This window comes from Hippopotamus amphibius, chromosome 3 (assembly GCF_030028045.1).
Source record: "Hippopotamus amphibius kiboko isolate mHipAmp2 chromosome 3, mHipAmp2.hap2, whole genome shotgun sequence".
NCBI lineage: Eukaryota > Metazoa > Chordata > Mammalia > Artiodactyla > Hippopotamidae > Hippopotamus > Hippopotamus amphibius.
The window spans coordinates 41414012-41525102 of NC_080188.1; the positions used below are offsets into that span (position 1 = coordinate 41414012).

The following is a 111091-nucleotide window of genomic DNA, read 5'->3' on the forward strand; positions in this document are numbered from 1 at the left end:
TTGAAAGTTGATACTGTGTCCATACCTGACAATTCCTGGAACACACTGGGTGTTCAATAAATATGTGTGGGCTACCTGAGAAAGGAGTGGGGAGGAAAAAAGCACCATCTTGTCACACCTGATTATGGATTGGCTTCACATCATTATGCATGTCATTTGAGTCATAATAATAAAGAAAAACAAAAATAATGTCACAAACAATTGAAGGAAGAGAAGTTTTAGTTCATTTTAGCTGTTTTTGAAATTTTAAGCCACTTTTTTTTTACTTTTAGGAAATTACAAAAGGTGAATTATTTGCAGAGATACAAAGTCAGCCCTCCGTACAATTGCACATGCACTGTCAGGACAGCTACTGTAATAGGTGCCACACAGTCCACTCCCCTCGAGAACCTCACATTATTTTTGCTACAAGAAAATGCAAACATGACAAAAGAAGGAAGTGAAGAAAATATTATATAACTAATTGCAACTTAAAGATCATTTTAAAATTCCTGACTAATTTGGATTTAAATTCTATGAGGGAAAACTCCTGTGAGGGTTACAATCTATCAGAGAGGCTGAAGAATGACTTTAAACAAATAATTGTTCCTCTTAGTGTTCGTCACTCTGTAAATTGAGAGACTTGGTCTAGCTGAACCTCTGATACCCCCTCTCTACTCCAAGACTATATGATTTTACAGGAAACAAAAACTACCTCAAATATAAATAAAATATGAATGTACATTATTTGTCTTACGTATTCCAGTTTAACAAAATGCATGTATAATTTATAGAATCAAAAGTAATTTTGTAGATCCAGCAAATATGTTCTCCTACTAACAAAATGTGTATTTTGTTAAATTGTGAAAAAAATAAATTAAGGTTATTCTGAATATAATGTAAGATAAATCAGAACTAGGCTATTAATAAAAATATTTTGGCCTTTCTTTTTTTTCTTCCTGTTTCCTATATTAGTTAAACAGATATATAAATGAATGGATAGTATTTACATAAAATAAAACATTAATCAAGACAATTATGCATTTGTACCTAAGAAAATGATTGGTATACCAACAATCAAATGAAAAAATTTTGAAGCAATGGATAAGAATACTCTATAGATTTTTTTGTTGTTGTTCCATTCCAAAGCTACTTCTCTTTCAGAGTCCAGTCTTGGAGGTAATCCAGTCACGATAAGCAGTCACTCGAGTATAGACACGTGGTTTATTCTTTTCACGGCATCCTTCACCCCAGCTTACTATTCCAACAAGATGCCAGATATTCCTAGAGTTGGGGTAAGCTAGTGGTCCACCAGAATCATTCTAGATGAAAAAGAGAAAAAAAAATGTTTCTTGTCCTGAAACATTTCTTTCTATCTCGCCTCTGGAGTTGTCAATAGCCCTTAGGCAGTGAAGACAATCCACCTCTTTGGGCTTAGAACTGTGGGACTCTTGAGTTTCTTCAAAACCCAGGGTAACTACAAACCAGAATATATTGACTACAGCTGGATTGGATTGGATTGGATAGGGAAGACTCAGTTGACTTTGTAATGAGTCCAACCTTAACTATGGAGAAAGTGACTCAGAGGCTCCATGATGAGGAATGGATGACACGTGCACATGTAAAACCTCCTGCTACATCTCTGGATAAGGAAGAGGCAGCATTCTAGGTCTGCAGGTTGCCCAGAAAATAGGGACACATTTATTTTATTACCTTGTAACTATGGATTCCTAGACTGAAAATTCCATGAGAGCAGGGATTGTGTTCACCACTGCATCTCCAGCTTCTGAGCTGGGGTCTGGTACATAAATGAGATTAATACATATTTGTTATGTGCATTGAAATAAGAAGCTACTCTGTGAAAATCATTAAGTCAAAAAAACTGTAACTTCCATTGGATTAGTAGTTGGGAAAAAATGATTTGATGATGTATCTAGAAGTACCTGACAGGCATCAGCTTCTCCTGACATAAATCCAGCACACAGCATTGTATCAGACACCAAGCCAGATAATGCATGCGAAGCATTGCAAACTCTGTTACCAATAATCTTCAAAAAGGCCTGCTGAAGTATCACTGGAAGAGGACCTAAGGGCAATAAATTCTGTGTATCATGGAGATCTTAACCTTGTTTGTTGAGACAAAGAACATCTATGGAACAAAGCAGATTCTTTCGGTCACCAAGAGCCAGACCAGTCCAAGGCCAGACTGGTTTCTTTGTAATGTTTATTATATCTGGCTGCCTTGCACATAAATTCCAAATTTTCCAATTCTTATTCCCAGAGATATTTCAGAAATTGAAGACAATGCCATGCTTTTGGTCCCATCACTTTGTTTCCATTTCAGTATGTTAATGGACTGGTTAATTGTGTGAAAAAGTGATTGATGGATTGATTGATTGATTAAATAATTATTCCTATGAAGCTATTACATATTTACAGAAAAACTTAGCATTCATATAAAGTGTTCCCCATCCTGTAACTATAACACTGTCATTTTCTGGGAGCTTCATTTTGGCTTCAGGAAGGCAAATCCTACGAACATACTTTGTAAAAGAGACTTCTTCAGCAAGCTGCACAAGGGCGATATCATCATGAACCCTGGCCCGCCTATAATTTTCATGAAAAATAATGTTTTGGACTTTCGTGTCATATACGGTTTATTTACTACAGTTCCAAAGTTGACCGCCCAATCTTCTGAATTATTTTTTCTGGAGGACACAATTAAATTAAAATACACTCAGTTTGGCAGCCAAAACGGTATTCACAGTGGTTATAACTTTAAGGTATGAGTTTCCCAAACAACACTATAAAGCACTTAAATTCTTATTTAAAAAATGTCTTTGATGTGGGGATGTCATAAATGTTGCAAACACGTAAAAATAGTGCTAAGGAACCTATTAGAGCTGTCAGCCTTCTACAAATCCTCCTAACTAGAGTCACTGATGCCTCCTGTACTTCCGCCCTGTCTGGTTTCTACGCATTTAAGTCGGGTAGAAATCATACGAGCAGCCTCAATGAATGGGGTCCAGAATCACTCGTACTGCCATATACCCTGGGCTCTAAGAGACTGCGGTAGGCTCTGGGTGGCCGTCTGCATACATAAAAAATTACAATTTGTTCTCATCCAATCACCCCATTATATTTATCAAGTCAATGCATCTTGGCTTCTAATTTAGATCTTCTGACCAGTTTTTCCAGTTCCCCTGAGGTTCTTTCTCATTTCAGGCCCTAACATCCTATTTAACTATTGTCACCTTCCTCAAAATGTCAGGAGACTTTTTTTTTTTAAGGTTTAAAGAACTTCATGTAACTGTGACCCTCGTCAATCCTTCTCCCATTCTGAAATCTCCAGTGACTACACACTCAATAGCTGTGCTTCTTCAGTAAGTAAGCGTCTTGTCATTTAGAGGTGTGCCCAATGAATAAAACTACATTTTCTAAGCATATTTTCTAGTGTTTCCTTTTACAAATCTTATCTACTTCAAATAGTTCTTTTTGTTTGCCGTCCACAGAATACAACTTGTGTTGCTCCGTCTCAATACATTTGAATAAGGCTATTTTTCCAACTTGAAATGCATATTATTCTTTCTGATATACCTACCCCAATCAATCAAATCTTATATCTTTAGAGTCTAGATCAAATCTTACAGCTGCATACTTTGGCTAGATTATGTTCTCTTTCTTCATCAAGTTTCCATAGCACATACTATCCATGTTGTACGTGTGACACTTACTACACAGTGCTGCTTTATACCTTTAATACATCACACTTAAATTTCTTCAACTAGATTGTAAACCCCCAGAGGACAAGACCTTGTAACTGGAGTCAGACATACCTAAGGTAACACCCAGTTTCTGTTATTTAAGAGTTGTAAGATCTTGGTCAAGTTACATTACATTTCTAAACCCTAGTTTTCTCATCTTTAAATAGGTTAAAGTATACCTTTCATATCGAATTATCATTATGATTAAACAAAATAATTTAAGAAAAGCACTTAACATCAGGCCAAAGCCCCTATTTGGAAAATGTTAATTGCTTCCATTCACTTTTCTCTTAGTTGCCCAATATTAAATGTCTTTGCTGCCCTTCAATTATGCAAGTGGTTGTAAATTTCACATGGTCTTGGTGAACTTCACACATTTAGGTTAATCCCCACAGACCTCCCAAATAGGCCTGCATCCAGAATCCTGCATTTAGTCAGACTTTCGAACTTACTTAGCAAAGCAGTGAGCTGCAGATAGAAGCCACCTGCTGCTGATCAGAGAGGCACCACAGTGGTGTTGGCCTTTCCACTGCATGCTTGCCTGCCATGGCCAGATCCCTGCCAGGGCATTTTTCCCATTCACAATTCTGTTGCCTGCTGTGATACTATTGAGCAGTCATCTCCCACAACTTGAAAAAGGGATTTATTTATACAAGAGCAGGTATCTTGATTATACTTTATAAGAAATACGTTTTACATTACCTGAAACCCTCCGATGATTGTCCAGCATCTCCTAACCAATATTGTTTCTTTCCTGGAATGTACTCTTATCACAGTAGCCCACTCCATCCTTGTTTGGGTGACTTTTACTTTTCCTCTTTTCCAGTTCAGGCATCTTTCAACTCTTGACATTTGTTGTATCTATCTGTTATAATTCTAGTCTCCCCAAGTAGATCACGTAATTCTTGAAGGTGGAGACTTTGCTTCATTAATGTCTATATCTTGCATAGCATATGCAATGCTGTCTGTAAAGCCCCATGTAGGCAACAGATAGTCCAAAAATATCTACTGAAGGAATGAATACATGGATGTATCATGTTGTAGGCCACATGATACTCTAAAGAGAATTAGCTTAAAAGATACAGAACTATTATTCACCTTGTAATAAATATATTTGATATAGCCTAGTTTTGCATTTTCTTATTATCCTAAGTTGTCCTGTTTTCCTTCACTTTTTTAAAAACTAATTCAGACATGATGTATTTCATGATTCCATCCTTTGGAAAACTTTTGGACAATCCATTATAAATGGTCAGTGTTTTTCAAAAAGAAATGCCAGATAAATATGTGGTATATCCAATAATTTTGAAAAACTACTATAGATTTCCAACATGAGGTGTTTCTAGATACCTTTTAGCAAAATGATGAGGAACTTTTTGTGAATATGTTAAATTTATAATAAAGCTTCTAAACTTACAGTTGTTGGTAAGCATTTCAGCATTAGCCTTGCTGATTTCTGAAATTAAAACATAAAAACATAAAGTTGATAAAATATCACCAAGCAATTCTCTTCAACCCGAGGACTAAATTGTCCTAACCCAATTACTCCCAACATTTAACTATTCAGACTAGTTAATGTATTGTTTACCAACCCCTCTCACTCTTACTTGTTATGTTTTGGCCATCTCTCCACATCTCTACCAGGTAATATAGGAAAAGGGAAAAGGAAATAAAAGAGCAAAGCTCTCAGTTCTATGATAGTTGAAGTAAAATATTTAGTGAAGTAAGAAGCTGACACTCTTACTAAAAGGGGCACTGGGCATAAACTTTGGATTTTTCCCCTATGATAATTCTCATTATTCTGAAATACAGTTATCTATATTTCAAAGAAAAGAATCCAATTAAAATTCCATTTCATTGGACCTATCTTGCTCTTTAGTAGTCATCTCACTACTAAAACTGAATTATGAAATTTTGAGAATTTAACTTAAATTCAAGTCTCTTTTCTATTGGGAAGAGACCTTAGAGAAAAAGAAAAGAGAGAACTAAAAAAAGACACATCAGAAAGTGCTAACTCTAAATCCCTGGGATATAGAGGTGCAATGACTGCTACAGCCTTCTTTCCCAATGACTACTCACAAGGGAATTATATTGCTGCTTTCAGAAGCTCTACCTCAAATTTACTTCTCATGAGTGGCCCATTGGTGACAGGGACTGTATTCTGAGATAAAGGAGCTATAACTGGCAGCTGGCAGCCATTATAGCCTTCAAGGACACTAGGGTCAACTGTTAGTCTGAAAGAACCACAAAACTGGGCTCTGGAAACACAAGCTTATCACCTAATAGACCTTTTAACAAGGCAATTTAGAGAGTAAAGACCTTTGTAGTACCCTCAAATATTTACAAACTTTACTTTCTGTACTGGGGCAAAATATCATTTTCTTCCTTTGTTTTCTAGGGAATTATTTCAGACAAATTTTACCTTTAATAGTATTACTTCCATTCTTCCACATGAAGCAATGAGAACTCCCTGTCCTCAACTCACACTTACTCCTGCAGTCTTCACACTTAATGATCAAGAAAACCCTGTCTGTTTCCTATAACGAGATCCTGATAAAAGTAGAAGTATGGAGGAATAATGCTTCAGTTATTAATTTTCACCCCCTTTCCATCCATTATAACCAACCCTTCCAAACTCACAAGCATACCTGTAGCTTAACACTTACTTCTATGACTTTTCAGACAAAGATTCTGTAGTACTGCCCTTTCCACTACCAACCCAATGGTAGGAAGGCCACCGTTGGGAAAACTATTTTTTCCTAAGCAAATTACTGAAACTCTTGGTTCATTTTTTTTTCCAGTACTTTTTTTTAATAGTTTAGGTACTCAAGTAGTAGAAAATAAGTGAAATACCTATAAGTTTGATGGAAGTGGGAACTGCATTCCAGGATTCCATGTTGTCCTTCAACATCTGATGTAAGATAGCCTCGATTTTAATCCCCATGCTATTCTTTTGTGCTGGAGGAAACTTGAATGTCAACTGTAACTGGACACTTGAACCATTGGGATGAGGACTAGAAACAACAGAAATGTTCTAGCATGCTGCTTCTTGAATTTTTAGATGTTTTATGAACACACTGGATTTCCCACATTTTAATTATTATATTGCCTTCACATACATATTAAAAAACAATACACAGATATTGTCCCAGTATAAATAAAGTGCAATGGTCCCTAAAAATTTAACTGGTTAAGTAAGAGGCATTGTTCGTGAAAGAGGATATGAACCACAAACCAGAAATCAGAATATTTCGCATACATATGAGAAACTGAGTACTGGCCAACAAATAATTGGCTTGAGACTTTATAATAATACAGTTAAAAAATAGTGTTCTTGTATAGATATTTTCTAACAACTTAATTTTAGAGAAAGAGATAAATAAGAACTTAAATGCAGGGCCAGGAAGCATTCAAAAGATATTGTCTGTAGGTAGGTAGATTGGTTGGCTACCTGAATTTTTTGTTTTGTTTTGTTTGGAGAGTTCAGACTTCCCTGGAATAGATATTGACAGTTACCAAATTACAGGTGCTCTCTCCTTTTATCACTTATCCTCTACGCTCTGAGATATCTGCCTCCCTGCATCCCTCACCACTGTCACCACCATCAAGCACACTTACAATACATATTTAGACAAATGTTATCTTAAAAGATTCACTTTTCTCCACAGTCTTTACAGTGAAGATAATTGTTAAAAAGACCAGAAGAGGAGTATTTTAGGAAAGATATGGCCAGACGAGTATAGATGGGAGAAGAGGTGGCTAGTATAGGGGTAGCAAAACAATCAGATTGGACTCCTTGTTTTGCATTGAGTTACAATTATTTTTTATCATAGAAATCAGTTAGGACTGACTGCCACCAACAACCTTACAATTCCCCTTCAAGTACAGAGATTAAAGATTTGTACGGAACGCTTCCTACCCTGAATAGAAATTTGTTAAATACAGTGATCCTTAAATTTATGGGGCCCTCTTTATTCCTTCCCTCCTTCCTCCCTTCCTCCCTTCCTTCCTTCTTCCCTTCTTTCCTCCCTTCATTCCTTCTCTCTTTCTTCCTCTATTTCTCTTTCTGTTTCTTGCTGTTGTTATTTAAAACTGGGGCTGATGTGACGTATTACCTCCTTCTTGTTCCATAAGATCTTGAATGAATTCGTACTTACAGAAGTTTGATGTCTTGAGAGTTGATATATTCTTTGTATACGCTAGAGTTTGAAATGCATTAGACATCTGTCAAGAGAAAAAAACAAAAAAGCCACCATGTGTTTCAATCAAATTTATGATAAAATTAGTAAGATAAATCTCTGACTTACCTTAATCTCCATATCTTTGCTCAGGTCTGTGCTGGCTTGTGACACCACTTTTTCACAATTATCATTGTATGTGACTCCAGGAATATGAAAATCACCTTGGTAATAGTAAGTCTTTCCTGTGAAATAAAGAAATACTTGGTGGGGGGCGGTTGTGGTGGGATGAATTAGGAGATTGGGATTGCCATATACACATTACTAATAAGGAAAAAAATATCAAATTTTACACTTTAAATATATGCAGTTTATTGTCAATTATATCTCAATGAAAGTCCTAAAAAATAAGAAATATTAAAAAATTGTAAAATAGGAAGGGGCCTCAAGTACCTCCATATCTTTATCTCAAAATTAACATGCAATGGATATACTCAGACAGGGAAATTAATTTACTACCACTTGCATGAGAGATTCCCCTACCTCTCATCCAACTCTAATTACCCTTGATATTAACAAAGATTGAATTAGCTGCTAAGCCAGAATCCTAGAGTAAACCTATCTCCCAAAATGACTTCAAACAACATTTACAACAGAGTTTGAGTGCCTATTTTTACTTCAAGAAGCCCAGTTCAACTAATATAACTTCAAGTAACACAAGCTCGTCTAGCCTTGTATCTGAAATGGTAGATAGTTGATCATGTAGAGAAATTCAAGAGCAAATTCTCATCCCACACACTTCCTGCTCAAGTCAGGATGCCTGTAGTTCTCCCTTTTGTATCACTACTTTCCACTAAGTCATTGTTTCTCCAGAAGAAGGGAACTGTTAACATGCAAACTATATTTTGGAAGGATAGTTAATTAAGCTACGGGTCCCCACTAACATACTGACAGTGCTTCTTCTCAGGGTCTTGATTTGGAAAACTCAGAGCACTATCCATAAGGAAATTATGTGAATAAAACTATTTTTTAATGAGTATAGCCAAGAAGATGATAGAAATATTCAGACTGTGGAGAGCTTGTGGATAGACATGGCAGGCAAGAGACTATGAGCATCCACTACACTTCTGAAGGACAGGTTTTGAAATTTGAAATTAAGATGTTTGGGGAGAAACAAAGGAGATGAGGCTAGGTTGAAAGAGAAATGTAATTTTCATTGAATCAAGCAAAAGATATCCACACTGCATTATAGTATGGGGTGATGTATTTCAGATGAATAAAACAGAAAAATCATGATAAAGTCAATAGAATAATACACTTCAAGTATTAAGATGTGGGTTTGTGCTCAGCTATGTCACTTAAAAGCCTGTGATATCTAGGAAGTCATTTGACTTTACTGAGCCTCAGTTTCTTGCATGTGAGAATAGGGATAGTAAAACCTGCCCTCCCAGGATCAAAGGATTAGTATGAGAATCAAGTGGAATAATGGATATCAAATTTCTTTAAAAGAATTAAATGGTTAGACAGATTTAAGGGTTTACTTTCCTCAAAGGTAAAAATAAACCAGCAAAACAAGCTCTCTGAATGTAGGGTTAATAAAAGTTATTAAAAATTAGATCAAGTTAGTATGAGCATTCAGCCATGTAACCACTCTTGACTATCCACTGTTAGAAGAGTCAATAGTGGATTATCCATTGCGGCTTATTGATTATATCTTAAAAACCAATATCAGAGATGAGCCAAAGGGACTTCCCTGGTGGCACAGTGGTTAAGAATCTGCCTGCCAATGCAGGGGACATGGGTTCGATCCCTGGGCTGGGAAGATCCCACATGCTGCAGAGCAACTAAGCCTGTGCGTCACAACTACTGAGCCCATGCACCACAACTACTGAATCCCACATGCCTAGAGCCCATGCTCTGCAACAAGAGAAGCCACCGCAATGAAAAGTCCGCACATCACAATGAAGAGTAGCCCCCACTCACTGCAACTAGAGAAAGTCCACATGCAGCAATGAAGACCCAACACAGGCAATAAATAAATAAATAAATTTATTTAAAGAAAGGAAGAAAGAAAGAAGGAAGGAAGGAAGAAAAAGAAAGAAAGAGAGAGAGAAAGAAAGAAAGAAAGAAAGAAAGAAAGAAAGAAAGAAAGAAAGAAAGAAAGAAAGAAAGAAAGGGAAAGAAAGAAAGGAGCCAAGAAGAGTAGGGATCTCCAAAGTTTGAGGTATATTTACTAAAAGATGTACAACTTAATTACAAACCTACTATATAAGCACCTTTATTGACAATGAATATTGGCATCAAAGTATTAAACATTTGAATCTTGCCCACACTCCCATAGCTGTTGATATAACTTATAGACTGGATCAAAGAGACATCTGATTCCAAAAAATTATAAACTTTGGTGTCAAATAATATAAAGTTATTATATTGAAATAAAATAGTAAGTAGATGAGAAAGTTTCCATAAAGAAATTTAATATTCCTGTTGTTTCTTGTCAATTTCTAAGAGTTAAAAGAGATTTAATAGGAAGGGTGAAAACTGAAGAGTCAATACTGACCAACTGCCAGAAAATGGAGAAGTAGACCAATAGTTACCCCCAAGATTGCCATCGCTCCAAGAAAAATAAGGATTGTCATCCATAGTGGCAAAGATCTTCTCTGGGAAGATATGTCGTACCTATGAAAGGAGGAAAGTGGCTCAAATCAGATGATAAATATTCTGAATCTCCCTGTCTCTCCAACTCATACAACACAATTTATAATTTATGTATTAGGTCTTCATATTAGCTTAAAACATGGAAGCCTCAAATGTATCAGAGAGGATTGACCATTTAACAAATCATCTTGGAGTACTAGGTTAGCTGCTAGGGATGCAAGAGTGAGCAAAATAGCATGGTTTGTGTTATGTTGATGAGGAGAAATTTATTTGCTTTTTTATTTATCTAAAGCAAGTTATAAAACATTACATGTGATCTGATCATATCTTTGCAAACTATAGCCACATTATGTACATGGACACATATAAATTTATAAACACAAATACATAACATCATTTATACGTTTAATTAAATGTGTAAGGAAACATCATGATGTCAACTGCAACTTTCCCATGTTATAAGATTATGGGCAGACTTTTTTCTTTTTGTTTACTTTTTCTTTAACTATACTTTCTAAATGTTTCTACAATAAACATGGATTATTTGTATAACATAATTTAACAGATAGGTAAGTTTCATCATCAAAACCATTCAATTAGATGCAAAACAATCAGAAAATATTGTGATTTGACATCATATAGAGAGAGTGGTCTAGGGTTACAGTTAGGTCATATGGCCAACCCTTAGTCTAATTTACATAAGGTTTGAACATTGGTTATTTTTCATATCTTGAAGACATGATATCATGAGATAGTCCATTTGGACAAAGAGCTGTAACACACACACACACACACACACACACATCTGATTTCAAGTTTCAAAATAGCCTCAACTATTTCTTCAATCTCTTTGTATTCTGCATTATCCTAAACAAAACTTACAAAACAGAAGATTTTGTCATCAGTGGTTATATTTGGCAAATTAGATATTTCCTATGAGCAGGAGAACCTTTTTCTTCTAATCCCTCCAGGACTAATTAACTTTTAGGTAGAGAAGATGGTTTTAAAATGAATAATAACTACCTATGCCACACCTGTGCAACTCCACCCAGTCTTATTTCCTCTCCGTTCTATTCTCAGTTCCTGGTCCTACTTCCTTATACCTCTTTTGATGATTTGTTAATTAACGCTTCCTTGAGCCAATATTGTCAAAGCTCTTCAAAAAAACTCTCCACATTCTATGTATGCTTTTATACTGCAATTCATTTGTTTAATTTCACCCTCAGAGTAAAAATGCTGTTCATGCACAGTATTTCTTATACTAGATAAATCACGCTTTTAAAAGAGTATACAATTAAGGTAAATAATAACAATATTTATAACCTTATAAACATCTGATAATATGTGTCTTGTAATGAGTAGAAAACTTTACTGTGATAGTGCAGTCTCAAATTTATTTTGGATTAGCTGGTTATAACAGTCTGGTAGCTTAGTCTTTCTGAGTCATGAATGTTAGTTTGAGGGACTCAAACACTATGTAGCTTAAATTATGTACATAGTAGAGAAGGTAGATGAGATGGTTTCTATACAAATAATCACTATATTACAGTTTATAAAATGCTTTTCTTTGAAGGCCTCTTTTGTATGTTCTTGAAAGTTCTAAAGAATACATATTACTGAGTATAGCATTGGTATTGCTTTTTCCCCTTCATTGTGAATTTCTTCCTGTCATAAACAACTGAGGAGATTTTTTCATATCTAAAAGATCACAGGAGTTTATGATTTATTCAATCTCTCCTCTAGTAAATATGATGCATGGACTCTAGAAATTGATTACTGTTTTTAATAATAGCTGAAATTGTTAAAAACATGTTCTAAATATCCAAAAAAGTCCATTAATGAAACAATTTACTCTCTCATCTAACAAATAAATTTTAGGCCAGAATTTTTTTAAAGGTAAGAATTTGAGCTTCTGGATGAGTCCCTCATTTAACAAAGAGTATAGGTTAAAAATTAATCTTCACTGAATTTAACCAACTCCATATGCTTAACTAAACTATACCTGACTCATTTTTGGATTGAATCGACTTCCAAGGAGGGGCTCATTGCTTTTCTGACATAACCAACCATTCACCTTAATCAAATTACAATAATGTTAAATAATGATGGTAACTACATTATTCACAATTTTAAAATATCAATCTCACTATAATTCATCTCCCACAGCCCATACCAGGTACGTTTCCTAGATTAGACTTCTCTATAAACACATTCTAATACTGCATTAGCAGCTAAACTGAAAAGCATTACAAACTGTAGTTTTCATTTATTAAAACTTCATTTCCAACCATTTGAATTGGATGAACCTGAGTTCTGTTAATATAGTGAGGAGTGTTAAAACAAGATTCCACTGCAAAATTCCCCAAATCTTATAAAGATAAACCTTTTTTTTTTCCCATAGAGGACTTTAAATTATTATGGAGAGGATTGTGAATAAGAAACAAAGAAATTAATGATCAAATGAGTCAAATGATCTCTGGCACCAACTTTCTTCTGGAATTCTAAGAAAGCAGAGAGTCTGTGGAAAGGAACTCATTCAAAAATCTATTAACTTTTGTGGGCCCACTGCAGTTTGCCAAGTGCTAATTTAGGACCTGTGTTGTAAAGCACATTATTCCAGAAGTCTATAATAGCATTCTCAGGTTTTTAAACTATTTCTAAAAAATTCACATTAGAAAATACGGTTTTAGTTAACACTATTAGAAAACAAAAATTGTAGTATTCTTATGAGTGATTATTTTCAAAAAGTAAGCAAAATTTTGCTGAACTCTGATTATTTTTTTCCAGATTTCTGAAAATTTCCCAGAGAGTTGAGGGCCTTTAGATCACAGAAATAATAAATCCAGAAATTAAAATGTAAATTATAAAAAAGCACCCAATTAACAAAAAACCAGAAGATACTCTGTAGCAACCTGTTAGCTTTTATAGACTTAATTTCCCCAATAAAATCCCATTTACCTGAACATAATATTCTGATTGTGGTGGTGGTATCAGGGACAATGGCAGTGAGGATGAGGAGGAGGAGGACAACGATGATAGTGGACAAAGAATAAGGGCCTTCTAGTGTAGCCTTTAAGATAGTGTTTCACAGGTTTATGTCCACATCCAGTGCTGGTTGGTTTGCTTTTATGGGCTGGGTGAAATATAGAGAACAAGTAAGATGAAACTTGTCCAACTAGTGTTTGGACGTATGACTGTCATATTTCCATGGTTTCAAGATAGGAGTCATCCAGGAGATGACAAACTTCCTTGACTTGGCTATTTAGAAAAAAATAATAGTCCAGTCTTGTACTGGTCCCTTAACAGGTACAGCCAAGAAACAGCTTTGTGGTAAATTGGGATAATCCTAACTCTGTGTTTTACCAATTCCATCATTCTGGTTTCTTCCTCCTCAACTGAAACCAGCTGTAACCATGTAGAAGTTTCTGACAGAAGACTTTTCATAAAGTATCAATTTTAACATAACTGATATTGCCATCATTTCAATATAATGAAATTCTACTTCACTGCGGTTTATACTTTCATTTCCCTAATTACCAGTGAGAATTCTCATTGTGATCATTATTTCACAGATTTCACTTCTTGGCTATGCTACAACCCCAGTCTTTGTGTTCTGACTCCTAAAGTCGGTAAGACTGTGGCTTTCTGCTTAACTTGTTAACTCCTCTACCTCACCTGGACAGGCCAGTGCCCTCTGGCAAGAAACCATATGTATGTAAACCTCACCCAGTAAAGTCCCTTCCCTTCGTGAACTGACTCTGAGACAGTTTTTGTCAGCTTTTGGTCACTCTATATTGCCTTCATAGGGTTTTTATATTTTTCCCAAAGTTTATAACTATTAACTCTAGAAGGGCTTGATATAAGATATTTCACCATTGCTGGAAGTGGAACTAGGTATTGGTGACTTTTAAAAAACAGAATTTCTTAATTTTAGTTTTAAATTTGTCAGTTTTTCCTTAAGGTTAGTATTTTATGTGTATATGTATGTAGTTTGTTGAAGAATTCTTTGCCTTTTATAAAGATGTGCTTGCGTGTTTTCTTCTAAAAAGTTTAATGTGTTACTATCTGCACTTAGGTCATCAATTCACATTACATTCATTTGTGTGTATATTATGAAGTAAGAGTAAGATGCATTTTTTCCATATGACTATTAATTGACCCTTCACATCTTATTGAAATCATGTACATGCAATTCTTTATCCACTGACCTGCAATCCCACCTCTATTATAAATCAAGTATAAATCAAATGCAGGTCTCTTTCTGAATTTTTTATTGTTTCTTTGATTTTTTTTATTACTGTGCCATATCACACTGCCTTAATTATTAATTTTTTATTATTTATTTTTTATTTATTTATTTTTTGGCTGTGTTGGGTCTTCATTGCTGTGCACGGGCTTTCTCTAGCTTTCGTGAGCGGGGGCTACTCTTCATTGCGGTGCACTAGGTGCACGGGTTTCTAGTGCAATGGCTTCTCTTCTCGGAGCATGGGTTTTAGGTGAGCAAGCTTCAGTAGTTGCAGCATGCAGGCTCAGTAGTTGTGGCACATGGGCTTAGTTTCTCCACGGCATGTGGGTCTTCCTGGACCAGGGCTCAAACCTGTGTCCCCTGCATTGCCAGGCAGACTCTTAACCACCAGGGAAGTCCTGCCTTAATTATTGAAGTTGTAGAATGTCTTGTGTCAACTTAAAGAAAAACATACAACATAAGAGTTTTGAGTTTAAGTTGTATTCAAGGTCTTACTGAGGACTATACCCTGAAGGTATCCACTCCGTTAGCTCTGAGGAAACTGCTCCAAAGAGGTAGGGGAAAAACCAGTTTATATATGATTTTTGGCTAGGAATTACATGCAATCAAGCATATATCTTGGTAAAAGATTACTGGAGTCACAAAGAACAGATATCTCAGGTCAGTGATTTTTGTGCTTTTCTATGTATGGGAAGTTGCAGGAATCTGGGGTTATTAAAATTCTTCTGGAAATGTTTCTCTAACTATCTAAGAGGCCTGATTGTCCAAAACACAGAGGGCCTCATCCTGTTATCCTCTTAATTTCCTCTCAGAGTGCAGTAGGTCAGTGAATGTAGTGGGTTGTGATTTAATCCTTGTAGAAAACACTCTATTTTTCTCTGTTCACGCTTAATATCAGGTATATAAGCCCATATTTGTTTTCCTTTTTCAAAATTGTTTTGGCTATTTTTAGTCTGTTGCATTTACTTATACATTTTAACATCGACTGATTAATTTCTAAAAAGAAATCTCTTGATTTTTGTTGTTATACCATTGAATCTATAGATCAGTTGGGGAAGAATTGACTTGTACTGAAGCTTCTAATCCATAAACCTGGCACATTCTTTCATTTATTTAGATTTTCCTTAATTTCGCTCAATAGTGTTTCACAAGTGTCCAAATAGAAGTCTTATACATGTTCTCCTAGGTTCAGTCTCATGTATTTGATTTATTATACCCTAGTGTAAGTGGTATTATTCTTTAAATTTCATGTTATATTTATTGCTGGCATATAAAATATAATTGACTTTTGTATATTGACCTTGTATTGAGAAAATTTCATTTATTAATTTTATTCTTTCTATTTGCATATCATTTTGGATTTTTAGCATACACCTACATCTGTAAATAAAAACAGTATTATTACTTCCTTTTCATTGCTTATATTTTTATTTTCTTTTGGTTGTTTGGTTGACTGATTACTTTTGCCTTACAACATAGAACTCTAGTGCACTGTTGAATAGAATGGGTGATATCTGGCATCCTTATCTTGTTCCTAATTTCAGGAAAAAGCTTTCAGTATTTCACCATTAAATAGGATGTTTGCTACTGTTTTATCAGATTAAAAAAGTTTTCTTCTGTTTTTAGTTTGCTAATTTTTACAACAAATGAATTTTGAATTTGCCCAAATGCTTTTTTTTGCATTTGAGATAATCATATCTTTCTACTTTTACTTAATCAATATTGTAAATTACATTGATTTATATTTAAATGTTAAACCAACCTTATATTTCTAGAATAACCTCAACTTGATTGCAAATAAAATATGATACATGGGTTTCATATCTTACCTTTTTTAGGATTTTTGCATCTATGCTTCTGAAAGAGAATGACATAATTTTACCGTCTTTTAACATCATTGTTAAGTTTCGTAATCAAGGTTATCTTAGCCTAATAAAACAGGTTGCAGAGTAACTATTTTATGGCAAATAAAGTTTTAAATTTATACCTAGTGAAAAAATTCCTAGAAAAAAATTCAAGTCTCCAAAACAGATGTAATCACTACTATAAGAAATGCTACCTACCCTTCAAGCATACCACATTTTGGACTTTGCACAAACTTGAAATAAACTCACTGAGATTCAGAAATTTATTTGTTGAAACAGCAAATAGAAATATGATCCATGACTCATACAGATGTTATATGACATTTACTGTCAGTTTATCTTTTTAAAACAAGACAAAGGTTTGAAGCTGATGTATATGTAATGTATTTATATTAGATATCAATCATCTCATATGCATCTCTTTTTTTCTTTTAATTTGCTTCTAATGTCAAAAGTAGCAACTATAGAATGATGTGTTTCTTCAACTTTCCACAGATAAATTGTTGCTGCTGAAACAGTATAAGCCTTTCTTCCATCTTGAACAAAGCCTAAAATTTTAGTACTTACATCATTTTTCTCCCCTTGGTCCCATAACCACAAAAGTCCTGTCAATTGTAAAAGAAAATCACATATGTTGTGTTATGTTAATGGTCTTGTTGAGTCATTATTCTTTAAATGAGTACATTTTAGAATGCACGTGTTCCAAAACATTCCTATAGACTGCATGTCCCAGTTTCAATTCAATTATGAAGTCTCAGTGTCTTAACAAGCTTGGATAAGAATTAAATGTTCTATGGCAGCAGGAATTTTTGTTGCTAAAACTATAACTTCATTTTATACCATATTCCTACTAAAGAAAGTTGAAGGAAGCTTGACATTCCTTGCCAGCTTTTGTAAAATAGTGAACTGAAGTCTAACATCAATGAAAAATTGTGAGACCAAGTTGCCGTTCAATGAGTTTCAGTCTTTTGTAAGATGAATTACATTCCTAGATCCTAAGAGTACTTATAAATGAAACTGTGCAGTGTTACAGCTAATGTTTATGATATTTTGATGAATCATAAAATGAGAGGAATACAAGAGTGGAGATAACACAGTTTATTTTTTAACTGAGAAAAGTTGTTATTGAAAATCATTTGCCACTGAATATAACAACAGTTCTGGGTAAAAAATCAAGGATAAATTATTAAAAGTATGGCTTGGGCAAATCTAAAAATTGGAAGCAATCATTACTAGAGGCCTATGTTGATTCACTTAAAATAATTGTTGTCAGATTAACTTTATACCACATTTATATATTTATTTATTATAAATTGTGTGTTTCTTGGTGCTGTGAATTTATTTATTTATCGGCTGTGTTGGGTCTTCATTGCTGCACGTGGGCTTTCTCTATTTGTGGCAAGTGGGGGCTACTCTTTGTTGCAGTACACGGGCTTCTCAGGATGGTGGCTTCTCTTGTTGTGGAGCGTGGGCTCTAGGTGTGTGGGCTTTAGTAGTTGCAGCACATGGGCTCAGTAGTTGTATCATGTAAGCTCTAGAGCACAGGCTCAGTAGTTGTGGTGCACAGGCTTAGTTGCTCTGCAGCATGTAGAATCTTCCTGGACCAGGGATTGAACCCATGTCCCCTGCATTGGCAGGTGGCTTCTTAGCCACTGTGCCACCAGGGAAGTCCTATACCACTTTTAGATTAGGAGATTAGGGCAATGTGGTAGACCAACATCATCTTAATAATTATTATCATCATTAATATAACAGAAATAATAGCTGCCATTCATTGAAGTTATACTGTTAGCCTTATATCGAATCTTCTAATATTTCTATAGACCTCTTTCATATTAACTTTTTCAACAATTTTATGACATAGATATGGTCACTCCCATTTTACAAATTAGGAAATTGAACTTCAAGGGAGTTTGTTACTTGTCAAAGGCCACCCAGATAGTGAGTGGTGAAATCAAGATTAATTTTTTTTTAAGTATATCGGACTGACATGGAAGCAACCTAAGTGTCCATTGACAGAGGAATAGATAAAGAAGATGTGGTACATACATACAATGGAATATTACTCAGCCATTAAAAAAGAGCAAAATAATGCCATTTGCAGTGACATGGATGGACCTAGAGATTGTCATACTGAGTGAAGTAAGAAGAGAAAGACAAATATCATATGATATCACTTTTATGTGGAATCTTTAAAAAATGGTACAAATGAACTTATTTATAAAACAGAAATAGAATTACAGATGTAGAAAGAAACTTATGGTTACCAGGGGGAAGGGGGATGAGGGATAAGTTGGGAGATTGGGACTGACATATACACACTACTATATACAAAATAGGTAACTAATAAGGACCTACTATATAGCACAGGGAATTCTACTCAATACTCTGTAATGACCTACATGGGAAAAGAATCTAAGATGTATGTGTATATGTATAACTGAGTCACTTTGCTATACACTTGAAACAACATTGTAAATCAACTATACTCCAATAATTTTTTTTTTTAAGAATATGTGGGTCTCATATTTCCTGTAAGGATGGACAAAGGAATTCAGACTAATACTTCTTTTTTTTTTTTAAGAACTTTTATTGAGATATAATTGACATACAATAAACTGCATATATTTAAAGTGTACAATTTGATATTTTTTCTCTTATTAGTAATGTATATACAGCAATCCCAATCTCCCAATTCATCCTACCCCAATCTCCCTCCTCACCCCCACTTGGTGTCCATGTTTGTTCTCTACATCTGTGTCTTGATTTCTGCCTTGCAAACCAGTTGATCTGTACCATTTTTCTATATTCCGCATATATGTGTTAATATATGACATTTGTTTTTCTCTTTCTGACTTACTTCACTCTCTATGACAGTCTCTAGCAGACTAACTCTTCTGATAATTATAATAGGAAAGATAGGTAAAATAGTTAAAAATTCTGTTGAAGAGGTCATAGAGATAACAAGATAAAAATTCCAGGGCCAAGATCTTGGTGAATATAAACCCCAACAAGTTAATTAGCCTGCCATTTGGGGCTGTTATTTCTGAAAAAGGATGCTAAAGCTGAATAGGGCACCTGACAGTATCAGGGCAACAGTGTCAAAAATTGGAATCCAGGGCCCACACTGGGTAAGGGTGGTTGATAAACCCAACATTTCTTGAGCTGGGCTCCTAAAAGGCAATTTGCTAAGTGTACGGATTTGCCCAATGACTGAATTGGTTATCTCTATGAAAAAAAAAAAAAGACAATGATATTTGACCCCTGTGTGACATTCTACTGCAGAAGGATCATAGATCTTAATGTAAAAGGAAAAATTATAAAATGTTTAGAAGTTAATTTAGGAAATAATCCTCATAATTGTGAAGACAGCAAAGTTTTTACACAATGAAAAAAATGTATTATCACAAAATACCATACCTTGAGGTATTTTCACATAATAGAATATCCCACAGCACCTTAAGTAAAAGAACTTCAGGTACGTGCAGAAACATAGATGAGTCTCACAAATGAAAGTCACAAAATAATATATATTATAGAATTTCATTTCTGTAATATTCAAACACTGTTAGATGCAGAGTATAGAATTAGAAGCCCAGGTTACTATTTTCTGGGATGCTGGCAGTGTCCTATTTCTGGACTAGGTGATAATTACCTGGCTGTTCATTGTGTGACAACTTGTTTATCTATACATTTGTCTTCTGTGTTCTTTTTCTGTGTTATACTTCACAGCAAAATTTCTGAAAATTAATATGTAAGCTATTAAAAAGGGAATTCTTTCTGTATGAAAGCAAAATAAAGAGCCCATTAACATGTGCTGAAAACTTGCTACAATGCAGGACACCTTGCAAGGTGCTGTGAAGGTAGATATGAAAGATACAAAAAAGAATGCAGCTGTGATCTGAAGAGGTGATAAAGAAAATTAAATATACCTGAAACATATGTGAATATCATTATAATAACTAAACTTTTTTTCCAAGAAAACCTGTCCAAGAGATACACATTTCAGTGCACTCCATTTTCAAATGGAATTTTCATAAAAAGAAAATGAATATTCATTATTTACGTAGCTAAATATGTAAAATTTTAAATACACAGCTGATATTTAAAACCTCTACTTTCAAATCTTCACAGCTGTAAATATGTAAATATATTTATGTGATAAATGTGATTTTGTTCATACAATTAAACATTTCAAATTTATCCTTAACAAATACTTCCCAAATTACTCGGGAAAGAACTATTGAAATCATAGATACTACATATTTTCTTATGGTTTGCAAAATATTTTGAGCCTCCTGAAAACACTAGTATTTTATACTACTTCACATGAGTTTTTTTAGAGTGCCATCACAAATAGCAATTGAATTCTCCTTTTATCCTGTTTTTTAAATATACATATTCTAATTGTTCTTTCAGAATTACTGAACCAGCAGCTTTGCTCTCCTGACTGAAATTCTGATTTGCAGCTTAGTAGCACCATCTAGAGTTCTACCTACATATAGCTCTGTGGGGAAAAAAAAAATCCATTAAATTTTTTTATTTTATTTTATATTAGACTATAGTTGATTTACAATATTGTGTTAGTTTCAGGTATACAGCAAAGTAATTCAGTTACACATATACATACATATATCTATTCTTTTTCAAATTCTTTTCCCATTTAGGTTATTACAGAATATTAAGCAGAGTTCCCTGTGCTATACAGTAGCTCCTTGTTGGTTATCTATTTTAAATATAGTAGTATGTATTGACACAATCCCAAACTCCCAGCTTATCCCTCCTCCCAACCTTTCCTCTTTGGTAACCATAAGTTTGTTTTCTAAGTCTGTGAGTCTGCTTCTGTTTTGTAAATAAGTTCATTTGTATCATTTTTTCTATTCCACACATAAGCAATATCATGATATTTGTCTTTGTCTGACTTACTTCATATTATGAGAATTTCTAGGTCCATCCATATTGCTGCAAGTGACATTATTTCATTATTTTTAATGGCTTAATAATATTCCATTTTATATATGTACCACATCTTCTTTTTCCATTCCTCTGTCCATGGACATTTAGGTTGCTTCCACGTCTTTGCTACTGTAAAACAGCACTGCAATGAACATTGGGGTGCATGTATCCCTTTGAACAATGGTTTTCTCTGGATATATGACCAGGAGCGAGATTGCTGAGTCATATGGTAGTTCTATTTTTAGTTTTTTAAGGAACCTCCGTACTATTTTCCATAGTGGCTGTACCAATTTGCATTCCCACAACAGTGTAGGAGGGTTCCCTTTTCTCCACATCTTCTCCAGAATTTATTGTTTATAGACTTTTTGATGATGGCCATTCTGACTGGTGTGAGGTGGTATCTCATTGTAGTTTTCATTTGCATTTCTCTAATAATTCGCGATGTTGAGCATCTTTTCATGTGCCTCTTGGCCATCTGCATGTCTTCTTTGGAGAAATGTCTATTTAGGTCAACAAAGTCCATTTTTAATGGCACCCTGAGTGCAATTTATTTAATACAGTCCTCATATTTATTTTTAAATATAGAATTGCTTTTTAGTGTTACTTATAGTAATGATATTGTACATTAAATCTCTAGTACTTATTTATCTTATAACTGGCACCTTTTAATCTTGAACTTTCTAGCCTCCAGGACTGCAAGAAGCAAATTTCTATTGTTTATTAAAGTCACCCAATCTATGGTATGGCTGATTCTTTTTGCAGGAAAAACCTGAACATCAGCAATATTTGTTAATTTACACCACCAGAAGTGCTAGAACTAACAAGAGTAATACTCTAGAGTTAATAAAACATTGCAGCACTTGCTTTCTGCTAAAAGTTGTTTCTGTGAAAATGTTTTGTGAATTTCTTGAATGTCACAGAATTTAATTCTTAAATTCCCTATGTTTATATAAAAAGATATTCAGATAATAACCCTATTATTGTTTGGGGTTTTTTTTGGTTTTTTTTATTGGCTGCATTGAGCCTTTGTTGCTGCACACGGGCTTTCTCTAGTTGCAGTGAGCAGGGGCTACTCTTCTTTGCGGTGTGTGGGTTTCTCAGTGCAATGACTACTCTTGTTGCAGAGCACAGGCTCTAGGCACATGGGCTTCAGTAGTTGTGGCACATGGGCTTAGTAGTTGTGGCACACGAGTTTAGTTGCTACGTGGCATGTAGGATCTTCCTGGCCCAGGGCTCAAACCCGTGTCCCCTGCATTAGCAGGCGGATTCTTAACCACTGCGCCACCAGGGAAGTTCAAGATATAGCCTAATTGTATTTGAACATGTAATTGGCCCTACAAAGTTTCTAAGTGTGTAAGTACATAGGATGGTGCAACAGGAACAGTGGTAAATGTAAATTTGTACACCAAAGGAGGTTAGGGTTGACAATTCATGTGTGTTTGCAAAGTACTTTCTATAAGATTGAGAAAAAAATGGGAAGATACAAACAATGAATATTTATGTGCACACAAAATCCTAAACACCCACATACAAATGTTATAAAAGCTTGGTTCATAGTAGACAAAAATTATACACAACTCAAATGCCCTTCAAGGTATGAATGGTTAAACAAACTGCAGTGCATCCATCCTGTGGAATACTACACAACAATAATATAAGAATGAATTGTTGTGTGCGTGTGACACACTCAACTTGGATTGATCTCAAGGGGGTTATGCTGCGTGAATAAGCCAGCCTCCAAAGTTTACATATCATATGATTCCACTTATACACCATTTTTTGCATGACAAAATTATACAGATGGAGAACAGATTAATGTTTTCCAGGGGTTAGAGACTGGGAACAGGGGTAGGGTTGGAGCCAGGTGGCTGTGGGTAGCAGGAGGGATCCTTATGATCAAACTATTCTGCAATTTGACTCTGGTGGTAGCACACAAATCCATACATGAGATAAAACTACATGGACCTAAACACACACACACATAAAAATAATTGCATGTTTTAAAAACATAAAACCTCGAAAGGTTGATAGATTATCTCAATGTCAACTTCCTGGTTGTGATATTATACTATAGCTAAGCAAGATGTTACCATTGCCAGAAACTGGATAAAGGATACACAGGATCTCTCTGTATTACATTTTACAACTGCATGTGAGTCTATGATCATCTGAAAATAAAAATGTTATTTTTAAGTGGTAAGAAAGTTCAGACAAAAGAATGTTATCTCCACTTGAGGGAGTCAAGGAAGGCTTCATGGAGGAGGCATCATTTGAACTACACTGTAGATCTTCATATAATCCAGTAACTCTATGGTTAATAAGGTTTATCATTTTTAAAAGTTGAAATGAAAAATTAGAATAACAGAGAACAACTCTGGGATTACTTCTTAACACACTATTGACCAGGGTATTTTTGCAGAAACTAATGCCCATGGCCATAATATATCTCCAGTCAAAAATGTGTTAAGATCACAAATAGTAACAAAGCTATATTTTCTGCATAACACAAAAATAAAAAGTCAGTTCAACAACACTTGTATATAGAGAGCCCTTTATTAGGTACTATGGGAAGAGAGAGAAAAGATATACCTGAGAAACTGCCTGCCCTCTTGCACAGTTAATAAATATTATTTCAGTAATGACTTAACTTTTCCCAATGAAATGGTTAAAACAGACATGTCTAAGAATGCTGAAACCCTTTACAAGTTACGCTTCAAAGGAAATTGTCATTTTAAAAATATAATACTGTATTATCTCTTTCTCTGTGCACATAAAGTTTCAATTATTGTTCCTATTTTCACTGTGGCCTAACCTCTTTCTCAAATCTTTTGTAAAAGAGAATAGCAAAAGTATTTTTCTGATAAAGACGATGCCATTGTGAAATTCAGCTTCTAAAATTTCTCCTTGATTTAAATCTCTCCAAGGTTGTTTGCTGAAGAAATTCCTCATTTTCACATTATAAATTTTAATTTGGAAACTCATATCCAGAAATCTGGAAAATACTAATCACGGTGTCAATTGATATGAATTCATTTCTGAATGCCTTCTCAATGATGAATTGTGTTCTTTCAGTTTTACTACAGTTTTCATTATTACTTGAACCTCCCAAGGGCTTGCTTCCCAGCATCTACCTGCAGCCTGTGGGAGCCACCTAGACACCCAACTCGAACAAGAGGAACCAATTTTTAACAGAACAGAGAGAAATTAAGTTTGAAATGTACTTAGGTCTTTGTTTAAAATTCACTGTTTTCCTCAGTTTTTTTCAAAAGAGTTCATCAAGTGAAATAGGTTTATGCAAAATATTTAACACTGTCAATTCATGTCAGATTGCATATCTTATTTTAGCCAAGTGCCTAAATTTTATCAGTTCATATACCAATGTTATTTAGCTTGATAAAAGTCAATTTTTTTCTACTAATGTTCTCTCAAAGTGGTTACGGTAAAATACAGAACTCATATGAGTAGCTATACACAATGAGGAAAAGGTAATGGAAAGATTCCGTGAAATCTCACCACTAACATGCCCGTATGCCATGGCACCGATCCTAACTTCATAGTGCCTAGATTACTCGAACGTTGTGTATCTAACAACTCAGTAATAATTTACCAAAGCTGAAATGATGAAGGTGGTTGATATTAGGCTTTTTCTCATCAATTTTATATCTGGGTAGTGAGCAAGTCAATGTCATGCTAGATGTAGCTGGGAGGCAGCTTTCACGATAAATCCCCTATGATACCTTCCCATCTGAGCCCAGAGAAGTCTAAGAGGCCCGTGGTCCAAGCGCTGACTGGAAATGTGGGGGAGGGGGAGGGGCAGTATGGAGGGGAATCTGTAGTCATTTCAAAATAGAGGTCTAACCTCTAGCTTTATTTGCACAACTATAACTACACACTAACACCTGGACGTTAGTCCCCTTTGAGGCTTTGCAGTTTGGAAAAGCTTTAAATACAAATACACAAACACTTGATGATAATTCCATTTTGTTCAGTAGTCTGCACTGATTCTATTTTTATTTCCTCCTCTCCAACCATACAAATATCTTACCACATACGATATACTGGTTGTTTTGTTGTTGCTGTTGTTGTTTAAATATTTATTCATTTATTTATTTACTGGCTGCATTGGGTCTTCATTGCTGCGTGCGGGCTTTCTCTAGTTGTGGAAAGTGGGGGCTACTCTTCATTACGGTGCATGGGTTTCTCATTGCCATGGCTTCTCTTGTTGTGGAGCACGGGCTTTAGGAGCGCAGAATTCAGTAGTTGTGGCACACAGGCTTAGTTGCTCCGCAGCATGTGGGATCTTCCCAGACCAGGGATCGAACCCATGTCCCCTGCACTGGCAGGCGGACTCTCAACAACTGTATCACCTGGGAAGCCATGCTGGTTGTTCGTAAGTGAATTTTCATTCTAGCCTCAGCTTTAAAAGAATTTACAATAAATTGATTGGTGACATTTTCCCCATCTTCCCCTTTTTCATGGATTATCTTATTCTAGAATTAAGCAAATTGATAATATTTATTTTTTATTATTATATATTGACATTCTCAGTAGTGCAATGTTCAATAAATATGGTTTTTCTTTAACTTAGAACAAGTATATTACATAGAGTTTGTATAATTATTGTAGGCCACAAGAAAACAGAATCTTCCCCACGTTTATCTCTGTTAGTTGTTTGCTGGAAATGAAAATAGTTGTTTTCGTTTCTCTTTATTTTCTTAACTTAGTTTCCATTCTTTCACCATTAGGAAGTCTTTGGTATTCTGCTGTTTGCTTGACCTTTCATAATGATTATGACCATTTTCCTCGTTTCATTAAGGAAAAAACACCTAATACTTTTCTGTACGTAAAAATGTAGTCCTTTCCTTTTCATACTTCCTTTTACTCTTTGCCCTGCACCTTGAAAGTGGAAATTTACTGAGATGAGAGAAGCTGGGGAAATGAAAGAAGGGATCACTTCAAATTGTATATATGCGTGAGGAGTTTATGTCAACAAAGCCAAAACTGGATGACAGAAAACTTCTAGAAAACAAGTGACTGCAAGTTGGAACAGAATCCATCTGGCAGAAGCAGGATGCTGTGTGCAGCAGAGCTAGAAAGGAAATAGCAGATAGTTTAGTTCGATCGGTCAGATCCAGGTGATCTGCATGACTTCTTCTGAGATTCTGTATCTCTAGGAATGGCCTCTACACAAAAATGTGTTCCATTCTGCTAGGTTGTTCTCTCTTAGATTCCAGTTTTGGAAGCGATCCAGTCCCGGAAGGTAGTCACTCTAGTATAAACACCGGGTTTAGTGGGGTGCCCACATTCGTCTCCCCAGCTCACTATTCCAGCAAGGTACCAGATATCTCTAGCATCTGGACTAACCAGTGGTCCTCCAGAGTCACCCTAAAGAAGAAGGAAGAGATTAGTAATTAATAATTCAGTTAATTACAAAGAAATGTGCTATTTTTCGAACATGAGTTTAAAGGCATGGTTTTCAAAAAACTTCAGTGTGCTCAAATGAGAAGTGATGTCCTTTATCTCTGCCAGTCATTCATATGAAGGAAGAGATCCCCTACCTGGAGAACTGATTAGACTCAGGGCTCAGTACACTGCGGTTAAAGACTCCATCTCTTGGCAGAACAGTACTAATCTGATACATCTGACAAAATAACTTTCCATACTCTTTATCAGTGTGACACAGCTCCCAAAAGAAGGCGGAAGAGTTTATTACTGTTAAAGAGTATGCACATTAGAGTCAGACACCTGGGTTTAAATCTCAAATCTGGCCCTTCCAAGCTGGCTAAGACCTTTAATTTACTTATTATTCTCCTAATAATACCTACCTCCAAAGACAGTTTTGAAAATTATATAAGACCGTGTATGTAATAGAGCCTGGCACAAAACAAAACTTAGTAAATATGTATATATAACCACAAATTTCAATTGTTTATGCCTTGTGAAAGACAGCAGGCTATTTCTTTATACAGGTCATAAAAACAAGGTGCTGACTGATCTTCCTGAAAAATCCTAGAGTCTCTCGTTACTGACCATGCATTAAGTGTTCAGTAACTTAAACTCTTGATGAATTAATATATTATTTCACTAACTCATGTAATTCTGGCAACAAAACATGGAGTTAGGTTTTCATTTTAACAATGAAGAAACTGAAACTAACAGAAGTTAAGCAATTTTCCTGATATCACATGCTATTCAATATCCAGAGTGATCTAACTCAGAAGCCTATGCTTTTTTTCCCCTTACATTATACTAACTTCCTTGTGAATTTTTTTGTCCACATAAAAATAACTGATACTAATAACTCAATTAGAAATAATGTGTTTGTAATTTTTAAATCAATTAACCAATAAGTATTTATTAATACTTATACTCTCATTTGTGGTAGGAGATGTAAAAAGAGTAAAAACACATGAGGCTTCCCCTCAAAGAGTGTACAATCTGCTTATAGAAGTAAGATGTACTATATGAAGCTATTTGATAACAAATCATTTTAATAACTGAAACCCAGGCCTACATGAAGTCAAAGCAGTTTAGGAAAAAGAAATAGAAGATGTCAGAGACAACAAAGCTTAAATTTATTGAAGAGACAGGAGTGAATGAGTCTGAGAATAAAGTAATTAAGGAAAAAAGATACAGCAGTGAGTCTAACAGCATTACAAGCTAAAAACTAAGGTGATATCCAGCAAGTATCAGATAGAGAAAGATACAGTCGGTTCTGTTAACACTAGTTAACTCACATGTGATTGGTGAATAGAGGAGTTATGTCAGTATAAGGAAGTTGTGATGGCTTATATGTATTTTGTCTTAGGCAGGGGAGCCAGAATAATGGGAGTAGAATTACAATCTTCAGAAGAAAAGGTCTCAGCTCAGCTACTGCACAGGCAGAAGCCTTTGAGCCTCTATTTTAAGAAACCATTAAGGGTATCTGTGCCCAGGAACCCTCTCCCTGCCCAGAGAGGCACACCCCAGCCTTGCTTAATTCCTGGGTCCTGGCAGGTTGTACTTCCTCCTCTACTCAGAGCTACACTCCCATGTGCATTGTCTCAGCCTCCGCAAGCAGGTATTTCTACTCTATTTTTTCTGTGCATTTTTAACTTCCGCTAAGTCAGCCACCAGCCACCCTGGGCATTCTGTCTACCTACATTGTCTAAGTTAATTTTCAAGGTACAATTATTTTTATTGTTGTTGATATTATTAATTCTCTGGTTACAAAGTTGCCTAGCCTTTGAGGGGTCTGTTGGTCTATGTCTAATCCTATTTTGCCCACGAATTCATTTATTTTTAGTGAGTGGTTTAGTAAGAAACAGAACAGAAAATTTATGTAAGAATATGTATAACTGATTCACTTTGCTGTACACCAGAAACTAACACAACACTGTAAATCAACTACACTCCAATAAAAAATTTAAAAAAAAGAATATACATATCATAACAGAAACTTTTTAAAACTAGAAGAAGCCAAACTAGAGACCAATTTTAGTGATCAAGATATGAAGTAGTGAAGGAATAGATTACAGTCTTAACAGAAAGAATAAAGACAAAGAGATAAATTCGGAAGAACTAGGAAGGAGGAAAAATATTCTATGACTTAATTGATTACATATGAGGAAGATTAAAGAGTAAAAGAAGATTCCAAGAATAATGAAAGCCAACCACATAAATGAGAAACTTGAAATGAAAAAATAGGTAACATTTGGTGATGCCTGTTGAGTTTAAGGTGGCACATACATAGATTTTAGTCTTATGCTAACAACTGAAAACATATAAATGGGAACGCTTTTAGAGTATGTGGAAATGTGAAACTGAATTTGGGCAAGAGGTTAATTTTGGAACTATAGATTTGGAAGTCATTAAAGTGACAGCTGACAAAGAAAAGATAATTTCTTTGAGTGAGTATATGGAGAGGAAAAAAAATGAGTCTTGAGGAATAGCCAGGCTTAGAGAGAGAGAGAGAAAGAAAAACCAAAATAAGGAATCAGAAATGAGTTGTTGGAAAAGGAGGGAGGGGAAAATCAGTGTATTTCAGGACTATAGAACCCAAAGAAAGATCATATTTTAAGAGGAGGGAGCCACATGCCACTAAGATGGGAAGGGGTAGGAGATCCAAGTAAAGGTTTTTGCATATAAAGTTATTAATGATTTTTGAGACATTAAAATATATGGAGCCAGTAAATTGGCAAAAATTGTGGATACTAGACATAACAGAGGGGGTAAAAATAAGTGCCAGGTCCTTCCTGAAATAGAAGAGCAGGGTATTATAATCGCAAGGCTAAACTTGCTTCCTCCTCTTTCATGCCCCAAATTTATGAGATTCACATATAATATTATCATCAAAATGGCACTGTAGAATAGGTGACATGTTTTCAAATGAAATCATATACATCTGGGATTTACTTCAAAATAGATCTGGAGTTTAGGGCAGAGAGAAGAAGGTTGGGGGGTTAAAATATATAGGAATGAAATAAGACCGGCCATGTGTTGATAATGTTAAAGCTGGGTAATGAGTACACACTCTAGCCAATCACAGAAAAAACTATGGTCCCATCCCAACTCCCATCAGCAAGGGCCAAGTGGGGAGCCTAGACTTCCACCCTTACCAGCATCTAATGAGGCCCAATCCCCCACCAGACTGTTGTCAGAGAAGGCTGAGTGGGGAGCCACTCTTTCACCCCTGCCAGGTGATGATGAAGTCCTCCTCTGCCTCCCCTGTGGTGACCAGACGGGGAGCATGGTTACCACCTAATGGTAATGAGGCATAACTCTCTCTCCCACTAGGGTGATGTCGGAAGAGACCTAATAGAGAACCAAGCAGTGATGAGGCCACTACCCCGTGATGTTAGCGGAGACCACAAGGGTAGTAGAAACAATGTGTACCCATCCAGAGTGGTATTTTTATATTGATATTTCATCCGTACCACCTCAGTCTTTATATGTGGAATCCCCCAAATGGAAGGGGTGAGGGTTTTTCTGCTTGGCCAACAAGTCAGTGAGGATGGGAAAAATGTATATATTTAAAGAAAATTAAAGAGTTTCTCTAACCTTAAAAAAACAACAACCCAAAAACCAAAAAAAAACCATGACTAGCGAGGAGCCTGAAATTCCACCACCATCCAGCAGTAACAAGGCACTACTCCCCCACTTTGGTGTCAGAGGACATTGAGTGGAGAATAATGTAGCACATCCCTACCCCCTCCTGTGTCATGTCAGAGGAGCCCTGTTAAAACAGAAGATTTAAATAAGATGCAGACTCATAACATAACACCCAAAATGTCCAGGATACATCTGAAAATCACTCAATACCAAGGACCAGGAAAATTTCAACTTGAATGAGAAAAGGCAATAAACAGACACTGACACTGAGATGACACAGATGTTGGTATTATCTGACAACAGTTTTAAAGCAGTTGTCACAAAAATGTCTTAATGAACAATTACCACTTATGCTTGAAACAAATGAAAAAATTAGAAGTTTCAGTAAAGAGATGGCATACATAAAGGATCAAATGGAAATCTCAGAACTGAAAAATACAATAATCTACAAAAAAATAAAAACCTCACTAGAAGTGCTTAACAGAAGAATGGAGATGATGGAAGAAAGAAAAATCAATGAACTTGGAGATAGAATGATAGAAAGTACTTGATCTGAACAGAGAGAAAGAGGAGTGGGGAAAAAAATGAACAGAAACTCAGAGACCTCTGAGACCACAATGAAAGAGCTAACACACCTGTCATTAGAGTTCCAGAAAGAGACAAAAAAGAAAGTAAGGCTGAAAAAGTTTTCAAAGAAATAATGGCTGAAAGTTTCCAAAATTTGTCAAAGGACATAAACCTGCAGATTAAAAAGCTGAGCAAGCCCTAAGTAGTATAGCCCAGAGAAATCCATGTCAAGATATGTAATCAAACTTCTGAAAACCAAAGACAAAGAAAAAACCTTGAACACAACAAGAGAGAAATGACACCTCATCTTTAAGGGAAAAACAGTTCTAATAACAGCAGAGGGCTCATCAGAAATCACAGAAGCCATGATTTAAGTGCTGAAAAAAAAACAAAACAGAACAGACAAATAAACAAAAAAAAAACCCTGTCAATCCTAAATTTTATATCCGGAAAAATTATGCTTTAGAAATGAATAGGAAATAAAAAATTTTGCAAACAAAGAAAATCTAAGGGAATTTGCCACTAGCAGATCTACACTAAAAGACTGGCTAAAGGAAGTTTCTGAAACAGAAAAGAAATGATGTAAAAAGAATCTTAGAAAACCAGAAGGAAAGAAAGAACAAACTATGAGTAAATCGACTTCCCTTCTCCTCTTGCATTTTTTAAGTTACATTTTCACTTGAAGCAAAACCATTGTCTGAATGGATAAAGAATATGTGGTATATATATACAATGGAACATTACTCAGCCATAAAAAGGAATGAAATGGAGCTATATGTAATGAGGTGGGTAGACCTAGAGTCTGTCATACAGAGTGAAGTAAGCCAGAAAGAGAAAAACAAATACCATATGCTAACGCATATATATGGAACCTAAAAAAATGGTACAGTTGAACCCAGTGGCGGGACAAGAATAAGGATGCAGATGCAGAGAATGGACTGGAGGACACAAGGTTGGGAGGGTGGGGGGCGAAGGGGAAGCTGGGACGAAGTGAGAGAGTAGCATAGACATAGATACACTACCAACTGTAAAATAGATAGCTAGTGGGAAGTTGCTGTATAACAAAGGGAGATCAACTCGATGATGGGTGATGCCTTAGAGCGCCAGGACAGGGAGAGCATGAGGGAGTCATGGGAGGGAGGGGATATGGGGATATATGTATAAACACAGTTGATTCACTTTGGTGTATCTCAAAAGCTGGTACAGGAGTGTAAAGCAATTATATTCCAATAAAGAGCTTTAAAAAAATTGTCTGCTATGGCTCTCAATATAGAGAGAGGAAGTATTTAATATTTGTATTTATTAATATTTATTATTATAAATGAGGAACGGTTAAAGACAGTTAAGGGGAGGTATGTTTTCTATTCTAAACCCTACTCAAACTAGCGAAATCTCAACACCAGAAGGCTAAGTTATGTGTATTTACCTTAGAGGAACCACACAATTTTCTTACAAAGAGAGAGTCAGATCAAAAACACTAATAGATAAATCATAATGGAATTCTTAAAAAGGGTTACTGTATGATTCCATTTATATAACGCTCTCAAAATTACAAAATTATAGATATGGTGAACAGATTAGTGATTATCAGATGTTCGTGTTGGTAAAGTGATGAGGGAAGGAAATAGATGTTATTATAAAAGGAGACAGACCTATGTGGTGATGGAAGGTAAGACCCCTTGTACTGTCTTCAGAACTTCCTGTAAAGCTGTAATTATTTAAAAATAAAAGGTGAACAAAAAATTATGTAGCAAACCACTTACCTGGCACGCATCTCTATTTCCTTTCAAGGAGCCAGCACATAACATTCTAGAAGTTATGGTATTATTGTAAGCTTTGGGTTCATTACAGATTTTAGTGTCTATGAGATCCACCTGTACTTGCCGAAGATGATTCTGACTGCTACCTAAAGGAAAAAAATAGACTTAATATTCATGAATATACGTGCATTCTATAAACCTGAAGAAAGTATTTTATAATTAATTGGATAGTATGGTGGCATAGAATCTTAGGAATGTATTTTCTCAGCTACAGTGATATTTGGGAAATGAATTCTTTTCTATTTTAAATGAAGTTAGGTGCCTATGAAAGAACCTCCAGTTGTTTAAGAAATTTCTATGTCATGGTTAAGCTTAGAAGATAATTTCAGCAGGAGAGAATGGTGGCTTTATGATTCTCTGTTCTTGACAACTGGGTGTATGTATTAATGATCCCTAATCTCTTATGTGGTTAATACCCTAGTAAAAATTTCCGACGTATTTACTCTTTCAGACACTATACGAAGCACAATTACTATAGTGGTAGTGATGTACTTGATAGTAACCTAAGGCATGAAGGCATTTATGTGTCTTCTAAATGACTTAGTTCACAAGTAGGGCCTGACTTGGCCCAGGTCCATATGACCAACCCACCAATATATTTTGGCATAATGACATCCCATTCTTTAAATGACTTAGAATACCAAATTAGATTACTATGATGTGACTTTCTTCTCAGATGCTCACCATCATTGTGCAGTGCTCCAAATCCTGTCACAAACATCACATCAGCAGGGTGGAACTCACAGGATGCATCAGGAAGACAAATTCTGTGTATTGCATTTGTGAAGGGAACAGGGCTAGAAAGCTCTGCAACTGAAATATCATAATCATGTGATGGATATTTGTATTTTTCATGCACAATTATCCTCCGGAGGCCTTGTTTCACTTTTGGAGGCTGTATTGTTACTCCAAAGGAAGCAGTCCATCTGGCTGGGTCCTTATATCTGAGGAGGAAGAATGAGGGACAAATCTCACTTTACCATTTTACCAACATAACGATTTATATTAAATAATTTAGCATACAGGGTGTCAATATGTTTTCTTTTTAAAATTATACTTTCTATGCAGAGATACAAACTCTTTCCAGTCTAAGGCTCAGGGGTCAGATCAGGTGGAAATTCCACCATGTCATGTTTCTTAGGGTATGCATGCCACTTGGCATGCTGAGTCGTCCCCTCCAGATCCTAGGGCCTTTTGACATTTCTGGGCATCAGCGACTCCAAGGGACATATGGAAAGCATATCCTGTACAGAATGAGAGAACTAAATGTATTCTATGTGCCCCATGTTGTCTATCCACATATTTCTCTGAAAATCGAAAATACTACACAATCATTTAAAAAAGCATTACTTACCCTGTATACTGTAGGCATTTTGCACTGGGTTGAAAGATGGAATTGAAATTCTTTGAAATATAACTAATCAACCTATTCAGTTGTATAATTTATTACTACCAAATTTCTTCATATTTAATTTTTTCTTACCATGTGGAGTTTCCTCATCAGGGTCAAACCTACAATCCACCTAGCCTCCATCTCTGATAGATATGCAGCAAAGAGATATGGCTCCTCGCTTTGACACCGAGCTCAAAGTCCAAAGATCTGATAAATTATTGTATAGCTGTCAATGGATAAATTATCTATATGTATTTTGATACCATTTCCATTTCTAGACTACAAAACCTCTAACTAAGGTTTATGACCTCCCACTCACGTACAAGTTTCTCTCTATAAATATTCTTTAAATTGTATTAAACTCATCTTTCACGAGGTATTTCCTTTCTGCCAAGTCTCAATGTGCTTTGCTTACCCTTAGTCATTCTCAAAGTTCAGGACTTACACTCTAAAGCAGTGAGCAGCACTCACAAGCCATGTGTCACTGATTAAAGTTGCTCCACAGCGATGGATCCCATCCCATTGCAGACTAGCTTGCCATGGCCATTCACCCTCTTGTACCTCTCTCCCACCAGCAATCCTGGGACTGTATCTTATAGTCCTTCGTGTCCCACAGCCTGCAAAAGAGGTGATGCATTAGTTAGCAGTTGTTTTCAAGTATCAAATTGTGTTACTGTGTTTCAGATTTCTTATACTTTGTGCTCCAACAGTATCAGACATTTTCCCTTGTTCTTACCTTTCCTTAAACTGTAGTGTTTCGTTTATTTAACTTCTATTCATTTTGTAAGATTTAAATCAGTCATTCCCTCCCCTAGGATGCCTTTTCTAATAACTCCCTTGCCTCCAGACTGGATTACTTATGACTTTCTTGATGCTTACATAATAATAATAACAATAATACTCTGTGTATGTATATACATATGTATATGTCTCGCTATACATAGGACATATATATTAGTATATATATTATTGCATGTATATATATATCTAATATTAGTATTAGGATATTGTTTATAACAAGGTTTCTCCTTCTTGGCACTATTGACAGTTTTAGATGGATAATTCTTTGTTGTGGGGGCTGTCTTGTGCATCATGGGATGTTTAAAAGAATCCCTGGCCTATACATACTAGATACCAGTAGCATCCCCGCCCCCAAACAATCATGATAACCAAAATGCCACAACAGGGCATAGTCACTTGGGGGTCAAAATTGCCCCTGTTTGAGAACTATTGTTTTAGAATTCTGTGTTCATGCATTAGTCTCATATATCTAGTCTCATTAGAGTATGAGCTGCCCTAAGCACCTTAAATTAAATCTTATCCGTTTAATATCCCTATTGACTAACACAGCAGTAGCACATAGCAAATTCCCAATAAATATTGGTGGCAAAAATATATACCATTCAGGCTTCCCTGGTGGAACAATGGTTAAGAATCTGCCTGCCAATGCAGGGGACAAGGGTTCAATCCCTGGGCCAGGAAGATCCCACATGCCACGGAGCAACAAAGCCCGTGTGTCACAACTACTGAGCCCATGTGCCACAACTTCTGAAGCCCACACACCTAGAGCCCATGCTCCGCAACAAGAGAAGCCACAAAATGAGAAGCCAGTGCACCACAACAAAGAGCAGCCCCTGCTCACCACTAGAGAAAGACCATGTACAGCAATGAAGACCCAACGATAAATAAATAAATAAATAATAAAATAAATCTTTAAAATACATATATACCATTTAGATAATGGAATTATGCTTTGGTTTAACGTTTAGTTAAGTTTGTGAATTAATCAACATTCTGAGCTGTAAGTAACACATTTCCTTTCGTCTTTTAATGTAAATGTATTGTGTACTAATTCTGTTAAATATCACACATATTCTCTAAATCATAGTAGCATAGGGAAAAGGAAACACTAGGCCTTGAGTCAGTACTTTTAGTATATGAGTGAAGATATTATCTGGGCCTTCGGTAATTTCATCAATCTATACCCCAACCCCATAATTGTCTGCAGTTTTTACAATAGGAATTAATAACATCAAGATTTTGTTTAGTGTAGAGTAACACTAAGTTTCTGCCTCTAGATGAAAAATATCAACATACAGATTACTTTTATATAATCTTTAGAAAATGTTAATGAGAGGGGCTTCCCTGGTGGCGCAGTGGTTAAGACTCCGCCTGCCAATGCAGGGGACATGGGTTCGAGCCCTGGTTCAGGAAGATCCCACGTGCCGTGGAGCAACTAAGCCCATATGCCACAACTACAAAGCCTGCACTCTAGAGCCTGCAAGTCACAACTACTGAGCCCACATACCACAACTGCTGAAGCCCAAGAACCTAGAGCTCATGCACTGTAACAAGAGAAGCCTGTGCACTGCGACAAAGAGTAGCCCCCGCTCACCACAACTAGAGAAAGTCCGCATGCAGCAATGAAGACCCAACACAGCCAAAATAATAAAAATTAAATAAATAAGTAAATATTTTAAAAAAGAAAATGTCCATGAGAATATATTGTACATATCTGCAATCAGATATCGAGAAGTATTTTTGCCTTTTCTTTAACAACTGCACCACTCACTTCCACTACACATCTGCAACAGATGCCACAGGCCCCTTACATCCATTCCAAAGTCCTCCCAATTTGTATCCTTTTGCAATAAAATGTGCCTCAGAGATAAGATAAAACACCATGAGCTGTGCACAGATCAAACTGTATTCTAACCCTATACACCAACAATGTAAGCCTAAGTAATCTAGAGTTAACTTTTTTCATCCAGATAATGAAATTTTAATAAATATATTAAACTTACAATTGTTCAGAAAATTGTCTGTTTCTGTCTTGTTGATTTCTGAAACACATAGAAATGGTGCATAAGACAGGGTCTGCACATCAGAATTTCATAATGCTTCTGAGTACTTCAAATACTAAATGTTGATCAATTCCATTATAAGATAGTATCTCTATGTTGTAAAAAAAAAAGCAACACAGTTTATCATAGGCATAATATGTTCATTGTCTTGGGGAGAAGGGAGATTTGAACAGTGTTTCTTAAAATTTAATGTGGCTAAAAGTCACCTAGAGAGCATCTTTATACTGTAAATTTTTGTTCCTTTTCCCAGTAATTCTGACTCAGTAGCTTTGTGCTGAAACCCAGGAATCTGAATTTTATAGCAGGACCTAAGATGCAAGTAGTCCACAGCCTTTGGGGGGGGGGGGGGATTACTATTCTAAACCAGAGTATTGATTCCCCAAATGCGATGATATTTTTATTGACTATTATTTCAGATTTTTTTAAACCAAATTCATAGGCATAGTTCCATTTGTATAACATATTCTAGTGGCATATGCATAAATTTGTCCTCATTCCCATTTAAAAGCAATGCTATCCTTTTCTAGGTCTTCTTTCTGCTGAAGTTTTGGCAAGACAGTTTGCCCTCAAATTGTCATTCAACCCTAGCCAGTGGCTCCTTAGCTTGTTGACTTAACAATCAGTCCCTAATCCTATCCAAACACTAAACCAATTGATAGATACATAAAACTCAGTATATTTCCAGTGACCAAACCTATTTTCTTTGAACATGGCAAGATGGGAGTTCTAAATGCAAAAAAAATTAATGTTAATCTTTCTTTTAGTACTTAATAGTATTGATTTACAAAAAAAAAAATCTGTATTCTAGAAAGACTTCTTTCTGACTTTCTCTCTTCTGGCTATATTTGGGGAACATGACAAAAATGAGGAAGAAGTGACCATTTATTCTCAGTAAATATTTAAAAACGCCACCAATAGTCTCCCTGCTTCAACAACCTGTCCTTTATTTCAAGCTTTTCTTAGAGATACTGGCTTTGCATGTTGATACTGTTAAAAAAAGAAATGAGACTCAAAAGGGAGTCACTTGTGCTAAGTCCCACATCAGCAAACCAAGACCTAATACATAGCCTAATTGCAATTTCAGCCTATCTCAGGAATGTGACCTTTCATCAGTCTATTTGGAATTTCATGATTGGCACTAGGGAAGTAATCTGTCTGATAGACCCCAACTACCCCGAAATGAAGTGGCCCTTTCCTGACATAATCCACTCTGCTAAAACGTTCCTTGTCTCGCCTCTTTCTGGCTATAAAAGTCTTCCATTTTGTACAGCTTCTCAGAGCTCTTATCTATCTGCTAAGGCAGAATGCTGCACAATTCATGAATCATTAAATAAAGCCAATTAGATCTTTAAATTTACTTAGCTGAATTTCATTTTTTTACAATACTGCTGACAGACTTGACTTCATGGATGTGACTTGTGTAACTGCACTGAGCCCTGCACTCAGCATGACCTCACACTTGGTTTAATGCTCACTGTCTTGAAATTCATAAGCATTGTATCTCATAACTTGTGTTTGGAAGTGAAGTTTTACAGGATAATAGAGTATGGCATGGGCAGAGGAGATGTACACAATAAGTGTGCCCATGGATTCTTGCTACCCCGTTTGTATATATATATCACTCACAATATCTTACGAGCTAAGAATTCCAGCGGGCCCATGATGTTCAGCAAACTCAAAGTGAGTACAAGATAAGTGTAATGTCTGCCAATAGGTAATCAGAGGGCACTGTCAGTCCCAGGAGGCTATTATGTTTTCTGTTCGAACCAGAACTTGCTTAGAATGCAAAAGAAGGCCATGACATTCTAATAAACACAAACAACTGAGGGACCCTATCATATCTTTTCTTGCTCCTGTTATTTCTTTGTATTAGCCAACAGCTTCAGCTGAAAATAATGACATAGGTGGATGTTTGGTCCTTCCTCACATAAGCTGAAGGTAGAGAGCATTTGTAAAATATGTCTGTATTAAGAAGGGAAATGAAAAATGTTGAGCTAGACTTCTGTGGTGTTTCCATTGATTTGGTAACCAAAATACATGCATGAATGAGCTATGAAATACAGTTGTATAATTTTCATGATTCCAAATAAAAGCTAAATGCTTTTATATTTACATTTGAAATTATTTCACAATATAAAGGTGAAAACTCAAAGCTAGTAATTTAAACTACTAGTAATTTAAGCTAGTAACAGCAAAACTCAAGCTAGTAATTTAAAATTTTTATTTTTTCATTTATAATATCAATTAACAAATAAAAATACCATGACAAGTCAAGAGAGACCATGAAAGAAGGAAAAGTCTTATATCTTTTTACATTAATCAGCATTGTTTAATTGCTTTTCAAGGAGCCCTACACTTTCACTTTGAACTGGGCCCCACAAATTACATGACTGGCTCTGACGAGTGAGCTTCCTTATCTAAGCAAGTAGAGGGGCTGACCACCAGGTTAGGCCTCTAACTACATCTGTCAGCTTTTATATTAGCACTTGTATTCATTCTTTCTACTTGTCCCCTATTCTGAGTTTCTAGTGCCACCATATGCAATACTGTATTCACTAGCCACATGTGCACATGAGCTCTTGAAATGTGGCTAAATTGAAATGTGCTATAAATATAAAATATACAATCAATTTCAAAAACTTATTACAAAACAATCTCATGAATAATATTTACACAGACTATTTGTCAATATAAATTACATTGTGAATACAATGTAAATTACATTAATATTTCAATGAGTAGTCAATTACATTACTACTTGTTGAAATAGTACTACTTTGGATATATTGAGTTAAATATATAAATTATTTAAATACATTTCACATGTTTACTTTTACTTTTTTAATGTGGCTACTAGGAAGTTTAAGATCATACACGTGGCTGGCACACTATTTCTACAGACTAGCATTGTTCTATAGCACATGACAGCTTTTAACCAATCTTTTATTTCCCCTGAGGATCTCCTATGCTTTTTACTTTCTAGTAATGAGGACCTATCACTGTTTATCTTGTCCCCCTGCCCCAACAAAAACAAAAACCTCAGAGTTTTCAAGTTAGTTGTAAAAGATACCAAAAATAATTTATATCAAAAAATAAATTATAAACTTTTCATCAGTAAAAGGCCTAAGGGAAGAAGCTAACAAGGTTTATTAATGATGTTTGAAAGCAAGTATGTGAATGGCATGAACCTTTCCACCCATCATACTCAGAACAAAAAAAGTAAGCAACAAGAAAAAGAAGAGGAATAAATACACAAAGCCACTTTCTCCATTTATCATTGGATTCTATGGCTAAAGTGTAAGCCCCAGTATAGAAAAAGAACCCAGGCTCAGGAGTTTATGATAGACTTGCATGGGTGGTGTAAGTTTAAGGTAGTATTAAAAATTTTAAAACTTCATTAGAACCAATTTAGTTCCAAAGAAATATTCTGTTGGTGGCAAGACCCCCATAATGAAAGACATCCAAAAACTTTTTAAAAAATCAGTGCCCAAGACCAAACTTAACATGGAGCTATTCTATGTAAGAGAATTGCACTAAATAAGAGGAAATAAACTTACTTTTAATTTCAACTGATTCAGGATCTAATTGAGGAGGTCCTATAGCATCTTGCAGCTTTTCATGTAGAACACGTTGAATAATTTTATTTATGGTTTCAGGATCCTTAGTAGAGGGAAATCTAAAAATCAGCAGCATATGAGCCAACACTCCATGTCCCTCTTGACTGTGGACCAAAAAGGGAAAAAAAGAGAAATATGGTTTTAAAAGATAAAGTTCCAAATAAGATTCATGGTAATATCAAACTTTATTTTTTTCTTTATCATTCGAAAACATTATCATTATCATTTGAAACACAAACACACACACAAAACAAATCCATATATGCAATTTTAAAATATCTAATTTGTTTTCTTCTATTGCGCTGGCCAAAAAGTTTGTTCGAGTTTTTCCACAACATTGTACAGAAAAACCTGAATGAACTTTTTAGCCAACCCAAAATATTCCTATTGTTTGCCACATATAGAATTCCTATCTCAGTCTCTCTGAAAACCATCTACTATACTCATGATCTCCCTTACTGCCACAGAATATAGTTAAATACTTGGGTTATTAATATAAAAAACAATTCTTTTGTCAACTGTTCAAAATTATCAAATAAAATGTATGATAAATATGAAATCAACTCTGGCTTTGGCTTTCAGGCTTAATTCCCAGTGACTTAATTAAATCCAATGATTTATCCTAAGCAAACTTCACGTTCTGCTAAACAACTCCTAATCCTAAGAATATTAGAAAGCTTGACCAAGTTGTCTTGACTTCACGTGATTATATTTTCAAGATCGATATGCAGTCATTGGGAAAATGTTAAAAATAAACTGTTAACAAACTGTGTTATTTCTGGGTGTGAAATTATTGGAGAGGGGGCTTTCACTTTCTGTTTTTTGTAATCCTGTGTTATTTGAGTTTTATGTAATTTTGTATTATTTTTGTAATCTGAAAAAAACAAATAGGGCTTTAAAGAGATTATTGCTGTATATCTCATCCCCTTTCACTGCCTCAGCAACCCTATACATCCATTACTTACTCTTTCTTCTTTCTCTTAAACTATTCCTATACTGGCTGGCTAATAGAGACAAAACCAAACAAAGCCCTCCATCTACCCCAGCTATACAATTTATCTTACACCTTCATACCACAGAAAACCCTCTTAAATGGGTAAATTACATTCTGCCTCATATTTACTTCATTGCAGTCTGCTTCCTCCCCTTCTGTTCCACTGAGTCCTTTCTCTGTTTGAACACTGACTTCCTCAATGACATTTTCTATGGATTCTTTCTAGTCACATTACTTGGTCTCTCAGGAGTCTTGTCGATGCTGACCACTCCCTGCCGGAAACGTTCTGTTGTTAGCTTCAGTGGTGCCTCTTGCAAGTCTTCATTTTCCCTGCTCCTTCCCTGTCTATTTCCTAGGTTCCCATTTTTCTTCTATTTCCTTAAATACTGTCATTCTTCAAGCATTCTTCAGCATCCTTTTTTTTTTCTTGCAGTACCCCTTTTGTGAGAAATTCTGTTGACACCCCCACTTTCTAATACTTTGAATTGATGTTGAGCAAATTTATGTCTTCAGCTCAGTTACCACTTCCTCCCTTATATCAGACTCATACTTCAGGCTCATAAGGTCCCTTAGTATCTCAAATCAACATCTCTAAGACTAGCTTTATCTTTCCAACAAATTTATACTTCTTCGTGTTGTAGTAGCAGAAGAAAGAATAATGAGTAGCAAGATTTCTGGGATAAAGGGGTAAACAAATTAGAAAGTGATTTGGAAGATAGAATTGGTAGAACTTATTTATAAAGCATAAGGGGCCCAGGAAAGGGAGGAGTGTAGGATGACTTCCAGTTTTCTCATTAGTGTGAGTGGGTTTTCCTAGTTTGAGAATTTTCTGTGCAACCACCGTGTGAAGGTGTGTGTGGGTGGGCATATAGTTGCAGAAGTCAGGACAACAGTTTTGACTGGAAAAAGAAACTTGGATTTCAATAGGATATGAAACCATGATGTGATGGATGAAGTCCCCTTGAGAGAGTGAAAATTTAAGAACTGGAGAAGCAGATAGAGATCCAACAAAAAGTAATATTTCAAACACCAAAAAGTGTGGAATTTTCAGGAGAAAGTGGGCAAAGTAACACTTCAGAGATGTCAACTGAGTAATAGACTGAGAAGTAACTTGGAGTTTTTGTCATTGAAATAATGTTGGAAATAGCTCATTTTATTTTGAAAAATACAAATAATTTGTATTAATACAATACATTATTTAAGACCCTCGTATAGCATTTTTCTCAAAATGTCATGCTCTAGATTCTGTTTATTGATGGTTGTTGATCACATCTGAGATCTTAAATATTTGTAACAAAAACGAGTAGAATGAAAGAAAGGAAAGAAAATTGGTAAGGAGAACCAAGGGGAGAAGAAAAATCTCATCCACTATGTTATTTTACATAGGACACTTACTTGCTATTAAACCAAGGGATGTGGCTTAGGTCCCTATTTGTGCTAATCAAAGTTCCCAAAAAACACACACACACACACACACACAAACAAACAAAAACCAATTCTATAACAAGCCACCAATAACACTTCTGTCCCTTGAAATCATCTTGCAAATGCTTTCTTTTGGATTTAAAGAATGAGTAAGGCACATTGTAACCCATGACTTACACAGAACAGGTACAAAATTAATGTCTGTTGAATTGAATTATATCATATCATTAACACTTCAAACAGTATTTATTACTGACCAGGTTACCTGCTTTAGCTTTAAATTATATTCAGAAGTCAGCATTTTAGATCTACATACCTGAACCTGATAATGTGAGACTTGACAAATTCTCGCCTCAGTGAAGATTTATGAAATGCATTGTTCACCTGTTCCAAAAATATTCAAAATACATCAGCAAGGATAATTTTCTGAAATTCTGCAAGTTGATTCAAAGCTTAAAAATATTTTTTTAAAAGCTTAAAAACAAAACACATTGATGGACATTTCACAATATGCTGAACTTGAGGATCAGTGATTTCAACTGAACTCTGCCTTAGGAATGACGGGAGCTGGGGAACCATAGTAGAGGGGCCAGGAGTGACATCTGCTGTGCTACACTCAGAAAGAGACAAAAGAGAGTAAACAGACTGGGTTTTGAAAAGTAAGAGTAATCATTCACACCATGAGATACAGACTTTTACTGTAGGATAAACAAAGGAAATGAAAAAACGCTGGCAAGTAGTAGGTCATATAAACAAGTGCAATCTATGGCCACAGCATCCTGAGCATGATGGATCTCATCTGATCTCAGCAGCTATGCAGGATCAGGCTTGGTTAGTATTTGGAAGGGAGAAATGAATGCATAATGGTATCACATGGTTCTCAAACCTGGTGAAAAAGTTACCAAATATCCTGTCATAATCTGCACCCAAGTTAGCACTCAAGATGCTCTTAGGAAGGCCCAGGTGAACTGGGACACGTAGCCTAATACCTCCTATAAAGTTTACTCTAATTGGGTGGAAGAATGCATTTTGTGGAGATATTTCTTACTACTACAAATAAGAATTCTAGCCAACTTAAATTTTTAAATCAAAAGTCAAGGTAAACACATCAAGTGTTTCTTGTTTTCACTGTGTGGATATTTACTAAACACAGATACTACAAGCTGGTTATTGATTGACAGAAACAACGAGCCTTTTTATTCTTCCTTACATTTGGTTTGACTTCTGAGTCTTCGTGCCCAAAGACAGTTACTTCAATTATGAGACAAATCAGCACAGTTCAAATGAGTTATCTAATGACAGCATTCACTTGGAAATATTTACTTAAAGGTTTATCTTTTTATCAAATAACTTCAAAATTATTAATTTTGAAGAGTATGAGTCCTGTTTATATTCCCATATATTTAAGTCAGTCTGGATCTTATAAAAATTTTAGTGAATGGCACAAAAAACAAGGAAAATAGGTGCTTTACTTGATCTCTTTAGTTCCATTTCCTTTAATATATATTTTAAGGATATATACATATATGGATACACACACACACACACACATATTCTTAAAAAGAGCTTATTTGATATTTCCCTGATTTGGTGTTTACAAGGACAAATACAGCCAGGATTTGACTTCCTCCTCAGCAAAGTATCTAAATCCTTAGGCTTCTAGGCTACCAGGCAGTTTCCAGGTGGGCCACTGCCATTCTGTTCTCACTCAGGATATTGGAACTTGAAGATAATTTGGAAACTGTCTAGCCTAGTGCCTTAATTGTCACTTCAGGGAATTTTACCAGAATGATAAAGAGATGTGCCAAATGACACATCACCAGCTAATAAGTGGTACTAGAACTAGGTGTCCCAACTCCTAGTTTAGGGTGCTTTCCATCACATCACTTCACTAACTACCACACAGACTCTCAGGAAAAGTCCAAATCATTCTCTAAGTAGTCTGACAATGATGAGAAGTCATCACCCAGGCCCCTGCTCTTTTGGCCTATACTGTTAAATTTTCCACTATTTAAAATATTTGATTCATTCCTCAAGATGAATGTTGATTCCCTAAGGATAAAGATGAACATCCAAGGGTTTCCTATAGACGTATGTACCAAAAACTTGTCCAAGGTTGGATATTTTTAAATACTAAAACACTTCTCAAGTATGTGTCTGAATAGTTTCAATCTTGTGTCCTTTTGCTAAAGGTCTCTTCTTTAGGAAATCAATGATATAACAACCGTATTTTGGGTCACCCTCACATTCTCAGAATTTCTGGACTCTGCTGATCAATAGTGTAGCACTAGCTAAGGAAGGGTGAGTAGGAGGAACAAAAAGAAATGGCTAAAAGTTTAACCCTGTAAGGCATATTCCTCCAAGTCAGGTACTGTCAGTTTTGCTTTATATCTCTCAGGTAGGGCCTGTCCCCATTTTTCAAAGATACACAAGATCAGTTGAATGGATGTTTGAGAAGCTAGGATACTAAAAATTATGGTAAAGAGTGATAGCAAATGCCCTAGAAGTGGGAAAATATGCTTACCACTGATTCAATTTTCTGGCTCATTTCTGTGAAATTTTTAGAAGCCTCTTTTTCAAAATCACCATATAGTTTGTCACTTGTAAATGGCAATGTGCTATAGTAATTGTAGGTATTCCTTTGATCTATAAGAAAAGAAGTAAAAACTCATCATACTTTTTATCAGAAGTGTGTAAAGCATCATCATTTCCCCATTTGGTAGTTGCTAAACAGACTGAGGCGGGAAAGAATGTCCCACCCAGATCATCATCTCCATCATCCTGCTCTGAGCTTCATGGTCATCTCAAAATAACAGACAACAGCAATCTTCGTCATAAGATTTAGAGCATAAAAACAATATGAAATGCTTGGTGCTACTCTAGGCTAATTAATCATGTGTTATCCATTCCTGAATAAGCCACAAGAAGCAGCAAGTCACGCCATCTGAGCATATAAACAGGAACAGATTCAGAAGCTTCCCAAGAGAAAATGCATTTTTATATTTTAAAAGTAGATTTCTCCCGATTCTGTAAACCACACATCAATTCTGGTCGCAAGGACTTTAGTGTAAGAAAATTTATTTTGGCTAAAGAAGAAGATGAGGGTAGGGATTAAAATGCTAGGAGTTCAGTACATAGAAGTTTAAGGAGCTAGACTTGCCACCCTCCAGAGTCACTACTTAGTTTCACCTGGTCCCTTTCTCACTCTGTTTATTTTCTCCCACCAGCCATAGGAATTGGCTTGTCTGTTTCTTTAGCCAATGTCTCCACTTTCTGCATCCAGTTCAAGCAGCCCATGTTTTTGTCTGCTGAAGAATTAATACAATACAGCTTTTCCTCTACTCTGCTGCACATGAAGCAAGCACCGAACTCAGAAGATGCATTCAATGAGTGTTAATGCTGACTACCTTTTCTGTGAGAGACTCTGTGCCAAGATTAGGAACACAATGGTTGCATATGGTTATAATAGGAAAATGCAGGGTGTCTCACTTAGTCTCAGTTTCCCTCTAGCTTCCTATTCTTTCCCTCACTTGAATGAGGGAATCTAAAAAAAATGGTACAAAACCTATTTGCAAAACAGAAATAGAGTCACAGACGTAGAAAACAAATTTATGGTTACCAAGGGGGAAGTGGGGAGAGGGATGAATTGGGAGATTGGGGTTGACATATATACACTACTATGTATAAAACAGATAACTACTGAGAACCTACTGTATAGCACAGGGAGCTCTACTCAAAGCTCTGTGGTGACCTAAATGGGAAGGAAATCCAGAAAAGAGGGGGTATATGTATAGGTATAACTGATTCACTTTGCTGTACAGCAGAAACTAACACAACTTTGTAAATCAAATATACTCCAATAAAAGTTAATTAAAAAAATAACGTTGGGCCCAAGATTCTGCATTTCTAACAAGTGCCTAGGTGAGGCTGATGTTGCTGATACCTAGCCACATGTTGAATAGTAAGTTTTCTAAAGAGGAGGAGAACAGACTCTTCTACATCTGTAGACCAGGTTTTTTTTTAGTTATTAGACTGACATTTCAAATTGCCATTTATATAGGTTAAAAATGGTCAAATATCAGCAATTTTGTATGCTTCAACCAAAGGAACAACTTATCTATAGTCAATATTTTAATTTGCCTGATAGACTCAAATAGATCACTTGGCGTCAAAACATATTTCCAGTTGCCAGAATTATATGGCATGTGTAGTTGTTGAAAAATATTATCAAGAATGTTAACAGAAAAGTAAGAAAAATAAGGATGAACATGAGTTTGTGGATAATTTTCTAACAGCTTTGTGATTCTGCTGCCTACGATGATGTTCATAATAGATTCACCTGCTATCGTTCAAATCACAGAAGGGACAGAAACAGTCCCAAAGACCACTGGACACAAAAGCTGAACACACAGTTCTATGCTGTCCTGGGCTTTATGCCAAAATAATGGAGTCTGATCACCTCCATCTTTATCTACCTGTTTCTACAATAGATTTGTTTGGTTCAGTTTCATTATCTAGGCATGCCAGCTCCAAAATTCTCATGTGCTCTATCTACTCTGTTCTTCTGTTACATCTCTAAACAGCAGACAGGTCACAAATATGACAATAACATATAACAATCGCTGTTTATTCAGGTGTGCTGTGTGGGCAGTGGACGTTGTGTGTTCCATATTACTCAGCTGATCATCCCAACGACAGGATATACAGGAACAGGTTACTGGAGAAATCGTACCAGGTTTTTATTGTATGCCTATGGGTGAGATTTGGCTTGGGGAAAGGCAAAGGAGAAGTAGTAAGAACATTTTCTCTCACTGAAATAATAACTAGGAATTCCTTGTTAAGTCAGACAAACCAAAATATGCCCCAAGAAAATATCATGGGTATGATTTATTCGTTTTTATCATTCAGTAGTCAATAAATTATCTAATAAGTTCTAGAAATGCAAATGTGAGTAAAACATAGTCCTAGGCATCCATGGAGAGGAATAATGATGCTTACAACATAATGGAATTTAATATATTCAGAACAGAACTGTAGAATTATAAAGTTATTTTAGCTATTCTTTTTATACTAAAAACATGCTCCAGAGAAATTGTCAAAATGCAGATACTCCAAATTCAAAGACCTGTAAATTCTACCCCACACCCCAAAAAAAAAATCTTTGAATACTTATTCCTTAAACTTCCCAGAAATAATCCACCTTGTTTGGGAAATTAACATTGGACTTGTTTCTGCTAGCAGAAGAAAACCAATTTACATATCACCATCTCTCTTTACAGGAAAACAACGTCTGCAAATTCCCAATTAAATTAGAATTGAGCGATTAGCTTTGTTGGTTACAGGGTCTTGAACATCAAAGCATTATCTAGTCACTAAGGGAGATATTAAACCAATAGGTCAAAGTGGAGTCAACTAATTAAAACCTGAGACAGAGTAAGAAGGAAACTTCAGAAAGGCTATTATGCCCTGGTAGAACAGTTTTGAAGTACCCTGGGGAACTTCTAATAACATAGCCGTGTTCAGGGTTCAACTAGCAGGGAGATACCTGATTACCGCAGAGTGAACCTCTTTATAATTAACGTTCTCAGCATTTCCTGTCTTCTTTAATCACTTTTAATATATCCCAAGATGATTTTAAAATAACAAATATAGGCATTTATTCAACAATATATTACTATAAGCATTTTCCGACTTACTAGTATAGAATAGAGCCTACTTCTCTGTGATCCCTGATTGTACAATTTATTGAGCTGTCAGGATTTCAATGAGTTGGAGTGATTTTATATCAAGATGATTGTCCTGTGACCTCAAACAATTCCAAACAGTGGACTCCAGCTTTCCCGTGGTTTTCCCTTAATTAAGACTTGATTATCACTTGTTAATGAATATGAAAACTAGCATGCTATTCCCAGCAGGAAGCATTACGACATCAAAGATGGAAGAAAGAACCCTCCTTGGCTTGTGAGGAATAAATGCATAATGATTTATTATATTATCAAATAAATAATAGCAGGTGGAGAGTTCTTTGTACCAGCTATACAAACGAATGATAGTAAGCCTGAGGCAAATGAAAACAGCAATGGAATCGGGAAACATTTAAGGTAAATCACATGATGCCAGGGCAACCCATACTTACTGTATCTCACATAATGAACGATGAGTCCAATGCACACTGCCAGGACAATCAGTGATATAAAGGTGATGAGACCAATAACCCAGGGCTTCAAACATGCTCTCTTCCTGGCCCGCACCACAACTGGCCTGAGAAAGAAAGCAAACAGATGGACTATATTACAGTGCACACCGCACCCACTCCTTAGGTAAAGCAGATATTCCTGGGGAATTAATTCAGGACACTCAGAAGGAAGAGTACTGTTTTGGTTTAAAACACACCCTAATGCCTGGCTGCCGAAGCCATTCCTGGCTCTGGTTGTCTGAGCTTAGGCAGGTAATTTGACTTCTCTGTGCCTCAGTTTCCCCATTCAAAAAATGAAGATGAGAATAATAGTACCAATCTCACAGAATTATTGTAAGGGTTGAATGAATTATTTTATGTAAAGTACCTACAATAGTGCCTAGCATGTAGAAAGTACTATGTAAGAGTTAGCTATGATTTCCTGAGCCGGCCAAGTGCAAGATACTAAGTCAGGCACTGTACAAGCTACAAAAATGTTTAAAGCCTGTTTCCACCATAGAATCTTAAATGGCCTATGATATATGTTACAGCTTGAACCATATTAGGTTCCAGGCAAAGTTTCTAATTCTATTTTCCTACTATTTTTCTGAAACAAACTTAGAGGATACACATAAGAGATAACCAAAGGTCTCTTCTAAAGAACCTGAATGTTTGAGCTAACATTTACCTCTAAACTTCAGCAAAGCTGCAGGAAATCCCTCCTGCATGAAACTTCCTCAATCTCTCCTATTTGTTCCGCCTTCAAAAATACACGTTACTGAAAAATGTTGATCAACCTGATTTTTGTTTGATTAGTAAAGTTGCCATTCCCTTGTGTTACAATAGGTGCTAAATAAACTCAAAAGTTAAAGAAAATGAAATAAGTCAGAGTTGGCCAAGTTGTTTAAATATGATGCTGTTAATCTAAGTTTCTTGAGGTATTTATCATGTTGGTAGAATAAAGGCATGCATTCTTATCTCCAGAGCATCTGGTACTTGAGAACTGAAGGAAAGGGCAGTGTTATCCTGAAGGAGCACCTGGGGTTGCTTCAGAATAAAGAGAATTTCAAGTCCAGCTCTTTCCTTACCAGTTTGGCAAGTTATTTAGACTCTGAACTAAGTTTGTCCATCTGTGGATAAAGGACAGGCTACCCATTCTGTCTAAAGCATATGGTTGACTGTAGGGCCCAGAATGAGATCATTCTGTGAAAACTTCTTAGAAACTGTGAAGCATTTCACAATAAATAATTGTTACAGAGATCAAGGGAGCTCCTTTTCTGGTGATACAGGACCAGGAAGTGATATAGTAATCATTCTGGTCCCTGGCACACCATCATCCCATCTTGGCTCTGTCTCAATATCCTGTTTGGTGGGAACACTGTTGCAGAAGTGAACAGTGTCATCACTACATGACTCTGCCCCTACTGAAGTCACTGGTATGTAGTGGAAGACTCCAGAGTTTCTGCTTGGTCTCCTCCCTTTTTCTGTGATTTCCCCATGGGGCTGTAGCCAAGGAAACATTATCTTTCCCCAATCTCTTCCATCTCCAGTTCTCCCTTGAGTGGGATTCCAAACACCTGTTCCTAGAATGGCAATTACTGCAATCTAAAAAGACTTCTCCACTAATCTGCTGCATATTTCTTATGTGAAATGTGCCTAAGAAGTTTATAAACTGATTCCTGTTCCTTCATCCCTGAATGCTTGCTATTCACTTGTCGCAGAAGAAAGGAGATGCATATAGCAGACGTAAGCAAAACTGTGGAGGGAAAATGGGGAGGGAAGGGCTTCTCAACTAATTTTAACACATGCCAAATGAAGAATTTGAATTTGTAATTATAGGAAACAATTGATGTTGATCTAATTGTCAAAAGAATATGTAAAATTGTGAAATATAAGGCAGAAGTTCTATTTAGTCTACAATAACTTTTAATCAAGACCGAAAATTAAAACAATGCAGACATTAATTTGATGAGGTAGAGCTACCTGTATTAACATGCAAAAGGTCAATGATATATTTTAATGAAAAAGAGTTGCAGACTAATATGCATCCTATGTCCCAGTTTTTGTAAATAATAAAACTATATTTGTGTGTGCATAGCGAAGTATATAGACACACAAAATTTGTAACAGTAAGAAGTGGAATAACAGAAGTAAGAGAGCAACTTCAATTTTTAATTTATGTACTTTTTTGTGTTATGATGAATTTTTTTAAAAAAGAAACATTATGGCTTTTGAATTAAACGAGAGAGAGAGAGTAACAAGGACAATTATACATGTCTTATCATGAAGTTCTTATCACTATCTTGTTCAAGGTACTGCTGGGTCTTCTTTTCCTGCCTCCCACCTTTCAAAACTATTTTAGTGATGCTCTGTCTTTGGTGGCTTTGAGGGAGATAATGGGATAGTATGGAGTAAAGAAAAAAGAGACTCCATCAAAAACGCTTTGAATAAACAAGACTATGTTTCTGATTCTGACCATCAACTTATTGTATAGTGTGGCAGCAGCAGGTTCAATTCTCTCCCTTACTTTCTCCTTGTGAAAAACAAGGATAAGAATTCCATACCATTTTCTAACTTGATGAGTTCTTAGAGATAAAAATGATGAGGTATTTTATTACTTTGAGCTGCCAAGTAGAAAGTCATTGTACAAATAGTAAGGACTATTATTATTATATCATTATTTTATTTATTAATAATAATAGTAATGACCATATTACTGAGATTTTGCCATTTGAAACATTATCTCTTCCCTTCCCAGTCTGTATGACATTGCTTTGCAAACTAATTCACCCTATTTCTTTTTTTTAAATTAATTAATTTATTTATTGGCTACGTTGGGTCTTCATTGCTGCACACGGGCTTTCTCTAGTTGCTGCGAGTGGGGGCTACTCTTCATTGTGGTGCGCGGGCTCCTCATTGTAGTGGCTTCTCTTGTTGTGGAGCACGGGCCCTAGGCACGCGGGCCTCAATAATTGTGGCACGTGGGCTCAGTAGTTGTGGCTCATGGGCTCTAGAGCACAGGCTCAATAGTTGTGGCACACAGGCTTTGTTACTCCACAGCATGTGGGATCTTCCTGGACCAGGCCTCAAATCCATGTCCCCTGCATTGGCAGGTGGATGCTTAACCACTGAGTCACCTATGAGGTCCCTGCCCTGTTTCTTAATTATTTTTTTTGTTTGCTCTCTCAGCAAGTGATTCCATACTGAATTGCTCTAAATTAAATGTAGTAGAAGTGTGCTCAAAAAAATTTAGCAAAATGGAGGAATAAATCTATTTTACATATCAACAGACACTTATGTAACTAATCCCTTCCTGGACATAAACCCTCGTCCAATCATTATTGAGGCCTGTTGAAACTTATATGACCCTCCTCATGTAAAACCACCTTCAGCCAGACTAGATAAATTCTAATAGCTTCAGTGGTGTCAAATTTCTTTCTTTCTATTATTTTTTTTTTGATTGAGGACACGTGTAATTAGACAGTGAATGTAGCAGGTGAATGTAGCAGTTAAAACATGGGTATATTTTTATAAGCCCCAAATTGCCAGAAGACAAGTCCAGAGGTACATTATTATTATCACTTCTTAATGTGGTTTTTTTTTCTAGAATAGTATAAAAAAGAAAAGCAGCAGCAGCAACAACAAAAAGGGGAGGGGGAAAAGGTACTACCACAAATAAACCTCATGGCAAGCACTGGAGAACCATAAGTCAAGGCTCACAGTGCTTCCGAGGAAAGTTTACCAGAACAAACGCCTACCTAACACCACCATCGTGGACTGATTAATAGTGGATGTCCAACTCGTCACCCATTCTCTGTAATGGTAAGCAGTGCTGATATTCTTAGCTGGAATGTTTCACCATCTCAGTCCAGCCAAGCTGTTTTGAATGACAATGTCCACAATATCTGTAAAGGTGGTGATCCTAATGAATTATTAACTACGTAAGCCAGAGGTCAGCAAAGGTTTTGATGAAGGTCCAGATAGTAACTATTTTAGATTTTCTGGACCACACACGCCCTATTGCAACTAGTCAGTGCTGCCATTGTAGTGCAGAAATAGCCACAGATAATACATACATAAATGAACGTGGCTGTGTTTCAATAAAATTTCATTTTTGTATAGTGAAACTTGAATTTTGTATAATTTTCACCTGTCATGAAATATTTTTTCTTTCGATTTGTTTCAACCATTTAGAAAGTATAAAAATCATTCTTAGCTCCAGCACTGTACAAAAACCAGATTTGGCCCTTGGGCCATAGTTTACTGATGGCTGACATAAGCAATAGCCTACAAGTCAACGCTATTTGTGTTGGGAAGTTATAATATCTTTTCATTTTTTCATCTCAACTGCATGGCAAATCTAATTGTGTGTCTCCAATACTATTACTACTGACCTTGTTCTGACAGTTCTCTCTAAAACTCATCCTACAGCTTGATAATAGGTTTCTTGTCTGCCCCCTCAATCTCTGAATCATTGTCCATCACAGTATGCTGTCTTTCTGGAAATGATAGAGTGAAACCCAAGTTGGCCTCAGTTAGCCTGGCATTTCCCCCTCTTCCCCATGAGCTTGCTAGCTCTTTGCCTTTGCTCCTGCTACCTCCTATGTGGAGTAACTTAGATTCTGTACTTTGCTTGCATCATAAAAGCCTCTGTGTATTTAAGAGCTAGTCCAAAAAAGTTCCCTCTACTTCAGTAAATTCTAGTCACCCCTAAGTATCACATCAGAATATACGTTTTCAGCTTCTTGGGGATAATGTCTGCACCTTATTTATCTCTTTATTCTCTGACCACTCCAATGATCAAGATATAGTCACAGAAGGAACTGAATTGAAGTTGATTAAGCCAAATTGAACTGACCATTTGTCAGTACCACAATTTGGGTTTCAATCTCTCTCAAAGCACTTCTGGTCTGCCTTAGTCTTAGAAAAGAAACTGGGAATATTGCACACAAGAAAAGACTGGTCAGGCATTGTGAAGAATAATTACTATTTAAGTAAAGCCTGATTTCCATAAAACACTTTATATAATAATCAAGCTTTGTGGTTAATATGTCTATTTCACCTGTTTAAAATATATGATTTTCCAACTGTGATTTTATCTATCTACTGTGAAGTGTTACCATAATACAGAAAGTGATAAAAGAAAATAAGGAGACATTAATTTCAGGAGACACTTATTATGTGTGGTCATTGAATGCCTGTATATAATTACAATATCCAAACAAAAGCATAAGGAAAGATGCCACAATGAAGTAACAGTGTAGTACCTTATGACATTAGTAATTCCCTAAGTCAGTGCTTAAGTTTTGAAATATCAATTAATATATATTCAGTTTTTATTGTATATTTGGCACTGGCTCATTTCTTTATCTCATAGATTGTGCCTGCTTGTCTTATTCACACAAATACTTCAGATGCTTTGTCCTTTGTAGAAGACTTGTATCAGCAGGCTTTGGTGAGATTTTCAATCTTATAAGATTAGAGTCTTATTATAGTCTAGAACAAGACTATAAAATATCCAGGGTGGAACTAAAATTTTGAATACATGTGCATGGATCATATGTGTTCATTGCTATGTTTTTTAAAGAAATACAAATGAATTACTCCTTGTAAAATTACAAATAACATATTTCTGTTGTGTCTATTGTTATACAAACATACCTGTAAAGTGTCTGATAGCATCAGCCAGGCCTTGGACTGAATTATGTGTGCATTACCTACAATAATAACTATGAATAGTTCTCAGAGAGAAGTTACAACTCTAACAAGGTGGTAGTCTAATTACCAGACAACTGTTTCCATTTTCTTTTTATAGCACCAAGACAAATGGTGGGAAACATTATTTTTATTATAAATGTTTTTATTTATATTCTACCTTGTTCTAGACTGATTTAAGTAGCTTCTAAAGATATATATTTACATTTATATAATTATTAAATTATATATAGTGTTAAATTGCATTTACATATATGGTATTGAATTAAACTTAGAGATGCAAGAATAAAGCAAAACATAAGTGAAAACACAAAATGAGAATAGTACTAAAACTACATATCATAATTCCCATCTAGATATTTCCTTAAGTCAGACCACAAAGTTTGCAGCTTTCTAGCAGCCAACTCAAAAAAAAAAAAACAAACAAAACAAAGAAAACAAGTGAACCCTATTCAGGTACATTCTTCATGGCATGCATAAGGTAAAAACTGAGCAATTATTTGGCCACAGTACAATTCTTTCAGATTCTAATAAAAAGAATACTGTGTAATGTCATGAACTATATTCTCCACAATAGCCTTAGCATAGAAACAAAAATCAGCTTTATAATGCTCTTAGTATGCCCCTCAATGCGGGCAAATGATACTAATTACTATTCAGTAAAAGCAATTTTATGTGGGGGGAGTAGTGTGAAATTATTTATACTAAGCTGTAAGATAATTTCTTAAAATATCTGACAACACTTCACTAATTATTGAAATGGCTCCATGTGGCATTTTCGCAGTATAAAGTACCTAAAAGTTATTGAAATCATAGACATAAAAATATAGTATTACTTAGTACAATAGTAAGTTTTTAATAAGCATAGCATTACTTAGTGCAATAGTAAGTTTTTTAATAAATATTGGGAATGGCAGAAAACTCTACCACTAACTGTTAACTTAGGCAAAACCCATAGCTTAACATTCTTATATTTAACCAACCATAAAATGCAAGTGATAATATCTTTCCTCCCACCTACTTTAAAAGGAATTTGTGATTACCCATATGATATCATCAGACTTTTTTTGGACATGTGTATTATATACGTATAAATGACAATTCAATGGTAATGAATGTCTCTGATCTCCACTGTGTTATCATCCAGCTCTTTATTACTTTCCCAGCCAGATACGGTGCAGCACAAGAAACTACAAACTGAGATTTAGGTTGGTGTTCTGCCTGACCTCTAGAAATTTACAGTCACAGATAGATGGGGTGCAAAAAATTTAAAGATATTATTAAGTAATTAGGTATGGATCTACAGACTTATAAAGTGAGCTACTTTAACCCTTAATTACACTAACATCTTTGCTTTATTTTCTTCAAACTCTTTGCAGTTCAAGACAATAAGTCAAAACGATCTGAATAAGCAATTTTAAAAGCAGCAGTTTCCCACAGAAATGTTGACAAGAGACACTATTGCAGCCAGTCGTAGGGAATTGTATGCAGGTTAAAATGTGGAAGAGGGCTTCCTTGGTGGCACAGTGGTTAAGAATCCACCTGCCAATGCAGGGGACATGGGTTCGATCCCTGGTCTGGGAAGATCCCACATGCCACGGAGCAATTATGCCCATGTGCCACAACTACTGAAGCCCGTGCACCTAGAGCCTGTGCTCCACAACAAGAGAAGCCCCCACAATAAGGAGCCTGCGCACCACAATGAAGAGTAGCCCCCGCTCACCACAACTAGAGAAAACCTGTGCACAGCAAGGAAGACCCAATACAGCCAATAAATAAATAAGTAAATTTTAAAAAAAATTTTTAAAATGTGCAAGAAAAATAAGCATTAACAGGGAGTGTATGAATGTGTATCAGAGGAAAAATGTTTTGACAAGTGTATCAGAAGGAAAAATGGTTGAGAAACCTGATCTAGAGACACTCTTGAAGCTGCTATGTACAGCGCTGATTTTCAGAAACTTTTTGTAACATTAAATGTCTTCCTACCAAATCTTTCTCATGACTTTGTCTAGATGCCTCCTATGAAAGTTGCATGATATAGTGGAAATAACTCTGAACTGGAAGACCAGTGACCTGTGTCTCTGTTTTAGAGCTTTTATTTAAAGACTAAATCCTTTCATCTGAGTCCTAAGTTTCTCAGATGAGAAATCTGAGAGCATATTCAACATCACAGAATTTCCAGCATCCTGTAACTCCCAACTTACATGATGTTTCATGTGCTCTCATTTTCTATTTTTTCATTTTTTATTAGTTATCTATTTTATACATATTAGTGTATATATGCTATCCCCAATCTCCCAATCATTTTTTTAATTTGTTAGAAAAAGAGAATTTTAATTGATCTAGATGCTCTTTACTTTCTACCAAAGCTAGTGTTCTATACTTCAAATAACCTGAAAATGCTCAACATTATTGTAATTAAAATACAGCATTTTTTAAAGCAATCAACTTTAACATAACTTTTCATGTGTCATTTTTCTGATGGCTACATGCCAGTTCATTTGGAATGGTCAGATTAAGGGTCTGCAAGTCATTTGAAATAATCCAAGTTTCATATGAGGAAGTAATAAAGTTTCTTGACTACTTGTATCCTAAGCCAATTTTAAAATTCCTAGACATGTAAAATTGCATTTTGTGCAAGCCACTGATGGGCCTTAAAATTGGAATGTGCCAGTTGGAACATGTGCTAAGACTGTGTGGTGTCCTCCTGGTTGCTGTCTCCCTGGCAAGCATTGTAAGTCATACACAAAGAATCCCTCAGATAATCTAGAAATTTCTGTATGTAATAAAACCCTATCTGAATTAATTTGGCAATGAGGGACAACTGGAAAATGTATGGATTCTGTTAATGTTCATATTATTCTTCCAAAGGTGGGATTTCTTGATTAATGAATTTCCTGCCCCAATTGCTGACCGATAATATAATGGAAGTACTGAGTCTTAACTTTCAGATGGAACACAAATTTGTGAAATTGATCATTATGTATTTACCTTAACTTAATTAATACTTTAATATACTGGTATTTTAATAATAACACAGTGAAATATGCTCAGATTCATACTAGAATAAGGTAGAATTTACTGTGCAAATTAATACCATAAAATGATAAGAAAAGCATTATTTTATCCAAAAGAACTAAATATTTTCAGTCACTAATGTCCATGGCTTTAATTCATATCTAAATGCTGATGACCACCAAATCTATAAATGCGGATCACTCATCTAAACTTCAGACCCATATATCCATCTGCCTACTGTTCATCACGACAGGATATACCTCTCATCATTCAAACTAAGCATGTGTGTGCTAGAAACTCAAAGGTGCCTATCCCAAATATTTTCTTTAATAATAGAATCTTTGATTTCTGGTTAAGCATATGGCCCCCTGGAAAGTAAAATAATGTCCCTTATTTATGAGTCTCACTATGAATATAAGTTCTGAGCAATGGAGTCTCTATTCCAGTGGGCAGCATCCTGATACGCTGGTTGGAGCTCAGGCAACCATGCTGAACCATGGTTGGGAGGATATATGTTCATGTTGATGGGGAAGCACAGCAGTAGAGGCCTAGATTCCTAATTACTTGGTGAATCTCCCTGTGAGCCCTTACCTGCTATCTCCAAACTTGTTTTACGTTAAACTGAAATAAAATGACATTTTATGTAAGCCTCTTTATCCTTAGTCACTCATAGCTAAACGGATACTATTCTAATATACAAAACAGATCAGTTGCAATCAAGGTAAATTGTGATTTTTTAATGTAATTATCTTTGGGAAAAGAGGACATTCAAGATATGTATTTACTAATTATCTTGCGAGTTTTGGATATGAGGAATACATAAAATATTTTTGCTTAATATTCTCTGGCCCTAGAATTTTGAGATATAAGTAATAAATCTGATACTAATAAATAAGGAAACCAAGTTTCCATCAAGGATCTCATTGTAACAAGTTCTAAGACTTTAAGCAAAAGGCTTCTGTTTTCTTGCTTAGTGGATATAGGTCTGGGTTTTGGTGGCAAATAGCCTGGGTTTAGCCCCAGCTCTACCTCTCACTATCTAGATGGCTCAAAGCAAGTTACTCACTCCCTCTAAGTCTACATTTCCCATCCCATTAATGGGGATAATGATAGAACCTAACTATAGGGTTCTTTTAAGTGCTAAATGAAATAACACTTATAGAGCAATTGGCATCGTGCCAAGTTCACAGTACATGCTCAACACACGTTGGCTTTGTCATTATTCTTCCTTCATAATGAGGAATTAATTTGTTTTCGAAACAGGTTGAAAAATCCCTCAAATTAACTCATGTGGGATAGAAGAAGATGGAGCAGGTGAGGCTCTCAAGCCTTAGTCCCACTCCACCTGTAGCAACACTGCTCCACGCAGCAGGGGTTCCCATTAGCCTTATGTGTGAAAGGGATTCAACTGGTAAAGAAAATGTGTAAAACTACTCATCTTTGGACCTGTCTAGCTCTAAGAATCTACAAATCAAGCCAATGGTCAGCCATGAAGTGTACAGTTTAGTGCAAGGATTTAGAACTCTACCTAAGAAGCCCAAATCTAGCTTTGCTGTTGAATCCAGTAATATATATGCAAGTGCTTAGTTATGACTTGAATGTATTATAAGGTTTGAAAGATTGGTTTGAAATATTTTAGATGTATTATGTATTATCTTCGGTATTTTCTGGACTAGGAAAGTTGAGACACAAGGGTTAAGCTACTTGTTTAAAGAGCAAGGAAAGTTATCTATGCTTAACCAAGGGAGCACTTGTGATTCCAGGGATCACGGTGTGGTGGAGGCAGCAGGCAGTATTAGAAAGTTCAGGACCAGAGGTAGAAATGTAGGTTCAAACTCCAGTTCTACCAATCACTTATTCAGAGATTTGGAAGTCTCAGTCTTCCTAATCTTTGGTTTTCCTCTCTGCAAAATCATGGTAATATTAAAATTGTCTGCCTCATAGTTGTTGATAGGTATAAAATAAGAATATCTGTTGGGCCTGGTGTACCCCCAAAAAAATTAAAAATTAAAAATTAAAAAAAAAAAAAAAAAGAATATCTGTTGGGGGACTTCCCTGGTGGTCCAGTGGCTAAGCCTCTGTGCTTGCAATGCAAGGGGCCCAGGTCTGATCCCTGATCAGTGAACTAGATCTCGCATGCATGCTGCAACTAAGAGTTCACATGCCACAACTAAAGATCCTGCACTGGCAACAAATATCCCACGTGCTGCAACTAAGACCTGGCACAACTAAATAAATAAATATTAAAAAAAAACTTAAAAAAATATAGGTTGGAATTATGTGTAAAGAACATACATACATATGTATATACATATATATCCTACTGTATGTACCCTCTGAATTTTAAAAGTCCATATATTTCTACACAAATTCAAACGGTAACAGTAACAATAATATTTCCTGGGTCAGGTAAACACCTGTGTTACCTAACTCTTCTACTTGACAACATAGGACTCAGTACACAGGTGAACTGGGAGAAAAGATTCAGTCTTTAGTATTGACTGACTCACCCATTCCTGTGACCACATGCAAATTACCTAAACTGTAGTATCCCTTAATTTACAGAACGCAGACAGAGATGCTTCCTGTCTACCAGTCTCGGAGGTCTACTTAGAAGACCATACATTGAACAATAACATTGTTCCTTGTAAATATAACTTTTATATCTTTTAAGACAAATCAGCATAGCAGTAATACCACCTAGGTAGATAAAGGAGACATTGTGGGGATGGTATAACATTGTGATTAAAAACATAGGTTTGGAGTAAGATAGACCTAGGTTAATTCCCAGTCCTGTCATTCATCATCTCTGGGCAAGTACTGTTATGTGTCTGAGCCTCAGTTTCCTTATCTGTAAAATGGGTATAATAGTATATCCATAGTTTGTCATAAAAATTAAATGCTCATGATATTTTAGAACAGTATTTGGCAGGCAGTACTTGTGAAACAAATGATAGCAATTATTATTTTGTTCTACACGGACTCATAGCTCAACTTTAAACAGAGTGCTAAATCTGTCTGTATCTGCTCTTGCAACTTCAAAAAAAAGATATCATCTGACATTTTCAGATGAAAGGTTGAAAGTTTGCAAGATAGAATTTAATGGTGACTGTATGATACTTTGGATTCCTCTAAGCTTATTTCTACCATCTCAGAGTTACTATTCTAAAAATCTCAGAAATTGCTCAACCATGCAAGCCATGTATGTACCTGGGAGAAGGTTGGGCTTGCAGGTTCTGGCATGACCTGGTATCTCTGCAGCCCGTTTTTCTTTCTCAACCTCTTAAAACTTTCCTACCCTCTAATCCACTCATTTTAAACCTATCAACTGTGCTTGAAACCATAAGACCATTCTTCACAATTCTCATCCATCATCTTCGATGAGAATATTTCCAAAAGAGCGTGCTTTGAGATGTACCTAGTGGAGTTCCTCTAAACTCTAACCCTGACAAAGCCGTGAAACACAGACAGAGCACCCATTTCTCCACCACCTTAGAAGACCTGCTCCACAACTGCCCAGTCGCCCCATCTTCAAGCACAAAAGCATCAGGCCTACTTATAAATCTCAGTGCTGACAAGGAAGCACATGATGTTGCTTTTTTTCTTGAATGTTTCTGTTTATTCCCTTATTATATTGAAGCAATGATATTTTTGGAGGAAAGCAGACAATAATGAAAAAATAACAAAGGTTCACTAGACGGTTATAGTTATTACAGACTGATGAATTCCTTCCATGAAATGCTTCACTAACATGAACTTGATTTTCACACAATAGAAAATGTTGCAATCTTTTTTAGAAAACAGTGATGATATAATTGAAGTGCTACACTCTCAGTCACTGCTCAGCTTTGAGATAGAGTGAAAAAGTTAGGTTATGTTCTTATCTTGTTTAAATACAGAGACAGTTTTAAGAAAATTAAATAAGGGCAGTCTGTGCATTCTTCAAAACATTTCTAAAGACCTGTCAATGAAAGTAAAATTCTACCACCACCTTTCCTCCTTCAGCTTATACGTGCATTCTTTCATGTTAACCTGTATTGACCTGTTTCTTTGCCTATACATTATATAAACAAGTATGCCTACACATACATACACATTTTCTCCGTGTGTGTGTATGCATGTGTACATGTTTTCTATTTCTCTGTTAGAGGGCAAACTTTCCAAAGACTCTTCTTTTAGCTTCCCACACATGATAGTGTGTCACAGTAGAAAGAACATAGACTTTAGAGCCAGAAATGTCACAGATGTAGGGAGCAAACAGATGGACACCAAAGGGGGAAAGTGGGGGGGGGGGGGGTGGTTTGGGGGTGGGATGAATTGGGAGATTGAGATTGCCATATGTACATTACTAATAAGAAAAAAAATCAAATTTTACACTTTAAATATATGCAGTTTATTGTCTGTCAATTATATCTCAATAAAAGTCCTTAAAAAATAAAAAAATAAAATAAAAACTGCTAAAAAAATTTTGCATTGCAATTTTCCCCTATAAACAAACAGATTTTTAATCCAAATAAGACCACCTTCCCTGTCTGACACAAACTACCCAAATTATGTCTGTATCCTCCCTTCAGTTTTCCATACATTCTGAAATTATCCTCTCTTCCTTAATCATCACTGTGTTGCATAAATGACTACTCTTCTCCCTCGGAGAAAAAGGTAAACTGTGAGAGAACACCTCCCATTAAGATATAATTATACCAATTTAAATAAAACAAAGGGCTACCACTTTAAAAGCTGACCTATATCATTTCTGCTTTAATGTCCATCTTGCAAGTTCCTTCCTTTTTATGGCTTAGTACTGTATTAGTTCTTCTCAAACTTTGTAGTAAATAAGAATTACCTTGTGTAACTGTTAAAAATGTGATTTCCATGCCTCAACCAGAGATTCATGGGAACTTCTTGGATGAGAACTGGACTTTTCTGTTTTTAATAAGCATCTAGTGAATCTAATGGAGGGGGTCCATGGGTCACATGTTGAGAGATAATGCTTACCCTAAGGAGTAAAAATTAAAGTTATCCATTTTGTTTCATTTGAATATTACTCAGTTTACCTTCATCTATCTGAACATGTATAGATATTAATATCTATAAACTTGGTCTGCTGTGAGTGGGTGCTGGTGAATACAGTTGGCAGACATGCCCATCAATAATAAATATATTTAGTAAATATATTCTTCTCTTCCCAAATCTCTTCCCTATGAACTTATACCTGAAAAAGTGTTTTTTAACCTTCTGTTGTATGTGTTTTTATAAAATTAATGTGTTGATTTCTTCATGCTCAAAGAACAGTATAAAATCAGAGTTTGGAGAAAATGATAGCATCTGAAGAGTAATGTTTACCTGGTCCAAATTTCTTCTAACCTTTAAATTCTAAAATAGAGGTTTTCATTTAGAACAGGTGAAGTGAGGAAGGGGCTATTAGTAATTTGGTTAAAAAGGAAGAAGCATGCCATTAGATAAAACTCTCCACCTGTTTCTGATATGTCTTCCCAGTTATGAACCAATGGCCTTAAAAAGAAATTGTCTGTATATTTCAATATACCTCTTTCTTCAAAGCATTCTTATTGGTACAGTTATTCCAGCAAATGTGCATAATAAATTTAAACCCTTTTCACTCTAGCCCATTCTCTGAACATCTCGTAGGCTGATCAAAAAATAGATATGCTCTACTTTGTATACAATTTTTAGATCAGGAAGGAGTTTTTTATTTGTTTATTTTTCCTTGAGAGGTATCTTCCATATACTCTGAAGCAGGACTGAAAACATCTTTTGCTTCAAATTAGAGACTATACTCAGAAAAATTCATTCCAATACCCCACATTATAACACAACTACACAAATTCCACACTCACTCAGATCTAACATAGACAAAGCCTGAAATCAATTTAGAATCTTGAGTTTGATAGAAATTATATGTTTAAATAAAATATATAAAAGCACTGTTTTCTATAGTAATATTCTTAAAGATAATGCAGGTAAAAAGAGTAGGACACAAAACCATCACAGGTTATAAAGAAGTACTTGCAGAAGGCAAGAAGCCTTGAAAACTCTGATTTAATTTGTGATATCTGTAGCTCTTAGTTGATTCATCAACAAATGCAGAGTATTAAACTTCTCATAACAACTATGTGGAACTTTCTTCCTATCAACGACAGAGCCTGAGTCCTTTTCACTGTTAAGTTTGCATTAGAAGTTTTATACTTTTCAAACTGTTTTCTTCTCAAAGCAGAAATTAATTAAAAAAATATGTCAATATCTCAGAGAAAATAAATTTTTAATATGAAGATAAAATTATTTTCAGAGACCAAACTAGTACACTGAAACCTTGTTACTGTTTAGTCTCTAACTTTTAAAGAAAAAACCTCAAAATAATTATAACTTCTTTATTAGAGAAGTTGACTGTGGCCAAGGACATCATTGGATTTATTTTAAAAATCCAACTATAATAATTTTATCACATTGTCTTCTTAAATTGTTTCTTGTTACTTTAAAACATAAATAATTTTTTTAATTTATACTATTTATTTACAGAAAGAAGTGTAAGTTTGAACTTCATGGTTTTAGATTGCCTTCTCATGTATAATTTTAATTGAGTATTAAATATAATATATAATATAATATATAACATAACATACCTTAAGACAAATAAAACCCAAGCTAAAACACATTCTATTTTTTCTTGAAACAAAACAAAACAAACTGAAAGACAGTTGTCAAATACCATGTACCTTTATCTTTTGTTGAGCTCTTCTGAAAATACATAGAAAACCATTTGGGATGGGACACAAGAGGACATGCAACACTAGTATGGAAAGAAGAAAAATCTATTTCTTGACATAATTTCATGTTAAATATCAAAAGTATTTTTCCACATCAAGCAAATAGTAAATTGGAGGTCTACACGTTCCTTGGTGTGGTTCATGCCATTTTAAATAAGTTAACTTAAGACAAAGGACAAGAAAAGAGAACTCACCGATACATTGCTGACCGGCAAGGAGGTGTCCTGTGGAGACCGAGGTCTGCAATAAAGTGTGTGTATCCAGGCTATATCAGCAACTTTGTGGGTTAGATTGAGGTGAAGAAGGAAGTCACTGATGATCTAACTAGAACCAGTCTGACAGGTCTTGGCTACTGTGATGGGAACTGTGTGACTAGTAAGACAAAGTCAAATTTTACAGGGAGCCAGAGAACATGAACAATACAAGCACTTTCTAGGAGTAAGAACTTAAAAATTATTGTCTTCTGATTATAATAATTTATGTGTCAATATAAACCAGATTTTTTAAAATAAAAGTCAAATGTTTAAATCTAGAAAAAAATTTTAAAATCTTGCTCAGCCTCCTCATATTTCTAATGAAGCAGCTGAGGTTTAATTAAGTATATAGGACTAACACCTTTTTTTTAACTGATCAGACATACTTTCCACTCTACCATGCATATAGTAAATGTTTTACTTTGGTATTTACTATAAAAGTCAGCTGTTGAAAATATAGTAGAGATTAGAAAAGCATTAATATCTCAAAATTTTGTGCCACCATCCTTCTAGAAAGTCAAGTAGTTTGCAAATATTAACCCCCAATTAAGACAGTGTGTTTCTTTGGCTATGATGGAGACAGGCATATCAGCCAACACTGAGTCATTACTATCTTATTTCTGAAAAGATAATAATCTAGTTTTTAAAAATGTGTGCTGACACATGTATATGCAAATATCTGTGTATTTGTGTCAGGTATAATCTTTAAAATGCCTATTCCCCGTAAATTAATTAGGTATTTCTCCTCTGTGCTCTCATGGTGTCATAACACTTAATGTATTGTCCTAGAATTTTTTGTTTATTTGTATCTCCACTCCAATAGACTATGAATTCTTAACAGACAGTAACTTTATTCATAAGACATATGGGCTCTCAAAAATATGCATGGAAAGGAAAGAGAGAATGAAGGAGGAAGGGGTATGTGTGACCAGTCCTAAAAATCACCATAAAGAAGGCAAATGAATACTGTTGAATACGGCTACACATCCATTTAGCCAATGGCTCATCTGAACAGATGTAGAAGTTGGGATCAATAGTGAAGTGTGGAATCAGGTGGTCAAGAATTGGAATCATTCTCTAACAGTAACTCAAGAAACCTCTACATTGGGGTACACTGTACATGAGACTAGAGAGAGCATCACATCTACCCTTTTTATTCTAGCCAAGAAATCACTTAACACTGAAGAGTAGCGTGGATATTTACTTAAAGTATTCAATATATAGTATCAGGTTTCTGTCTACTCACTTGAAAGTACAATTTAGCCAGCAATAAAGAGGAAACAATAATAAAGTAAAAACTTCCAGGTTATGAGATTAATTTGTTCTTGTTATATAGCCTTTAAAAAATGAAACCCTCATTAATGAAATGCTAATACTGGCTTAATATACTATATTCTATTTTGTATAAATATTTTATGAAAATATTGATTATACTCTTGCTTTCAAAGAGAGACAGATCCTTCCTCAGAGTCACTTGATGCCAAGTCTTGTCAGACTCATTTTAACAGAACCTCATGACTTTTTTCTCTACCAAAATCCAAACTCCAAACTCAAATATGGTCCTATGGTCCTGTATACTTAGGTTTATGTATACCTAAAGATGTAGATGCAGAAAATGAGAGCGCTTTCATGAATTTTTTTTGGGGGGGTACACCAAGTTCAATCATCTGTTTTTATACACATATCCCCGTATTCCCTCCCTTCCTTGACTCCCCCCCCACCCTCCCTCGAATGCCCCCCACCCTCCCTGTCCCAGTCCTTTAAGGCATCTTCCATCCTTGAGTTGGACTCCCTTTGTTATACAACAACTTCCCACTGGCTATCTATTTTACAGTTGGTAGTATATATATGTCTGTGCTACTCTCTTGCTTCATCTCAGCTTCCCCTTCACCCCCCGCCCCCTCCCAAACCTCGAGTTCTCCAGTCCATTCTCTGTACCTGTGTCCTTGTTCTTATCACTGAGTTCATCAGTACCATTTTTAGATTCCGTATATGTGAGTTAGCATACAATATTTGTCCTTCTCTTTCTGACTTACTTCACTCTGTATGACAGATTGTAGTTCTATCCACCTCATTACATATAGCTCCATCTCATCCCTTTTTATAGCTGAGTAATATTCCATTGTGTATATATGCCACATCTTCTGTATCCATTCATTTGTTGATGGGCATTTAGGTTGCTTCCATGTCCTGGCTATTGTAAATAGTGCTGCAATAAACATTATGGTACGTGTTTCTTTTGGGATTATGGTTTTCTTTGGGTATATGCCCAGAAGTGGGATTACTGGATCATATGGTAGTTCTATTTGTAGTTTTTTAAGGAACTTCAAAACTGTTTTCCATAGTGGCTGTACCAACGTACATTCCCACCAACAGTGCAGGAGAGTTCCCTTTTCTCCACACCCTCTCCAACATTTGTTGTTTCCAGATTTTGTGATGATGGCCATTCTGATTGGTGTGAGGTGATATCTCATTGTGGCTTTGACTTGCATTTCTCTGATGATTAGTGATGATGAGCATCTTTTCATGTGTTTGTTGGCCATCTGTATGTCTTCTTTGGAGAAATGTCTATTTAGGTCTTCCACCCATTTGTGGATTGGGTTATTTGCTTTTTTGGTATTAAGCTTCATGAGCTGCTTGTATATTTTGGAGGTTAATCCTTTGTCCGTTGTTTCATAGGCAACTATTTTTTCCCATTCTGAGGGTTGCCTTTTAGTCTTGTTTATGGTTTCTTTCTCATGAATTTTTTTAAAACTCCTGTATGTAAGCTACAATTTATAGAAAAACAGAAAGCCAGAGGTTAAGGATGTGTAAATAGAGGATGAGTGGATGTCAGCCAAAAGATAACCATGATGACTACCTTCCTGTGTAGATGACCATCATTCAGGCCACGCAGAGTATTAACAGTGAGTGTCATCAAGTTTCATGATATTACCTAACTTTTAATAGAAATTTGAAGTATGACTGGGGAAGAGGAAGGAATGAAACATTATACTAAATTATCCACTGAATGGAGCATTTCATGTAATTAAGGGGTTTCTTTGATAGTTATTCTTCGAGTTGTAGGATACAAAAGCAAAGTCAATCAGTTTTAAATTAATCTCTAAGAGGGAAAAATGTATCTTAGAGTAAATGAAAAAAGTACTTTTCATTCAAATATTTATTTTCTTCATGCTGTTTTCTGAAATCACAAATTTTATTCTACAATCCTTTGCCCTAAACTATGGTGTGAAGAAAATGTATTCAAAGTTATCCTCCTCTTTGTGTCTGAGATATGACAACATTCTGTCTTCCCTGTGTCCTCCTGAGTAAAGTGGAAGCAAAATCAGGAGGAACGTATCTGTGGATTTGCGTCTCTTGGAAATCCACAGTAGATATTACATAATTTGTAAAATAGCAACTTGAACACAGGCAGTTTTACCAGCCAACAAACTATTCCATAGTCCTTTCCATACTTAGCAACATCATAGCAATGAGGCATCTGATAGCCATAAGCATGACAATGCTAAAGAGGTGTAGCACCAGTGTGGCCAGTCATGGATGGTTTTTATCATTGTTTAAATATCCTCGGGCTTGAACCAAGTTCTTTTATGCCTGATAATACATGGATGTTTCAGAAGCCCTCAAAGTTACACCTAGGTTATGTCTCTGTAATGCTAAAGCAGTCCTTTCATTGGTTAGTTTACTGGGTTCTATATTACAAACAGACCAATGTTAAACTAGTGAATGAGCTAGTTATCAGAGTAAACACAGCAATTGTCATTCGTGGACCCATTTCCTTCTATTGTGTATCGTTCTGAAGGTACCCATGCATCTTAGTTTGTTTAAGCTGAGAAAACAAAGATCATCAATATAAATTAATTAACCTTTGGCCTCTATCTCAGCAAAAAGAGATTGTGTAGAAGTGCTTCTGAAGGACAAGCTATCACCATTCTGTCATTATCCTTTTCTTTATCTAATTTTCTTAGCCTAAATGTAATTTATTTTTCACCAGTTCTATCTGTCCCTGTCTCTGAAATCCTTTTTTTTATCTCTCCTAAACCTTTCTATTGAGTGTCATCATGCAGTGGTTGTTTCTCAGTCCCATCTTATCCATTGTTTCGCTGTGGATGAGACTACATCAGCCAGCCCAGCACTGGCTTTTAACCTAGTATTACATTCATAGGATTGGCAGAGTTGCTGCCAAGCTGCAGCCACAAACATGGGGAAGAGGTAGATGACTGTAGATGACCTCCTGCACTTTCAGCTGGTTGGAGAGTACCACTTCCACACTGAACATCTTACCTTGCCTCCAAAGAGTGTCCTGTTCTTGAAGCAAAGCAGTTACACACAAATGGCTGTGGATAGAATTGCTTGCCCAAGAAATTTGCCTTTCCCTCAACTGCATTAGAGAAGAAGCTTTCCTCTAGCTTAGTTTCCATCAGGGTTTTCTTGAGAAAGAGGACTGGGACAAGAAATCTGTCATGTAGTTAAACAGGCAAGAAATATTATTAATCCAGTTTTATTTGAGAATTGTTTGTCCATATGACTTTTAAAAGTCGTTTAGTTTTGTAAAACCTTTTTTTTTTTTTTTCTAAAATTACTTTTGGGGGTAACATTTAAAATAAGAGATTGTAACTGTAAAATACATAGGGAATAAAACATTCCAGTATACACAAAAAAGGCAAATTTTTAATCAAATGAGTGTTATAAAATGAAAAAAAAAATCTATGTTTTGCACCTACTATAACTATCTTCATGATGATAGGGATAGATTTTCTGGGTGTTGCCATGAGGCTCTGCTAAGCTGTACAGTACATAGTGATACATACAGTAAAAACCAGAGATATGGTTTTTACAACTGACAGACAATCACAATGCTAAAACAATCTTTCTATTGCTTAATGTATTGGGATATACAATACAGACTAGTTAATGTTAAACTAGTGAGCGAATGAGGGTAAAATTTTTGGACCCATTTTAATTTTAAAACCTTTTTTTTTTTTAAGTCTTTGAAAAACATTTTTAAGATTAATCAATTTCATGTTAGGGATCAACTTTCAGTCTTCTGAACAGACTCTTCCTGAGATATGAACTAAATTTATTTATCTGCACTTTACCTCTCTACAAGGAGAAACCCCAAAATATATAATATATTGATAAAATAGGGATCAAATTCAAGAAAAACTAGAAATGCAAATATGCTGTGCTCTCTGTATTGCTAATACTCGCTTTGATAGAGCTGGAAATTTGGCTTTACACTTTCTGGCAGTAAGGATAACAACAGAAACTTAGACAATTCTCATTACTGAAAAAAAAATTTTTTGGCCTAGCTTGATCCAAAGGTAGAACTCAAATTACCTTAACTAGGGATACCATGTTCCTTAGATGAACATTCCTAAATATCACTTCTCTCAGAAGATCTTTATAAGAACAGAATAGGAGATTCTGAGTTCATATCTTTGACAAAGACCTGGAGAGTTAGGATTAAGGGTTGCTGATTGAGGAAAGATTAATTTACTTTGTTACACCAAAGAGGCAACTGACAGTATCAATACTTTATCAAAACTGAGGAGGTGGAGGAAACTTTACATTTAAATAAAATAAAACCGGACTTCCCTGGTGTCACAGTGGTTAAGAACCTGCCTGCCAGTGCAGGGGATACGGGTTCCCTAAGATCCCACATGCCTCGGAGCAACTAAGCCCGTGCACCACAACTACTGAGCCTGTGATCTACAGCCTGCGAGCCACAACTACTGAAGCCCACGCACCTAGAGCCTGTGCTACGCAGCAGGAGAAGCCACAGCAATGAGAAGCCCGAGAAGAGTAGCAACGAAGACCCAATGCAGCCAATAAGTAAATAAATAAATTTCTAAAAAATGAAAAGAAAAGGAAAGAGAGAGAGAAAGAGAGAGAAAGGAAGAAAGAAAGAAAAAAGAAAAGAAAAAAGAAAAAGGAAAACATAAATCTTGGAAGGGTCTAAATAAATAAATAAAATAAAACCCCATGAGATGATAATTTTAGATTAGTACACTTTGACTGCTTATTAGATCCTGTGTGGTTTGTATTATTGTGTCTCATTGCTTGTTGATTTGTGTATCTCAGTAGATGCATAAATGCAAAATAGTTTAATCTTTATTCCAGTCACAGCTTCCAACCATGATGTGCCAAATCTCCTTTTCATATTCCTTAATGAAAGCTTGGTACATACTATCATTTTCTATTAATTTTAGTCTAATTTTAAACTTTTGTCTAGTATAAAACTTCAGTTGTGAATCTGATATAAATATGATCACCCTCTCTTCCCTTCAACACAAGCATAAACTGAGATGCTGGCTGCTTGAAACAGAGAAGTTGGAAGGAGGCCTGGCTCCTCCTCCTCACTGCTAATTTCTTCTAGCTTTGGGGTCAGACAGGGGAGATAAAGGTAGTAGAAATTTTACATAATCAACTATATGTCGGTGTGGGAAAATGTACCAGGTCTTTCTCTGGTTCGATCCAGTTTTGTCTGCTCCTGATACACTCATTATTGCGAGTTCTTAGCTGAGGATGTGTTTGGTTTTCTTTGGATGGTGTTCAGCTTTATCCTAGGCTCCCAATCACTGAGGAATCCCTCAGGGGAAAATAACCATGTCCACTTTGGGCTTTGACACTGGTTTTGCTCCTGACTCCCTCACCTCACTGAGCAGCTATCCTGCCCCTTTCCTTTCTTCTGTGCTGCTTCAACTATAGTCATGGTAACCACTGACATCATCTTCTGAACCCTCAGAGAGCCACAGAATACCAGCATGGGATAGATAGAGGCTATTTATTCCCTCTCAGGAACAAACTCCAGACTATAGTCCCTTACTGCCCTGTTAATGTGAGCTACTCCAGTGATCTCCTGTTCTTCAAAAATCTAAAGACTAGAAGTGAGCAACTCTCTTTGGTTCACAGGTGGTGCTCATATGTTAGATGGCAAATGCTTAACTTCCCCAAGAAGACTTTGACCACAGCACTCTGCCACAGCAGCTCCAGGTGGATCTCTCTCCCTTCTTGCAGACACACACATTCTTTACACACGATTCTCCCACTGGGCTGCCAACATTTGGCTTCAGGAGGAGAAGATAATAATCTCTCTTGGGAAGAGGAGTAACCTTTTCCTCTGAGCACTGTGCTCTCTAGGCGTGGCTGGCTCTTAGCACTCTTCTCTCTAGTTTTCTCTTTATACATACGGGAAGCTGGGCACTGGTTGTTAAGAGAGCAAGTTATTTTACCTCACACTGTGCCTACCCTTGGTGGAGTGCAGTAACTAACCCCGATTTTTGGCATCTCTTTGGAGGCTTTCATAGGAAGAGTATTACTTAGCTCTTCTTTTCAATTATGAGCAAAAGAAAACGCCTATTCAACATGCTAAAATCTTGCTTACAAATGTATCCCCTAATTTCTGTAAGATTTTATACTTACCAAAGGTAGTTTTTATCATAATGTTCCATCATTTTTGTTGATTCATTGAATATATCTATTATTAATACAAAATTATTTGGCTACTCTTACCTCATTTCCAAATACTAGATGTCACTTCACTTTACAACCACGTGGGCCTTCTATTTGCTCTTAAACCCCTGACTTCAGTTCGGCCTCATGGCATTTATATTTTCCATTTCCACTTTCTAGAATTTTCTTCTCATTGATTTTCCTGTCCCTTACTCTCTCACTTTACTCATATCTATGCTCAAATATCATCTTCTCAAAAGAGTCCTGACCTTTCCATCTAAGACAGTCTGTCCCATTAATATCCCCCATCACTCTTCATCCCATTAGCCTGTCTTTTCTTCAAAGTGCTTATTAATTGTTAAAATTATTTGTATACATTTGTTTCTTTTTTTATTGTCAATTTCCTTCATTAGAATGAAAGCTCTTAAGCTAAAATCTTTCTCTTGTTCTCTTTGACTCTATCCCTAGAACCAAGAGAGCACCTGAAACATAAGCCCTCAAAACTATTTGTTGGATGAATTATTTATTGAGCATTTTTTTGCACCCGATATCTTTGTGTCACAGTAGGAGACTACTGATATAATTAGGTAGCAGGTCCACATACTCAAGTAAAAATAGTAACAGGTAACACTTACGGAGTGTTTACCTGTGCAATAGCCTCTTCTAAGGACTTCACACATTTATTGATTTAATCTTCACAACAACCCCATAAAATAGGCATTATTACTATCTCCATTTTGCAGACAAGGGTACTGAGATGCAAAGATTTACGTAACTGTTTAAAATTGTATTTTATTATGGTAAGAACGCTTAATGTGAGATCTTATCTCAATAAATTTTTAAATGTATAATACATTATTGTTGACTATAGGGACGATTTTGTACAGCACATCTCTAGAGATTATTCATCTTATTTAGTTGAAACATAACGCTCATTGATTTAGTAACATCTTGTATCCACCTTCCCCCAGGCCCTGGAAATCACTCTTCTCTTTGATTCTATGAATTTGACTATTTTAGATTCCTCATATAATTGGAATAATATAGTATTTTTCTTTCTGTGACTGAATTATTTCACTTAGCATCATGTCCTGAAGGTTAACCCATCCTGTCACACATTTCAGAATTTCCTTCTTTTTTAAGGCTGAATAGCATTCAGTTGTATTTATATACCACATTTTCTTTGTCCATTCATCTGACTGTGGACACTTAGGTGGTTTCCATGTCCTGGCTACTGTGAAGAGTGCCGCAATGAATATGAGAGTGCTGATATCTCTTTGGGATCCTGATTTTAATTCTTTTGGATAAATATCCAGAAATGGGATTGCTGGGTCATGTGGTAGTTAACAACGTCTTTTTCTTTTGTAATAACCATCCAGACAGGTGTGAGGTAATATTTTTGATTTTGATTTGCATTTCCTTGATAATTAGTGATGTTTTTTCCTTGTATATATGTTGGCCATTTGTGTGTCTTTAGAGAAATGTGTATTCAAATACTTAGCCCATTTATAAAATAAAGTGTTTCTGCTTTTGAGTTGTAGGAGTTCGTTATGTAACTTGAAGGTTAACTGTGTATCAGATAAATGGTTTGAAGATATTCTCATTAAATAGGTTGCCTTTTAACTCTATTGATTGTTTCTTCTGCTGTGCAAAAGCTTTTTAGCTTGATATAGTCCCACTTGTTTATTTTTGGTTGTGTTGACAGGACTTTATGTAACTTAACCTAGGTCACACACTGGTAAGTCTCTAAGCTTGGATTTGAGCCAAATCAGTCTAGTTCTAGTTTATAGGCTGAGTTAACTACCATAATTTAATAGTGCACTTTTACCTTCTAGATTTGTGGTTTCCAGCCTTAAATTATTTTGATAAGTCATTGAACTCAAGACCAAAAATACTGCCATTTTTGAATCTATAAGGCTAATCATAAGGAGAATATATATATGTAAATTATCTAACTTGCCTGAGAGGAGGAATTCACTATTCAACATCCAAGGATAAAAAGTCTTAGTTAATTTCTTTTTTAAATTTACCTGTAGTTTTATGTAAATCTCATTCTAAAAGAGAAAGGAGTAGAAATTTAACAATATTAATAATTTGATGAATGATAGCATAGAAGATATTTTCTAATACTAGAAGTGTCCAAATTAAATGAGGTTAAGTGATGCTAAATTAATTGAACTTGAACTGCAGAACCTAGAATGGTTATTTAAATAAGTTCTAACGGGTTGTTTTTGGCACATATGTCTCTGTTTGGAAGTTACAAATGATTTTGATTACAATGAAGGAAAAGGCTAACTGATACTGCAGTCTCTTTTAAGGAAATAACTTTGTTTTATTCATTTTTTTATTCTACAAAGCATCTAGCACAGTGCCTAGTACAGCAGGATCAGTCAAAAGAATTTGCAAAATTACCAGAAATACTGTTGTAAAATACGATGCTCTGCTTGTTTAAAACTGGCCCTAAGTGAACAACTCTTGGTTTTCCTCTAAGATCACAAACAAGGCTATTTTGGTCTCTGAAAGCCTCCTGTCACCATCCCAAATCCTAATTTACTACAGTAATATGTTTTCCTACCTAATAGTGACTCTGCTTGGGCATAATAAAGTTATAAGAAAATACACAAGTGATAATGAGATCTGCCCTGTGTGTGGAATATCTGGAAGTATGACATACAAATTATTAAAAATAGAACACCTTACCAGGTTGTCAGGACTGCTATGCCATTTCTTCATGATCTAAAAAAGATTTAAGGGGGAACATCCAGTATCAAGAGTCACTTTATATCATTTTTGTGTCTGATCAATACCTGAAATGGAAGAGAAAGGAGGGCTAACAGTGGAAATAAAAAAAGTCCAGATATAAGACAGTCTTTTGTGTGAGTAACTTGAGGTGCAGAACTATACATCTGTAGAAGAGCATGGAAAGGTAGGCCTTTCTTCATTTGTTTCCTCATTCAACTCCATTACTCAGCCCTGATAAACTCTGCGTGGGCAAGGCCTATCCTTCTATCTCCACCTTAGAGGAGTTCACCATTGCTTGGGTGTGTTTGTTTCTGAATTACTTAGTGGGAAATGAGTCTCACATCCTATTCACCTAATCAAGATGATTTCAGAACAAATGCCAACGTCACCACCACTACCTCATTCTCTAGTTGAGAAACAAGAAAGAAAAAGTAAACTTAAAATTTTTGAATACCAAGAAAGTATTGTCTTTTAATGACAGAGGAATCAAAATAATCAGTTGACTATCAAAATTAAATTAAATTTTAATCTGTTTAATCCACATATTTCTTTAAAATAGTTATTATTTTTAAATACTATACAGAGTTCTGAGGTTAGAAGGTAGAATGATTCATTGCGTTTTGCAAGCAGGAAGGCATAGGAAGAGAGGAAGATATGGATGGAAGCTCCACCTGTGGTAGAAAGAATGGGTTAAGGAAATAGAGTGGAGCAGCTGATTCTGCTTGGCAGAGATGTCACAGAAGGCCAAAGACTCCCCAGTGATTAAGATTTCACCAAGATACAAAGAGAGTTCATTCCGGGAAGACGAAGCAGCGTGAGTAAAAAGTACTGAGACTTGAATAAAATACACAATACACTTGTAAGATGTTGACAAAAAAAAGTTCAGTCTGAGAGGAATAGAATTTGTTTTCTCTAATTTCCACCCCTAAGTAATCCAAGTCTTTGTGCCAGTCCCTTCTTGCTGGGTCACTATACTAATACCCTGGAAACAATTTCCCATACTGAATGCCACTTTTGACTATCCCTTCGCTTCCAAGAAACCATTCTGTGTGCTTGAACCACAGTAAGCTTTCATTCAAATATAGAAGGTTACCACCAAGCCACTCCTTCCTTGCCTTGCCTCCCATTATGCTGCGTCACATTCTTGGAAAACATTCCTGAGTCACTTAAGGAGCCCTGCTCTGAGCTTCATAGGATGCAATACTTTATGTTCTGTGCACGTTAGCCCATTTTATAATTGGCTGTACATTCCTTGCGTCCCTGTAATGGTGAATTGTGTCCTTTCTTTTAACTACACTATTCCCAAGTCCCTGCCAAGTGCCAGACACATAGTTGGCACTCAATAAAGATCTATTAAACAAACACGTATCTTCACCCTTGTGTTTTTGTGGGTCCAAGATCTTCCTGTAGGGTACTGGGCCAGACCTGACAACTAAGGATTCCTCTAGGATAGGGCACACTAGTTGAGGAGGTCTGCAGTGGAGAAAGGCAAGAGCACTGAATTCAAGCTAAAGTCCTTAAAAAGCATGGAGTTTCAAAGTGAAGGAAACAAAGTTGAAGGGAAGAATCAGGGTCTTAAATGCAGAGAAAAGCCTAGGCTGTGCCTCTCAAACTGGGGACCTTGTGTTCACAGAGGTGTGTATCAGGGTGCCTCGGAAGACAGGAAGCCATAAGACCAACATGGACCATCTCCCTACAGTATCAAATGTATTCAACGGTGAGTAATTTAGAACATTCTACTTGTATTAAACATAGACTAAAATGCACATTTTCACAGATTTCAAAAGTAAAAGTGAAATTTCAAAATAACTGTATGCTTTCAAGTGAGCCACTTTATTTTGTACACCAAGTTCCTAGAGTCACGTGCTTTTCCTCTTGATGTTGGGGATACTGCAGCACACGTTTCAGAGAAGCACAGGTAGGCTAAGAAGCTGAGCAAAACCAAACTTTCAAAGAAATACATTGGGCACAATTTGAGAAGTCTTTCTGGCACCTGACAAGAGTAACATTGGGCTATCCTTAACTTAGTCTTACTGATTTGCATAAAGGTGAATTCTAAGGATTAGAGAAAATGATAAGTATGTGACTAGCTCTTAAATTCTTTTTAATTAAAATCAACTTGTTTCTTATTACAAAAACAATGCATAAAACAAGATTTATCATAAGTTGATAATTGTTGAAGCTAGGTGATGATACTTGAGGGTTCATTATACTAATTTCTTTCTTTCTTTCTTTCATTTTAAAGATTATTTATGTATTTTTATTTTGTGCTGCATCAGGTCTTAGTTGAGGCACTTGGGATCTTCGTTGCAGTGCTAGGGCTTCTCCCTAGCTGTGGCCTGTGGGTTTTCTCTTCTCTAGTTGTGGTGTGCAGCCTCCGGAGCACGTGGGCTCTGTAGTTTGTGGCACATGCGGGCTTAGTTGCCCTGTGGCATGTGGGATCCTAGTTCCCAGACCAGGGATCAAACCTGCATCCCCTGCATTGCAGGATGGATTCCTTACCCCTGAACCACCAGGGAAATCCCTTATTTCCTCTATTTTTGATTGATTTGAAATTTTCCATACAAAACATTTAAAGAGAACAACAATCATACTTGGTTATAGAGACCATTACATACAGGTAAGCAAAAGGAAAAAATGTAAAAAATATAATTCCATTAACCAATGCTATCATATTGTGGGATTAATTTTCTGTTCTATTCAAAGATAGACATTAGATAGATAGATAGATAGATAGATAGATAGATAGATAGATGATAGATTTTTTAAAAAATATATTTGACTCTCCAAATGCATTTCACTCTATAATCCATTGAATAGCAATACTCTGGTTTGGGAAACTGACCTTAGCTCAGTGAGTGAGCCTGACTAGTCTAAAGAGAGTCACATCCCTTTGCCAACTATGAGTTTAGAAATCTGAGTATGATGCTGTTCTAGCCAATGATAAATGAGGAGGTAGTTGCTAGAGACCTCTAGAAAGGTTCCTCTTCAATCTTTACAGCAAGTGATACTTAGCCATCCTCTTGTTCTCCATCTGAATGTGAATGAGGAATCAAGTAGTTGTACCAAATGGCATCTGGAATTCATCTTACAATTATTTGGGGAACCAGCTGCAAGATAAAACAGATATTTTGAATGATAGAGCGAAGATAAACAAACTGCTTCCTTGATAACATTTTAGGTCACTGAATCAGCCAATCCTAAAGCCTGCCCTGTCTCTGGCTAGATCAATTGGATTAACACATCTAATAATTATAATAATAAATATATCATTTTAGGTTCATTTTGAGTTGGATATTCTGTTACTTGCTGTCAAAACTATCCTAATGCACACATTCAGTTTAGTCTTTTTGTCTATTTAAGTATATATCATGAACATCTGCCCATGCCAACAAATACAGTTCTACAGCAACATTCTGATACCCATATAGTATTCCATGGTGCACTTATACCTTTCCAACATCTCCAAAGTTTAATTGCAGTCTTCTTATGCTATCAAATGCATGAAGTTCTTTACCAGTGAATTCAATAAGGACATGATCTCAATATCGGTACCATTTTGAAGGCAGGACTACCCTCCATTGAATAACCAGTATAATAAGGTAGCAAGTGTGACCAAAACCATCTTCAAGATTTGACACCAAGGTAGCAGTTCTTTCTCGTGACTCCATGGTAAGTTTTACATGGTATTGTCTTCTTTCCCACTCTTAATCAGGGAAAAGATTACTATAACCTGATATTAGAACAATTTTGCCACCTCAGATAGGATGCCATGCAAAGTTCCTTCTCACTGAGCTGCAGGAAAAGGTAAGGCTCAGTGTCAAGAGATTTGTTATGCCTTTCCCTGGCATACTTATGCATCATTCAGAAGGGTCAGAAAATAGCGACCTCCAAAGAATAGATGGCACAAAGAAACTCTGCCTATTGTACGGAAAGACAGGTATTGAGAAAGTCCCATTGAGGGTTTGCTAAGCTTGATATGTCATGTAAATCAGTTATTCTTTGACTAGATCTTCTCAAAAAATATTGTATTACAAGATCAGGATTCGGAGTTTCTAAAGAAACTAGACAATAATTTCTCTTTTAACCCTAACATTCCTATCCATTATTAAGAACTCCTAGTATAGATGAAGAAAATGTGAAAAGGGGCAAGAGTTCTTATGTGAATAGTCACTTCGATATTTATATCAAATACTGTATCATGATAAAAAGAACATAATTAAACCATAAATACTGCAAATATTGGTATTCTGCTAAATTTGAATGCATCTGTGCCACTTCCCTGGTTACTTGCCTTAATTTAAAGTGTGTTGTCAAAATCTCAATTACTCATATGTTGGATTTCATGCACAGACAGGTAAATTTGTGTCCTATTACACTCCTTTGTTCTAATAAAATAGTGTTGTAGAATTGGCTAGTGTCCTAATCCAGGTTATTTTATGAGTATAATATTAAAAGAAACATTATTGGCATAAAATAGAACCACAATGGATATTCACTACAATCTCCTCTTCCATTGCTTGGCACATATCCAGAGACATGCTTATAGCTCTAAAAATGTCTTCACCAAGTGTAATTCATGTGCCACCAAAAGCACCCACCTCTTGCCCAATGGGAAACTACATAAAGTCATGTCTTTTAGACCTTCCCTCATACAGTGTTCTGAGATCAGTGTTCTTCAAGTCCAAGCTTTCTGTACATCTCCTTCAGTTTACCATTGAGTCAGACATGAAGTTTCAAAATATCAGTTATGGATTAGACAATGGACTTCACTCTTCTTTCAATCGGGGTCCCAAGAAGAAATAGATGGCACAACTAAATAGATTATTTTCAAGGAGGAATTGTTTATAAAGGGACTGTTTTCTAAGGTGTGGATGTGGGGGAATTACAGGTATAATGAAGGCACCCAGGGTTTTGTAGCAGCTGAGCTATAGCCCCTAGGCCAGAAGTTATCAAAGGAGGGAAAGAGTCACATAGAGTGATTTGACTTGAAATGAGCAGTGACTTTCAGTTGAGGGACACAGAAGGCAACCTTGCATGGAGGGAGGTAAGTACCCTGACTTCATCCTCTCTCCCATCTCTGTTCTACTGCTATGCCTCCCTATTGGCGGAAACTAAATAGAAGTCAGAAGACATAAGAATCTATTAATAATGTCTAAACAGGTCTGTCTCCCAGGACAAAGAATAAGGTAGAGAGGGGTGAAGGATGGACAGCAGATTCAAAATGGCAAATAAAAACACACCAGAGTATCTGTAATAAAATATCTTATTTTAAAAGAAGAAAGGGGGAAATGATCTTTTTTTAGGAGTATATACTATAAAATGTCACTGACTTGCTTTCTTGGATGTAGAGGAAATGTTCTAGATGAGCCATTCTGCACCTTGGAGCTCCCTTGTTTACCACTGTTTCTCTGATGTCTGACCTAATAGTTATTACATATGAGGCATTTGGTACTATTATTATTGAATAAATGAGTCAAACTCCTAATTGGTCTTTCTGAATCTGATCTTATTCTCAAGCACTTCTTGCTAGGATGATCATTCTAAAATGCCAATCTCACCATGTCCCTCTCTTGCTAAAATTTCTTCAATTACTATTTACCATTTTATGAATAAATTTTACATTTATTAGCATAATATCTAATGCCCTTCCCCTGCGTACCTCTTCAGCCACAGCATTGGTCACGACATACTTTGCACTCTGAGCTATCTGCCCTTTAATCAACTATAAAGATAAATGCTCTGCTTTCGATTAAGAAGATCTTTTCCCCCTTTCTTAGTCTGGCTGAACTACTCATCCCTCAGCACTTAATTCATCTTTCACCTTTTCTAGGTAGCTGCTCTCCTTTAGTCTAGGTTAGCTGTCCTTCCTAATCTGTACTTTCCTTAGCTATTATAGCACCTATTACATTGTATTAACATTTTTAATATGTTTTATTGATTTTTATTTTTAAAAATGATATTGATCCATTGTGGACATTTCAGAAAAATATAGAAAAGAAGTTTAAAGAGAATCAAGTTAATCAGATCTGTTACTGTCCCAGATATTCACTTTGTGCCAACAAGGGAACACATTTTGCAATACATCTTCTTCCCTATGTGTGTTTGTGCCCCTTCTTATTTTCCACAATGAGGGCAATTATCTTTTTTAAACTATAGATTATTCAAACCTTTCCTCTCCTTAGCAGTTTTTAAAAATTTCCTATTGTTTTTAGGGAAAGATTTTATATCCTTACTATAACCTGTGAAGCCAGGGAAGATCTGGTCGCTACTTACCTTCCCATACTTACTACATGCTACTCTCCCCATCTCTTCCTCTCCATGTCACATAGGAGTTCTCACCTCTTTGTACACACCATACTCTGTCCACCTTAGTATTTGTCATTCTATTCTGTCCACTGTGAACACTTTTGCTCCAGTGCTTCATGGAAGTACCTTGTATTTATCATTCAAATCTCAGTTTAAACATTATATTTTCAGAGTGATTTTCTAATCTATTTTAGCTTTGGAAAAGCTGCTATAGCATTTCTTACATTACTTCATAGCAGGCATCCTATTTGGAATTACGTGTTCAATACCAGGTTCCCCACCACCGAATTTATAAACTCCGAATATATGCCCATCTTACTCACCTCTGTATTCCCAGTACCTACCATGTACTTCAGATATTTCAGGCGCCCAGCATTGCTTACTGGAAAAATAGTAGAATATGTAACAAAAGTAGGTTTTTATCTATTTTTTACTTAACAATATTTTATGAATATCTTTCCATATCATTAAATCTAGGTCCAATGTTAATTTTGGTGGTTCATTGTATGGAATTCTCATCATTGTTATTTTCTCTTTCCTTGTATATTTTCCTGACTAGACTATGATCTTCTTTCTTTTAAAATAAATTTATTTATTTATTCATTTATTTACTTACTTTTATTGGCTGTGTTGGGTCTTCTCTGCTGTGTGTGGGCCCTCTCCAGTTGTGGCTAGTGGGGGGTACTCTTCATTGTGGTGAATGGGCTTTTCATTAAGGTGGCTTCTCTTGTTGTGGAGCACAGGCTCTAGGTGTACGGGCCTCAGCAGTTTTGGCACTCAGGCTCAGTAGTTGTGGCGCACAGGCTCAGTTGCTCTGCGGCATGTGGGATCCTCCCGGACCAGGGCTCGAACCCATGTCCTCTGCACTGACAGGCAGACTCCCAACCACTGTGCCACCAGGGAAGTCCCATGATCTTCTTTAACACAGGGACTAGACCCCTTTCTCTACAGCTCCACTGTCTAGCATGTAGTAGGAATTCAATAAATATTATTGAACAAATGAATGCATGAAATGAAAATTGATATGAAAATTTTACAACCACAGCAATAATGGTTACCATTTACTGAGAACTTTCTGTGTGCTGAGAACTGTTCTAAATTCTTTACATGTTTAACTCAACCCTCATAACAGGTATTAGCCCAATTTTACAGATAAAGAAATAGAAGCCTAGAGAAGATAAATAATGCACCCACATCTCCCAGTTAGTGTAGCTGGATTAGGACACAGGCAGTCTGGCTATAGATCTGGGTCCACAGAGAGACTCAGAAAGAGTTTGCTGGATCAGGCTAAGGGGACATCAGCAGTGACTTTCAAGACAGAAGATCTGTGAGACAGAGGTTGTTCGGGGAGTAGGCAGAGGACAAAAGTAAGAGGTTTGAACAATGAATCAAAAAATCAGAACTACTGTATCAGGTATGAGGACAGGGAGCAAACGAAAGGAACGGCTGAGGATGCACAGGGTAGCATTCCTGAGAACCACGGGGCATCGAAGCAAGAGGTCTAAGTGAAAGAGGAGCATGATTGAGCTTGGATTTGTATGTAAGAAAAAGGCATACGTCCCACCAAACAGGACTTTCCATGAATACTCGTGGAGTGACAGTGAGTGGTCCTTTCGGCAAACCCATCTGAGATTTGAGATCCTTTCCTTTAGGTTAGCTATCAAAATATTCAAAGCACAAGAGGTACGAATCCCTAAGAACTTTTTCTGGGAACTCTCTATGTGTGTTCTCCATTATTCCATATTGTTTGTCAGTTCTTGATATCATACCTATAAAAAGCTCATTCTTCTTACAAGTGGTAGACATTTTATCTAGGGTATGGTATGCTTATGGATTTGAGACAGTTGTCAAATGATTAAAATGTTCATTATCATTACTTTGAGAGGTTAATGGATAAGAGCTGCAACAAGGTACTTACTTGGATGTAGAATAATACAATACAAATACTACTTATTTTCTAAAATAAAAGCCCCTTTCACTCAGTTAATGAAAGTCCAAATACATGCACATACAGAGTCTATTTCTTGCTTGTTTTTGATATGTAAGAACTGAAGAAAACTTAGAAATAAAATTGCACAAATGCAGGAACAAATCAACAGAGTTGAATACAGCTAAACTCTCCATGCCAAATACCTACAGTTAAAGAGAAGTGTTTTAATAATAGAGCCATTCTATTAATAACTTTAAAAGTGACATTTTTGAAAACAAGAAAAACTTTGTTTCTTAGAACTGTTATTTTGACTGAAGAAAATGATTTCTTCCCCTAAACCCTAATATTTAGGCATTAGGAAAAATTAAAATGAAGCATATTATCAAGTTATAAATAAATAACTTAAAATCTAAATGAATGTTTCACCCATCTTTGTTCCATAGTCATGACTAACCCTAGGTTAAAAGTCAGTTTTAATGCCGTCAACTATACCCACCAGATTTGCCTTCATTGCTTCTCCATCATAACTCTTCAAACTATAGTTAGATCTACCTGTAATAAATGTATATGCTTATGATAGGTATATGATGTGTATGTGTATGTTTGGGGGAAAATAGACCTGGGAAATGAGGACTGAGGTAAGTTTATAAATAATAAATATGGAATACAAAGGAAGAATCTAATTAGTTTTTTTAAGTTTATTTTTTCAGATAATTCCATGGGTAATTATTTGACCATATTAAGTGCAAAACACATGTACTAATTTAAAAAAGCAGGGGTGGAGGGGCTTGGAGGGCAGATTTCCAGTTTCAAAATGGTAAACATTTCATGTAATCTCCCCTTTTACACTAAATTCATAGAAATTAAGGAAAGTATATTTTAAAAATAAATAAAATAGCCATAGTAAAAAATAAACAAAAGAATTACAGAAATAGTATCTGACCTTTCAAAAATACAAGCAGACAAGAGAAAATTCACAGGCCAGGATTCTCTCGGGAAAATTCTAACCTAGGAGGTGAGACCAGCAACACAAGTGTTCCATGCCCCAAGATGATGAAATCTAGGAAAAGGAGCCAGACCCAGATGCAACTGGTAGGATGATTAGTTGGAGTACCACAAAGGGAGGAGCCAGGCAAGTCAACCCTAGCATATTTCTCTCTTCCCGCTCCTGCAAGACAATTACTCTCTCCCTCCCTGCAGGAAAGATGAATATGGCACTAACTGCAGAGAAATAGGGCTGCGTGCTAGAGGGCTGGTGACACTAAAAGGAATGAGGACCACTCCCGACCCAGAAGACCTTCATCAAGTCTTTCTGGTTGTAATCACCAGGCATAACACCCTTCAGCAGATTTAGAGAGAATGTGGTAGAAGAAATATTTCAGGAGGTAATGACCTAGCATTTTCCAAAACTTCGCGAAGAGATGAAACCTCAAAAGGGCCAGAGAATGCCACACAAAATTAAAAACACAAAAACTAGATGATGAAATCTTAGATATCAAGTTAAAGGGGAAAGTCTTGATGCTACTAGAGAGAAAAGATAGATTTCTTACAGGATAATAAAACAGACTTCATCAGCATACTACTTGCAATGAAACAACAGAACAAAATATTGAGTGAAAAAAACTTTGAACCTGAAACGCTACACCTAGTCCAATTATCAAGTAAACAAAGCCATTTTCAGAGAAAACAGTAACTGAAAAATTGACAGTCTTGTTTTCCAGTTCTGTATAAGTTTAGTTTAACGCTGTGTTAAACTCTGTATAAGTTTAGTTTAACGCTGTGTGTAAATAAGTTTATATATTTCAGGTATAATATAAAGTTATCCTACCCTTAGGCCTCCTGCCAATTGCCTACTGTGTATGAATGTATTCATTTGTTTCTTTGCAACTAAATTTATTGTTTGGGAGCTACACTCAGTTTGTTCCTTTGGCTCATATGCTGATTTTCTACCCATTCCCCTATGCCTCCCCATTCCTTACAAAGAATAATCTAAATTTTAACTTTACTTAAAGGCTCATGTCTCTGACCTGGATCTCTTGTCTCTAAAGGCCATCCTTCTACAACCTCACATGTCTGCCAGACTTGAGTCACTGCCTCTCCCAATCTGGCTCTTTCAAACACCATTTACCTTGATTAGGACAGACTGAAACTTTTGGTAATACATAAGATTATATGTTCTTTTAGAGTTTTATGCTACAATGTGTCAATAATAAATTGGAAGAAATAAAAGAGTCCCCTTAGGTTCTTTACATTTAAATCTTGGCCTTGCAATTTATTAGTTGTGTGACGCAGGGCAGGTTTTACTAAATGTGCCTAAAGCTGTTTTTATAAAATGAGCAGGATACCTTTTTAACCTGAGGGTTATTGTGAAGAATAAACGACATAATATATTTAAGGAGCCAAACAATACTAGACTGTCAATAAATGTGAATTTTCTTTAATTCCTCCCTCTTAACAGCAGTTCAAATTCTGCTCATAGAGAAATGTGAATTTATTTAATCTTGAAAAATAATTTGAGAAACAGAAATAAAATTTCATTTTTTGAGTCCAAGAATACAGAAAAGTTAAAAATGGATACATGAGATATTTTAATTTACCCCGTTGCCATCTGTGATGACTATTTAAAATCATATTATTAAATATTTGAGTATGTAATGTACTTAAAACATTCCCAATATATTTATACATATAGCTATATAATATAGTTGTGTAACTAAAGTATATAACCAGAAAACTTGTTTGTTAATTTACAATGAGAAATATTGTCAACCTAGTTAAATGGAATATATTTTTCAGTTTTCAGTTTGGCCTGATCAGAACATTCTCTTCTGGGAAAATCGAAGGATCAGAATATTCTCTAATAAGCATGATATTAGAACAAAAGGCATTAATTATGTAATTCCAATGTACCCAGTGTTTCTTCCCTACAATGGATATCTACGGCTGGGTTATACAAAAACTAGAGGTGGCCTCTCAACTTCGCCTTAGCATCATGTTGTTTTTCACTATGGGTGGTTGACATTGGGACTCTACTTCTTTCTGCTTCTGTGGCTGAATTGTACTTTCTCTACTTTTGTTTTGCCTTCAGTCGAGGTTCTGGAACTATCTATAGTGAAGAGTGAACTTTAAATTTTGAAGCAGGAGATACTTCCAATTAGAAGGTGACATGCAGTTTTTCTGCATTCTGATGTGGAATTTGGGTGGGTCCTTTCACACTTGTAGACAAGTAGCTTTCCATTATTCTGGAGGAGATTCCTGAATGTGAGGAAGTAGCCCCCAAGCAGAGGTCTGACATTGGGCTTAAGTGTATATAAATATAAATATAAAAGTGTATAAAAATATAAGTTTGGTTTACTGGCAAGTCTACCTCCAGAAGACAGCTTCTCTTAAATCTTAAATCTTAAGACAGTTTCTCTTAAATCTTAAATTCAGTGTATCCTCTACCTGAAAATTACTATTTTGGTCTTAGAAGTTGTGTTTAGAATTTTTAAGAATTTGTTCCCACACGGGCAGGTGATGAAATCATATTATATGTGCAGTTGCAACTTTTCTTGGCCTCATATTGAAGGCAAGACTGAAAGCAAACTGTATGGAATTTGGTGCAGTGACATCTGGACTACAATGCAGCTCTTTCACATAGAGTATTATTTGAAATGGAGTTGGGCGAACACCATGACTCTTTCAAGTAGTTGGTGGAGCCAGACCCCATTAGTGGAAATGATGTGGATTATTGCCTGATAAGAACAGAATTCTCACTCACAGGATCTGTGTGTGTACATGTGTGTGTGTTGACACATGCTATGTGGAAGTCTGATGGTTGCGATCCAGGGACTTGGAAGTATAGTTAGGCTTTGGGTTCTAAAAGTAGCTACTTATGATGGCAGTTGTTAAGCAATGATTATAAACTACAGACCCGCAGGTCCCAAGGAAACCCACAAAAATGTTTGATTTGGCCGTGGCAATGTCAAAAAAAAAAAAAAAAAGAATTGGGTGCCAGTGTTGAAAAATAAAGTTTCACTTAAAAATATGACTTTCAGACTTTTCTTGCAAAATCAAATCTGGCAAAACTAAGTCTTTGTTCCCACAGGTCAACAATCAGTTGGCTCTAAACAGCAGCTTCTCCCTTTAAATGGGGCTTATGCTAGCCAGTTCACCACCACTCTCGCTGATATTATTCCTGATATTTACTGATATTGCAGCCAAATGTCATGGCCACTTTGTTTACACCACACAGCCTTCACACCTTTCCATTACCAGCCAGACCTCAGTTGACATTTGAGTTCACAGTACCCACCCAAGCCTTGCAAAGGTCCTAGCAGGGTCTCAACCATCTTATGGAGAATTACAAAAACAGTGTCCCCCTCCTAGAAGCTGGACAGTTAGAGGCAGAGTGGCAGTCTGATAAACTTCACTAGCAGCAAAGGTAAGAAACATCCCCTTGGCCAGCAGGATGGGAAGGCTGCAAAGAGGGACCAGACTGCAGCAAAGCTCCTAGTCACATGTGAGGCAGGACCCTGGAAACTCTGCAAACAGTGTGGTAGACAAGTGGGTGCTAATATCTGGCAAGTGGATAGGCAGTCTTTCCCCATAATTTATCTGGACACGAAAATAAAAGGTAACCTCAGTTTGTAGTGACGAGCTGATGGAGCTGTAGACATCTATGTTGCACAAGTTCGGGGAGGAGGTGGGGAGGTCATCGCACAGTCACTGCTTCACATTTAACTACAACCATTTTCTCACTTGTTTTTCACTCAGTCTTAGCTTCCTGAGAAAGTGTGTTGCCAGGCTTTGGCTTTAAATAGAACAGAAATCAAGCAGTTTTCCCTTGGAGTCAGTAAATAAGGAAAAAAATAAAAACAGTGACATTTTTTAATGACTACAGAGTATCCCTGATTCAGATGTGGATCACACCTTCTCACAGAGAACACATAATTTCCTCTGTTGTCATGACTGTTTAATCTGTATGAATATTTTTCACATGTGCATAATAAAATTGTATTGAAGAGAATTCTGGGACTTCCCTGGTGGTCCAGTGGTTAAGACTCCGTATTCCCAATGCAGGAGGCATGGGTTTGATCCCTGGTCTGGGAAGATCCTGCATGCTGTGTGACACAGCCAAAAAAAAAGAAGTGAATTCTGGATGTTAAACAATTGACAACATATAAGTCTGTGTGATTATATTTGCATTTGGAAGGATCTGCTGCCCTGCAGTTCAAGACTAAGAATTTTAACAGGAGGTGGACTATCTGGATTGGATGTAATGTGGAAGTGGGGTGGGTATCTTCTGTTTGGAAGGAACTGCATAAACACAGGAAGTGAAATTCCAGCTGACCATCTTTATCCAAAGAGATGTGGTATTTTAGTTTTGCTGGAAAGTCACTAGAGAGCCACTATGAACTCAAGCTGTGCAATGTCATACAGACTACCCTGTGTCAGAAAAGAACAGGCAACAGATAGCAAGGCTTCTATGTGTTCGGTTAGTTTTAACGAATACATTCTATTTATGTGAATAGTTTTTAATTCACTTTGTAATTATGAAAAGTACCTACACAAAATGTCCACTGATTATAAATTTTGTATTACCTATATAGTATATTGTAAATGAAAGTGAAGCAAAAACAGAGAAACAAGGGCTTTTATAAGTGTAAACAGAGACGGGAAATAACTGGATAACAGAAAGTGTCCATGTGCAGTTTTACAAAATAGTGCCAAATTGTTCCCCAACGTAGTTTATCAATTTTCACTCCCATCAGCAGTGTGTGAGAGTTCCTGTGTCCATCCATGGTTATTTCTGTCATGATATCTCAAGCACCTAGCACAATGCTGAACACATAGGAGGAGGAGAAGTGATGTTTGATGAATGAATGAATGAGGCCCACAATTTGTTTACCATTGGGACAGTCCAAAACACAGGTCCAGCACCAGCTCCAACTAAAGGCAAGTAGAGGCAGAGCCAGCATTACACAAGGGTCTGTTCAAAGAAGCAAAGTAGAACACACTACCTGGAAAGAACACTGGAAAGAAAACAATCAAATCCCAGCTGAGAGAAATATAACAGAAGATGGATAAGGCATGGCAGGTAAGCAGTCTGTCACTAGGCAATATGCAGAGATCCAGGCAGTAGTCTCTCCAGCAAATTCTTACTAGTGGGAACCTTAACTCTGAAGGCAAGACCCCAGTTTCTGGAAGGCAGTATCAGAGAAACTATTGGCTTTTAGGGGGGAAAGATAGTACGAGGTGCAAAGGACTTTAAGAAGGATGGGGCATTGAGTGGAAACTAGAGAAAATCCCAGAGCTAGAAATCAGAGTGGGTCTATCAGACCATCTACGCCTTTATTCTCAGCCCTAGACCCACAGTGTTCACAGATGTCAATTTATTTCTGGCTGTAGTTCAAGATCCATGGTGTCAATCTTAAAACAGATTTCTTTCCTGTCCATAATTCATTTTACCCTGACCACGTTCTCACTGATTGCCATGGCTTATATTTCATTCCTTTCTCTGTCTAGTCTTTCCTGTTTTGTAATTCAGGCATTTACTCCTGGTTGCCATCTTTAATACCAAATTGTGGCTTTCCAATTTTAGCTCAGTCCACTGATGTGATTATTCCAAGTTAATCTGCTAGTATTTACTGTCCTCCTCACACACTTTATTGTCTATTGGATATTTTTATATCATCTTCCTTATATTACTCACTTCAGGAAGGATCATTTTCCAATACAATGGCAGGGGAAAGGGAAACCAAAAGATGATCAGAAATTGGGAACACAATAATTACTGCATGAAGGAATTCTAAATTTATTTAAAGGTCTGAAAGAAAGAATACCTACAGACATTCATTGACTTCCACAGTGCTAGAACTATGTATTCCAAAGAAGTAGGTATACAGTATTAGGAAGTCAATGCACAGTCACGGCATATAATGATGGCAGAACAATGCAAATGATAACATTGTCTGCAGTCTTCCATCTTTGTCCATCCTATAATAAGGACATAACATAACATTGTCTCTTTGTGATCCCCTAGTGTCCCTATACAGAGAGAGGGTTAAGAGATAGGGTTAAATTTTATTCTTTAATTGGATCACATTAATTTTTAATTTGATGGTTAAAAAGTTCAAGGATGTACAATGAATAATCATATTTAATAGGCATATAAATGTCAATTAATGAAGGGAGAAATTTTACTTATCTCTGAAAGCATTGCTGATTTATCTAAGGGACTTGAACTTTCACTGTACTCAAAGATGCGTAATTCATTGCTCTACTGTAAGATTAGACACTATGGGCTCTTTCATGAATTTTCCTAAATCAATAGTTTCTTGGAATATCGACAAATGAAATATCCTCTACCTTCACTCCTTTCCTGGCAATCATAGGGCATATCTGAAATATTGGACAAGGATTTGTACCACCAATACAATGTAACAAATCTCAAATATTAAGTACACAGAATGCAGAATTAAATTGAGAATTTCTGATCAGCCCTATTCTACAAAATCCAGGCTCATGCCTACTACCATGCAGTAGGCACTGGTTGGGATTCAGGCTTCACAGTCTCTCCTTGATCTGTAGAATCTGTGAGCTGGGTCTCACCATGAAGCCAAAAGTGTCTCTTTAACAGGCTACATTTCCCATCATTTTCACTGTTGGAACTCAGTGAGATTATCCATTTAAAGAATGGTACTGAGCCTGGCACACAGTAAGCTATTGATTCCTTCATCCATTCACGCAACAAATATTTATTCCTACAAGTATTCCTAATGCAGGAACCTAACACTATGGTCTTGTGCTTTAACTCAGTCTAGAATATATGATACATATATCTTAAAAATTTGCATGCTACCATGTGGATATACAGAGCTGTCTATTGAGAGAGAGGGAGAGAGAGAGAGAGAGAATGTATATTCTTCTCCGTCAGGAGTAGAATATTTTGTAACTGCATAGTCTTGCTTTTGGATATCTTAGATATTACTTGAAGGAAGGGAAAGAAGAAATATAAGGAGGAGGAAGAAGTAAGAAAAAGAAAGAGGAAAAGGACGAGGAGGAGAAAACAATCCAATGATATTTTGAAATAATTCCTTTCTGTTATTACTTTCTGTACAGTCTGTTTCTTTTCAACTAATACATTCTAGTTTTCTTTTTTTTAATCTACTCAAATTTTTCCAACTGGCATGTATAACTTTAGAGAATATGCACACACACACACACACACACACACAAAGTGGAAAAACCGAAGAAACAAGAAACAAGATAACTTTGAAGTTACCAGTTATCACCAGAGCCCAGCTGGGCCCATAGATACAATTGCTGTGTGGGCCTGGAATGGCCACCCTTTCTGGCAAACTGTAGTCTGCTAACCTTGGCAGCTGAAGAGAGGGTTGCTGCCTGAGGCACAGACATTATGAGGTAATAACAACAGATGAAATTAAATGAGGGTGATGACAGCCAAGAAATAGGTGAGCCAGGAAACCACCCCAGGTTAGTTTCAATCTGCTGAAAAAGGAGTAGAATGACTGGGAAGCATTAATATTCAATGGCAAGATGTCCGTTGCTCTCAAATGAACCACAGCGAGGAACCAGACAAATAGTTGATACATCTTGTCTAAAGAAAAGAAATAAGCAATTCAGATCTTCCTCATCTGAAAACTATCTCTCATCTCTTCTCCACTATTTATTCACAAATTTACATCCTTTCCTGGATTTTAAAATAATTTATCTCTTTTGTTTCCACTGGATAGGGACATGCATTACTAATTTATGCCCCCCTTTTTTTGAAAAGCAGTAGAGCAATGTTTTTAATGGAATAATTGCCAAGTGGTCCTGACACATCCACTTGTGCATATACAAGCTCACATTAGGCGTGACAAATACAGAATGATAGGTAGAAACTAACTTTGGCAAAAATCCTGACCTGTGGCATATGCCATTGTAGGAAACTTGCCCTGCACAACACATACGCAACTAGAGACTTTGCCTTAAGAAAAGTGCTATGGGTACATATATTTTGCTATTTCTTCTGAAAAGTGATTTGAAAATATTCATTTACATCACACAACAGAGGCTTGTATCCAGAGAGGTATGTCAAAGTAAATTATGCATTAGAAACATTTGCCAAAAGAAGAAAATCACTTTCCTTAGATCAGCCTATGATCTAAAAGTTTCCCTCTCACATTGCATGAAGATAAATATTACACAGTGAAAAGGAATATATACTTTCTATAATGTCTGTATACAGTCTTCCTAGAAGAGAAAGCTGAGACATTTGGGGGATCTTTCTATAAGCTTTTCTAATACTGGTTATAACTGGTTATAAATGCATATGCTTCTACTAAATTATGGCCAATGTTCAAACTAAGGATGAAATAATCAGTAAGGTTTGTAACATGCTTTTTTTTTGCCTCCTAGTCTCAAAATTAAGTTTTCCCTTGATTAGACCTCTCAACTCAGTAAGTATTTATTATTTTATTACTGAAAAGTGATATATATAAGACCTTATGCTAAAAGGTAGCATAGAAAATGCAAATACAAAAAATAAGCAGACCTCTTTCTTTATAAACTAGTGCTCGAATGTTGGAGTTTCTATGAATATTGCAAACCAGAGTGGCAGACTTTTCTATACTAACATCTCTCATGTTGGGGGGTGGAGGGGGTGGTAGGGGGTTGGGAAGCCTTAGCTCTAACCATTTAAGTATTACAAATAAGCAATACTTCATTTTCAGTGGAGACAATGAAACCTGCTCAATCCAGACTACCACTGGAGAGTTTTTTTAAAAAAAGATCTTATTTAAGAATGTGAGACAATCAGAAACAGAAAAATAGAATGGACTGATTCCTATAGAAAAATTGTTATCTTGCCAAGGTTGTTTTTCTTAAAAGGAAATACATTTCCTCTACTTTTAGAAATGATATCCAGGAAAAAGGGTTAGCAAATAAGTCCCCTAAACCTTGGAGCTCATAGCTGGCCTCTAGTTTTCCATTTCTGGTATTAAGTTCCTCATCCTAAAAGCCATACATATGTTCATAAGTTGTTGGTTGAATAATAGAAGGTTGAGAGGAAATCCTTCTTCCTATTTTTAAAACTCCTCAATTCTAGAATTATTGTCTCTCCAGCTGCTCCTTCCATTCCTCCTGATGTCAAGGCCAAATGCTTTCCACCTGGAGGCCTTTGTTAATATCCTCCTAATCCCAAGGAGAGGTTCCTTCTTTATTCAAATCTCAGATAACAAGGAAGAAGACACAACCCCTGATGACCCAATGCTATTGCAATTCAAGAGTAGGAAGATAGGTCAAGAGGGAAGACAGTATCCTGCCATCAGATGCATCTTGCAAAGAAGCAGGGGTGTGGAGCACACAGAAAAGCACCTCGCCCACATAAAGCTGATGAGTGTGTGCTCAGCAGTTCAGGAGGCTCTGCAGCCAACAGCTGCCATGACACCTATGTTTATAGCTATAGCAATTGCACCATGTCAAAACGGATTATTTCACTGTCACAATTCATTAAGTGCCAGCCTTGTTATGAAAAAAATGTAAGCTTGGACTTTTTTTTTCACCTTTGTTGAGGTGTAATATTTATCTTGCATAACTCAAAAATAAAAAACACTTCACAAATTTATGTGTCATCCTTGGCAGAGGCTATGCTAATCTTCTCCGTATGGTTCCAATTTCAGTATATTTGCTGTGGAAACAAGCACTGGGCTTGCTTGGATTTTTATTTGGGGTGTTTGTATTTTTTAAATTATTATTTAGATATTATTTAGATCTGAAAAATTGCCAAATCCCAAATTTACACACACACACACACACACACACAGAAAAACAAACAAACAAAAAACACAAACAAAAATATAACAGTGGCTATCTTTACATAATGTCTAGTTTTTTATCTTATTTTGATTATTAATATTGCCTGAAGTTTCTGCAATGAGAATTTATTTACTATTTATAGGTTAAGAACAAACATAAAATTTCTTTTTCCTCTAAAAAATATGATTATCCCATATTGAGTGGTTTTTTCTTCTTTTTATTTTAATGTAATTTTTCAAATGTTTACAATAGATACATATATGATAAGAAAAAAGTAGTAATTATTTTATTTCTAAAAGATCTTGGTGATGAAATTGTTTATGTTTTTAGCCTGAGTGCTGGGAGCATAAAGAGATGGGATTTAGGAGACAAGCACAATAAAAAGGCTTAAATACACTGTTAAAAATGATAAGTCAACAAAGGCAGAAGTATTATCTTTCCAGTGTAGAAGGATGTTCTGGAGCCAGCTGGGTAAGACTTGGGCAAATTCACCACTTCTATTAAAGTGAGCTGCTAGACCAAGTCCTATCCTCCATCTGGCCAGAAAGATAAGACAGTTAGAAAGGATTTGAAACAGAGATAACAAGCCCAATTTATTCACAGTATCAAGCAGTGTTCCATGAACTGTCTGATCACTCATATAAAGTTAATTTGAGTTAGAAATTAAGGTAAAGGGCCCAGATAACTAAGGAAATTTGCAGGCCCTACACAACCAGAACATGCAAATCACTTCATCTCCTGGACCAAATAGTTTATTCATTAGTAAAATCAATATCTCTATGGTCTTTCTCAATTCTAATGGTCTATGATGCATACTGTTTCATAATAAATGAATTTACATATGGGTAGGAAATTCCTGTCCCCTAATTTCATTCTGGGAAATAGTTGACCAAGGTGAAATTGATCTTGGAGAGGCAGCAGTGAGTGGTGGCATGAAGTGAGATCTTAGATCCCTGCCCAGAAATTGAACCTGGGTAGCCTGGATAAAAATAAGGAATCCTAAGTGCTGGACCAACAAAGGCTAGAGGCTAGAAGCAAATTTTCTGTGGCTCTTGCCTCCTGTGAAAAGTGCTTTTCTCAAGGAATCAAAAACTGTAAAAAACAAGTACAAAGGTTATTATTAAAGACACAGTACAACAACAAGTGGGAGAGCACACAGAGAAACAGTTTGTTTAGTTAAGACAGAAGCGAGGCAGGGATGCACACCTGGAGAGAAAGGGTGTGGGCATCCTCTCTAATGAGGAGGAGAGCAGTAAAGAGGCAGTTAAGTCATTTATTTAGGGAAGTTCTTCTGGGTCTTTGTTTACCTTTGGCCAATTATCTGGTTCCTTTTTCCACACCTGACCTGCCCTAGGACCCTCCCCAACATGAGTGCGCAGCTTTTCCCATACGAAACTGGTCCCTGGTGCCAAAAAGTTGGGGACCACTGTCTTAAAGTGTCCTCAGGAGACAAAGCCTGGTTATTTACTCTGTTTCTGTTGTTACTTCTATTTCAGAGAGCAAACAGGAGGCTGGTTGTAAATATCTAACTGGAGTCCACCTATCTTCTGTCTCAGGAAATGCTAACAGGAGGCTAGTTGTAAGTGTCCGGCCTAAGAAGGAGGCCAGTTATAAATGCCTAGCCTGGAGCCCATCTATCTCCTGTCTCAAAATTAATAGAGAAAAAAATTGTTGATGACTAGTTATCATATAGACATAGTAAAAGAGCTATCAGAATGCAATTTTAGCTGTGGTTCTTAAAGGAAAAATTCTTAATGTCCACCTAAAATACTGCACAATGTTCTTTATGAGGGAAAACCCTAAAGTAGGCACCATACAGCTAAGGCAACAACACTTACAAATCCCTTTATTTTTGTTGTGAAGTGCCAAGCCAATAGCATGATGTTGATGAAATCTTCAAACTTTGCCCCTCGATGCCATCATGACAACATGCAAACATTTTAACAATGTGCACGTTAATAGCTGTGGTTACCTGCATAATTTCTCTAGGAGTTTGCCTACTAATCTTACCACTCACTTAAGCAGTTGTGAAACTGTTGATGTATGTAGTTATTTTTTAAAAGCCCCAAGAGAATAACTATAAGGGTAGGTGGATGCATATAATTTGGGATTTTGACTCAGAAATTCCTATCTAGAAACTCCCTGACAATGAAACTTTGTCAGAGAGATAAACGGTCATATATACACAGGAGAGACCACAATGCCTGCAGAAGAAAGGGTGTAATTACCCCCAAAAAGAAGCAGGTGGTGCTTTGGCTGCAAAGCCCTGGGGCAAATGATGTTTTTCTACAGCTTTCTTTCCTTTGCTTGTAGCCTTCTAAATGTTGCACAGACTCATCCAAAGTAAAGTCTGAAATTTTGAAAATTCCTGGGAATGAAATTGAGAAATTAACTGTTTCTCATTTTCAAAAAGCAGAGAATCTTTTTTTATAGAGAAAAGACAGTCATTTTTCAGTGGATTAACAAATCCTTTCATTCTTATCTGGAAAAATGCCTCTTGATCCTTCATATTCTTTTAGCTAAACTAGTCAGTTTGTAGGAGGGAAGAGTTAAATCGGACTCCATGTTCAGTCTGTTTCTTTGACTTTAACCTTTGCTTTTTGTAGCTTTTTTTATTATAATCATACATGATGGCTTGCCTCAGGGAACCATGCCCTTCTGCCTGAATGTTAAAACTAAAGAGCCTCTGTTCAGCTCACAGGCAGGCAATCTGCCCTGACCACCTGTGAATGGCTGCAAGAAAGAAGTTAACACATCCCCTCACCGAGGCTGGTCATTCCCAGAGATGTTTTGCAAGACTGATGGCCGTTTTACTTCCCCACCATCTCTCCCTCTCTATTCTACCTTTTTATTTTACTTCCTCATAGCCTCTCCCTCTCTGATTCTACAAAAGAAACTGGCATCCAGACCCTGATAAGGTGGTTTTTCAGAGACACTAGTCTGCCATCTTCTCAATCTGCCAGCTTTCCGAATGAAGTTGTACTCCTTGCCTCAACACCTCATCTCCGATTCATTGGCCTTTTGTATGGTTAGCAGCGCAAGCTTGGACTCGGTAAGAAATTGAACGCTGATGTGTGATTTAGACATATTTTCTCCTGCCATTGGAGCTAATGCTATTGACTCATTTTGTTGCCAAAGGTAAGTTCATATGCCCGATGCACAGGAAGGCCAAATAAACCCAAACATCAGAGTTTGGAGGAGAGAAAGGACCATGTAAGGACAACAGGCGGCTGGTGCTCAAAAGACCTGAACTCTCCTATGGTTTGGGGGGAGTTTTTATAGGCAAAATTTCAGGGGAGGGCTGCAGGGTGTATGACTTTCTTCTCCCTGGTTGGTGGTGTGGTAACTGGGCAGTGTTCCCACAATCTCAATCATGAGCCTTCTGGTTCCAACCAGTCTGGAGTCTCAATATGTGGTTACCATCCTCCACCAAGGAGGGGTTCCTTAGTTCCTGTAGAGGAACTCAAAGGTGTATTGTTAGGTATATTCCTTATGGGGGGAACTAGGATTCTGCTTTCTTGCTGCACTATTGTTTCTTGACTGATTTTCCTTTGTTTCTGCATTTTTTCATTTCCCTAATCACAAACTGTTTGAATCTCCCCTTTGGGACTCAGGGAAGGTATAGGAGGCTGAGGCCTTTTTCCTGCAAACAAGAAATGGGGTGGGGGGCCCGTGTGCTTAAGAACACAACAGAGCTTGTGTACCTAGGAGGGTCCCACAAGGCCCTGCTTGTTTTCAGTTTCTAAGAAACCACCATGAAACCCTCAGGTGAGGAACCACTAGTTGTTATTACTAAGCTGAGAAAGTTTTAAGACTAGTAACATGGAGAGAAAATTTCTAAAGTGAGTCAATTCACTTCTTTGCTCTGAGTACGGATTTAAACTGTATAATAATTATAAATGTGATCTAAAAGGGGGGACAGATTATAAACCAAGTTGGAAGCATTAAGCTGGATATAATACAGCCGCTTTAAGTCAGATCTAGCTATTCATTTAGGACTGCAGCAGCCATCAATATATTCATTTGGGAGGAAGTCATGCTCTGAATGATGAGTTCATGCTAAAGGATTCATCCAGATCATATGCTCTAAAAACTGACACATTCTGTAAAGTTTCTCAAATATGATTTGATACACATATCTCCTCCTTGGTTTCCAAAGTCCAGCTCTTTTGAGCTTCTTCTCCACCCCGAGACTAAATTAGCCTTTTCTTTCTCCTTGCCCCCAGAGTACATCATAGATTTGGAATCAAGCAGGGCCTGTAGGGCCAATCTATAAGACTTTCTTTGTCCCCATTTCTAGTTTGTAGGAAAAAGGCCTCCGACTTGTAGACCTTCCCTTAGTTCCAAAGGGCATATTCAAACGGTTGCTAATCAGGGAAATGAGACAATGCAGAAACAAAGGAGACGCAGTCAAGAAACAGAAGTGCAGCAAGTAAGCAGAACCCTAGTTCCTTCTCAAGGAATATACCTAACATTATACCTTTGAGTTCTACTGGAACTAAGGTCCCCCCGCCCCCCCAGGTGGAGGATGGTAACTACATGCTGAGACTCCAAATCCATCGGAACAAGAAGCCTCAAGATTGAGATTCCTAGAACCCTGCCCTGTTACCTCACCATCAACCAACAAGAAGAAAGTCACATGCCCTGCAGCCCTCCCCCCAAATTTAGCCTTGATAAATGAAATATTTATAAATGGAATGGAATATTTATAGATGGAATATTTCCTGCCAGATCAATAAACAAAGGATGTCACAGTCATCAAAGATTGCAGCCCTCCAATCTGAGCCAGTGAGCCTTGGGTAAACTCAGGGCTGAAAAGAATACCTGCCATCCAGCAGCCATCAGACTGCAGCCACTCCCTGCGGTGAGCCCTGAGGAAACTCAAGATGTGAAAACACAGCATACTGGGCCCAGATAGCTGAGATACATATCAAAGGAATGATTTCAGTGAGCCCAGACTCTCACATCTTCCCATACATAGAAAAGCACTAAATTCCTTAACGTGAGATATCTGGTTTTCTAAAATTAACAATAATCTTTTGAAGTTCCTGACTACCTGCCCTTTGTTGCAAAACTCCAATACATCCTGGCTCCTCCCCTCACCTCCCCGGAGCTATTTCTCAGAGTTATCTGAAACACTGTCTCCCAGGCTGCAGTCCTCATTTTGCCCCAAATAAAACTTAACTCACAACTCTCACCGTTGTGCATTTTTTAAGCCTATATAATCTCTTCCCTGAAAATCATTAGGGAGTTCAGGTCTTTTGACCATGGGAGCCATCTGTTCTCTTTGTTTGGCCCTGCAATAAACCTTTCTCTGCTCCAAACTCCAATGTTTCCATTTGTTTGACCTCCTTATGCATTGGACACACAAACTTGGGTTTGGTAGCAGATTCTTCTGTAAAATCAGTTAATACATATAGTGTTTACTATGTGCTAGACATTGTTCTAGGTTGAGATATGTTAAATCACTTAAACTTCAAAGTAACTTTTTGAGGAAGGTTCTATTATTATCCCCACTGAGTAAATATACCTTAAGTAACTCTTCATGCACCTGTTACTGAGTCCAAGCTCATTCTGCTTGCCACACGACAGGCCAACCAACAGGAGACGAGGTGTTGAGGCAAGGAATTCGACTTTATTCAGAAAGCCAGAACACTGAGAAGACAGTGGACTGAAGTCTCCTAAAAAAACCATCTTATTGGGGGTCTGGATGCTAGTTTATTTTATAGAACCAGAGAGGGAGGGGCTGTGGGGAAGTAAAGTGAAAGGGCCATCAGTCTTACAAAAGATCTCCTGGAATAACCAGCCTCAGTGGGGGGATATGTTAATTTTAGCCATTCACACAAGTAGGCAGGGCAGATTGTCCAAGGGTAGGCTGAACAGAGGCACTTTAACATTCAGGCAGAGGGGCAGTGTTCCTGGAGGCAGGCCATCATGTATGATTACAATAACAAAAGCAACAAAAAGCAAAGGTTAAAGTCAAAGAAACAGATCTCACATGGAGTCTGATTTAGCTCTACATGGTAACACACCCAGTAAATGAAATAGCTGGTTTGGAACCCAGGCAATTTGGATTAAAAGTCTAAGCTCTTTACCACTATGCTATATCACTGATTATAACAGTCTCTTTACATTGTAGGTAATTATGATATGGTGATTTATAGTGAGAAATATATATTTGGTCTTCATTCCTATTTCTGGTACACAGCTTTTAAAATCCTAGGAATTTCCTGTGACTAGAGCCATTAAAATGTCTTTTGTTATGTTAATGAGTGACTTTGGGGAAGCCCCTAGATCACCTAAGGGGGTATGGTTGCCAGGGGAACCAATCACGTGATTAGAAGTTTAATCCCACCTCCTGATCTCCTGGGAGAGGAGAGGGGCTGGAGATTGAGTTCAATCATCCAAGGCCAGTGATCTAATCATTCAAGCCTGTGTAATGAAAGCTCTATAAAAACCCAATAGGAAAGAGTTCTGAGAGCTTCCAGGTTGCTGAAGCAAAACACTTCCACATGGTATGTGCTAGGTCCCAAACTCCTTGAGGACAGAAGCTACTTTGCTCAGGACCTTGCCCTATGTATCTCTTCTGGCTGTTACTTTATATTTTAAAAAATATACTTTGTAACAACTTTGTAACAGCCTGGCAATCTAGTGAGTAAACTCATTTGCTGAGTTCTGTGAGCTGCTCTAGCAAATCAGTCAAACCCAACGGGAGAGCAGGGCAGGGCATAGGAACCTCTGATTTATAGCCAATGATCAGAAACATGGGTGACAACCTGGACTTGCAATTGGCATATGAAGTGAAGGGCAGTCTTCTGGGACTGAACTCTTAATCTGATGCTATCTCTGGATAGATAGTGTCAGAACTGAATTGAATCATAGGACACCCAGCTGGGTACAGAAAATTGCTTAATGATACAGGGAAAAAATGGTGGAATTGGGTAAAGAATAATAGTCCTCCTTAAGAACTGCCTGTTCACTCCTTGAGAGTAGGTATTGTAACTTTCTCATCCTTATATCTTCACTGCTGAGCTTAATAGATATTGTTGAAATGAATTGCAAACTCTTTAAATACTAGAATCTTTATTCTTTTTACACTCTGAAATAGGAGCAAAGGGGCCAGAGCACAACCTTTGAAAGAATGCCATAGCCCGAGGACGTGACATAAACTGATTAGAATCAAATGGGTCCTTCCTTTCATGTGTTTGTTGGCAATCTGTATGGAGAACAGTATGGAGGTTCCTTAAAAAACTAAAAATAGAGCTACCATATGACCCAGCAATCTCACTACTGGGCATATACCCATAGAAAACCATAATTTAAAAAGAAATATGTACCACAATGTTCATTGCAGCATTATTTACAATAGCCAGCACATAGAAGCAACCTAAATGTCCACTGACAGATGAATGGATAAAGATGTGGCACATATATATGATGGAATATTACTCAGCCATAAAAAGGAACAAAACTGAGTTATTTGTAGTGAGGTTGATGGACCTCGAGTCTGTCATACACAGTGAAGTAAATCAGAGAGAGAAAAACAAATACCATATGCTAATGCATATATATATGGAATCTAGAAAAATGGTACTGATGAACATAGTGGCAGGGCAGGAATAGAGATGTAGACATAGAGAATGGACTTGAGGACATGGGTGGGGGGGGGTGAAGGGGAATCTGGGTTGTAGTGAGATATATACACGCTACCAAATGTAAAATAGATAGCTAGTGGGAAGCTGCTACAGAGCACAGGGAGACCAGCTTGATGCTTTGTGATGACCTCAAGTGGTGGGATAGGGAGGGTGGGAGGGAGGCTCTAGAGGGAGGGGATATGGGGATATATGTATACATATAGCTGATTCACTTTGTTGTACAGCAGAAACTAACATAATACTGTAAAGCAATTATACTCCAATAAAGAAAAAAAAAGAAGAAAACAAGGACCAAATGGGCCCAAGATGGTGGACAAGTCGACTGCCACTACACCTTGAGCCTCACTATAACACATCAGCAAGTTAAGTGATGCACCCACAGCCACCATGACAATTCTCAGGCAGACCATAAGGATCAAAAAGTGGGCAGTAGCCCAATTCCTAGAAATCCCCACCCCTTCCCGAAATAGCTGGAATACTCCTCCCACTCCATTAGCCTGTGAAATTACCCACCCTTATAAAAACTGACACCCCCATACCCTGGTACCTTTCCCACCTTCTGAGATGGACCACACTCTGTCTGTGCAGTGTGTTTCTCCGTAAATAAGTCTACTTCTTCCCTGTCACTTTGTCTTTCACTGAATTCTTTCTGCCATGAGACGTCAAGAACCTGAGCTTCCTTAAGTCTTGAAACCAGGTATGTGATCTCAGTTGGAAGACCTTGAGATTTGGCTGGGTTTGAGTCCCAGAACGTGGGTTCAAGTCCCAATCTGAGGTGCAGGGTTTCAATAGTGTACAGTGTACTCTGAATGCTCTGCACACTAGGAATGATAAATAAACTTAGATAAGGAAATTGAATTTATCTCCATATGAATAGGGTAAATTTTAAAGGGAAGGGTAGCAAGTGCTGTAAAATATAAAATATAAATGGAATTTATTTCTAGACAGAAACTGATAAAGATTGAAAAGTCAGGAAATATGACCCCTTTTCAAAAATTTGATTCTTCTTTCTTCTTAACAAACTCTCCAATAATTCACTTCTCTTAAAACCATATTTCCATCATCTTATGCACTTATAAACTTTTTCCTTGGAGTTTTTAACCATTCATGTCTTAGATGAGCAATTCTTTTATCCTCCTGGGCACAGAAGCTGTTCCTTGGATAAGGCAAACACATAATTCCCATCCATAGGACTCACTAAAAGTACCTTAACCTCCACAAAATTTTTTTAAGTCACTTACATGACTCCCCAGCTCCTCCTCTCATCCCATCCCCAGTCCTGGGAATCACTATCTAAGACCACTTCTTATCTTCCCCTTGCTTTTTGCTGGCTTTTACTCTGTTTTGAAGAGCTAATTACCTATTTCCATTTTTCTATTTTGTTAATTGAAAAAAAAAAGTACAACCTAAAAGCTGAGAGTTATGTTTTATTTGGGGACATTACTGAGGATGATAGCCTGGGAAGGCAGCCTCTCAGATAGCTCTGAGGAAACTGCTCCAAAGAGGTAAGGGAGGAGCCAGGATATATAGGAGTTTTTGCTGGGAAAAAAAATATGTAGTCAAACATCAAAAGATTACTGCTAATTATCAAACAAACAAACAAACAAACAAACAAAAAACCCTCAAGTTAATAATTTTAGTGCTTTTCCATGTATGGGAAGATAAAAGAGTCTGGGCTTGTTGAAATTATTCCTTTGATATGCATCTTAATTATGTAGGGCCAGTATCCTGTTTTTCTCCATCCTGAATTCCCCTCCGTGTGCATTCTTGGGGGGCAACTACAGTGGCTGATGGCTTGATAGAGGGCAATATTCATTCTTTACTGGAATGGCAGGCAATGTTCTTTGTCCACATATATATTTCTTCACTAAGGATCCTATCTATGCTTAGAATATACTCTGCTATATTCCAAGGAATCCAAGGATTCCCTGCAATAAGATCCCCTTTTTTTCCAACATTCCAACAGATAAAATTTAGACTTATGCTTACATAATTTCTTCTGTATTATATCTTTGAATGTGACAGTTACTGTATTTGCCATCTCAAAATCTTAGTGATTTGACAAAGCCACAATCCAAAGTTGGTCTGGCAGCTCTCTTCAGCAGCTTTCTTCCAAATGTTCATTCAGGGAGCTCCACTGTCTCATAATTCTTTGCTTACAGTCTTGGGACAATGAAGAGAGTGCATAAAAAAAATTATGAAGGACATTTAAGGAGCCAGGTCTGGAAGCGGCACAAATGGCTTCGGTCCACGTTCTATTTACCAGGCTTTCAACCTAAATAAACCTAGGAAATAATAATCAAGCAAAAAGTGTTTACTTGGGATCAAAGGATTGCAATTCTGGGCACACAGATACACAGATTCAATCCAAACAGTGTCCCCTAGGGAGTAAAAGTCAGGAGCTTTTAAAGGCAAATAAGGAAGGTTTGCATTGCAAAGAATTTTAATTGGAGTTAGAGGCAGAAGCTAGTCTTGGCTAAACATGACTGAGTGCTCAGGCTATCCCTAGGGAGAGGGAAAAGTCTGTTAATGTGACAAGTTGCAGGTATTCTTACTTGGAATATTTGTGGTTTGGCCCAGTTCAGAAGTTCATGGCTCTACCCAGTGAGGACTTTTGTAAGGTCCACATTCTCAATGGCCTCCCAGCTCCCTTTTAAAACCCCTTGACATAAGTGACTCCATTTTGTTTCACATTTCACAAGTCCTATGACTGCAAACTAGTAGATCTAACTGCAAGAGACACTTTGAACTATAGCATTCTCACAGTCCCCAGAGGAGGGAATAAGATTAGGGACCATCTAGTCAGCCTCTGCCACAATCCTCCTTTCTGGCCATTCATTATCTGTTTTGTTCATCCTCCCACACAGGAAACACCTTCACCCCCATCACTAACCCCAAACCTTTTATCATTAACTGTATCAACTCAAAATCCAGGCTCTCTAGTTGACATGTCGTCCTTCTCATCTAATTAAGATGTGATGCCCTAGGTTCTGGAGACCAATGAACCAGAGATAAGTGATCTTCACCCAAGCACATATCTAATTACAACGGTGGAGGAGGGATAAGAAAGCCACACTAAATACTCCATTTGAAAGGAAGGTAAGAAACAGCAGTCACTGGTTTAAACCAATTTTGAAATTCCATTAGGCAGACATGGCCCTTGGGGCAGGGGCAATTCTTGATTAGGCTCTGATTATGTTTTCTGGGGAGAATTCCATTGCTCAATGTTCTCAACCTCTGGAAGGCTTCTCCTTGTCCATTATCCTCCTCGACTGCAAATGGACAGTCCAGGGCCTGCAGGTGAGAGGGGCAAAGAGGGGTCCGAGGGCTCTGGGGCCTCAGCAAGTCAGGGTGGTGGGGAGCTTCTGGACCCTGATGGCAGTGTGAGCCCCTAATATCGAAACCAAGGAGGTCAGAGGGCCCCAGGGTGGGAGTGCGGATAATGATAGCCCGTATCATGCATGGGGGAGTCGGAGGCCCAGAAAGTTCAGAGTGTCCCAGGAGCCTGTAGCCCCCCCAGGGCGGTGGTGGATGGTGGCAGAGGCTCACTAGTTCAGGGCTCACTAGTTCAGGGTGCGAGAGGTACCACCTAAGGCCTCCAGGTGCTCCTGCACCCGCAGCTCCTCCTGCAGGGACTGTAGCTCTGCTGCTGCAGCGCCACCTGCGGGCAGGGCACGGGGCAGAGAGGCAGGCCGTTGCGGAGTCTTCCCTTGCTCTTCCTGCAGCCCTGGCTCCAGCTGCCACCCCACCCCCACCCCACTCGCACGGCCTCTCACCCCTGGCACGGGACACCACATGTCACACCAGCTCTACTTTCACTGGTGCCCTGCCACAGGTTGTTGCTTACATGCTGCTACCACTATCAGAGTAGATTCTCCACTACTCCCAACGCAAATTCGAGTGGGTACAGCTGATTGGTTGAGCCCTGGTCATGTTCCTGTTCCCTAGCTGAAAAGGAAGATGGAATACAAAGTATATGGCCTTTGGGGCTTCTGTCAAAGATGGTTATGGTGGAGAATTCCCCAAATATACAAAAAGAGTTTGTACTCTGGGCAAAAAGAACAGCAACAAAAGACAAACATTTATTTCAGACACGTATTGAGCTAAGCCCGGCAATTTCTGGGTTCCAGGGAAAGAAGTCAAATGAAATAGTTCCTGTCTCTAAAGAGCTATAAAAGAAAATATTTTACCTGACTCTGTTCAAAGATATAGGAGCCTAGATATCTGACCTCATGTGTACAATATCATTTTTAACCAATAGCTTTTGATGAATATCAGCAGATAGCAACTCCAAAGTTACAAAAATACAGTATATGTGGATGTTTCTATGATTTCTCTTTAACTACTGAAGCTATGGTTCCTGCTCTAGCAGAAGAATCACCTGTATTCCTATAGAGTCATGTCAAACAACTTTAGAAATAAATATAAATGAAATAAAGACTACTGTGGCTCATTTTCTATAAGATGGAGACTGGAATTTCAGATGTTTCATAAAAGAATATATTACATTTTTCTACATTATGATACAAAAGAACTGTGAATATCTGAAGAATATTTCTTCCTAAAGAGAATAACAAAGGAAATGTCCCTCTCCAGGGTTAAATTAGTAATTAACTTTCAGTGAGTTGAATGATTGACATTCTGAAAGAAAGTACTGTAGGTTATTCTTAGTTACCCTGCTTATCGTGGCAATGAAACAGGGAGTTTGTGACAGCCTGTCTCATACGGATGGATCAAAATCAGAAGTGGGGGAACCAGGTCTCACAGATCCTGCTTATTTGGGGAGCAAATCATGAGGAACAGTAACAATTATCAGCAACCAGAAGGCAAATGCTAAGAAAAATAAGTGGGACCTTATATTTGCAATACAATCAGATCCCAAAGGGTTAGCTTGTTCATCTGTCTTTAGATTTCAAATAGTCATTTTTGCAACTACAAAATCATTTTGAAATGCAGTATGTATAAAAATTCACATGAAATAACCAGAAAAGAAGAAGCATAATTATGATGAAAATAAAGAGGAAAGCAGCATCACTACCCATTTACAGAGTGAATATAAATCAATTTACTGTGATTATCAGTTTCCTTGGGTAATCTTTCTGAACCTATTCCTTCTCAATTCACCTCATCAAAGAAATAAGTAACCTAACCTTCACTAGTTAGAGATGAAAAAAACAGATGACAGTTGAATTGTAATCATCAACCCTTAGTGATATAATAAGCTTTTTCTTTCTCAAATGGTAATGTCTATCATTCTTCACCACAAAAAACAAACACAGACACTCTTCTTTTTAAACTTTTTGAAGCATTTTATTCAGCAGCCAAAGACACTCTTCAGATTCCCTGAGATGTAAAGTTGGCATTTTTCCACATGACAAACCTTCACTGCACCATCAACTAAGGAGCAGTCAGTGATGTTAAAACACACTGAATATAATTAAATGTTGTACACAGAAGCATAATATCCTCTTAATATTCACATTCAGCAGTTAAGAAAATATTATTTCAACTATTTCCTGTAATAGGCTGTGCTGTATACTCCACTGACTTCCTTTTGTAATTTTTCAAAGAAAGCAAGACAGTAGAATATAGAGCAGAGGGTAAGTGCAAGACAAATAATTTTGAGAGGCACTGAGTTCCAGAGATAATCCTCATTCAAGGTCATGAATGATAATTAAAGAAAGATAAAATGGTAGCTTCAATTGAAGTAATTTCTAATGATAACATATTAAAATCTTTGAATGCAATTTAAGCCTCACATTATACCAGTTAACAAAATAATTGCAAAAGAATTTCCACTATGAAAAAAATCACCATATTTGTCACATGGAAAGGTGAAGTTTTTGATGAACATGGTACCTAATTTTCTTTTTAAATATATTTTCTACATGTATGTTTACTGGTGTACATAGATGCATCAAAATTTTATAGCTTATCGTGTTATCATTTGCCAAACCAGAATTAAAATATAACTGCTATGATACTTATTAATTTCCTCTTACCCCAGAAAGAATATAAGAAAAGGAGATTGTCAGAAGCCTGAGAATTCAATATGCTAATGCTCTGGTAGCACTGACTTCCTTACGCTCTCCAATTACCCCAGATTGCAGACTCTAGGTTCTACTACGTATTATTACTTTTAGATGGTCAAGGGTACAAAATTGAATTAATCATACACCCATTTCTCTGTACATTATCAGCATCTGTCCAATGTCTCTTATTTTTCCTACTTTCATTTCACTATTTTTTCCATTCATCCACCATCCTCATCTCTCTTCCACCCTTGCGAATAAATACATATATTAAAATACATGCTTCTCCATGTTTATTTAGATACACATGTATCCTTAAAAATAAGTGTAGTGTTTTCTGTGTATGTGCATTTAATATCCTTGAAAGATATTCTTTTATCAATCTCATATTGTTTCTTTTTATCTACTTTCCATGATATTCTAAGATCCACCTAGCTATATATTAATCTGGAACAGTAATTCTGATTACTGCATATAACTTTATTGTGTCTCTCACTTTACTTCTCATTTCTCTCCTGATGGGCATCTAGGCTTTTCCCGTTCTTATTACCACAACCAGTGCTGTAAAAAGTATTCTTAGGGACATGTGCAAAAAGACCTAGAATATAATTGCTACATCCTAGAGAGAGTGTAAGTAATGTACCAAGTACTTGCAGATTGCTCTCTGGAATGGTTGCACCAGTTTACCTTCTTTTAAGCTCTATGGGAGATTTATTTCCCAACATTCCCACCTCTACTTGATATTATCAGACTTTCTAAGTGATGTAATTTGCATTTCTCTGATTACTAGTAAGGGTAAATAACTTCATTTGCTTATTAGTCATTGGGGTTTCTATGTTTATTTGGATATTTTATGTTTCAATATCAGAATGCACACTTCATGGGTGCTGTTATTTATTGCATCTTCTTCCCTTTTTCCTCATTAGTTTTATCAGAAACTGGTCTAATCAATCTTTTATGAGAAAAACCAGCTTTAGATTTTTATAGCAATACCTAGCACACAGGTGTGCAATATATATCTAATGAATGCTGAATACATTACTAAGTGACAAAGGAATGTCTTTTGCTATGTAACAAACAACTGAACAATTCAATGAATAAACATTTTTTATTTCTCACTCATGGGTGTGCAGACTGGTCTGAAGGAAGTTGTGGCTCTGCTCAGATCTCCTGGGCTTGGCACCAGCCTGCAGTTTGGTTTAGGTCTACAGTGAGAGGAAACTACCCTTCGGGTTTTTTTGGTTTTTTTGTTTTTCAACTTTGCTTAATAGGTTTCATGTTTTAAATCACCTTTCTTTAACATATAGAAAAGAAAATGGTACATGATACTTATAACCCCCCAAAACTTAGTGAAAACCCTAGCAAGCTGACTTTCAGGAAAATATCTTGAGTAAGATTATTTGATTATTCTCTTTTCTTTATTATAATTTCCTTTATTATAATTAATATCCCCTATTTATTTTTCCCAATTTGCAATGTAAAGAAGATAAGGCACTCCAATATGCCAAATTGTTTTACTTACAGAGACTGTCTTCTCTGAGGAATATAACATCTCTCAGGAATATAACATTTACTTGTTTTAAAAGGCAAGTAAAGCATATTTTAGAAGATCGCGTGACATCATCAAACATGAAGGCACATTGCTATTCTGCCAGTATACATGACCATACCAACTGTTAAAATTTTGAACAATTCTATATCTGTTGGTAAATAAAAGCTACCTGGAGCCCCATCCCTGTGCCTCCCCACTGCCCCAGCCTGCCCCAAATATACTCCTAATCCCCAGATGAAGGGCCAAGCAGGAGCCTCCCAGAATCTGCTCCAGCCCTTTGACTGATGTCTGCTGTGATCGGTCAGTGCCCTATGCTGTACTAGATGTTATATATTTTAAAAATCACCTCTGATTGTAGAAAGTGCATATTCACATGCACAACTTGTAAATAAGCTCATGGGAGGTTTTTTTGGCCTTTGTTCCTCCAGCAAATACACACACATACAAATGACATGTCACACATAAGTATACTCTATGAAATCTCTGGGGTAAAGGAAGCAGTCCAATCTTGTCCCTCCCTGAAGCTGTTTGTATTAAAGACGCTCCAGCAGCTTCTGATCCAAGCACAAGTGCTTCTCCCACACTTTCCACATCTCCTAGTTACCTCTTGGATTCATTCCTTTCGTTGCATAAACACTTCCTCCCACAGTGTTTTCAGATAGAATCTTTCTGTGTCAGCCTACTCAGGCTTTGTGCACCTTACAATAACTTATTTCAACTTTACATATAATTAATTAGATTTTAAAATGCTAGCTTGAAATTTCTCCTCTTTAAATACTTTCTCTGCACTCTTTCTATCTAGATACTAATATCATTCTTTAATCTTGCAAAATTCTGTCACTATGTCTTAACTTTTCTCTCAGTTTTTTAGTACCACTTTGTCCCTTCCTAATTCCTTCAGAAATGTTCATTGACCTGATCTTTCAGTTTCCTAATTTGCTTTTCAAGTATATTCACTCTGATAAACAGTATCCACAAAAAACTAGGAAGGTGTTTCTGATACAATACTTACTACACTATTTCATCTGGTAGATTTTCTATATTCAATATCCCTAATTGGTCCTTCATAACTGATTTTCCTGATTCATGTTTCAAATTTCCTCCTTTAGCTTTCTAAGTTTATTTATTATGCTTTTAAAAAATTTCTTGTTTGGTCCATTCATTTGGCTTCCTCTAAAGATGTCTCAACTTGTTTACTTTCTTTTTATAGTATTTGCATTATTCCTACTTTATTTTTTCTTGTGTCCCTTAGG

At 36.5% G+C, this 111091-nt stretch overlaps 2 protein-coding genes and 1 non-coding gene across 5 annotated transcripts; all 3 read right to left on the reverse strand.

Moving 5' to 3' along the window:
• Window positions 1-1139: 1139 nt before the first annotated feature.
• Window positions 1140-21621, reverse strand: TMPRSS11B (transmembrane serine protease 11B). Its single transcript, XM_057726915.1, is given in 12 exon segments — window positions 1140-1301; window positions 1923-2065; window positions 2417-2617; window positions 2620-2687; window positions 4196-4372; window positions 5157-5199; window positions 6597-6757; window positions 7901-7952; window positions 7955-7967; window positions 8051-8166; window positions 10482-10600; window positions 21617-21621. Coding segments are annotated over 12 exon segments (1260 nt in total).
• A 4534-nt stretch (window positions 21622-26155) lies between these two features.
• On the reverse strand, window positions 26156-65423 carry LOC130850292 (transmembrane protease serine 11E-like). 3 transcript variants are annotated; one of them, XM_057729729.1, is made up of 11 exons: window positions 65301-65371; window positions 63168-63320; window positions 49553-49677; window positions 45941-46062; window positions 43733-43800; window positions 40938-41101; window positions 37321-37359; window positions 34962-35133; window positions 33808-34067; window positions 33067-33209; window positions 26156-27031 (listed from the first exon to the last, which is right to left on the reverse strand). In XM_057729729.1, the coding sequence occupies exons 2-11, from the start codon at window positions 63215-63217 to the stop codon at window positions 26870-26872; spliced, it is 1305 nt and encodes a 434-aa protein (XP_057585712.1). In that variant the 5' UTR covers window positions 63218-63320; window positions 65301-65371; the 3' UTR covers window positions 26156-26869. The 3 variants fall into 3 exon arrangements, with proteins under 3 accessions (XP_057585712.1, XP_057585714.1, XP_057585713.1); XM_057729731.1 differs by lacking the exon at window positions 63168-63320 and having other exon boundaries at window positions 65301-65423; XM_057729730.1 differs by lacking the exon at window positions 37321-37359.
• Window positions 65424-94381: 28958 nt separating this feature from the next.
• LOC130850562 (U6 spliceosomal RNA) lies at window positions 94382-94483 on the reverse strand. Its single transcript, XR_009052932.1, has one exon. It is a non-coding gene; the product is annotated as a U6 spliceosomal RNA (small nuclear RNA).
• Between the last annotated feature and the right edge of the window lie 16608 nt (window positions 94484-111091).

What these genes read in the sequence shown, in the direction of transcription:
- LOC130850292 (XM_057729729.1), bottom strand. Translation starts at nt 63,217, where the DNA reads ATGAATCTCTGGTTGAGGCATGGAAATCACATTTTTAACAGTTACACA. An exon ending in CGTTCATTATGTGAGATACA is followed by an intron (nt 46,063 to 49,552) that starts GTAAGTATGGGT and finishes CTTTTCTTATAG; the next exon opens with ATCAAAGGAATACCTACAAT. An exon ending in TGAATCAGTTGAAATTAAAA is followed by an intron (nt 37,360 to 40,937) that starts GTAAGTTTATTT and finishes TATGTGTTTCAG; the next exon opens with AAATCAACAAGACAGAAACA.